Genomic DNA, 102,751 nt, shown 5'->3' on the forward strand with positions numbered 1-102,751 from the left:
AAAGGAGGAAGGAGGGGAGGAGGCAGAGAGGTAAGCTGAAGACGGAGATGTCTCAGGTGTTGCTGTTTTTGATGACTGCTCAGCTGACAGCTTTCCAACCTGAGAAACACACATACTCGAAGTCTAACCTCCTCTGGCTTAAAATAGAGCCACTGAACCAAAAATGCCAAGTACAGGGCACAGTCACCTGCCTGACGGGGCCAGACACATCCCCCATGGCCCCAGTAACACCCACCCCCAGCGGGCACACCTAAGCGCCTCTCAGCTGTGCATCATGGGACGCTCAGAACAGTGGGGGAGCACAGACAGCCACAGATCCTCGGCCCCATCCCGGAGACAAGGAAAGTGAGAACTATAGAGGCAATGGGAGGGGGATAAAGCTAGCAGCATCTGGCCTGACAAGGATCATGACCTGGGTAGCCAGACAGCCCTGAGTTCAATCCTGGTTCAGCCACAGCCTGGCTGGGAGGACTTGGCAGGTTAAGTATCTCTTGGCAGGTTAAGTGTCTCTGTGTCCTGGGCTGTAAGGTGAGAGTCCCGTGAGTGATGTCTGTGACTATGCCTAGCACAGGCAGAGTGTTTGGCCCTGCCCCTGCTTATGGAAAAAGAATTTTCGACACCTACACACAGACAGTTGTGAAAAAGGAGGAGAAGCAGCTACTGGCTAAGGGGCACCTGGAGAGTGGCACAAAACAGCTTCTATAATCCTCAACATGGTCCTATGGGGTGAGCGTCATTACTACCCTGTTTCTCAGATGGGAAAACCAAGGCACAGGGAGTACAAGTGTTCTGTTTATGGACACCCAGTGGTATGGTTTAGCTCTGTGTTCCCACCCAAATTGCATCTCCAATTATAATCCCCGCGTGTTGAAGGAAGGACTTGGTGGGAAGTGATTGAATCATGGAGGCAGTTTTCCCCATGCTATTCTCGTGATAGTGAGTGAGTTCTCACGAGATCTGATGGTTTAAAAGTGTTTGGCAGTCCCTGCCTCCTCTCTCTCTCCCACTGCTGTGTAAGACATAGCTTGCTTCCCTTTTGTCTCTGCCATGATTGTAAGTTTCCTGAGGCATCCCCAGGCATGCAGAACTGTGAGTCAACGAAACCTCTTTCCTTTATAAATTACCCAGCCTCAGGTAGTTCTTCACGGCAGTGTAACAACGGACTAATACACCCAGCTAGGAGTGGAGGAATTCAAACTCAGGTCTTACTGACTCCAGTTGTGTCCACAACCAGGCCCTCATTAACTCTCCCCTGAGTGGGCCCTGCCCTTCCCCCAAGATCAGGCCATTCCCCGGATCCCACTGTCTCCACAAACTCTTTTTGGGCTCTTGTTGAGCTGTGGGTCCTTGGAGCCCCACTCACTCCGACTCTGAGACTTTAGCCCAGGTTTCTGCTCCTCTGAAGTCTGAGCAGAAATTGGAATGTTAAACTTGCTGATGCTGTTGCTAAAAATCAGGCTGAGGTAGTGGCACCAGCACCCTGTTTCCGGCCCACTGAGCTTCATCCTGCTTCTCGGGAGAGAAGGGATCCAAGGCCCTCTCTACCAGGTACTGGGGCCCAATTCTGCCTGGGAACTGAGTCCGACAGGCACCAGGTTGGACATCCCTACAGGCCCCAGGCATCTGATCACTTGTGATATCTGTAACGGTGACTCACACTTCTAAACAAATCCTCAGGGCCAAGCTCAGCTCTCCAGCTCCACATCTACTGGTTCATTTAATCCTCACACCCACTGTATTAGCTTCCTGTTGCCGCTGCAATAAGTTATTACAAACTTGGTGGCTTAACACAAATGTATTATTGTCTAGTTCTGTAGGGTGGAGGGCTACACAGGTCTCACTGGGCTCAAATCGAGGCGTTGGCAGGACTGAGTTCCTTTCTAGAGGCTTCCATATGGAAATATAGCCTCCTCTGGGACCTGGAGGGCCTAGGCTGCAGGCTGGGCCTCAGGGGCTTAACATATGTCAGCGACTTAATACAACAGGACAGAAGCTCAAAACCCGGGCTCCTGATTGGGGGTTGGGGGACGACCTTGCAATGTATCATTCAGCCCCACGGTTTTCCCGTCTTGTGGGCTCCCTCTCGTCTAAAGACTAGGTCTCTGCATTCAGCCTTCCGGTGGGGAAAAGAGATAGAGCACGTGTGGGGCAGGGTTTTATGGGCCAGGCCTGGAAGTGGCATACGTCACTTCTGCCCATGTTCCATGAGCTAAGTCTTGGTTGCATAGACCCTGCTAAGTGCAAGAAAGGCTGGGCAATGTGGTCAGCTGCGTGCCCAACTCCACCTCCCCAGTGCATCCCTCCATTTCTCTCCATCTTCACACATTTGGACCACACTAGCCTTCGAATTGGCCTCCACTCCTAGCCACCATCCCTTTTCCCCATGACAGCCAGAGGCTCTTTAAAAAATATAAATCAGATCATTGTGGTGTTGTTGCGTGTGTGTGTGTGTTTGTGTGCCTGTGTTTGTAATACAGCCTTTCCATGGCTTTCAATAAACCCACATAAGGGCTTGTAAGACCCTGTGTGAAGTTGCCTCTTTGTCTTCCTTCTGCTCCGCCAAAGTATCTGCACCCCAATTCTCTAGCTCCAGCGACACTGGCTTCCCTGCAGTTCTGGCTGTCAAGCCATGCTCAGTTCTGTTTTTAAGCACCACCTTAGGTCGTGGGGTTCACCTTCCCCAAGAAACTATCCCCTTTCCTTCTTTATCACTCTTGTCTTAAATTAGTTTTTTGTTTGTTTGATTGTTAGCTGGCCCTCCTTACTAGGACTTCACCTTTACTTACAACAGGAATGTTGTTTGCACCAGTAGGTGCTTGGTAAATATTTGTCTGAGGATTGATTGACTGAATGAAAGAAGGAAGGAAGGAAGGCGGGAAGGAAGGAAGGAAGGAGAGAAGAATGGGAGGAAGGAATGAAAGGAAGGAAGGAATGAAAGGAAGGGAGGAAGGAAGGGAGGGAAGGGAGGGAGGAATGAAAGGAAGGGGGGAAGGAGGCGAGGGAGGGAGGAATGAACGAAAGTAAGAGAGGAAGGAAAGAAAGAAGGGATGAAGGAAGGAATGGAAGGAAGGGAGGAAGGGAGGGAGGAAGGAAGGAAGGAAGGAAGGAAGGAAGGAAGGAAGGAAGGAAGGAAGGAAGGAAGGAAGAAAGGAAGGAAGGAAGGAAGGAAGACTGGCACAAGGTCACAACATGAGTTAGCGGCAGGAACAGGATTTCTGCAGGCCCGGGGATTTGGGCCTTGGCTTCAGATCTCACTATTCGCAGACACATGAACCCCGGGCAGGCGCGTGGGAGGCGGACAGGGGAGCGGCTCTTCGGTCCCGGACACATGGCGATCCCAGCCTCCAGGTGCCCAGCAGCCGCCCCGCTCCGCCCCGCCCGTCACAACCCTGCTGTGTGGGGCCGTGGCTGGAGGGGGTGGAGCGTGCGGTCCGGGCACATGGAGCAGGTTGGGACCGGGGCGGGTACCGGGCCGGGGCGTCATGCAGAGGCCGAGCGTGCGCGCGGCGGGGCTGGTCCTGTGTACCTTCTGCTACCTGCTGGTGGGCGCCGCTGTCTTCGATGCGCTCGAGTCCGAGGCGGAGAGTGGCCGCCAGCGACTGCTGGTTCAGAAGCGGGGCGCGCTCCGAAGGAAGTTCGGCTTCTCCCCCGAGGACTACAGCGAGCTGGAGCGCCTGGAGCGCCAGGCTGAGCCCCACCGCGCTGGCCGCCAGTGGAAGTTCGCCGGCTCCTTCTACTTCGCCATCACCGTCATCACTACCATCGGTGAGCCGCCTGGAGCCTCCCTCTGCGCCCGCTCCAGCCCCAGCCGTCCCGCGGCGCCTTTGGGTTTCGGTCCCACCTCTGCCCCCGCCCAGCTGAGCTACTTCAGACGGGTCATTTCGGCTCACCGAGCCTCCCTCGCCTCCCTCGCCTCCCTCGCCTCCCTCGCCTCCCTCGCCTCCCTCGCCTCCCTCGCCTCCCTCGCCTCCCTCTGCTGAATGGAGCTGTCAGCCCACGCAGGCAGGGACGGGAGGAATCAGTAAATCGAGTTTGCCAAGAGGCTGGGTGACCCGGAAGTGCTCAGAAAACGTCCAAGGGGCTTGGATATAGATGAAGCGGGGCTCTGAGACCAAGAGGCTGGAGCTGCTTTTCTTTGCCTAGTTGCATCACATTTGCTGTGTGACCTTAGACAAGTTGCTCAACCTCTCTGAGCCAGAGTTTTCTCTTCTGTAAAATAGTGTCGCTAATTGGCCTTATCTCAGGGCTGTGGTGAGAGTTATTATCCAGGAGACAGACTATGCACAGACAGGGCCTGTGCTGAAATGGCACATACAGAGCACTACAAAGAAAACATAGATTTTTGATTATTGCAATTGTTGTTGTTACCCCATAAGAATGGGGACCTAGTCTGTCTTAGGGACTGCTCTATGACCAGTGCCTAGCGTGCAGTAGATGATCAATAAATACTTGTTAAAGGAATGACTGATAACCACAGGCTCTGGACCTTGCCCTCGCGGATGCAGAGCAGTTCCTTTGGAGCATCTGGACCACCAGCTGTTGCCATGACTACCATCTGGTTGGTATCTGCTGAACCTAAGCCTGGGGGAACAAGGAGGAGAGAAGTGAGCTCTGTAGGGTTCCAGGCTTGGTGCTGGCCACTCCCCAGGCTCCACTGTGAGTGTCCAGGCACCCCCGTGGGGCTTGGATCACCAGCCTGAAAGCCAGTGCCTTGGGGAAAGTTTCTCCATAACGCTCTTGCAAGTGAATGTGAGCTGTGGCTTTTGCAGTGGAGTTAAAAGCATGAGTTCTGGAATCACAGAGACTGGATTTCTGTTCTCATCTCTGTTGCCATGTGCCTTCTCTGGCAATTGATTCTACCTGTCCAAGCCCTGGTTTCCCCAAAGGCAAAATGCAACTGTTCCTACCTCACTGGGTGGTTGTCTGGTTTCAGGAAGGTCAAGCATGTAACATGCTTGACATAGTGCCTGAGGCCAAGGAGGCACTATTCATTAGTAATAATTCGTTATTTGCCAACATGGCCCCAGCTTTTATTCAGCTCTTTTGCCCCCTCCTGTCCACATGGGCACCCCTGCTTCCTATCTTGGTACAGCCTGAGACCCTCCTGGTTACCGTGCCCACTGCTTTGGGATGCCATCAACCTGTTCTCTCTGCCTTGTCCATATTCTTTGGAGGCTTGCCAGGGGGTTTTGGCCTCTTATCCTGGTTCTTTACCTCTGAGGTACATCTGGGAGGCTGATATAAGAGACTCAAGTGGAAACAGGAGGAATTTTGCCTTTTCTGGCCACTTGGGGGCACCACCACCCTCTGTGGTCCAGTCGGCTTAAGCTAGCCTTGCAGAGAGCCACGTGCCAGGCCCCAGGAATTTGGGCTTTGCTTGGATGGGAGAGAGGCACTGAAGCAATGGAGGATGTTTTTTAATAGCTCAGGCCCATGGAGGGTGCTGGTTAATAGCTCTGGCCCGTGGAGGGGGCTGGGTAATAGCTCAGGCCTGTGAGGGTGCTGGTTAATAGCTCAGGCCCGTGGAGGGTGCTGGGTAATAACTCAGGCCCGTGGAGGGTGCTGGGTAATAGCTCAGGCCCGTGGAGGGTGCTGGGTAATAGCTCAGGTCCGTGGAGGGTGCTGGTTAATAGCTCTGGCCCGGGGAGGGTACTGGTTAATAGCTCAGGCCCCTGGAGGGTGCTGGGTAATAGCTCAGGTCTGTGGAGGGTGCTGGTTAATAACTCTGGCCCGTGGAGGGTACTGGTTAATAGCTCTGGCCCGTGGAGGGTGCTGGGTAATAGCTCAGGTCCATGGAGGGTGCTGGTTAATAGCTCAGGCCCCTGGAGGGTGCTGAGTAATAGCTCAGGCCCATGGAGGGTGCTGGTTAATAGCTCTGGCCCATGGAGGGTGCTGTTTAATAGCTCAGGCCCATGGAGGATGCTGGGTAATAGCTCAGGTCCATGGAGGGTGCTGGTTAATAGCTCGGGCCCCTGGAGGGTGCTGGGTAATAGCTCAGGCCCGTGGAGGGTAGTGGTTAATAGCTCAGGCCCGTGGAGGGTAGTGGTTAATAGCTCAGGCCCGTGGCCTTTGGGCAGTTTTGTCCCTCTGAACCTAGTTTTCTTATCTATAAAATGGGAATAAAAACATGTCATATAGTCATTGGGAGGGTTAAATCTGATAATGCATGCAGAATACGTGGATTAGTTACTGTCATTATTAGTTATTATCTTTATTCATTTCACTCTCTGCCAAAACCTGGCACAGTCCCAAACAGCTGGAAGCCTCTTATTCCTAAAGAGACTCCTCTGTTTCTCACTAGCACCCCCTTCAATTTGGTTGAGCTTCAACTTTCATTGAGCATCTAGTCTATCTCAAGCTCTGTGCAGGACCCTGGTGATGGGGACTACAGAGAGGTGACCACCTTCATCCCTGCCCTCAAAGAGCTCAGTCTGGTGACGAGCAGGTCCTGTTTCTCCACAAAATAACAGAGAGGCAAAGTGATAGGGTTATGCAACAGAAATGTGGAAGTGGAGCCACAGGCCTTTAAATGTATGTAGTGCTGATATTTTGAATAAGTTATATATGCATACAGTACACACTTCACAGAGCACAAAAGGGTATGGAATGAAAAGGAATTTTCCCTCCCACCCTGTCTCTCAGCCCATAAATTCCCCTTCCTGGGTCAAATACAGTTACCAGTTTCTTGTGTGTCCTTCTAGATATATTCTCTGCCTATATATTCCTTTAAAACACATACACATACATTATATAGACATTATACACACAGTTTGTCTCTTGCTTTTTTCACTTAATATATGTTGGCGATGTTTTTATGTCAGTCTCTAAAGAGCTGCATCTTCTTGTTTGTAGGGTTTCTCAGCCTTGGAACTACTGACATTTGGGGCTGTGGGGACTGTCCTGTGCATTGCAAGATGTTTAGCAGTGTCCCTGGCCTCTACTCTCTAGATGCCAGTAGCACACAGACATCCCACTCCTCCCCCCCATTTGTGACAACCGGAATGTCTCCAGATGTTGCCAAGTGTCCCCTCAAGGGCAAAACCACTCTCGATTGAGAACTGCTACTGCGTAGTGTCCCATGGTTTGGATGGCACTATAATTTATTTAACCAGGCCCCTTTGGATGAACACTTACATTGTTTCTCATTTTCACTATGACTGACAGTGCTGCAATTATGACCCAAGTGCACACATATTTTTGCTCACGTGTGTATATTGAAGGGCTAACTTCCTAACTGTGGAACTACCTTGGTCAAAGGATTTGTATTTTTTGCTTTTTGGCAGGTAGGGCCAATCTGTTACAGGAGGCACATTCTTTTTGGGAAGATCCACCTGACTGTTCCTGGGGTACAGGCTCCTTTGAGAATACCATGAAAGCGACTGCTCCTCTTTCCAGGAAAAGATACACAATGAGATACCCATTCATTCCCCTGCAATGGCACGGTGTTCCAGGACTGAAGGTTGCCCAGTCGTGTTTAGATTCCCTATAGTAGTTGAAGGGACCCAGTAAGAATCCCCACGCCAGACAATCAGAACCAAAAGGTGTTTAGTGTGGGCAGGCTGAGCAGTGGAGGGGGAGGTAGTCAGGGGAAAAGGCATGTGGAGAGGACATGCTAGCTGGGGAAGCAGCTCGGCGTATAGCTGGAAAGTGGGGCAAGTTTTGCTTTTTTTTTTTTTTCATTAAAGCATAATTTACATACAGTAGAACTCACCATTTTCCTGTGTACGCGCCTGACAAATGAATACCTGTCAGGTAACTACAGCCGCGATCAAGACAGAACATTGCCATCAACCCCCAGAATTCCACCACGACTTCTGTAGTTAAGCCTGTCCCTAACCCCAGCTACTGGCAACCAACCATAGATCTGTTCTCTGTCGCCACAGTTTTGCCATTTCCAGAATGTCATTTACATGGAACCATGCGGTCTGTAGGCTTTGGAGCTTGTCTTCCCCCACGCAGCTGGAGACAGTTGAGATCCATCCTTCGTTGCCGCAAGTTACAGGAGTTCATTCAGTTGCTGAGAAGAATTGCAGTGTTTGGATGTCCCACGCGTTGTTTACTCATTCTCCAGTCGAGGGACACTTGGGTTGTCTGCAGTTTGGGGTGATGAATGACCTAGTTAGGACTAGTATTTGGAGATGCCCTTCTAGCCCCGGGGCCGGGGAGGGACGCCGGGCAGGCAGGCTGCGGGCGGGACTGTAGTCAACTGGAGCTGGGCGCTCACAGCCCTCCCCTCCGTTCTCCCTGCATAGGGTACGGCCACGCCGCGCCGGGTACGGACTCCAGCAAGGTCTTCTGCCTGTTCTACGCGCTCCTGGGCATCCCGCTGACTCTGGTCACTTTCCAGAGCCTGGGCGAACGGCTGAACGCGCTGGTGCGGCGCCTCCTGTTGGCGGCCAAGCGCTGCCTGGGCCTGCGGCGGCCTCGCGTGTCCACGGAGAACCTGGTGGTGGCCGGGCTGCTGGCATGCGCCGCCACCCTGGCCCTCGGGGCCTTTGCCTTCGCGCACTTCGAGGGCTAGACCTTCTTCCACGTCTACTACTACTGTTTCATCACCCTCACCACCATCGGCTTCGGCGACTTCGTGGCGCTGCACAGCGGCGAAGCGCTGCAGAGGAAGCCCCCCTACGTGGCCTTCAGCTTCGTCTACATCCTCCTGGGGCTCACGGTCATTAGCGCCTTCCTCAACCTCGTTGTCCTGCGCTTCCTGGCTGCCAGCGCCGACTGGCCTGAGCGCGCTGCCCGCCGCCCCAGTCAGCGCCGCCCGGGGGCGCCCGAGAGCCGCGGCCCCTGCCTGCCCCGCCGCCCGGCCAGCTCCCGGGGCTCCGCCTCGGTCTCCTGCCACGTACACCAGCTGGAGAGACGCGCCCGCGACAACCTGGGCTTCTCGCCCCCCTCGAGCCCGGGGGTCATGAGTGGTGGAGGGACCCAGGCTCGGGGCCCGGCGGAAGTCCATCTGACAACCCCACCCAGGTCAGGGTCGAATCTGGAACGGGAGGATCAGGCTTCAGCTATTAGGGCACCCCCCCCCCCAGGGTTTGGAGACGGGTGAGGGGCCTCTAGGAGGTCTTCTGCCACGAGCAGTTTCTCATTACCGTCTGTGGCTAAGTCCCCTCCCTCCTCTCCAAAAATATATTACAGTCACATCATAAGCACAAAGCAGGCTCTAGGGTCACCCTGTAGAAGCAAATTCCTTGTAGTCCAAATTGTATGAGGGCGTGGCCACATCAGCACCCAGGAGAGGCTCTGCACAGGTCCACGTCAGAGCTGACCCTCCAGAGCAACTTTTCTGTTGTGAAGAGGCTGGTTTTCTGAGTAACGGTTGAAACGTGCAACTTTCAACACTGGAATCCTCGCTGGAATTAGTGAGGTCAGACGCTCACATTACAAGAAGCATGGGGAACAAAGGTGGACCAAATGGGACCGTGTACAGTCCAGTGTGGACAAGTGGGTCAATCTCAGCGCTAAATGATCTCATTCTCTGCGCGGTGTGTAGAGTGGAGTCAACCCACGTGTGAACGGCGGCCTCTCTTCCCCAGACGGCTGATGCTCTGTCCCTGGCCAGCCACCCTTCAAGATGAGGCCTTGCTGTCACCCACCTGCCACGTACTGGGACCACTTGGACGCAGCAGAATGCCATGGGACAAGCTGTGTTCCGGGTCCCATCAATCACCAATGTGACCTTGGAGAATCTCATCCTCTCCCAGGGCCTCAGTTTCCACATCTGTAGAATGACTGGGTTCATCCAGAACCCTGCTCCCTCTTATGCATCTCTGGCGGGACTTTCTGGAACAGGCCCCTTCACCATAAGGGGGCAGAGACAAAGCCCGAGGTGTGGCATCCTGGCACCCCGTGGCACTCAAAGCCTCCACTCACTCACTTTCCTTGTCTTCCCAGATAGGGCTGTCTCAACACAAAGCATGAACGAGCCAGGTTAGAAAAGCCAAAAACTTTAATTTCAACATGAGCTACATGGTCATGAACACAATGCAACGTGACCCCACTCCAACCCAGGGGCCCCAGAAACCCTCCCTCCCTAAAGGCCTGGGCGGCTCCTGCTCCAAGAGAGGGAAATGAGGGAAAGGTGGGTGGATGGAGAGAGGCCCCCAGCCTAAGGACCCGGGCTCCTGCCTTCCCGCCACCTGCCCAGGAAGCAGTCATAGAGTGAAAGGGCTCCAGAGGTGATGCCCACAGCCCTGGGTTTGGCTCCACTCTGACCTCACTGAAGCACTGGGTTCAGTGGGCACCATTGGCCCACCTCACAGGCTCGGCGTCGGGTGAGCTCGTGGACGCTAATGCTTTCCGTCCACTCTGAGGTGCTGCTCCAGACGTGAGGCCCTCCCAGAGGGCCTCGGAGACACCATGGGGGAACAGGGAGTGGGGCTGGGTCCCTGGGCCTGATACAGCGCTGCTGCTCAATAAATAAACGCAGGTAGCCTTGCCTGACGCAACAGCTGTGCCTCCAGAGGGGCTGGGACTTGGTGCTGTTTCTGACACGGAAATGCACCCAGGAGCTCCTGGCTGAAGGGAATTGGCTTGTGAAGTGCATAACCACCCCCTAAGCCATCTGCTCCACCTCTGGGTGTAAAAGAGTGAGCTCTGGGCTATTGGAAAACCGAGTTCCAGTCCTGCCCACCCATTAATACAGTGGGACCTTAGGACGTTCCCCTCCCAAGACCTCAGCTCCCTGCTTTGAAATGGGGATGACAGCACAGGCCACCACCTCCTCCCAGGGGCTCCTGTGAGGGCAGAAGGGCACACTCGAGGTAAAAGCATTCGGAAAACGAAGTCTGAAAAGCACAATAGGAAGGCCAGGTCTCACTGCATGTGAAGGTTTGCTGACGACTTCCCTGAAATGAGGCGCCCACAGCTGCTCCCATTCCCTCACTGCCCCAGGCAGGAGCTGGTATTTCCTAACTCACCCACCAGTTGGTCCTGAAGATGCGATGGCCCCTTACTGGGGGCCTCCACCCAGGCCTCGAGGTCTAGACCCAATCCTGTGTACCCTCAGTCAGCTGGGCCAGCCCCCCAGGAGAGCTAAGTCTCCCTGGCAACCCTCTCCCCCAGACCCAGGCCCAGAGAAGTCACTGGCTTATAGAGATGGAGCCCAGCAGGGCTATGCAGCCCAGGACTTAGAGACTAGGAATCCTTGTTCCAGCAGACATGCACTGGAGCAACGGTCTCCTGTTGCCTGAAGAACAGTGGCGCCCCTAGTTCTTCCCCCTTTGTGCCCTTGCTGAGGGGTCTTGTGTGAGTCACTTCCTGTTTCTGGGCCTCAGTTTCCCAACCTCTCAGATGGGCTACAGATTGTCCTGCCCATCTTTTGGGGGCCATTAGGCTTCAAAGAAAGAAGGGAGGAGAAGGTATGGGCAGTGGCAGCCCTACCTCATACTGCCCTGGCTCCAGCTCAGCCTCTATTGGGAGGAGGGGACCCAGGTTGGGGGTGTCACTGAACACACAGGTGACTCCAGGGGTGGCTTTTCCCCCCAAGCTAGGTCTTGATTTCCTTGTCTGTAAAATGGAAATGGACTAATGGTCCCAAAGGCCCTTCCCCTCTACTATGCAAAGGGGGTTCTGGAGAAGGAGAGTGGAGATGGCTCCTTCCTTTCCATGGTATCCTGCATGTGATCTTGGCCCAGAGATTGAAAATAGTCACCCCCTGGAGACCCCAGCCCCCCTGTGGCCCCCAGTGCCACCCTCTCTGCTCCTCTTCAAACAGTGCAGCCTGAGTCAGCAAGGGGCCAGGCAGTAGTGGGGACAGGATGGGCTTGAAGTTCTCCAAAGCGAATGATGAAAATGTCACTCTCCTCCCCAAACCCCCATCCCTTGGTGAGGACAGACTGTAGTTCCCACTCCCAATGGTCACAGCCCCTGGGAAGGGGGCACATGCTCACGATGATACAAAGAAACAGGGCTCCAGCCCCCAGCTGCTCCACCCCTCCAGGAGGTGAGCGGGATTTCACAGAACAAACAAGAAAATCATTGAGGGGGCCCTCACTGACCACCCCCAGGTGTTGTTATTGCTTCGGAGCTCTCTCTCTCTCTTTATAAAGGCTGTGCAGACACCAGGGGAAGGGCTCAGGCTGTCAGGGCCAAGCCCCTGCTCCCTCTGGTTGGGACAGCCAGGCTCTGCCCTGTTTTTGAAAAGCTACCCCTGAACAACCACAGCGGTGATGGCTGGAGAGAGAAGGCGCTCTCCTGGCTCAAAATATTCCAATGGTGAGTAATAAACGAACAGCAGAGAAATTACACTGGTTAGAAAAACAAACAGGCAAGGGGCCAATTCTGTGCCTCGAATGCGAGTCCCTCCAGAGCCCTGCTCCTTCTGCCCCTAGCCTTGGGATTCCACCCACCATGGTCCCAGGAAGCTCTGAAGACTTCCTGGGTAAAGGGGGCATCTCCAACTCCCCTTCCCAGTGCAGGGTAAGCAGCTCTGTGGAGGTGATATACATCGACCAGAACTTTAAAGGATACCCAGGGCTTACACAGGCTAAGGGAAGGGAAGGATTTCCAGATGGAAGGAGTTGCCTGGTGGGACTGGGACTAGGACCGGGACTGGGAACAGGGTGGGACCAAAGGCAGCCTGGGTGTCCTCAGGGGAAAACAACACCCTCTAATGGAGGCCAGGCCCCCTCTGCCAAGGTCCTACAACCCTTAGGAGTGCCTCATAAAGAAAGTCAGTACCAAGAATAATAAATCAGAACAGCCGAGTCTAACAGGCAGCTCCAGCTATAACCCTACAGGGGACAGGGGAAGGAAGGGGGCGGAGGAGGAGGGGCTGGCCTCCTGTGAGCCAGGCTGCCCCATCTAGGCCCAGGCCAGCAAGGAGACAGTGGTCTCCTGGAATGTACTTGAGTCTCCTCTCCACCCCCAGTCCTGGGACTCTGTAAGGACTATGCATGAGCTAAGAACAGGCCCCAGGGCTTGGAGCACTAACTACCTAGCTGGCCTGGACTATGCCCTACACAGCAGGGACTAGGTCAAGAGTGGCAGGCTTCTGGGTGCCTCCCAGGGGAGGTGGCAGAAATGTGCTTCTATAAAGAGGGGCCAGCCTCCAGCCTCCCTTGCATGCAAAAGGGCTCCCGCAGGCCCCAGGGAGGGCTGGGCTGGGAAGGCAGCTACCCAGGCCTGCCGGAAAAGGGATCTCCCAGTTCTAACACTCACACATCTTCACTCTTCTTTCGTACCATCATCTTTCCTTCCGCCAAGGTAACTGAGGCCGGGGCAGTGGGTTCTGCCCTTAGTATAGGATGGTTTGTTTAAAAAGACTAAAATAGGGGGGCTCTATTTGCCTCCCCAGCCCCCTGGCCTGGAGGCAGGGGGGGTAGACAAGATGACCTTCGACCTCATGCAACAAGGAGGGGTTCTCCAATTTGAGAAACCCTTATCTTGGCACCACCAATCCCAATCCCAACTTTCTTTAGCCTCCCCCTCCAATACAGCACCCCCCAAATGCTCTCTAGGGTTGGGGTTCTGGAAACTCAGGTTCCACAGCTCCTCCACCAGAATACAGACGACAACATTCTTTCCAGTCCGCCAGCGGTTCCTAAACTAGCTGGTTGCAATCCCATGGAGCGAGGCACCTGGGGGTCTGTACCAGGCCCCCGGCACCTCCTCCTTTCCTTTGGTCCCTGCTGAACCCCAATTCCTAGAGCCACCAGAAGAGGGGCAGGCAGGAGGGGATGGACAGATGGACTCGGACAGGCTGCGGCAAAGCTCCTTCCACGGGCAGGCAGAGGGAAGCCCAAGCTCCGCTTCAAGTGGGGGCTCTGGGCCCCTGGGAGCTGGCTCCGGATCCTTGCAAAGCTGCCCCTTCATCTCTGGGGCAGGAGTAGCTGCCTGAACCCGGTGCCGCAGGAAAGACACTTGCTGGTAATTGGCACCATGGAAATGGCCGGCTGGGTTCTGGACTTGGCTCTGGGCAGCGAGCTTCCGAGGAGGCAAAAAGGGGGAGAAGTTGGACAGAGTTTGGGAAGGGAGAGTGGTCTGCTCTGCCACCTCAATCTTTCCTTTCTCCGGACTGCAGCCACATCCACCAGGTCAAGAACCGGCCAAGTCAAAAGTGTAGCCAATCCCGTTGGGAGAGGGAAGGTCTCAGGGGGTAGGAGGCAAAGAAGGGGTGAGGAGGGGCCCAAGGGGGGCAGGTCTCCCCATTCTGCTTCCCCACTATGGGGGAGAGCCCCGTCCTCCTGTTCAATGTGCCCCTGGGCCTGGGGTCCCAGGTCAGGGCTGGGTGGTCTCCAGGCCATCTTGGGGAGCCCCTCCCCATCCCAGCACTAAGAGCGCTCTCCGCAGGGCCCCACGGTGCTCTCAAGGGACAACTGGGATGCCTGCCGGAGCAGGGGGCCTGTGGCTGGGTCCACCATGGAGGAGGTGGGGAAGAGCTTGTACCAGCCCACGGCCAGGGTGGTCAAGTCCAGCTCCTCCAGCAGCACGCGAGCCACACCCATGAACTGCTTCCGCTCCATCCGCCCGTAGTTCCCCCACACGATCACCTGCGGGGCAAGAGACACAGTGGTTCAAATCCTGCCAGTGCCACTCACAGGCCGAGAAGCAGAACCTGGGTCGCCCCCATGCCCAATCCATCTCAGTCCTGTGATTTCTACCTCCTTAAAATTGCAATTCCTCAATAGGCCCTTCTTATCACAGGCACCATGCCAAGCCCCTGCCTCCAGAGGCTGGTGACGGTGATGGTGACGGTGTTGATGGCAATGGGTAGAACACTTGCTGTAGGCAAAACTGCAAATACTTTTCCTGCACACAGCACACATTCCACTGGCACCAGAATGTTATCAGGTAGGTACCGTTAGGGTCCCCACTTTATGGATGAAGAAACTGAGAGTCAGAAGGGAACTTGTTCAAAGTTGCACAGCAAGTTGTGGAGCTCAGTTCAGCCACAGTGAACTGAGGGCCTCACCTATTTCCTCCAGGCGAGGCCCTCCAGAGACACCCCCCGCCAGGGGTGCCCTCCTGTCATTCTGGTCCTGTGCATGTGTGCTCGTGCACATACATGTGAGCGTACTAATGCCCCTCACCTGGAGGACTTTGCCCTGGGGACTCTCGGGAAACAGCAGCACCTGGTTATACAGTGGGTCCAGCGACTTGCGAGCGACTTTGGTCTTCTTCTTGGCAATGCAGACACCATTCTCTAGCAGGTAGGCCTTGATATAGGCCGCTGGGGACAGAGGCCAGCAGGGGTGAGTTCTAGTTTGGCCCTCAAATGGTGGGCAACGGGTGCAACAGAGGGAGGCTGCCCACCCTCTGCTGGAGATAGGTATGCCCCCATGGGGTCTGGGGAGGACGCACCAGGACACATGGGGGGGTGGGCATTTGGGGGCAGCAGGTACAGCGGGGCTTGGGTGCAGCCTGCCCCACCTTCTCTGGTGGTCCTCACTGTCTCCCCTTCCTTTGCTCACTCGCTCACCTGTTTCCTCCCTCAGTCTGTGATGTGCCCACCCTCTCCCTGGCTTATGCGTCCATCTGTGGACCCACTCACTCACCAAGCCTGAGCACCTACTGCAGGCCAAAAACTCTGCTAAGCACTGGGGTATAACGATAAGCAGGAAAGATGGTTCCTGCCTTCCAGCTCTTACCACTGGGCACCATGTGTCCAGTGGAGGAGAGGAACAAGGTCAACAGACAATCTCAACTGGCTCCCCAAACAAACCCTAAACTACCAGTTCCACATAAGACATTACAGTTGGGACGGGGGTCCCCACAGTTGGGCCCAGTTTTCTCTCTTCAAGGCCCTCAGTACCCATCAGGATATCCTCCCTGACCTCCACCCCAACCCTGCAGGGGAGGGTAGGCCCCAGACCTGGCAGTGTCTTGGAGCCTGGCTTGGCTGTCAGTCCCCGGGCCTGGATAATGTCCACTTCCAGCTGACCGTTCCGCTCCTGCAAGCCAATCTCCACATCCCCTGCAAGAGGCACCAAGAGATGAGACTGGGAAATGACTCAGAAGCTCAAGCTGGGACTCAGCTCTTCCCCTCTACTTAGAGCTGAAACCCCCTTCCCCTGCTCCCAGCCCAGGATAAGACCAGAACCAACTCCCACCAAGTGCCTAGGCTCTGCTGAGGGCTGGCGAGTGTGCCCTGGGCTCTAGGTGGCATGCGCAGAGGATGGATCAACAGGCAGAGGGGAAGGAGGGAGAGATGCTGGGCTTCTGGTGTGATCCCTCACCTCCCCTAGTCCATTTGAAACCAGCCTTGGGGCACTCACCCATGGGTGTGGTGGCCAGCGTCTGGCGGCCCACAAACTGTGCTGGCCCCATGCTTCCCAGGAAGTCACTGAACTGGGCATCTGATGCCAGGCAAACTCCTCCATAGTTAAGGCTGCGAGAGGAAAAGATGAGACAAAGCACATGTTCCCAGTGGTTCCCAGTGGCTGACTGACAACTCTGGACTCAGGCAGTCAACCTCCATGAAATGGATATGCTGAGACTTCCCTCTTGGGATGGAGATAAGGTTTACCCAGTATCTGGCTCATGTGGTTTAGTGCCTTGATACTCCAAATGTGGTTCAGAGACCAACAGCATCAGCATCACCTGGGAACTAATTAGATACATCGAACTGCAGCCCACTCCACCCCCAGCTGCTGAATCAGAATCTGAATTTTAACGCGAGCCACAGATGATGCCCTTGCATGTGAAAGTGTGAGCTCTACTGCAAGGGGCTCTGGACTTGGAGGGGTGCATTTCTTGCTGCTGCTTGGCCACCTAATATTCACTTCCCCTTCCTCTGGTAACAGGATCTCAAATTTTCTTTGTGGAGCCCCCTCCCCATGGCACATGATCACAGTGGGGTGGAGGGAACAGCTCCTGAGACTGGGCCTCCAGCTCAGCCTGGTCAATCAGGGCATCCCTTCCCCTTGGCCAGTGATCGGCTCAGAGACAGGCATGTGGCCCAGTTCAACCAACAAGAATCAGGCCTAGAAGCTTTGTTTGAACTATGGTGAGTGAGACGCTCTCTTTCCCACCAGATTTGAGCCTGAGATGCAGGACTGGAGCTTCTGGTGCTATGTGGCTACCATCTGGATCCTGAGAACAAAACCATCAAAATGACAGCATTGTGTGAGCTCCTGGATCAAGCTCTGCCTGAAGCAAGCTACTTCATCTTTTGGTTACATTAAGTCAATATCAACAGCAACAACAAAGATAATTTTATTATTTTGCTTAAGACAGGTTGAGTAAGTTCTCCCCACTCCCTTCACTTCTCTAAGTGTCTCTTTCTCATCTGTGAAATGTGAATAATAATGTTCCCGTCTCTTAGGTCTGTTGTATTAAGTGCGATGAGGCACTAAGTACCATGCCTGATGTGCCCCTGTTATCCTGAGGACCAAAGCACTTGCAACCCATTTTCTCATCTGATCCTCACCACAACCACAGGAGGTTTTTTTTTTTTTTTTGAGACAGAGTCTCACTCTGTTGCCCAGTCTGGAGTGCAGTGGCACAGTCTTGGCTCACTGCAGCTTTGAACTCCTGGGTTTAAGCAATTCTCACGCTTCAGCCTCCCAAGTAGCTGGGAATACAGATGTGTATCACCACATCCAGCAAATTGTTGTGTTTTTAGTAGAGACAGAGTTTCATCACATTGGCCAGGCTGGTCTCGAACCCCTGGTCTCACGTGATCCACCCACCTCAACCTCCCAAAGTGCTGGGATTACAGGGGTGAGCCACCACACCTAGCCCAAGAGGTTGGCTTTTGATCTTTATCACCATCATTGAGATAAGAAACACATCTGCCGAGCAAAATGGTGACACTATTCCCTGGCCAGAGCTGATGCATACGGAGTTAGATGCTTAACCCAAGTCAAGCCAATCAAAACCTCTCTCTGGGAAATAAAAAACAGAATCCTGGAGACTAAAAGTCACAAGAATGGCCTGCCCTCATGCAAAACCCATAAACTCTACTCGCTACCCAGTCCTGGCTGCCCAATTCTTCCCTGAGCCATGTGAGGTCCCCCAGTGTTCTGTTTTTATTTAAGCTATCTGCAGAGCTAATGGCAGAATATTCAGCCTGAGTGCTTTTCCTTTTCCTGATTTCCTAATACCCCTGGCTGCTTTCCCCATTCAGACAGTAGCCAGGGTGTCCTATGTTTGCTGCCTCAGAGAAGGAATGACCCAGCAGGAGGTACAGAGCAAGAGACTTGGGCTCCTGACTTTTCAGTTCCAAATCTAAGGAACAGACTTGAAAGAATAAGTACAAAACTAGGCTATCCTGCCCCGAAACAGACATATCCTCAGCCTGGGAGAGCAGAGGAAGTCAGGCAAGGAGGGAAGATTGCTGAGATGCTGCAGGATCCTTGAGGAAGGTCTGCAGTCCCCAGCTGGTGAGTGCTGGGGGAGACAGAAAACTCCAGATAGGCTGGGGGCATCTGAAAGCAGAGGACACCTGCACCCACCCTGCTTATTGGGTGGAGCTAAGAAAAGGGCAGAACACTCTAGAGAAATGGCTGCTTGGGCATCTTGTCAAGTGACCCCCTGGGAGATCTCGGAGGCTCACTGTATGTCCCTCCACACCCTCAAGAGGAAAATATGATCCAGGTGCACTGGATGGAAGGGCAGATTCATAGAGTCCTGGTGGTCTGGGCATAGAGAAGTGGCTGAGACCAATGGGAAACAGTGACCAGGAGCAGACAGTCAGATCATGTTCCAGGAGACAGCAGAATGACGGACGATGATTGAGGAACACATACTCTGTGCCCAGTGTCTGAGCACCACAATAATAGCAGCCCATGCTACTGGACGCGAGCCCTCACTGACATCCAGCTGGTACACCAGGTGTTATGGCCAGCATCCATATGATCCATTCATTCATCCAACAAATGTTTACTGAGCACATACTATGCACTCTATTGTGTCCAGGCACTATTCTGGACACTTGGAACATGTCAGTGAACAGTGATTCCTGCCCTTGAGGTGCTTAGATTCTAGTAACATATTATACACAATTAATATCATAAACATTACAGTATGTTAGAAGGTGGTAAATGATAGAAATCTTAGGAATAAATAAATAGAAAATTCATGTGGGCCGGCGGGTGGGGCGGGGGGGGGATGTGGGTTGCAATACGAAATAGTGTGATCAGTAGCTGTGACCTGTGCTTCCGATTAAATACTTTGACTGTTACCCTGGGCCTGTTCTAGAAATTTACATGGCTTCTTTCTACATAAACTTCCCCAGGACACAGGCATAACCTTTGGGAAAATCCTGAACTAAGTGAGTCTAAGTTTTCAGCAAACAGAGGACACAGGGGGACTTGATACACAGATTAGCAACAGTGAACTCCCAGTGCTCACTAAATGCCACAAATGTCAAAGTGCTCTATACTTATTAATTCATTTCAGCCTCACAACAACCCTATGAGGTCAATACTATTACTGGGTCCATTTTATAGATGAGCTGGAGAGTTAAGAAACCTGCCCAAATCACACAGGTACTGCACGGCCCCACCCTACCCCTTGGCACTCACTTCTATACTTGGAGGCTACCTGCTCTTATACCTGCCACTAGGTCTCAGGGCTTATTTTCTGGCTGTGAGAATTCTGAATTTTGCTGGGGGAGAAAATTCAGCCTGTGGCACAGGGCAGGCTGGAAGCACCTGAGGGTTCATGGCCCAGAAGCAGCCCCCACCCAGTGACAAACTGGGAGTCTGCAGTGGGGATAATGCAGGTGAATGTTCACCTAGCCTCCCAAGGCTCCCCAGTGGGCCTGAGCTCCAGCTGCCCTTAGTGGTAGCAGGCTTGATGATGCATCCGTTATTAGCTCCCCTCCCTTCCCATCCCATTCCTTGCAGCTCCCACACTGGGGATTCCTGGGATGGCCTGCCAAATATCCAATTTCCACTTGAATCTTTGAGTCAGGGTCTGCTCTGGAAGAAGCCAAACCAAGACAGAAGCTGAGTGGTATCTGAACCCAGAGAGTCAGGCTTCCAAGTCTATTATCTTAACAATTAGGCAACAATGGTTTTTTATAGAGAGGAAGTGTGAAAAAAATAAAGTCACTTAAGTGTCTGGGGACTGAAATGTGCACCCACTATTCTTGCAAAACCAAAGACCCTCAATTAACAGCACAGAAGCCATGGTCTAGACCAGGGGTCCCTAACCTTTTCAGCACCAGGGACCAGTTTTGTGGAAGACAATTTTTCCATGGACTGGGGCAGGGAGTAGGGGATGGTTTTGGGATGCAACTGCTCCACCTCAGATCATCAGGCATTAGTTAGATTCTCATAAGAAGCCCGCAACCTAGATCCCTCTCATGCACAGTTCACGGTAGGGTTCACGCTCCTATGAGAATCTAATGCCGTCAGTGATCTGACAGGAGGCAGAGCTCAGGCGGTAATGCTCGCTAGCCCACTGCTCATCTGCTCTGCGGCCTGGTTCCTAAGAGGCCAGGGGCCAGTAACCCTGGGGGGACCCTGGGGTTGGGGACCCCTGGCCTCTTTCACACTGGTGACGTGGCCGGGTGCGGTGGCTCACGCCTGTAATCCCAGCACTTTGGGAGGCCGAGACAGGCGGATCACAAGGTCAGGAGATCGAGACCACGGTGAAACCCCGTCTCTACTAAAAAAACACACTGGTGACGTGGCCTTTCCTCCATGCCCCTGCGTCTCTTTTCCACCCTACCCTCCCAGCCATCTGGGGGGTCAGGCTCCATTTTGTAAGGAGTGTCTGGGCTCCAAAAGCCTGAGAAATGGTGGGGGTCTCACAGATTCCAGGCATGGAAGGAGTGCAGCCTCCCAGGCAGAGGGAGGCCCTCTGCAGCCTGAAATTGAAAGTTTCCTCCAACATCATCATTGTCTGCTCCTCAGTTCCTGGTGGGATTGTGAGCAGACAATGGGGAACTGGCAGGCCTGGTAATTAGCGGTAATTGTTTATAATATCTGGGCGGCTGCCTGATTTCCTATCCCAGGGAGCCTTGCTAGCTGCCAAGGAACCCGGCTGACGCCCCAGAAACCCTGAATAGGTTATCACGTCCTCCTGGGGGCTGGAGGAAGGTGGAATAAAGTGGTGGCCAGGCCCTACTAGCCAGAAATCCAACTGCATCAGAGACCTGACTCCCCCTTGGGGTCTTTCCTGGAGCACGAAAAGAAGGCAGAGGTCACAAAATCAAATCTGCCTCTACTCCTCACTAGCCAACCGCTTGCTGTGTGACCTCTGACAAGTTGTTACTGCCTCTGCAATTTCAGTGTTCTTAACTGCAAACGAAATCACACTGCCTCATGGACAGTGTCTGGTCTTTTCGTTGGCCAGTGCCTGTGCTGTCTCAGTTTCAAACGTTTTTCTGCTTACGGCATCCATGAGCACAGGGGTATAAAAGAGCTTACTGAATTAAGTACTGCATATGTGCTACAACTTTGACAAGTCCTTGTATGCAACAGGAGCTCAATAAATGTTCACTGCCAAGCCCTACAGCAGGACTCACACTGGGAAAATAAAGGATGGGTTGAAGACTGGATTTGGTGTAACATAGACCCTGGATTCCAGTATTATACAACCTGTGGGAAGTGTCTTAATCTCTCTGAGCTGCAGTTTCCTCATGTGGAAAATGGGAATAAATAGTAATCATCTTGCTGAGTTGTTGGGGAGGGTCAGAGAGCTAGTGCAGGCAAGGTGCTTAGCACTGAGGACCTGCTGAGTGAATCAAAGGGTGAGATACCGTGGCCTGCTGGGCCTGCTGCCTGGCCTGGGAGAGCCTCCTTGCTACATTCTTGGCATTTTCATGGCATTTCAGATTCTAGACCTGTTAGTAAGTGCAGCATCTGGATGCCTGAGAACAAGCCCAAGCCATTTTGGGGAGGACTGCAGCAGCGGATCCCTTCCAGGGACATGTGCCACTTGGACAGGCGCAAAGCCCTGAAACAGGATTACAACCTGTGTTCTGCTGGCCTTTTATTTTGTGTTAATGGTGAAATGAGATTTCTTGCATTTCAAATCCTATTACTCTTGTTTGCAGAGCTGAAACCCACTGGTCTTTTATTATTAACCTCTGAGCTTGGTTTGACCCCTGGATTTTCTGTGTTCTTGATGGTGAAAGAAGTAACTAGGTCACGCAGGGGTTTCACTCCATTCTCTTTTCCAGATGGATCACTCGTTTCAACAGCATCAGAAATTAAAAGGTTGCACAGCCCTTATGGTGATTATGGGTTATGTGGTTCTCAAAGGTTTAGGAATTTATGGGTTCCCTATCCATCCATTCACTACATGCCCGCCCATCCATCCATCCATGTATCCATCCCTCCATCCATTTATCCATCCATCCATCCATCCATCCATCCATCCATCCATCCATCCATCCATTTATCCATCCATCCATTCATCCATCCATCCATTTATCCATCCATCCATCCATCCATTTATCCATCCATCCATTTATCCATCCATCCATCCATCCATCCATCCATCCATCCATTTATCCATCCATCCATCCATCCATCCATCCATCCATCCATCCATCCATCCTCCCACAAACTCACCAAACCTACAATATAGTCAATTCTGCTGTAACATGAAATATACATTTCTAAAAATTACTGTGCAATGCAAAATCCTGCTATAAAAATCACAGAGCTTATGGGAAAATGGGGTCAGTGTCACATCAAAAAAAGAAAAAGGCAGGAATGCAGTAAAAATGACAGCATGGTTTTATATATGTTAAATGCTTTAGAAATGCATAAATACTACAATAAAAATGGCACATGACCTTGAAAACAACCTGCAGTTTGCTTGTGGAAGGGGGTGTCAGAAGAGGTGCAGCCTGTGAGTGATTTTGAGGCAGTGAGGGAAAAACTGAAGTCAATGGAAAGTTGTACCACCAAGTGTGGACGGGTGTGGCTTATAATAGTAAACTGAGGGTGCCGTGGATGTCTGAGCCACATGCGTTTTGTGTATTCTTATGTGGGTGCAGTTTTCTTCATTCACCCAGTGTTCCTCGTGGATGAAATTGCACCTGAACAAATGCAAAATTTATGTTATGCTCAAATTGTTCCCTAATACTTGAATCATGTTGGAACAAATTCTCGTTTTCAAAACAAGCACTGTAGCAGAATTGCCCTGTGCCAGGATATACCATATCACACAATGCTGACTCCGACTTCTCAAGAATTCAAGATATTTCCAAGCCTGACCACCTCTATGAGACAGTGTGTGGCTCATGGGTGCAAAGCCAAGGATTTTTTTATTTGTCAAAAATTTGTCATGAGTCAAGCACTGATAGTACTATTTATCAGTGTTGATCCATTTAATCCTCTTAACAACTCTATAAAAGCTAGGTACTTGTAATTAATACCCATTTTACAAAAAGGGAAACTGAGGCACAGAATTGTTAAGTAATTGAACCAGAATCACTCTGCTAGGAGTGGAAGACCTAGGACCTAAACCTGGAGAGTCTGGCTCCAGAATTCACCCTCTTAAGCACTACATTATACTGTCTCTATTTGTCTTGAGGGGACCTCAGCCTTGCCCAGAGCAGAGCACAGGGATTTGCAGGCCAAGCTATGGGGTCAGGCAGGCCTGGAACTGAATCCTGACTCCACCACTCACTAGTCGTGGAGGCACATTCTTCACTTCTCAGAGCCTTGGTTTCCTTCCCAGTAAAACAGGAATAAAGAACAATAGGATAATCCCAGTGCTATTGTAAGTATTAAATGAGATAAACGCCTTAGAACAGAGTCTGGCACAGTCAAGTGCTCAAGAAATACTAGCGCTTATAAAACAAAACAAAACAAATCCCTGTCTCCTAGCCACAGCTGCATCCAGTTCTGCTTTGTCCTTTGGGCATGGGGATGCTGCTAAATAGTAGAAGTGGGAAAGAAAAGGGGTTCTGACCACCCACCCAGACTCTTGAGCCTTTGGTGATCAGGAAACAGCCTTGACAGGACCATGACCCTGAGCCCGGGGGCAGTGGCCCTGCCATCGGCTCATACTCTGCTTCCCTGGGCTGTGGACACAGTGACCCAGACACTCAGAGACCCGGATGCTGATGACCCAGACATCTCAGGACAACAAAGAGCAGAAGGAAGAAGCAGGTGGGCGCTGGGAGCCAGCCTGGAGTGCTTCTGGGTCAACAGAGAGGATGCCAAGGCCCTGGATTCTGTGTGCTGAAGGGGTGGGAAGGAGTGGAATGTATGCATGCTTCTGCTCACACACACCCACCCACTGTTCATCAGAATGTGCAGAGCACCGACTGGGCCAGCTAGACAGGCACTGAACTCAGCGTCTAGTGGGACAGACAGACACACATGTGACAATTAAGATAGAGAGTGTAGGGCACTGTGGTGGGGGAGGGACAGGGGACTGTGAGGGCTGCTGATACAGGCAGAAGAAAGGTAGGCCCTACCCGTTCCATTCCACTTCTGCCCACGCCCAGGACAGACATTGCTAATCAACCTCAGCTCTCCTGCCAAGCCTGGACTTGGCTCCAGAATCCTTCTCAACACAGCACTCCAGGGAACCACTATCAATTGCTGGTGTTGGCACATGAGATACAGCCTTTGTGCCAGTTCTCAGCTGAGGTCTGGAGAAGGAATGAGTCAGAGGGTGAAGAGGGAGCAGGGGTAGAGAAGGAAGTGCCAGGTAGAAGGCGCAATGGATGCAAAGACCTGGAGGTGAGAAAAGTGAAGGGTAAAGGTTCAGGGTGGTGGAGTCCCCACATGGTTGGGGACTGAGAGAGGCTGGGAAAGGTCAGAAGAATAAGTGCTGGGTGACAAACTGTGATGTCCAGACAAAAAAGGAGACCTGCAGGTGTCCAGGCAAGAGCAATGTATGGCCTTGACCAGGAGATGGAGATGGGGAGGAATGGATGGATTCAAGAGATCATTAAGAGTAAAATGGCACAGCATGATTATGGATTGGGAATGGATTATGGATTGGAGAGAGAGAGCTGTCTGCGAGAACCCCAGATTTCTGGTTTGGGCAGCTGGTCAGATGGTAGCCCTATGCACCCACACAGTGTAGCAGGCTCTGCTTGGCCATGTCCTCACCCCTTATTATGTCAGTGCTTGCTGACTTCTAACCACCAGCATCTGCATGTCTTTGCCTAGGCTTCTCTGGCCCCTGAAGAGCCTCTCTAGCCTCTAGAGCCTATTTTACCACAGGAAGAGCCAGAGAGTTAACAGGGAGCAGCCGCTGCTCAGTAACTGGTTAAGAGCTGGAATGTAGGCCGGGCGCGGTGGCTCAAGCCTGTAATCCCAGCACTTTGGGAGGCCGAGACGGGCGGATCACGAGGTCAGGAGATCGAGACCATCCTGGCTAATACAGTTAAACCCCGTCTCTACTAACAAATACAAAAAACTAGCCGGGCGACGAGGCGGGCGCCTATAGTCCCAGCTACTCGGGAGGCTGAGACAGGAGAATGGCGTGAACCCGGGAGGCGGAGCTTGCAGTGAGCTGAGAGCCGGCCACTGCACTCCAGCCTGGGCGGCAGAGCAAGACTCCATCTCAAAAAAAAAAAAAAAAAAAAAAAAAAAAGAGCTGGAATGTAAATACCTCAGCTCCCTCGCCTCTTGAGGAGATAGCTCCCAGATGCATGTTCCACACGGGTTCCCAGAGTTCCCCATCAGGATTGGCTCTGGTTGCCCCCTGGGAAAGCTGGCTTCTTATGCTTTATTGGGTGCATCACCTCTCTCCCACATGCTTCTCTGCTCTTATTTTCTAGAATCACCTCCCAGGTGAATCACTTGCCCTTGAACCCATGTCTCAGGTCTGGTTCTGGGAAAACCCAAACTAGAACACACAGTCAACAGGGAGTATCTCAGGATTAGGGCAGGTGGGGAGTATGGTATGTCTGGAAGGTTTTGTTCTCATGGCCCCATCTCAGGGGGCTTGAGCTCCAGCTCCTGCCCTTTTCCTAGGTGAGATGGGCCTGGCATGGTGGCATGGCTGGTTGACTCTCCATCCTTAACCCACAAAGCTCCAATTTTTCATCAGGCAGAAAAAGGCTCAAAGAAAGAAAGCCCTTCCCCAGCCCCAGGGGATCAACCATGGCTGGCCCATCATAAGGCCCATAATGTGGAAAGAGAGAGGGGTTCTGGGTCCTTGATGGCATCCTTGAACTACCAAACCATCCTGGAAGCCTCTACTTCCAGAAACCTTGATAAATGCAACCATTAAATGAGAAAAAGAGTTGAGTGTAAACGTTAAGGGCAGATACCCAATGCTCGGATTTGAATCCTGGCTCAGCCACCGACTGGCTGTGTGACCTTGAGCAACTTATTTACCCTCTCTGAGTTTCCATTTCCTCATCTGTAAAATGGGAATATTAACAGTCCCATTGTCAGGTTGTTGTGAGAATTAAATGAGTCAATATAAGTAAAAGCACAGCACAGTATCCGCACTTAGCAAGTGTTCTCTGCAAGAGTTAGCTATGGCCATTATTACCATTAAGCCAGGGCTTCTCTACCTTAATGTGCATACAAACCACCTGGGGGTCTCATTAAAATACAGATTCGGATTCAGTGGGTCTGGGGTAGAGCCTGAGATTCTGCATATTTAACAAGCTCCCATGCCAGTGTTGCTGGGCTGTGGACCACACTTTGAATAGCAAGGGCTGAAGCCACTGTCCATTGGTGTTACATAACCCGAGACTCAGGGCATCCTCACTGGCAGAGTGGCCCAACCCACAGGCACCCCTTCCCCATCCCTGACACCTGGGAACACAGCATTTCCCAAGTTTTCTATACCTGTCCTTTGCAGCTCTCCTCACACTGCTAGTTGCTTAGTCAGTGCCCAAGAGTGGAAGCTCATGGAGGACAGGGTGTCTGAGGTGCCCGACCCAACTGCCTGGCACATTCTAAGTGCTCAATCACATCTGCTGAAATGAAAATCCATGTGGGAGCACTCCTGTGCCCACCTGCAGGAATACATATGCCTGGCGAGCCAGCGCAGTCAGACAGACCCAGTGGTGCCAGGGGCTGCAGCCTTGCAGGGGCTGCTCAAGTGAGGCTGGCTCCCTGTAAGCCTCAGCTGGGCTGGCAGAAGCCCAAGGGGTGGGGAGAGGGGAGAACAATCCCTTCCTGTTTCAGAGCCTGGCATTTGGGCCCAACCAGTGCCCCAAATGCCTGCAGAACAAGGAGGCTGACTACAGCTCAATGTCCTCACCCATTCCTTCTGTGTCCCTACCTTGCCCAGGTGTTGGGCAGGTCGCAGCGCTGGGCCTGGCTGGGATCCACCAACACTCAGCCCCTCTCAGGAGGCCGAGACTGTCCCCTGCTGCTGGACCCGTCACCCTCCAACCCACCTGATACCTCCACAGTTGGGCTCAGAACACCCACCTCAACCCTTTTAGTTACCGTAATCATCACAGTCAACACTTAACTCAGTGCTTACTCTGTGCTAAGCACTTTATAGACACAATTGTATTTGGGGTGGCTCACTATATCTGTTACAACGCAACTGACCAAAATAGCAATATAGCCAACAAACAGTGGCTTAATTAACAACCAACAATAATAGTTAACAATTACAGTGCCGGTCACTGTGCTAAGTTCTTTTACATGTATTAACATATTGAACCCTCACAACTCTGTAAGTATCTGCACTGTTACTGTCCCCTTTCTATAGATGAAGAAACTAGGCTCAGAGAGGTGAAGTAACTTCCCCCAAAGCCACACAGCTACTAAGAAGCTGAAATGAACCACACACCAGGGCAGTCTCATTCTTGAGTCCTAGCTTTGAACCTGTCTGTCATGTAATTAGACTCTCTGGTCCCTTAAAGCCCATTACAGCAAATGGTAACAAGAGCCATGTTCCAAACACCTGTCACCTGCAGGCATCACCTCGTTTCTTCCTCACAACACACTCTTAATGCTCCCCTTGGTCATGTGGCCTTTCTGAACCTTCACCTCCTCTTCTATAAAATGGAAATGCAGGTTTGACTTCTCTGCTGCTGCTCACTGCAGCACGCTGCCCTTCCCATAATCTAGGCGTCCAGACCTGCCTGTGAGGCTGACAGATGTTTACTGGCCTCCTCAAACATTAGGGAGGCCCACTGATGTGCCCAAGCCCACCCAGGGGCATGAGTGGCAGAGCCAGGATGAGAACCTGAGCTTCCTGACTCCCTGCGACTCACACCTGTCAGCAGGGCCCCACTGCTCCCCAGATGCTGAGAATATCTTCCTCCAAGTTCTGCTGCCTTGCCATGTTTCTCAGGTTAAAGAAAACACTGGCTCCCTTCCTCCTCCTCCTCCTCTCCCTTCCGCTGTCCTCCTCCTGTTCTCACCCACGGGAAAGTCTCGCTAGGAGGTGGGTGGAACAGCAGCATCTGCTAAGGCAAGGCCATTCACGAGGCTGGAGATGCCCAGTTTAGGAGGGGTTGGGGGTGGGTGGGGAAGGCTTTTAGCCAGCAGGAGCCCCCAGCTGAGGGGCAGGGCCAGAATGAAGGGAAGCAAAAGGTGGAGGCCCACCTCTCAGTGGCCATGTGTCTGTCCTTGCACAAGTCACTTAGCTGGTACTGTTCAAAATAATTTTCTATGTATGATGATGGAAATGTTCTATTTTCTACACCACCCAATATGGTTGTCACTAGCCACAAGTTGCTAGCAAGCACTTGAAATATGGCTAGTGCAATAGAAGAACAGAAAGTTTCATCTTATTTAATTAGCCACATGCGTCTAGTGGCTACTTTTCTGGACAGTTGTGGCATTTAATTTTTCTAAGCCTCAGTCTTCCCATGTGCACAAGAATCATGATATCCCACCCCACTTCCCTGACTTTAGAGGATAGCTAGGACCATGAAGCGATGCAGTGCTGGGAAATAACCCCTGGCTGGGAGTCAAGACTCCTGGGTTCCAGGCCTGGTAACATAATTCGTGATGCAGAGTGAGCTCCTTAACCTCTCTGAGTGCCCTGGCCATCTATATGATAAGGAAGTCACTTTGGATCAAAGTTTCTTTGACCTAGGGATCCACGGATGGTTTTAGGGAACTCTGATAACCCCTGTAGTTATGAGAAAAGCATGTTTGCAGGACTGTGTGTGGGAGAATGAGTGTGTACATGCACTGGGGGCTGTGTGTATTGGGGGAAACAGGGCCCAGTGCTTTCCTGAAATTCTTAAAGGGTTCTGTGAAAATGAGAAACCCTGAGTCCAGGTGAGTTCCTCTGGGATAAAAGCTTTTTAACAGTGGCGTTCTCAGGCCACATTCCCAGAGACTAATTCAGCAGCTCGGACGTGGGGCCCTGTGAGCTGCGTTGGTAACGTGTTCCCGTGATTCTGACGTGAAGCCCATGGAGGGAAACGCTGGCAAGGAGCTAGCCGCACTACTGTCTAGTGAGCTGATGCTCAAGAAATGCTTTTATAAAGCAGTAGTGTATATTTTTCAAAACCAACAGGATTTAGGAAACTAAAAAAGTAAAGAGGAACTAATGATGATAATAAAACCCCTCTCTACCCCCTCCTTTATTTCTTAAGCAGCACGAATATAAAGCACTTAGTGCCAAACACTGCCTTATGCTGTGTATAAATATTACCCCTGCATTATATGGATTATAAACGTCTAATCCTCATGACACCCCTATGAAGCTGATGCCGTTAATCCCATTTTACAGATGAGGAAAGTGTGGCACAGAGACCTTGCCCAAGGTCACACAGCAGGAAAGGGGTGGAGCCAGGATTCAAATCCAAGCAGTGGGGCTCACTCTCCCTCGGGACTTTGCTGTTACACTGTCTCCCTTCTGAAGATGGGGGATGAACCTGGAGCCCTGAGCTGGTGTCTCCACGGCCTGGAGCTGCCCCAGGGCTCCCAGAGGGGTTGCTCAGTCCCTCCTGTGCCCCACCACAAAAGAATGCAAGAGCCAGAAGGGCTGGTGGCCCCACACTTACTTGCCCTCCGAGCCATAGCTGTTCATGCTGTCCTCAATGGACTCGTGGCTGGCCTGGCGCAGCGTCCGGCTGGGCATCTCCACTGCCAGGCCCGTCTCTGTGCTCCTCTGGATGGCCCCCTTCAGCCTCCGGCTGTCTCCTGGGCAAAGCGGCCAAGAGAGATGGGGAGAGAGACACAGGTGGGAGGGCGACAGAGAGAAGAGTCATCTGGTTAGCAGTGTTGCAGCAGTTGGGGGCTATCCAGCTTCAGCCTCCATCCCCAGTCCATCAACCTCCATGGATCCCTGGCCTCACCAGTAACCACCCCACCAACAAACAGTATTGCATGAGTTTTGTTAAATGATGGATTCATTTACATGTGCTTTTTCTCCCCCTTGAATTCATTTCTCCCCTGAAACCTTCTCCAAATCATTTCTCTTCCTCCTCTTCAGCTACTATTTATTGAGCACCTACTACATGTCCTACTGTGTCAAGTGCTTTGCATGGATTTTGACCAGGGTTTCTTATCCTCAGCACACTGGCTCTGTGGATGGCATACTGCTTTGCAGTAGGGGCTGCCCTGTGCATCACAGAATGTCTAACGGTATCCCTGGCCTTTGCCCACTAGATACTAGTACCACCCAAACCCCACCCCGCTGCAGTCCAGTTGCAGCAATCAAAAATATCTCCAGACATTGCCAAATAGCCCCTAGGCAGCAAAAATCACCCTTGACTGAGGACTACTCGTTCTGAAATCAGATGGCATGAGTTCAAATCCTGGATATCTATCTCAGTGGCTGGGAGACTTTAGGCAAATTACTCAGCCTCTTTGTGCCTCTATTTGCACAACTGTCAAGTGGGAGAATAACAGGCTTTTATGAGGCTAAATGGCCCCCATCAGCAGCCCACTCCTTCCATTCTGTGGTCAAACATCATCTCATCTGAGATCTTTCTTGACCACTCCTGGCCCCTCCAAAATAGCAGCCTTCTCCCACCCCCTGCCCCTCTCTGCCCTGACTCCTGCTTTGGTTTTGCTAACATTTATCACCCAAATGCATTAAACAATATTGGTGTTTTGGCCGCTTCCTCTGTGAAGACCATAATCTCCATGAGGACAGGGAACTTTGTTCACTCTTGAAGCCTCAGCACCAAGAACAGGGTCTAGACCATTGTAGAGCTCAACTAATAGCTGTGGGATGGACCAGTGTCTGCCTTGAGAGCAGCCTTAATCCTCACAACCAACCATAAGGTGGATGCTGCTGTTCATCCCCATCCAGTGCCCAAAACCGGAGGTACAGAGAGGTCAGGACTTGTCCACGTCTGTAGAGCTAGTAAGGCGGGGAGCCAGGACACAGCCCCAGGAGGGTCTCTGCTCCCTGCTCCATGGCCTAGTGATTCAAGGGACTGTGGGCTTGTTAGAGGTGGGGTAGATCATTAGTGGGATCTTTTTCATGGTCCCACAGAGTCCAGATGTGGGCTTATACCCAAGGGGATCCTTCAATGCTTGCTGATTAACCCACTGGGGAAAAGCAGCCCCAATCACACTCAGTCATCCTGCTCCTACCAGAGGACAGGAGAGCTAGGCCTGCATACCAGGAGCAGGGCAAGGCCAGGACACCTCTCGCCAGTCTTCTCCTGGCCTCCCTCCTCCTCCCAGCTCCAGGATGGTCTCTCCTTCCTCCCTGACTCTAAGAATCACACGCACATGTACACACACACATGCATGCGTAGATACAAACACTGTGTTTCTCAGAACGTGTAGCCTCATATTTCTGTCTCCCACACGTGTCTGTGTTATTGAGACACACAGACACCCATATTCAGAAAAGCACACAGCAATACACACACACACACACAGGAAGATGCATGCAAAGACAGTGTGTTAATGCAGGTCTGAGTGTGTTCCCAGCGGTCTCCACATGCCTGTCACTCTGTGTGTTTGAGGCTAAGTGGGTAGGTATATACACATCCTCCCTGGGTGTTTCTGAACACGTGGGAGAGCGTGTGTGCCCTTATATCGGTGTTTCTACTCCATTCCATCATCTGTTCTTTCCCTAGCTTGCATCTGCAGCCTCCCTCCATCCTCCATCTCCACTGTTTCTGTATTTTTCTGTGTATAGCAGGTACAGTGACACAGAGAAAGACAGAACCACTCACATGCACATTCAGAAACACAGACTCAGGCAGAGACATCCCTGTACACACACACACACACACACACACACACACACACACACAGCACTGTACATATGTCCCTGTCAGATGTGCAGGAACAAACACCCCCAGCCCCACACTAGGGATACAGACCCATGACTGGGCACCCTGCAGGCAGGCAGCACACACTTGCCCCGGCTCCCTCCCTCTGCTGACCCCTGTTCGGGTCCCCCCACCCTGGTTCCATCTCCACCTACCTGGGTCTGACACATTTCTCCCTGAAGAGGGAGGAAAAGAGCATGACAAACAACTCAATCCCCCAGAGCTGTGCCTTGCTTCTGCGTGGCACCCTACAGCCCTGAAAGCAGTTCCCAACTAGGCCCCTAGGATCTGCCTCACAGCAGCCCTGGCTCCCCACACAGGTGAGCATGGTTTTGCAGTCAGAAGGCCCAGGTATGGAGACCTGGGGCAAGTTGGACGGCATCTTCCCCACGGAGCTGTTGAGAGGGTTACATGACAGACGTTTCCCACAGTGTCGGGCACAAAGTAGGCCCCGAACATAAAAAGCCCAACCACTGCAGAGGAAGAAAGACCTTCCAATGTCCCCACACCTGCCCTTGCCAACTGTCTTACTGATGCCCTTGTAAATGTATTTTTCCCTTGACACACCACCTTCCCCAAACTGGAGACCATGACTGGACCCAACCACAGCAATGTCCACTGTCCAACCTCCGCCACCTACCCCTTCTGTGGGTCCTCTCTTGCTAACTGGGCCATGGTCCCCAAAGTGACTGTTCCAATGCTTTCCCAACTACCCCCACCAAGATCCATCCATCTCAGGTGGCTGAGATGTGTTCCCTTTGTTCTGCTCTTCCTCACTTCCAAATGTCACTGTGATCGTTAATAGTGAGTGTCAACTTGATTGGGTTGAAGGATACAAAGTATCATTCCTGGGTGGGTCTGTGAAGATGGTGCCAAATGAGATTAACATTTGAGTCAGTGGACTAGGAAAGGCAGACCTGCCCTCAATCTGGGTGGCCATCATCTAATCAGCTGCCAGCATGGCCAGAATAAAAGCAGGCAGAACGTGGATCTCATCTCAGGGTCTGGTTTGGGGACACCTGACCTTAGACAGGCTGGCACCCTAAGCCAGTCAAAGTTCAAAAATCTTCACATAGGTGGGCTCCCGCATCATAACTGTACCTGTACCCATTTACACCCAACCAGAACATTGGGAAGGAAATTTATTTCTCTTTTGTATGCTTCTATGTCATTTGAATTTTTATAATTAATGTATTAATTCTATAATGCAAATGAAGGTAAATACAAACAAATTCATAAATAAATCACAGTTTCAATCATGCCACCATCTTATTTAAAACCTTAGCCAGGCACGGTGGCTCATGCCTGTAATCCCAGCACTTTGGGAGACCCAGGCAGGTGGATCACTTGAGCCCAGGCGTTTCAGACCAGTCTGGACAACATAGTGAAACTCCACCTCTACAAAAAAAACCACAAAAATTAGCCGGGCATGGTGGTGGGCACCTGTAGCAGAGGTAGGAGGATTGCTTGAGCTTGGGAGGTTGAGGCTGGTTGCACTCCAGCCTGGGTGACAGAGTGAAATCCTATCTCAAAAAAAAAAAAAAAAAAAAAAAACCAAAAACCAAAACCAAAAAAAATACCTTAGAATGTTTCTTCACTGCCTGCTGAATTAGGTTCAGTTTTTGCACCCAGGCACCCAAGAATCTCCATTTTCTGACTCCCTCTCCATCAGCTACTGGTCTCCCTCCCAGTCTCTATATCCTAGCCCAGCCAGATACTTCAGTGCTCCATCCTGAGAAATACTGTACATCCTCAATAACTTCCCCATCCTGGTTCTCACTCCTTTCTTTTCCTCCCTTCCTCATCTTCCTATCAAATTTCTAACCATCCTCCATAGTTTAGCTTTAAATAACACCTACAATTTATCAGGCACTCTGTACTTCAGTTTCTTCATCATATAATAGGGATAAAAGCACCAGATTCTCAGAGCTATGTGAGCACTAAATGTTAACAAGCAAGCAATGTAAAAATGTAATAACATTTAACCTAACATTTAACCCTCAGGATGGCCTAGGTAGGCTGGGATACATGGTCAGCCCTCAATAAAGTTGACTATTGTTAATATGGTTATTACCATTTTGCTAGATGCCATGCCAAGTGTTTCACAAAGGTATCATCCCACTTAATTCTCACAATAAACCATGAGATAGCTACTGTCCCCCTCTACAGAGAAAGAAAATGAGGATCGAGAAGGTTAAGTAACTTTCCAAAGGACATGCACGAGTACTAATGGTGGAGCTAGACTTCAACTCCAGGCTATTCTGGCCCCAAAGCCATGTTTCAACTGCACCCTAAAGTAAACTCACCAAGCTCCACACCAGAACTCTTAAGCCATGTCTTCCACAAAGACGTCTCTCATCAGACTCCTTGAGTCCTAGGGGCATTTCAGTCTTCACTTCTCTTGGGGTAACTATTCCACGGCACCTTGAAACACAGTTCTCATCCATCTAGTCAATGTCTGTGTTTACAGCATGAGCTCATTCGTCATTTACTTCCATTCAGCACCAGGGACAGCGCCCACACTGCCCATCCCCACTGAAAGTGTGTTAAATTGAATTGGCTTTAGGATGTGTCCCCAAGAAAAATGTAAATTCTCTCTGGTAAAGAAAACAAGTAGATCTCACTCTGCTGTTTATACTTGAATATGAATGTGTCTAATGTACGTTCTCCCAAAAGTAAGGATTCATAAGGAACAGGATAATAAAACGATGATAAATTATGAAAACAGATTCTATTGTTTTTAGCATTTACCCTGTACCGTGTACAAATTATATATACATATATAATTTAACCCCACCATAACTCTGAAAGACAAGTATTATTATCCTAATTTTACAACAAGGAAACAGGCTCAGAGCAGTTCAGCAACTTGTCCAAGGTTACACCAGGTAAGACAGAGCTAGGCTCGAAACCAGGTCTGTGTGAAAACAGCTCATCATATATTCTTAACCATGAGACCTCAGGGATGTGGTGGGGGGAGGGAGAAGGAGAGAACTCAACCAGTCCCCACTCTGACATTTTATTGAAGATGGACATTATCAGCTTTGACTTCCAGATGAGAAGCCCCAAGCCGAGAGAGGCTCCATGACCTGTTCTAGGTTCCCAGGCTCTAAAATCACTAACCACATCCTGGTCAGTGTGTGTCCACTCCGAGTCCATAGAGCAGCCTGTGAAGTTCCCCCAGACACAAGAGCTCTCGGTGACTGGGCTATTTTAAACCAGGATGCAAAAGGCACCAAGGCCCTTGGCTCACTCCTTCCCCTTCCCACAGCAACTACTCTTTCTGTCTCTCTGAGATAAATACCCTGGAGGCTGCTGCCTCTTCTTCCTCCATGGTCAACCTCTCCCTGGCCTAGTTATTCCCAGTGACTTGGGCCTCATATGCCTCCCTTGTCCAGGTCTTGAAGTCCATCTGAAAATCAAGGGCTGAGAACCATCTGCAGGTACCCAGGCCTCCACGGCACTGATGTTGCCTCTGGTTGTGTCTCCAAGGATGGGAGGAGGAAGCACAACCCTGATTACTTCTGTGAGGGCCCTAACCTTCCCCTTCTTCTCCCTGGAGCTATAGGAAGCTGCCCTCCCTTAAAATAAGAGACGGTTTCATCTGGAGGGAACTTAGGGATCACCCAGATCAATACCTTTATTGTACAGAGGGCAACTGAGGCTCAAAGAAGGACAGAAGTCAAAGGCCATGTTGATATTAGAATTCAGGCTGGGGACAGTGGTTCATGGTTGTAGTCCCAACATTTTGAGAGGTCAAGATGGGAGGATTGCTTGATCCCGAGTTCAAGACCAGCCTGGGCAATATAGTGAGACCCTGCCTGTGGAAAAAATTTAAAAATTACTAGCCGACACTGTAGTCCCAGCTACTCAGGAGGCTGTGGTGGGAGGATTGCTTGAGCCCAGGAGTTTGAGGCTGCAATGAGCTATGATCACGTTGCTGCACTCCAGCCTGGGTGACAGAGACCCTGTTTCAGGAAAAAAAATTCAGGTCTTCTAACTGCTAATCTCCCTGCTCCTTTCCAGTTGACAGCCTTTCACTATTTCTAGAGCATCTTCAGGAGGCAGCATGGCCTAATGGTTAAAAGCATAGACAATGGAGCCTGAATGCTTGGGTTGTAAACCTGGACCCAGTCACTCTACTAGTTGTGTGATCTTGTAAAGTTACTCAACCTCTCTGTGGCTCAGTTTCCTCCTCTATGCTAACTGGTGTCCACACCACCAGAGTGTCCTCTTTGGCCAGTTTCTTCTCTACTCAGCAGCCCATCTGAGCTTCCCAAACCTCAATTGTGAACACACCATCCCTGTGATTAAAATCCTTCAATGACACCCCATTGCCTGCAGAATAAATTCCAATTTAACACACACTGTCTTTCTGACATGGTCCCAATTTACATTTCCAGCCTCAATTTTTCCCTTTTCCCTAGTGTTCTCTACATTCTATTCACGATGAATAATTCCAAATCTTCCATGTGACCAGCTGCCCCTCTAATTTCTTATCCATCATCCTGCATACAAAAGTCTCAGCAATCTCTTCTCTTCTGGAGAAAGGTGCTTTTTAAAACAACTGTTTGTTGCAGGATAATACACATAAAGAAAACTGCACAATTATATATCACACAGTTTTAAGTGTATACCCTGATGACCATTACCAAGTTCTATGGAACCAGCACCCAGATCAAGAAGCAAAACACTACCAGTGCCCTACAGAAGGCCCACATGCCACTTCCAGTTACTTTCCACCAAAAGTAGCATTATCCTAACTTCTAACAGCACAGACTGGTTTTGTCTATTTTGCAGTTTTCACTACATAAAATCACCTAGTGTATATTCTTTAGCATCTGGCTTCTTTTACCCAAAACGACATTTGTGGGGTTCATCCATGTTGATTGTTTCATTGTAGTTCATTCATTCTCATGACTTATTGTAGTACATTGTGTGAATATATCAAAATGATTTTCATTCATTCTATTGCTGATGAGCATCTGGGTGGGTAACCTCCAGTAGTGGGATATTACAAATAGCTCTGCCAAAACATTCTTGTATGTGTCTTTTGGTGACGATTTCTGTGCAGTTCTTCAGGGCACATACCTAGGAGTGCAACTGCTGGGTTACAGGATATGCATTTGAAATGCGTTTTAGGTGGGTTAACCACGGTGTGGACTGGAAAGGTTAACACGTTAGACTATCATTCAGCAGGAAGCAATGTTCTGAAGAAATGAGGCTAAAAATTGGAATGTTTTGAGGAAAACGATGGTGGAAAGACTGTTGATTTACTGTATATCTGGCTCACATTTATATTCCCCAAATGTAATCTTTGTTAAGAGAATATGTATAAAGGGCAAACAGCACCCAGAACAGGAGAGGAAGGAGGGGGAAAGGCCTGGAATACAGCTGGCATTCAATAAATGCTGGCTATTATTATTAACCTCTCTAAAGGTCAGTGGTCAACTGCTCACTGATACCACCTCTAGTAAACTCGTTATTTCATCGATTCTAAGACAAGCATTTTTTCAAGATGTGAATGGCAACCAATGGCATGTCAGAGTTAAATTCTGACATGTTTTAGCTTCCTTGGTGGTATATAAAGTTGTGACTTGCAACTGAAGGCCTCTAAAATGCAATGAAGTCCACAGCAAAGAACGGGTGCGTGCAGGAACTGTCCGTGGTGCTGACTGAACAGAGAGGACTGGGCCTGCCTAGGGCGAAGGTGGGGTTCACAAGGGAGATTTTAGAACTACGAAGCATCCCTATCCTGTGGTTGTTTTTAAACTACAATTCCTTCCCACTGGCTTGCTGATGCCTGAAATCCCACCCTCAAAGAATCACCTTTCCACATAAAGACAGGAACTTCCATTTATCAAGTTGAATCAGAGCCTATGAGAGGTGCTTACCATTCATCATTTCATGTAATCTTCACAACCAGCAGTGAAGTAAGTATTGTGTTCATTTTCAGAAGGGAAAGCTGAAGCTCAGGGGTTAATGAACCCGCCCATAATTACAAAGCTGGCACGTGGGATGTGATCCTGGTTCAACGCAGACCAGAGTGCAATTTTTGCCCTTTAGGCTGCTCTACACTGGAGGGAGGGATGAGTGCCTCAGACCTTTTCCCAAGAGGATTTGAAGAGGAAAGAGGGAGAGATCATAAAGACACAGAGATGAAATGAGTGAAAGCAAGAGAGGCAAAAGGCACATGATAAGGATTTGAGAACCCGAGAGAGGGAGAAGAAAGATTTTGTGAGAATCAGCTGGGTAATAAATACAGAATGTGCTTTGTAACTCTAAAGAGTTATGCCCCTGGAAGGAAACGTTACTCTCACTTATCCAACAAAATATACATTTATTGAGCTCATTTCCTATGCCATGCTGTTCTTGGCTCTGGGGATTTGAATAAGATACAGTATTTGACCTTAAGGAACTTACAGTGGGGAGGGGACATGAAACAGATAAGTAATTATCATTCAACAAACTCTTTACTAATTGCCTATTCAGGGCCAGATCCTGTGCTGTAGACTTATAGATGAATTAAACCCAGACCTTGCTGAAACTCCCAGTCTACCAGAAGAGATAGGCAAGAAAAGGGGAAATTGTGCAATAATTACAAGGCAGCATAATGTAAGGGCAGAGATATACACAGAATATTATGGGAGCTGAGGAGAAGGGTAATTAATGCAGCACTGGAGTTAGAGCCACGGTGTGGGTTGTAAGCAGAATTGACTCAATGCTGAATTATACTTGATTGCAAATAAAATCAGAAGATTTCATTGTACATGGAAGCAATACTTTTCAGTACAACTGAAGGTTATATTGACAAATAAAAACATGTAGACAGAGTGAAGGGGAAAATGTGGAACCAAATGAAAACTGAAGACAAGAAGTCCCGGAAGCAGAGGAAATGCATTTGGGGTGGGGGAGTCCTGTGCTGAGCAGGGGTGGTCAGGGGAAAGTCATTTACTCTCCTCAAGCCAACGTGGAAAGACTTTCTAAAGAAGAGGCATTTCCGCGATCCTCGGAAGGAAGACAACTCATAGCCCCACAAAAAGCTGTTTTTCCTCAGGAAGCTATTTCCATCAGCATTTGGGACAAGCTAAACAAGCCTTGGAAGGAACTGGGTTGTGGGCAAAAGGTAGAGTCTATGGCCCCATATGGCACTGGGAAACTACACAATCCACAGAGCATTCAAGACTTCCAGGATTTGCCCCAAACCTATACTACAAGTCTGCCATGATGCACATACCAGGTGTTCTATCCACACGGAATTACTCATCATTCACCAAATACAGCCCACGTACTTCCGTCTTCTTAGGAGAACAGGCTCTGGAGCCAGAAAAACTGAGTTTGGGACTTGAAGCGTGCCTCTGCCACTTTCTGAGTAAACTAAAGAAAGTTACTGAACCAATCTGAGCCTAAGTTCCCCTGCAAAACAGGAAAAATAATAGAACCCACTCCACCTATTGTAAGGATTAAATGCATTAGTAAGCTCTTACTAGGTTATGCTGCAGTAACAAGTTACCCCCAAATTTCAGTGGTTTACAGAACAAAGTTCTTGTTCATACTTAACATACTTTTTTTCTTTTTGGAGATGGACTTTTGCTCTGTGGCATGTACTGGAGTACAGTGGTGCAACCTTGGCTCACTGCAACCTCTGTCTACCAGGTTCAAGTGATTCTCCTGCCTCAACCTCCCAAGTAGCTGGGGTTACATGCATGCACCACCATGCCTGGCTAATTTATTTTCCCTTTTTGTACTTTTAGTAGAGATGGGGTTTCACCATATCGGCCAGGTTGGTCTCAAACTCCTAACTTCAAATGATCTGCCTGCCTCAGCCTCCCAAAGTGCTGGGATTACAGGCATGAGCCACTACGCCCAGCCATACTTAACATACTTTATGAGTTAGCTATGGCTCTATCCCACAAACTCTTCTGGGACCCAGGGTGAAGGGGCCAGCCCTACCTGGGACAAGCTGGTCTCATGGTAGAACAATGATGGAACCATAAGGGAGTTCTTCCAGCTGCTGCACGTTTCTCTATGTGTATTTCAAAACTTTTAAAAGAAAAGGAAGGGAAAGAAATATGGCCTCTAACAGAGAGACAATGCCAAACGTGTAGGGGAGGCAGGGAAGCTCCCTCCTCCCCACACACACTGGAAAGAAAACTCCTCAAGGCACCAAATGGTTTGTTCCAACAAGGTAGCATGTTAGCCCATGATAGCACAGATCCATGTTAATTGTGAAATAAATCTCTCATACCCCTTGTGGGACTGAACTCAATGACATACCATATGCACAATGACTGTCACAGTAAGATACATGCACTCAGTAAATTGCAGCTACTATTATAAATAATACTCTGAGATAGAGAGTAGTGTCCCTGATTCTCAGAAACTCTCAGAAAACTGAGGCTCTGAGAACTGAAGCATTTTGCCCAAGGTCCCACAGCAAGTAAAGGCTGGAGAGGAGGAATGCAAAACAAATCCGCTCCGTCCAAACAAAGCTGAACACAAGTGTTCACAGTAGCATTAACTGTGACAGTCAAAAAGTGGACACAGCCTGAATGTCCATCCATGGATGAATGAACAAATTGTGGTATATCCATGCAATAAAGTATTATTCACCCATAAAAAGCATGCAGTACTGGGCCGGGCATGGTGGCTCACGCCAGTAATCCCAGCACTTTGAGACGCCAAGATGGAAAGATCACCTGAAGTCGGGAGTTTGAGACCAGCCTGACCAATATGGTAAAATGTTGTCTCTACTAAAAATACAAAAATTATCTGGGCTGTGGTAGTGTGTGTCTGTAATCCTAGCTACTCAGGAGGCTGAGGCAGGAGAATCACTTGAACCCAAGAGGCTGAGGTTGCAGTGAGCTGAGATGGCGCCACTGCATTTTGAGACAGAGTCTCCCTGTCACAAAAAAAAAAAAAAAAAAAAAAAAAAAGAATGCATTATCTATACATGCTTCAACATATATGAACCTTGACATTATGCAAGCAAGAGAAGCTGGTCATAAAAGACCATCTCTTCTATGACTCTACTTATTTGAAATGTCCAAGATAGGTAAGTCCATAGATCTAGAAAGCAGACTAGTGGTTGCCAAGGACCAGAGGGAGGGGCAAATGGGATATGACTGCTCACGGGTACAGGGGTGACAATAATATTCTACAATTGACTGTGGTGATGGTTGCACAACTCTGTGAATATATTAAACATTAAAACGCATTGTTCACTTTAAACTAGTAAACTGTATGGTATGTGAATTATATCTCAACAAAGTTTATATACATTTCCTTCCAATTCATCTCATCTCCCAGGCTAGGCTGTTAACCCCTATTCTACACTGACCCCAAGAGGGTCAAGGAGCCCATAGTATGGCAAGGAGGCTCCCCCTGAGCCAGAAGCAGTGTGGAAAACCTGCTGCAAAGGCCAGAGAAGGCCAAGCCATACAGTCTGGCCCCTCAGATGTCATCTTCAGATAACACATGTGAACATGTATCCCCACAAAGGCCCACAGATGAAAACATACAGTGGATACATGGGGAGCAGGGATGTAGGGGATGGGTTGGGGTTGGAAATGAGGGAATTCCTTCCTCCCAGTCCCACCAGGGCAAGCCTCAGGCTCCCCACCACCACCTTCCTCAATCAACACATGGCCAGCTTCCTCCAGAACCTGCAAGACCTAGAGCTAGCAAGGCTCAATTAAGACCACCTGAAACCACCTGGCACCAGCACTCACCACAGCAAACCCACCTTGGACTAGCTGTTCTCAGTACCGAGGCTGTGGTGATGTTGGGCTTAGGCAGCACATCCCCTGTTGCTCCAGCTTGGCTCATCCACGTTCCACAACTACTTAAAATCCATCTCTCTCCAGGATAGCAGCTAACCTGGTGTCCACTAAGGTTTCCCAAGAACCTCCCACATACGTGCTTAATGCACGCTGGGTCTCCTACTCCTTGGATGAGCAGCGCTACCCTTTATCTTGAAGCAGTTTAAACAAACTCTTCCTTGATTTGGCCTCAGCAGAGTTGCACAGCAGCTGGGCCCCACGTTGGCTAAGGCACCTCCGTTGGTTGCTTTTCTCTCTCTCAAATGAGGGCAGGGACACTGGCTGGCACAAAGCAGGTCCTCCACACAGACACCAAAGTCTGAAGGAATTCCAGCTCATGGCTTCTCAACTTCAATGTGCAAATGGATCACACAGGAATCTTGTTAAAATGCAGATTCTAATTCAGCAGGTGTCAGGTGAGGCCTGAGATTCAGCATTTCTCACAACTCTTAGGTGAGGTCAATGCTGCTGGTCTTTGGCCCACACATTGAGTAGCAAGATTCTAGCCCATTCCATCACTCTTTTCTGATTTCTTTGCCTTCTTCATTGTTCAAGGAGCCTCTTGAAAATGGATAAAAGTTGCTCTCTCTTAGAAAAGGACCTGCCAGCACATACACACAGTATGTTGCATAAAGTTTGGGAGCCTGCAGTCCCTGGGTTAAAAGCCATTCTTCTTCATCTTTTTTTCTTTTTCCTTTTTGAAGAGACAGGCTGTTACCCAGGCTGGAGTGCAGTGGCACAATCACAGCTCACTGCAGCCTTGCCTTCCCAGGCTCAAGTGATCCTCCCACCTCAGCCGGTACTACAGGTGTACACCACAATGCCTGGCTAATGATTTTTTGTAGAGACAGGGTCTCGCCACATTGCCCAAGCTTGTCTCCAACTCCTGGGCTCAAGGGATCCTCCTGCCCTGGCCTTCCAAAAAGCTCAGATTACAAGCATGAACTACCTACCATGCCTAGCCTAAAAGCCATTCTTTTGCATACACAAACCTGCAAACCTTAGTTCCTGTGGAAAAGAGGATGCAACAGGGGATAGAAAAAGAAAAAGCCTTGGCAGGGAGTCAGAACTCCTAGATCTTGTCCCAGCTCCACTACTGACTTCCGGTGTGACATCAGACAACTTTCTGCTCCTCTCTTGAGCTTCAGTTTTCCCACCATGAGAGGAGTGGACTAGAATGGGGATGATAAATAGGTTTTCTTTTTTTTTCTTTTCTTTTTTTTTTTTTTTTTTTTTTTTTTTTGCCAACTCTGCTAGCTGTTGCCTGAAATACCCTGTGCTAAGAATTCTTAGACTGTGCCTGGACTTGGCAGAAAAGGATGCCATGATTGATTGGTGATGCCTGCCATGGTCCCAGGAAAGGGGGCCTTGATTGATTGGTGTTGTCTGCCAAGATCCCAGGCCTGGAGGGTGACGGGCTTCCTGCCAGATGTCCGCCTACCCCAGAAAGCCCTTCCAGCTGTGACATTCCACACAGCTCATTCACAGTCATGCCAGACTGGGGAAAGAGAAGTCTGTGCCTGTCCTCAAGGGGGCAGGAAGGGATAATTCTTTAAGCTTCTGGCTTCTCAAACCTGCCGCCCTACAGCCCCCTTTGAGAAGAGGTAGCAGAATCCCTGCTCAGTGGTAGAGGACAGCATGTCCTTGTGCTCCCATCCTTCCCTATTTTTAACTCCAAGGACAGCAGCTCAGGCAGAAGCTGAAGTATGGAAGGGCCACCCAGCCTCTGAGGGAGGGAACCACACCCCACCCTCATTCCCAAACTGCTCCATGGTTGGCCAAGTGAGAGCCGAGGCAAGGGACAGAAGGTTCCTCACCTCCCGTGTGAATCTCTCACAGCCCCATTCTATCCTTCCCCAGACAGGGCCAGTCACCCTTCCTTGGTACACCCACAGACCTCTCTGCTAGTCCCTATCCTGCTGCACCCTGTATTTGTTCATTCATACACCCCATTTACATATATGTGCCAGCCTTCATACTAGTGCCGAGAACGCAGCATTGAACAAGACCGAATGGGGGTCCTCACCCACTGAGCTCTTCTAGTCTAGGGTGGAAGACAGACAGCAAACAGGAAGGCAGCATAATTCTGTAGTTACAACTATAGTCTAAGTGCTTAGAAGAGAACTGTACCATGGTCACCCCACGTGCCTGTGCACGCCTCAAGAACTGGATGTTCTCACTCATCTTTCTATCCCTGGAACCTAAGGCCTAACTTGGCAGAAAGGAGGGTTCAGAGATTATTTGTTGATTGAAAATATTACACAAGAGACATCATGTGAAGCTTGAGAGCCCTACAGAAGCCTGTCTCAGACTAGATGAGATTCATTCATTCATTCACTCACAAAGTAATTTTTTGAGCACTTTCTACATATCCAGCACTGTTCTAGGCACTGGACCTAGAGCAGGAAACAAAATAAGGAAAAACGAACTGTCCTCCTGAATCTCCATGCTAGGAGAGGCAAGCAAACATCAAGCCAGACAAATACAGAAAGATAGAGAGGATACTAGAAGGCAATGAGGGCGGGGATGAGTGTTTCTCTCTGAAACAGAGTGATCACAGAAAGCATTCCCAAAACAGGGAACAGAAACATAAAGGCCCATGGCAGGCATGTCTGGTATGTTCGAAGGAGACAACAGTGGCTCTAGCAGACAGAGCAAGGTAGAGTGGTGTGAGATGAGGTTTGAGATGATAGGGCAGGAGGAGAGGGCAGACTGAAAAACTGACACTCCTCACACCAAGCTGGCATATAATGGATGGAAGAGATGGTGGTGATGATGATAATGACAATGACGATGTGATGATAAAAGCAGCCAGCATCCATTGGGCACGGGTGACAGGTGCCATGCTACTCAATTAACATGGATTTCTTTACCTAATCCCCACAACAATCTGTGAAATATGTCCTGTATCATACCCATTTTACAGATAGGGAAGCTGAGGTTCAACAAAGTTTACGCAGCCTGGAGGTGGCAGGGCTGGGACAGGAACACTGGCCGTCTGGAGCCAAAGTCCACTGGTTCGCTAATCACACTCTGTCCTGTTCCACATGCACCATGAATACCAGTTTCCTCCCTCCCAGAGTTCCTAAATCTTTTGGAGTCCTTTGAAAATCTGCTGGGAGCTGCTTTTCCCCAGAGAAAAGTTTTGATTTTCTCCAGGAAAAAAAAGAGATGCACAATGATATAACTTGAACATAATTTCAAGAGGTTCAAGGTTATAAACTCCAGCCCTAAAAGTAAACATTTTGTAAGCATTTATAGCAAAAACAAGAATTTTCAGAATTTTCCAAAGATGCAATAGGGGAACACGAGTGTCTGCAATACCAGCTAAAACCACTTCTATACAATTTGTCAAGAGCCTATCAGGAATAAGGCACTTGTAGAATCATATCTCATTTAAACCTCGTTTTAGTTCTGTGAGGTGATTATAATCAGGATCCCTTTACAAACTAGGAAACTGAGACACAGAAAGTTTAAGTAACTTGCCCAGGGTCACAGAGGTGGTATCTGGCAGAACTGAAATTAACCACATATCTAGCTGGCTCCAGACCTCAGTCTCTATTCCAGACATTCTCTTCTGGCTTCTCCAATGGCATTTCTTCATCTTCCCAGACAAGGGAAGAAACTTGCTCAAGGTCTCACAGCTCAGCACATCTGGAGTAGCCATTAGCCACATGTGAACACTTAAACTTTAAACTTTAAAAAAAAAATTAAGAATTCAGTCCTCAGTTGAACAGATCACACTTCAAGTGCTGAGTAGCCACCTGTGACTAGCGGCTACAGTATTGCACAGCGCAGGCACAGAACATTTTTATCATTGCAGAAATGTCCATTGGGCAGCGCTGGGTTAGAACTTGGTCTCTTGACTCCCAGCTTCAGTTTTTCCACTGTCAGAGGCTATTAGACATTAGATTTGCTTGATAAATGAAGTTGAGCTCAAAGAGGAGACAGGAGGTGGGTACAGTGGTCCATACCTATAATCCCAGCGGTTTGGGAGGCCAAAGCAGAGGATCATTTCAGCCCAGGAGTTTGAGACCAGCCTGGGCAACATAATGAGACCCTGTCTCTAAAAAAAATTTGAAAATTAGTCAGTCGAGGTGGCTTGTGCCTGACTACTTGGGAGTAGTCAAGCTACTTGGGAGGCTGAGGTTTGAGCCCAGGAATTCAAGGCTGCAGTGAGCTATGATCACACCACTGCACTGTAGTCTGGGTGACAGAGAAAGACCCTGACTCTAAAAATAATTTTTTAAGTGGGTGATTTTACTACCCACTTAAAAAAAATGATACTGATGATGCTGATAACAATGACTGCCATTTAGTAATAACTTTTTCACAATGTACCCCATCAACTGGAGCAGGGCTGGGCATGTATTAAGCACTCAATAAAACTGTCTTTGATGTTGAATTTACCATGCAAATGTCTTACAGAGCAGTAATAATAATAAATTTCTATGAAGTGAATGCCTTACGGCTGCACTGCGCCCAACCACACCTAATGTCATAAGCGTGACACGTCACGCAATCCTTCCAATAACCTGAGGGGTAAGCACTGTTATTATCTCTATTTACAAATGAGGACACCGAGACACAGCGAGGTTATGTCATTTGTTTAAAGACACAGCTGATAAGGTAGAAGAAAAAAAGGGAGAGGGTGGTTTAAACCCAGGTCTCTCTGAATTTAAAATCTATATATTTTTTGCCTCCCAAATCAACAGAGTATTTTGTGTACAACAAAGGCCTGTACAAATGTTACTTACCAGTATCATCACAATATGATAATGTCTCTTTTTTTTTTTTTTTTTTTTTTTTTTTTTTTGAGACAGAGTGTCGCTCTGTCGCCCAGGCTGGAGTGCAGTGGCATGATCTTGGCTCACTGCAAGCTCCGCCTCTCGGGTTCACACCATTCTCCTGCCTCGACCTCCCGAGTAGCTGGGACCACAGGCGCCTGCCACCAAGCCTGGCTAATTTTTTGTATTTTCAGTAGAGACAGTGTTTTACCATGTTAGCTAGGATGGTCTCGATCTCCTGACCTCATGATCCGCCCGTCATCACAGTATGAGAACTTATTTTTTTTAGAGATTGGGCTTTGCTGTTGTCCAGGTTGGAGTACTATGACACAATTGCAGCTCACTGTAACCTTAAACTCCTGGGCTCAGCATTCCTTATACCTCAGCTTCCTGAGCAGCTAGGACTACAAGTACACACCACCACATCTGGCTGATTTTTATTTATTACAGAGATGGGGGTCTTGCTATGTTACTCAGCCTGGGCTGGAACTCCTGGCCTCAAGCAATCCTCCTGCCACCTCAGCTTCCCAAAGTGCTGGGATTACAGGCATGAGATAAGCCACTGTGCCCAGCTCAACATGTGAAGATTAATGGGCCCAGGGGGAAGAAGGATTTTCCACATTCGAGCTGCCTGTCAACGGAATGGGGAGCCCCTGGGAGATTGTGAGCTCTCTTTCCTGTTGCTAGAGGCACCCAAGGGAGAATAAACTCCTACCCAGCAGGCAGACTGGGATGGGAACTGGGCTGTGGTCCCCAGATGGGACACTGGATCAGCACAGAGAATCCCAAATGTGGTTGAATATCAGAATCGCCTGGGAGCTTGTGAAACAACAGAGTCCAGGCTGCATGCCCGATTTTTAATTGAGTGGTCTGGGTTGGGGATCAGGATCCTGGCTGCTGACAAAAGGCACATGCAGAGCAGGTTGAGAGTCACAGACGAACAAAATGCTGAGTGTCCTTCGTACCCAAGATCACTGGATTGCAGAAGCCACTAAAGGAACTCAGGACACACTCTTAAAAAACACAGGATTTGCCTAATAATAATGAAGGCATGCTCTGGCCAGTTACTGTGCCAAGCATGATACCCGTGTCCCCATAGACCCCTCCTCCCCAGGCTCCTCTACCCTCCTTCCACTTTTCAACTCCAGCATCCTCTCTTCCAGGAAGCCTCCCCTGATTCCCAGAGCTGGGGACCCCTCTTTGGAGTCCCACACAGAAAAGATTCTCACTTGTGAATGTCTGTGTCTATGTTTACCCGCTGCCACTCCAGGCTGTGACAATGCCAGTGTCTCACTCAAGTCCCTGCGCCCAGCACCTAGGGCCTGACCCAGTGGAGGTGCTCACTAAACATCTACAGAGAGGACTTGCTCTGCTCCTTGAAGGATGGACAGAGGAGGCAGCGAATAAAGCAGCCGCTGCAGGGAGGAAGTAATCCAGGTCACCAGGTTGGAAGGAGACAGAACCTACAAATTTTCCCCGCCACTGTTCAGAAGAGGCCTGGGCTATTTATAGCTCACAAGCCTTCTGCTTCTTGCATTTAAAAGCAGGGCCAGGCATAGAATAAAATCCTGGGGAGGTCTGTCAGTTTTCAAATTTATTTATTTATTTTCTATAAGAACGGGGGCAGAAAGCAGGGACAAAAATGAACCATGGCTATTAGGGTGAGCTGCCTCGTGCTGTCCCTAGGCCTGCCTTGCCAAGTCTGTTGACAGAAGAGTGGCAAGCAGTTCTAGACCTGATCTTAGAAATCAGAGTGTCCCTGTGGAGAACGGCCTGTGAAGGTCCTTTTAAGGTGATTTTCAAATGGTAGCTTCAGCTTACAAACTAGTATTACAGCATGACCCTGCGTTGGTTTAAATATGTGTTCTTGTGTGTGCGTGCACGCGCACGCGCACACACCCCTAGAGAGAAATAGCCCTAGTGGTGAAGCATTCTACTTTTGGATTACAGAATTTGAGACATTTTAATTTTCTTTTTGTGTGCTTTCTCTGCATTTTCCCAAAATTGCCACCATGGGTGCACATAGCATATACAGTTTTACGAGGATGTTAGACTCAAGGAAACCAGCTCTGCCACTTGCTAGCTGTCTAACCTTGGGAGAATTACCCAATTTCTTCATCCGTAAAGTGGGAACAGTGACAGAACCTTTCTTAGAGGTTTGCTCCAAGGATTGTATAAGGTAACATATGTGAAATCCTAGCACAGCATCTGGAATGTGGCATGTGCTCAGGAAATGCCAGCTAGTATAACTGGACAAGCATTTGTAACTCGTGAAAGCATGATACCGTTTTTAAAAATTAAAACCATAAATGGCGACTCTCCCACTCCTGGGTGTGGAAGGAGCCCTGAGAAGGGATTGGATCGTGGCTGACTGAGGAGGGCTCAGGGGCCTGAGTTCCAACTTGACCTGCCTGAAAATGTACAAATGACTCCTCCTCTTGATCAGTTTTCTGACTTTGAAAAGGTTGGTGGAAGGGGGTGGATGTTAAGTCCTGCTCCTCTAAGCAGAGGCCCCAGAGGACTGACGATGATGCTGTAACTCGGATCTCCAAGAAGGAGCTGATCCTGGTCCCACCCGGCCCCTTTCCTAGCTCCATTTCTTCCCTGTGTCCACTTCCTAATGCACCTGCTTTGTCCCCCTGAGACACAAATAAACCCCAGGAAGCTTCTTCCTAACCACACAGGACCCCAGTGGTCTGGGGCACCTTCCCCACATCCAGCCTGGTAGTCAGCCTCTCGCCCTTCAAGGTGGGACTCAGCACTCTCTGCTCAATGGAGTCACCATTATCTGCTCTGCTTGTCTTTTCCCCTGGGCTGAGAAAGTCCTGGTCCTATTTAGCACCATAACTCCAGTGCCCAGCACACTGGAGTGGGCCAGTGAATATTTGTTGACTGCAAAAAGAATGCTATAAAATATGATCCAGGGCAGTGCCAAGCAGCAGGCAGGCTCACAGACTTGAGTGTCAGGCAGGTCTGTGTTTGAACTTATTATTATACATATATTTTGAGATGGAGTTTCGCTCTTGTTGCCCAGGTTGCAGTACAGTGGCGTGACCTTGGCTCACTGCAACCTCCACCTCCTGGATTCAAGTGATTCTCCTGCCTCAGCCTCCTGAGTAGCTGGGACTACAGGCATGCGCCACCATGCCCTGCTAATTTTGTATTTTTAGTAGAGACGGGGTTTCTCCATGTTGGTCAGGCTGGTCTCGAACTCTTGACCTTAGATGATCCACCCACCTCGGCCTCCCAAAGTGCTGGGATTAGGGGTGTGAGCCACTGTGCCTGGCCTGAACTTATTATTGAACAGCCCTGGGCCAAAGATGGGCCTGTCCTTTCTGAGCTTTAGTTTCCTCATCTGCACATGGGGTATGACAATGGTATACCCCTCATAGTCTGATGTTTCAATAAGATAATCCAGGTAAAGTGTTCAGAATGCTTGGCATATATGAAACAATAAATATTACTATCATAGTGAGAATGATCATTAACAATGTAAAATGACTTGGTGACTACCTCCGGAAACCAGTCTCAGCACTTTCCCTTCAGGTCTGGTTCGGGTCTGTGGGGTCAGGTGCACTCCCGGACAGAGTGCTCCCTGCACAAAAATGCCCGACTGAGAAGGGGCACAAGCAGAGGTACAGCCTGTTTTCCCTTGTCCAGCCGTGTACTCTGCTGGCACTGGAGAAAGGGGAACATTGTTCTGATTCATCCTCCTAGAGGAGGCAGCACTTTTAAAATTCTACCACCAGGATGCGGGGAGGGAGAGAATTGCCTTCCTCTAACTTGTATAAGGATGCTATCTAAGTGCTGCGTCTGGACCAGGGCCCTTGTTATGGGACCATGAGGGGAAGGGCCACCCTGGGCTGCGCTCACTGTCAGTTCTAAGGATGACACAAAGGCCCCTCCAAGATTATGGGGCCCATGGCAGGAGTACAAATGGAGGACCTCATACTTATTCTAAATATGTAAAAGTTATAAATCAGGCTATTAAATAAAATATGTTCTATCCTTTCATTCTGACAAATATGTCTTCATAATGACCTTCAAGGCCAGAACAGTTCAAATTTAGAATCCTCCAAGTGCCGCAGATAAATGTGGAGTGGGGAGGGAGCCAGCCCTAGGCCATGGCCCACCCTTTCTCCTTCTGCTCCCATACCCAGAGGGCTCACTCTGCACCTCTGTGCTGGCTGTCACCTCCACAAACAGCACCTTCAAGGCCACACTCAGGATACTACCGATGGATGCATCCACCCTCAGGAGAATGAAGCCAGGGAAGGGGTCGAGACAGACCCTGAAAGCTGACTCAGGGCCATTTGGGCAGGGAATCTCAGGGTCCCCATGTCTAGAACAGGCCTAGAAGGAAGAGTCCCGGTGGGTAATATTCCCTTCACTCAACAAGAGTGAAGCCAGAGGCCTGACTGGAGGAGGGTCAGAGAACATTCCAGTAATGCTGGTGACCCCAGATCAGGGCCCTCCTTGCCCAGGTTTAAAGGTAGAAACAAGGGGTGGGCATGGTGGCTCATGCTTGTAATCCCAGTGTATTGGGAGGCCAAGGTGAGAGGATTGCTTCAGCCCAAGAGTTCAAGACTAGCCTGGGCAACATAGCAAGATCCTGTCTCTACAAAAAAATAAAATTAGCTGGGCAGGCTGGCATGTACCTGTAGTCCTAGCTTTTTGGGAGGCTGTGGCAGGAGGATTACTTGAGCCCAAGAGTTTGAGGCTTCAGTGAGCCATGACTGAGCCAGTGCACTCGAAGCCTGGGTGACAGAGTGAGACCCTGTCTCTAAAAATAAAGGCAGGAACAAGACAGCACCCAATTCTACCACCAGCCAGGTCTGATATTCACCAAATGGGTCATGAGAAAACTCACAAGAGGTTTATATGGGGTGATTCCTTTGGGGATTGTGGTCTCCAATTTTTGCCAAACCCTTTTCCAAATCAACAGAGGTACCAACCACTTGGGGGTGAGGTACGCATGAAGCTTCTCTTACTTTCTTCCCCGGCAAGGCTCAGATTGAGGAGGCACATCTGTAGACCCTGTCCCAGCCTGGGCCTTTTCTGGGGCTGGAGACATTCGGACCCCACTCCCAATTCCTGGCCAGGGCTGAGGTCGCCAACCGTTCAAACTTAGCCTTAACAAAAGAGTGGTTTTCCTTTATTTTTTTATTTTAATTTTTTAAAGACCTAGACATTTACCTCTGGAGAGAAATTATGGGCTTCAAGAGTTCTTGACAAAGAGCTTCGTTCCAGAAATGTAAAGCCGGCATTTTAAATTTGGTTCTTATTCACTGCTGGAAAGTATTAGAATGAAGATTACAAATTTAATAATGTAACACGGCAGGAACTGGCCCGGCCTTGTCTCCAGGAGAGTAATTTGTTCCTGCCTTCAAACCGGCACTTCCCAGCCTCCCAGCATCACCAGACCAGCCTGGTGACACACAGCTGACTTTTTTTGTCTCTTGCGCACTGGCCCACGTGGCCAGCCCAGACACCAGGAGGTATCACTACCCTGGCCTGATAACTAGGGGTAGATGGTCAGATCTGTCTGGGGAGAGCCACTATAACCAAAGGGAGCCATCTCTGGGTCTCTTGGCTTCACTCCTTGCCTGCGGCCAGAGAGGTATTTAAAGACTGGCAAACCCCAAGTTTGAGTTTGTCCCATCCTTAAAAACCCAAGAGGGGTTCCAACTGACCTTAAGCTCAAGCCCAAGAGCCTCACCTTTAAAGGCCTAGTATCATCCAGTTCTGCCACCTCACCAACCACATACCCCTTTCCCTATGTGGTACATAGCTTTCAAAAGACCATGGCCCATTCCTGCCTCAGGGACCCTGCACAACTGCTAATACTAACAAGAACTAACATGTACTGAGCACTAACTATGTACCACACACTGTGCTAAGGGCTTCACAGGTGTCCTCTCACCCCTACCCGGTGAGGCAGGCAATGGAGCCAAGTGGTGAAGCTCCAGGGACCAAAGAGCTGGACTTGAATCCTGCCTTGGACGCTGTGTGATCTTGGGCAACTTACCTAATGTCTCTGTGCCTCAGTTTCCTCATCTATAAAATAGGGATAGTCGGCCAGGCGCGGTGGCTCACGCCTGTAATCCCAGCACTTTGGGGGGCTGAGGCAGGTGGATCACGAGGTCAGAAGATCAAGACAATCCTGGCTAACACAGTGAAACCCCATCTCTACCAAAAATACAAAAAATTAGCCAGGCGTGGTGGTGGGCGCCTGTAGTCCCAGCTACTCGGGAGGCTGAGGCAGGAGGATGGCGTGAACCCAGGAGGTGGAGGTTGCAGCAAGCCAAGATCACACCACTGCACTCCAGCCTGGGCAACACAGCAAGACTCCGTCTCCAAAAAAAAAAAAAAAAAAATAGGGACAGCCCCCAAAACAACCCCACAGAGTAGTTTGGAGGCTTGAATGAGTGAATGGAAGTGAAGTGTCAGAATGCAAGGGGTGCCATGTAAGCCATGTTAATTATCTTTATCGGCCTTTTACAGAGAAAGAAACAGAAGCATCACCAAGTGAAAAATAACGTGGAATAGGTCACGCAGCAGCTAAGGAGAGTGTGGTCTCCAGTCTCTGAAGCCCTTAATTTTTACCATGATATGCCCATTGTAGAAAATCTGGAAAATACAAAAAAAGCACAAACTAGAAAGCAAAAACTATCCATAATTCTGTCATGCAGAAGCAATTATAGTTATTTCCATCTGTGGGGAGAGGGGAGCGGGAGGGGGAGAGACAGCCACACAGAGAGTCCAGGATTCCATCCCCCTTCCCATCACTATCGAGTCTGTGTTCACAGCATCCTGTCTCACCCCCTCCCCTCCCCTGCCCTGCCTTCACTTGGCCAACACCACTCAAACCTCAGGTCTCTACTGAGCTGTCCCCCTCCCTGTGCCCCCTACCCAACACGTCAGTTCTCCCTGCTATGGCCTTTCCCGGCACCCTGTGCTTGTCTTATATGACTGTTTATCACAGGCATGATTGGATTATTAGTTGCTCCTTCAAGCTGTGTAATGTCCAACACCTCCCCTCACCCCAGAAACCAGAATGTAATTCCATGACGACGAAGACTGGACTTGCCTTAGGTCACCAGAACAGGGCTTGGCCATGAGCAACTACTAGAGAAGAAAGAAGGAAATAGAGTGGGGAGGAAGGAGAGGAGAGAAAAGGGGAGGAAAAGAGGGATTTGGGATTCAACTCTGCCTCTCCCAAATCAGTGCCCCCTTGGTGGGATGCAGATGGGAATCACACAGTCCCTGCCCTGCAGGGGCTCACAGTGTGACAGTGAAAAAGTGAAAAGCCAGACTGTGCAAGCACTGGAGACGGAGAAAAGCAAAACACCACGGGAGCTCCCAGGAATGGTCACCTCCACCCTAGAGAAGAGGCGTGTGCTTCCTGGAGGAGGTGATCCTGGAGCCCTGCAGAAGCAGACATCAGGCGTCCCAGTTGAGGAAATGGCCCAAGTAGAGGCATAGAGGGAGAAAACTCAAACAAGACTGTTAAATATGAAGAAGCTGGATTTTGCCTGGAAGGAACAAATGCTTGGAAGAGCTGGAAATATGAAGTCAACTAATCTGGCTCTATACAACTAACTTGTTTTCCGTGTTCATCCTGTGCCTTTCTAGTACATTCTCCAAATAGTCAAACAAGCCATGCCCCTGAGCTGGAGTGAGCAATGCTGTCAATCCTCACCTCCTAAACCCTTATCCTGGCCCTGTCTCCTATTGCCAGCACCTGCATTTCTCTGCCTGAGCGCTACCACCCATGGCAGGCTGGAAAAACACAGGCAATAGCCAACTCTCTGATCTGCCCTAGCAGCTCTTAACCAATGACTGATGGGAACTGCTATATTTTGGGTGGGATAACTAAAGTGCATGTTTTACCCCAGGAGTCCGCAAACTATGGGCCTCGGACTAAATCCATCTTGCTGCCTAATTTTGCAAATAAAGTTTTATTAGAACACAGCTCACCCATTCATTTACATATTGTCTGGGGCTGCTTTCTCACTGCAACTTCATGATTGAACAGTTGCAACAGAGACTGTATTCCTGCAAAGACTAAAATATCTACTGTCTGGCCCTTTACAGAAGCAGCTTGCTGAGTTCTGTGCTACACTGTCTCCCCAGAAGTCCCCAGCAAGATTAAACTCCAGTTGCCCTCGCTCGAGGTAACCTGCCTGATAACACACAGTCTCCTGACTTCTTTCTCTGCTTCACTTCCTCATCCATCACCTTTGTGAACCATATGAAGCATACAAAATTCCATTAGACTGCTTCCACTAATAAAAATGGCAGTTTCAGGCAGTTTGCCCTAATACTTGTACTTGACTCCTTGTGTCAGACTCTGTTCTGGGAAAACCTAAACTAGGAGAGCAGGGCAAGTGTCATCATGCCCATTTATGCCCATTTTACAGACAAGCCCTAATTTAAAGCTGTTCTCTGCACACACATTGTCTCCTCAGCAAAGGCAGAGGTCAGCCTTGGTTTGAGACCCTTCCCGCATTCCCCAGTCAGAGCCTTGTCATGTGTCTTTGATATCCGCAGTATTATTAAAACACCTGTAGGTTACCTCCTGCTTACAGCTGTGAACCTGTTCATCTAATGAGGAAATCAAAGTTCAAAGAGGGGAATGACTTGCCCAGGATCAGTTGGCAAACTGGCAGAAATGAGATCTCAAATCCAGGTTTCTTTATGACAAATCCAGGGCTCCCATGACAAATCAACTACCCCTTCTGCTTTCACCTCAGGCCACCTATCAGGGCTTCTGCCCACCTCTCTGGATACATGGCCAACTTTCCATGAGGATCAGGCAGGTTCAAATATATTAAAATCCTTTGTCAGACACAAAGGATTTCATGTTTGCAAGATGCAAAGTAGAAAGTCAGGACAGACACCCTCCAAAGAGGGACTTGGAAAGAGGTCCAGAAAGAAGCACCAGATACAGGTATATATTCATGAAAAACATTAAATATAGTACAGAATGCTGGAAAGAACACAAGTGTTAGCATAGGCCTGGGTTTGAAGCCCTGTTCTGCCCCTCACTAGCTGTGTGACCTTGGCCAAGTCAGAAGTCCATCTAGATGCTCAATTTCCATATGGTCGAATGTAATGACTATGCCCACCTTGTGGAGGGTGACCTGAAATGAGGGTTGGACATTGCTCAGCACAGAGCTGAGCACACCCACTCTACCCGCTCTGTAGTCAGGGGTTCCCAGAGAGTGGGTGAGTGGACCCCACTGGTGCCCCGGCCAGATCCCCCATGCCAAGCAGGTCCCCCATCACTCAGCTGCCATGAGTATCTGTTGGTGCCGGCTCACAGCTGCCCCATCTTTGGACAACTGCCCTTAGCTCATAGGAGCTGCCTTGCCCCAACAGTTATGCCCTCAGGGGACTATCCTGCTATAGGAGTACCGAAGGCTAGTCAACCCTGCCATGCCATCCATTCTCCAGAGCTCCCCAGGATCTGGCTGAGGTTAGCCTGCAGCCAAGTGCCCATGTCTGGCTGCTTCTTCTCCTGCCCCTTGCTGTGTCTCCCTCTCCCTCTCTTGCAGGTTTCACCTGCGAGCACTCCCGCAGTCTATTACTTGCACAAAAATCCATGTCTCAGGCTAAGACGGTGGAAACCATGAAGAGTTCTCCTGTTTTTCTGGATTCTTTATAAAATCAAGCGACTTCTGCGGAGAGTCCAGAGAAGAAGGTACATGTTAAATTCTCCCTTGAGCCGGGCGTGGTGGCTCATGCCTGTAATCCCAGCCCTTTGGGAGGCTGAGGTGGGCAGATCACCTGAGGTCAGGTGTTTGAGACCAACCTGGCCAACATGGTGAAACTTCATCTCTACTAAAAATATCAAAATTAGCTGGGCGTGGTGGCACACGCCTGTAGTCCCAGCCACTCAAGAGGCTGAGGCAGGAGAATCATATGAACCCAGCGGGCAGAGGTTACAGTGACCTGAGATCATGCCACTGCACTCTAGCCTGGGCGACAGAGCAAGACTCCATCTCAGAAAAAAAAAAAAAATTCTCCCTTGCTGGAGCCACACACCTGACTCCCCTCAGGGCCCAGCTGCCCAGTTTGGGGGTCCCTCTGTTAGGACGAAGCATGCCCAGTAGAAGCTGGGCACAAATGGTAGCTTCGTGAGGCCAGATGGCTCGGGGGTGGCTCGGCCGGGGCTTGGGTGGGCCCCAGAGGCACCTGGTCCAGTCTTGGTGTTGGACCCAGGCTGATGAACGATGCTGCTCAAGACATTTGCGAGGAACTAAATTTCATTAGAGGACCCAATTAGTGACATATCTTTCCACCCACTCTCAGGTGATTCCAGGTGGCATTTACTAGGAACACTGAGTGCTGGAGATGAAGGGAGCAGACTTGAGGCCTCAGGTGCTACAGGGTCCATGATGGCTTCTTGGGGTGCCTCGGGGGACGGGGAGAGACCCTGAGCTGTGTATCCAGAAACATCAGTGCCATAGACCTCCTGCGAGGCTTCGGGCGAATTGAGATTGCTCTCTGGGCCTCAATTAAGATAGCCACAGTAGATGACCTCAGAGGAACTTCCAACTAAAATAATGACAGCTAACACTCTTAAGACACTTCTACTGCGTACCAGGCTCTCTACCAATATTTATTCATCTAATCCTCTTGACACCTTCGAGGCAGGAAGGGGCTATTATAAGCCCATTTTAAAGATGAGGAAACAGGCTCAGGGAGGTTAAGTGACTTGCTCAGAGTCACACAGCCAGTAAGTGGTAGAGCCAAGATTCAAATCCAGGTTATCTGGCTGTGGAGCTCATTACTTCCACCATGCTATACTGCCTGGTGCAACCCAGCTTCTCTGGAACTCTCACAGTGCCTGGCACAGCAATGGGCACCGCCATCAGTGCTTAATAAGAATTCGAAAACAGGAAAATAAGAAAAAACTGGTAGCCTGAAAGAGTGTGATGGCGGCTTGTGGGAGTGGGACTGGATAGCTGAGCAGGAGGGAGATGCCACTTCCTTGGATGTCCTCTGGTGCTGTATGGCTTTTTTACTATGTATCTATGGTATCAGCACTAATAACAGCATAAAGCATTACGAAAGCTGACAACAGTGCTTGTACCAGGGATGGGACAGGAGGATCAGAAGACGGGGGTGCCCAGGACACTTCCACTGGATATTTTTTATGTGTTTAAAATGTTGTAGCATCTGCATATATTACCTAATCCAAAAAAAAAATACTTACTTTAAAAATTATCCAAGGACCAATCAAGCAAAGATCAGAGAGAAACTGGCAGGAGGGGGAGCTCTGGGGATGAAAAATAACCATCTAGGGGTTACTGCAGAGTCGGGGGAGACAAAGGAGGAAATGGAGGGGCCTGTACAAGTGTCCTTCCTTCGCTGGCAGACTCCTCGTATATCTATATCAAGCCCACCAGACTCTCACTCTGCAGGCAGGGACACTGAGGCCCAAAGAGTCAAAGAAAAGTGGGTGTAGGAGACACTGAGACTCAGCGATGAACAAAGTCCTTCTCTCTTTACTCCTAACACAGCCTTTTAGGCTCCACTGTGCACACAGTAAACACCACATACCTAGAACAGAGCAAGGAGGCCTGACGCCAGCTGTGTGCTGCTCCATCCCATCCTTCCTCCACCCAGATGTGCACATCACATCATTTTTACAAAGTCTACAGGAAGAGGAAAGGCAGCAGCTTCCACCGCTTGGATGTCTTCTATGTGTTGTACACACATTCTCCCGAATTCTCACAAGGTATCTCTAACTCCATTTTGCAAAGGACAGGCTGAGGCCTAGATCAGTTACATACCACGGTCAAGATGCGCAGCTAGAAAGGGCCAGAGATGCAAACCCAGGTCTTTGGGGCTCCCAAGTCCGCTCATTTTTACTGTCTCAAGCCACCCCTCACAGATGGCATTTCCCATCAGTTTAGGACAAGTCTCACCTGGAAACTATTTGTAAGTGCCTTTGTCTTCAGATTCTGAGTTGTATGGGGCTGGGTGAGAATCTCACACCATAAGGTTGGGCCCCTGCCTCCAACCTCAGCTAGACCCCAGTCTTCCCTAGAAAATTACCAGCGACCCCTTTCTTAGAAACATCTGAATAAATGGACTCAGTAAATTCCCTCGGTAGCATTTCCCAACACTTTGCCCCCTTTACATCGATGATTCCTTTAATTTACTTCTTCCCAGTAGAGGCTTATCCTCAAATAAACTTCCTGGTTTTAACACATAGCCCTCCCTTTTCCCAATGCAGAAAAGGGACCATGTCCTGTTCTCTCTGGACAAAAACGGAGCTAGACCTGAATCCTCAGAATTCCCAGAGCTGTCTGGGTCCAATATCCCATGCAATGATATCATGGCCTGATGCATTGCTCATTTTGACTCATTTATCATTTGTACAAATGACTTCCTGGAGGCTTTATGAGGGCCTATGTGTTAAACCCGGCGCAACGCAGGCAGCAGCTGAGACTCATCTGGATCACAGACTCTGTGACGGAAACAAGAGGGCCTGAAGACCGTACCCAGGACTGAATTTGGTACCCAATGTCCCAGCATCTAAGACATCAGGAGCCAGGAGACATCCCATGTTGGCAAGACCCCTTCAGCTCTCTCCAGCCTTTTCCTCCAACCCACTGATTCTCGAGGTAGGGTCCCTGGATCAGCAGCATCCATATCTGCATCACCTGGGAACTTGTTGGCAATGAAATCCTCAAGTCCCCCCTGCCCCAAAACTAAATAAGAGACTCTGGGTGGGTCCAGCAGTCTGTGTTCAGAAGCCCTCCAGAGGATTCTGAGGCTCACTCAAGTTTGGCGGCCCTGCTCTAACCCATTTAAACTGACAACAGCCACTGTGACAACTGCAGCTGCTACCAATGACTGGGAACCTACTATGTGCATAGGGTTAAACACGCACTCTCATCCATTAATCCTCATAGGAAAGGACACCTTATTCCACGTGTCCAGCTCTGGGCTAGGTGCGTTGTGTGCATGATGTCATTTACTCCTCACTATAACCCTCTTTAGTATTATTATGCCCCATTTTACAGATGAGGACATTGAACCCCACAGGGTTGAAGCAACTTGCCCACAGTCATACAATTCAGAAGTGGCAGTTAAGATGAAAATTCAGATCTGTTGGATTCTAAAGCCATGTGCTTTCTGTCCATTCATGGAAGTTCCCCAGGGTCTCTCACACCTACATCAGTCTGGGTCAGGTGAGATTCGAAGAGGGGCGGAGGCAGGCAAGGTGAGCAGAAAGAACCCAGCCTCGACTCCACAGTGCCTTCCAGCTACAATGTGAAAGGAAGCCGCATTATGCATTTAAAGGCACAGCCATCTGTGCCTAAGGAACATAAAAAACAGGGATTCAGGAGGCATCAGTTCTTGGCCTCTCTATAACTTCACCCAGCTGGGGGCCTTTTCTTTTCCTTCTTTAGACCTCAGTTCCTGCACCAGATAATCTTCATCCTCTGCAAGGCTGAGATAATTTGCCCCCTTCTCTGATCTCATCTCTCTAACCACACTGGTCTGCTTTCTATTCCCTAAAACTCAAACTCACACTCAACTCTGAGCCTTTGCACAGCTATTCCCTCTACCTGGAACACTCTTCCTCTTCATATTCCCATTGCTGGCTCTTTGTCATTTAGGCTTTATCTCAAATATCATCTCCTTAGCCTTCCCTGACTACCTTACTTAACATTATCTCCTAGCCCATCATCGTTCCATTTTCATTCCGCTTAACAGAACCTGAAATTCTTTAATTGGTTACCTATTAATTGTCTGTTTCCCCCACCCCAGAATATAATTCCCTGAGAGCAGAAACCATGTATGACTTGTTCCCCAATATATCCCTAGCACTCTAGCACCTAGAACATTGTTTAACACTGAGCAGCTCATTAAATACCAGCTGAATGAATAAACACCAGAAAAGAAAACCTGGACTCAGAGGTCAAAGCTCTGGATCCTTAATGTGTGACCTTGGCAAGATCAAAGCTCTGGATCCTTGATGTGTGACCTTGGCAAGGCACTTCGCCTTTTGAACCTGTTTCCCTACTTGCTTCATGAGGAAATGGGCTAGATGCTCTCCAAGGGTCCTTCCAAGACTGGAAGTCTTGGAAAGCCAGACCTGGAAGCAGCCCAGCTGGTCCATCCGGAGAAGGCAGCTGGCCAGGGTCCCGGCAGCAGCTGCCCTCTCCCCACCCCCATCCACATCCCTGCCCAGCCACGCCATCGTCTCACTCCCCCATCGCAGAAACTGTTAATGAAGTGCGCACTGCTAAATGCAGTTACAATTACGGGGGCTAAGAATAAGGCGCTGACATCAGCCTCCTCAGTTTCCGAGTGAATCAGAAGGGGAGGGGGGAGGAAGGAGAAAAGGGGAGGGGGGGATGGCGCTCTGGAGCTGTCAAGTGGAAATAGCACAGCGTTAAATATAATCCAGCATTGGCCTACATCAGTCTGGAGAGGTAGGTGATGGCTTGGCCCCCAGGGCCAGGGCAGACAACTGGATTCTTCAAGGAGGCCAGGCAGCCACGGCAGCTGAGGGCCAACTGTGACAGGGATCATCCAGGAACCAATGGCCAGGAAGGCCCTTCAGCGGGTGGGTGGATTGTAGCAGGGTGGTGGACCCTGGTGGGGTACATCACACCCAGGCCTTTGCCACCTGCTGTTCTGACAGCACAAGCATAGCCCCAGGAGCTTACACAGTCCTGTCTCACCCAGGATCTCATTTCATGCCCAGAAGCAGAAGATGGCCTAGAGTCAAACACACTTAGATTTGAATTGCCACCCTACAACCTGAGAAAGTCATGAATTCAACTGCTCTGAGCTGCCTGGCTTTCCTCATCTGCAAAATGGGTACATCTGCAACAGCAGCTACCCCTTCAGGTTGCCATAGGATTCAGTGCAATCACAGAAAGCACTGAACACAGCCAAGCAAGCCCATCAATCATTTTATTTTTATAATCCTGAGAGATGCTTGAACAAAAATAATTAACCTTTTTTTTTTTCCAGATGAGGCTCAGGAAGGTTAAGAGACTTGCTTGAGGTCAGAGCCAGAGCGGATTCAAATCCAAGCCCAGTTATTTTTCTAATACAAAAAGGCAGTGGAACTGACGAGGAGCGCGGAATGGGGGAAGGTTTATAGTGGGGGAGATACTGCACCCTTTTGGGCTCATTCACCGAAAGTAGCACCTTTCCAGCAATTTTTAAAAGACACGATGAAATGATCGTTGTTACGGCCATAGTGAAAAGACACAGAGGAGGCAAAGCAGAAGAAAGTCCCTGGGACAGGTGAGAGGGTCGGCAGAGGGTGAAGGCTTCCTTCCATTCTCACTCTCCTCCGCACCTCTGCCTGCACCCCCACTCAGCCTTCAGTTGGAATTGGCTCTGCCTCTGGTTCTAGCGGGGAGTGGGGAGGGACACAGAGCCGCATCCCGAAAGGGAAACAAGGTAGATGGACCTCTGTCTCCCTCCCCACCAAACAGAACCAGGTGGGCCTATGGCAGCTGCAAACCGAGGAAGCTGGAGCCAGGAGTCTGGGGGCTTGGGGATGGGGAAGGGGGTGCCTAAGGGAAAGAGAAGAGAAGGAAAGAGCTCTGATAGCACCAGAGCAGACTTGCAGACCAGTGATCTGTACAATGGGGTAAGGGGTGAATCCTCATGCACCTGATTTTTCTAAGATCATTCTTTCAGAATAATTTGATTAAAATAAAGTGGTTTGGGCTGGGCATGGTGGCTCATGCCTGTAATCCTAGTACTTTGGGAGGCTGAGATGGGAGGATCATTGAGTTCAGGAGTTTGAGACCAGCCTGGTGACATAGTGAAACCCCATCTCTACAAAAAAAAAAAAAAAAAAAAAAAATTAGCCAGGGGTGGTGGTGCATGCCTGTAGTCCCAGCTACTTGGGAGGCTGAAGTGAGAGGATCATTTGAGCCTGGGAGGCAAGGATTGCAGCAAGCTGAGATCGCACCACTGTACCCCGCCCTGGAAGACAGAGTGAGACCCTGCCTCAAAGTAAATAAATAAATAAAGTGGTTTGTGTCCATACTCTCACCCCACCCCTCAAATTGAACTATGGGAACAACTGATTCAATTTTCCATCATGCTTCAGTTATCCAAATCTAGAAGAGTTCTGCTCAGCTCTGAAAACAATAAGAAAATGGGAAGGGGGGTGTGGTCAGGAAGAAGGGAGATAGGAAATGTCCTGCCCTGGAGGGTGAGGTTGGGAGTAGAGGTTTCAAAGTCGCAACCTCATGCCTCCATGTGGTCCTGATCATGAAGGATATTTTAAGGCCTCCTCCCTCATCCACCCAGCCAGCCTCCTTCTAGGGCTGAAGGATTCATTCCCACCATCTTAGAGGGAAGGGGTGAGACAGCAGGACATTTTGTTTCCCAGAAAAAGCTCAGGTCAAATTTCAAGGACAAAAGTTAGCACTTGGTCTGGGAAAGAAAACTGCCAAACGGCATAAAGCGGGAGGGGGAGCACTCCAGTGGGGTCATTCCAGGTGCCTGGGGGTGTGGGGAGAAATTGGAACTCTCATTCTCCCTGCCAGGATCTGTCTGGCAGGATATGGGTATCGCCGCCTCATCACCCAGAAGTACTCAGACCACCCCCTACATTTCCCCTCTGTCCAAAAATGGGGAGCGGGGTGCTGTGGTACTAGTTTTTGGATCCCATTCACTATCCCACCCTGCCCCCAGCCCAACAGATTTGGTCTGAGCGGAAGAGGGTGGTGCCGGGAAGGGCTTTCCAGCCCAGAGATGTGGCCCAAACCGCTAGAAGAGGGACCGGTAAGTAGCTGGCTGGTGTTGCCATGGCAACTTCCTCCCTGCGCTGGATGGAAGCTTCCATCCTATGGGCAAATCAGAGCTGGCTGCTCCAGCTTCTCCGCCCTTCTCCCGGGTGGGAGGGGGAGAACTGGACGCTGAAACCACTTGGTCAGGCTCAGGAACACCATGCTCAATTCCAGACCCTGATGTAACAACCCCCTTTGGCATCTGTTGGAAACTAGAGACACCCCAGCTCCCCAGCTAGGCCCCAAGGCAGAGTGTCAGGGCTGGGGCTGTAGATGTGATTGGTGCAAATGAAGTGGTCAGGAAGAGCAGGGAACCAGTGGCTGGAATTCTCCCCACCCTCTTGACTGGCAGGCGAGTTCCCCAAATCCCTATGTTTAAGCCACTTCAAAGAAGGAGGGCCCAGCTCTACCTTAATAACTACAACGCTGCAATAAAAATTATTGCAATTATATTAAAATTATAAAGCTAGCATTTTGAGAATCAGCCTTCTCCCCTCCCCAAACCCACAGATTCTTTTCTATGGTCATGTTCAGAAACAGCTCTTTCTCAGTAACAAGACACATAACAGCTAACATGTATTGAGAGCCTACCTCATGCCAGGTACTGTACTAAGATCTCTGCACAGCACAAACAGCATAATAGTTCATTAAAAGCACAGATGCTTGGGTCAGATTGCCCAAGTTCAAGGCTTCATTCCCTCACTTCCTGGCTGAGTGACCTTGAAGGAATTAATACGTCTGTGCCTCTGTTTTCTCATCTGAAAATGGGGATGTTAACAGGATGGCAGTTTCATAGGCTTGCTAGAAAATGGGGATGTTAACAGGATGGCAGTTTCATAGGCTTGCTATGAGGAATGAGTTAACATATTTAAAATGCCTGGGAATATGTCTCACACAAAGGTAATCATTTGTAAAATGTTAACCCTATGCAGTCCATGTTATTATTTTTCTTCTTCCTTACAGATACGAAACTGAGGCCACGTGTCTAACTCCTCCCCAATTACAAACCCAGTGCCAACAAGGCTGGGCAACAAAACACACACACAAAAACACCCCCAAGTACATGTTTCCCTAAAGCCCCAGCATCCTTGTGAGAGAGGGCAAAAGGAGCATCTCATGAAATAAGTTCAAAGTGCACGAGGGAAGATGCCCCTTGAGAGGAATTCTAGGAACCAGTAATGACCAGCATCCTGGGCCCACAGGGGGCTGGAAAGAGGTGTGAGGAAGGCTCAGCTTCCTGTGCCCACCCCAGTGGCCAAGGATCTCAAGTCCAAATCAGGAATGAGCTCTGCCCCAGTTAAGGCTAATGAGAAAAAGGCTCCTTCTCACACCTTTTCTCAGGAAACTAGCAAAAGGATGGCAACTAAACCCTGAAGATGGCTCTGGCTCAGTCTGGTTGGAAAAAGATGCATTCGACATGAGTTGGAAGCAGCAACAAAGGGGAGGCTCCGAGATGAGCCAGAGGCCTGTCAGGGACACATTTCTGAGACGGAGCCAGCAGAGACAGACAGGAATTAAGAGGACCAAGGGAGGGAGGGGAGAAGAGGCAGGTGGAGCCACGCCTGTGTCCAGTATGGGAGAGACCATTCCATTGCTTTTAGAAATCAGTTCAGCGCAGTGCTGTTCTAAAAGAATAAATCCAAAAGGCTTCTTTTAGGAGAAAATTAATGACTTTAAGGAGAACGAGAGAAATTAAGCACCAACACAATGCTGCCTACTTCCGACTTTCACCAGATATTCATTATTCTTCCGGAAATGAAAGTTGACTTTCTCCCTCCCCCTCCCAAATTTGAAGCATCCCTCAAGAACAGACAGTGAGCACAAGATGCCCAAATCAAACTCTTGGTCGCCAGCCGCGCCCCCAGGCCTCCTCACCTGGGAAATATTTTCTACAAAGTGAGGTCTGGATTTCTTAAAAATCCTCTTTCAGAGGGAGGGCTACTGGTTTAATGGAAAGAGAACCATAAACCTGATTTTAGTCTCAGCTCTGTGGCTGCCTCACTAGATGACCTTGGGATATATTACACACACACACACCCCCCCATTCCAGGGCTTCAGTCACACATATACAAACACTCACACAAATACACACACACACACCCATCCATTTGCGGGCAAAAGGGGGATAGACAAGATCATTTCTAGGTCTCTTCCAAGTGAAACACTAAAGAATTTCAAGAAGCCTGCTGGAAAAAACAAACGTGAGTGGACCTTTAAAAATATCATTAATACTACATGAAGTTATCTGTTCTGACTTAAGTGAAACCAGAGCAAGTTGCCTGCAGCCTGCAATAACCAAGGTGTTTGACCCATGACACAGGTTTGAAGAAAAACCAAACCATTCCTGCCTCTGATGCTCCTACAAACCCACGCTCCTGCCCAGACTGGCTCTTGAGATCCAAGTGGCCTGCTGACCACTCTACTGTGTTGGGGAGGCCCCTACTTCTTCCCTCCTTGCCTTGTCCAGAATAATAATCCAACCTCCCTCAGCTACATCAAGGCAGAAGTTAAACCTCTGAGCCTCAGTTGTTTTTTTCTGTAAAATGGTGCTTGTAAAAATGGTAAAATGTCTCTGCAGTAACCATCTTTACCCTTACCCCCATCCCCACCTCCAGGTCAATAGAAAGACAGGTCTACTGGGGATCTGCCTCACCCATCATTCACCAGTCAACAAATTCTTCTGAAGAACAGGCAGGAAGACATGACCACCACTTCATCCCATGATAGAACCTTGGTTGCCAGGTTGATCAGACAAGGGTCCCCAAAGACTAAGTCTAAACCTGGGCCCAGGAACTTCCTAAAACCGTAGGCTACCTTTTGTGGATGGTGCATACATGCACTTCGGGAGAGACAGTCCATGGTTTCCTCAGAGACTTGAAAGTGCCCATGAAACCATTTTGCTCCTCCAGCACATACGCTCCTCTGTTTTGTGCCCCCATTGAATTCAAATACTCTTGGATTTTCAGCTCACAAAACACTGAACTCCACCCTCACACCATACAGAGCCTTGCATCGATACGATGATCTCCATTTCAGAGACGAGGAAATTCAGGCTCAGGGGTGGCATGACTTGCCCAAGGTCACAGCTAATAAGTAGAGAATGAAGACTGGAACCTGATTCCGATTCCCAATCTGGCATTCTTTGGGGAACTGTCACCCAAGCCCTCTAGCTACCCCACCTGTTGGTGGAATCTCTTCCTCACCCCAGAACCAAATCCGGAGCTCTCATGTTCCTTCTGCCGGGTCCCAGGGCCCTAAAGAGTAGGTTTCTCTACAGCTCCCCACCCCTCCCTCTGGCTGAGGTTGTGCGCAGGCCTGGGAGGAGGAGGTTCAAGCCGCTGGATGGTGGCCGGCTTCAGCCCACCAAGAAAGGCGACTCCAGGGACGAGAGCACCTGAGGTCAGGGGCACACACCAGCGCGCGGACAAGTGTAGAGTTGGCGCCGCCCTACACCTCTCTCTGGGAAGTGAGGGGAGGAAAGGCCGTCACCTGGCCGGTTCCCCTCCGTCTGCCCCAGGCATATAAGAAGCAGGAGTCTGGAGCCCCAGCCCCTGAGGAAAGGAGAGGAGAGACAATTGGGGGCGCTCAAGGCCTCGGGCGCCGGGCAGGGGTCTTGGGCAGGGATCCTCTGGATGCGGCCAAGACAAAGATGGAGAGGTAAGGTCTGCGCGCCACCTCCAATGGCGAGGGGCCCGTCGGAGCCCCAGGGTGGGACGACCAAAGCCCCGGGCTTGAAGAGTGGGCACATTCAGGAGACTCGGGGAGGGTGGCAGGTCGGATCCAGGGACGAGGCAAGGGGCCTCCAATAGGCGCAGGTGAGGAGGGAGAGCTGGGTCCTGGCGACCCAAAGGGCCCACCTGCGGGAAAGGTGAATGCAGACGATCTCGGGGTCCCTGGGGGACAAAGCCAGAAGACAGCGCATCCTGGAGACCCTGAGGTCCCGTGGGTGCGGAAGGAGACCCTGGGGGCGCCTTTCCAGGGCGTTGGGGGTGGGAAGGAGGGCGCACGGGTCGGAGAGGGGGCCTCCGGACCAGGATCCCGGGACACCCCGGGGGTTTGGGGACCGGCCGCGCGCTTACCTGCGTCCTCATCGTCGAAGGAGTTCATGCACGGGAAGTAGATGGCGAGAGCCTCGAAGGAGGCAGACAGACTGAGGCGGCTCTGCGAGCGCTCCATGCCCGCACCAGCGCCGGGCGCCTCGGCCGCGGCGGCGGCGGCGGCGGGCGGCTTGGGCAGCTTGGCCGCCCCATTCTTGACGCGGAGTACGGCGCGCGGCGTGGTGGCGGCGGCCCGGGGCCGGTCCGGGGCTCCGCTGCGGGGCTGGCGGGAGCGGCGGGGCCGGCGGGCGGGCCAGGAGCTGGCGGCGCGCAGAGCCCGAGGCGCACTGCGCTCCCGGCGGCGGCGGCTGTGGCGGCGGCGGCGGCGGCAGCAGTGGCGGTGGCGGCGCAGCGCGCTCTGGCCCGCGGCGCCCCCCGCCGGCCGCGTGGGGCGGGCTTGGAGCGGCGCCGCAGCCAATCCGTGCCGCCGGGGGAGGGGGCGCCGCTGCGGGGCGTGGGAGCCCAGAGGGAGCCTGCTGCGGCCCCTTCTAGCCGCCGCGGTCCCGGTAGTTGCGCTCTGGGAGGCAGGCGCGGAGCAAGGTTGTCTGGGCCCTGGTCCGAGGGCTATCCCCGACCCCGCCGCGGCCCCCACCCTCAGCCGGCCGACTTGCGGAGAGGCCGGCGTCCAGTCCCCCACCCAGACAGGCCCCTCCCAGAAACACTGGCGCTCTCGGAGGGGATGCGCTCAGAGGGTCCCGCCCAGACGGGTCCGCATTCGGCCTCCCACACAGAGACCCTCGGCTTCACACCTGCACCCACAGAGAAGCTCAAACAGGCACCCACACCTACACATTCACTCTGCAACATGCCCCGCAGACACCCGGACAGATACACCCACAGACCCACCCCCTCACAGATGTGGGGACAGAGACGTCCACGGACACACGCAGACTCACGCAGAGACCTGCAAACACACTCAGGGAGGTAGGCAGGCCACCCCTAGTGCCCGGCCTCCCACACGGGGAGACTCTCAGATGCCACAAAACCCCACGAAAGTTCAGGCAGGCATACACAGCCTCATGCATTCACACTTACCCACAGACACCCCAGAATCATACACACACTCATACACTCAGATGAACACACAAGTCCAGATCCAGCACATACTCTGTGTCGCCTACCCCCGTGACCATCTCAGCACTGTCAAACACTCAGACTGACACGGCCAGACGCACACCCCTTCACCCTTAGACACACTAGAGTAGCATACACACTCCAAGACACAGCCACACAGACTCCATCCCTCCCAGTATGGGTGCATCCTAATGAACGGACTGACACCCTCAGACTCAGGCACACTGAGACACACTTGGCAGGCCCACACTCACAGACTCTCCCATTATCACCCTTGGCGATCCGTAGTCCTCAGACACACACAGGCGCAGACGCTCGCAGCCCCAGGACAGAGAGGAGCAGAATCGGAAAGCCATGCTCCATTCCCTGCATGTGACCTGACACGTGAGGGTACCTGCCCACCTAATCAGGCCCCAGATGTCAAACAATCTTCCCAGTTGCTCACACACCTCTTTATGAAGCCATCTGGTGACATGGAAACAGTTTTAGCCTCAGAAAGAGACAGCCCGAAGTTTGAATCTCAGCTGTGGTGCCGTCTTTCTGGGTGGCCTATGGCAAAACTCTTTACCCCATGGGTCCTGTTCCTCATCTGTACAGTGGGGACAGGAATCTTCCATTTTGGATGGCTGTGAACTGCCTGTAAGATAACACAGGTGTTTGTTTTCTATTGCTGCATAACAAATGAAGCAGCTTAAAAACACCAATCTAGTGGTTTACAATCCTATAGATCAGAAGTCTGGGCAGCCTGAGCTGGGTTCTCTGCTTAGGGCCTCACAAAGTATTGGCCAGACTGGGCTCTTCTCTGCAGGCTCTGGAGAAGAATCCACTTCCAAGATCATTCAGGTTGTTTGCAGGACTCAGTTCCTTGTGGTTGCAGGACTGAGGTTCCTGTTTCTTTGCTGGCTGTCAGGAGTTGATCTCAGCTCCTAGAAGCTGCTTTCTGGTCCTTACACATGGCCCCCTCCACCTTCAAGGCCAGTCTCAGGATGTCAAGCCATTCTCATCCTTCAGTAAAATCTTTCGACCTTGACTTCTGCGTACTGGCCTGAGAGATTCTGCCTTTAAAGATCTCGTGTGATTAGATCAGGTCCACTCGCATGATGTCCCTTTGACATATAATGTAATATAATCACGGTAGCAATTTCTGATCATTGTCACAGTTTCCACCCACACTCACACAAGGGCGGGATCATACAAGGTATTATATAAGGGCAAGGATCACTGGAGTTATTCTGACACATCTGCCCATCACAGTGTGCAAAACACCTAGCACAGTGCTGGCCTTCGGCAGGTGCTCCTGAGCCCTAGCCCCTTCCCAGGGACCAGATCTAGACTTTGAGGCATCCTGGTGTCATGCTTAAGAGTGCTGGTATAATCATCCCCATCTTGGTCAATGGTAGCTCCATTTTTCCAGAAATCTTGTATACTGGAATCTTGGATACTTGGATACTGAATGTGGTGTCACACACACCACATTCAATCCATCAGCAACCCCTTTCATTTCTATACACAAAATGTAACCAGGAACTGACCACTTTTCTGCCCCAAACCCTCCCATCTCACAGTCAAAGTCCATGTTCTACAAGGTCCTAACTTCTTTGGCTCTGCCACCCCTATGTCCTCATACCCAGGACACCCTGGTGTCTCATACCCAGGAAACCCCGGTGGCTCACTCGGCTTCAGAACCCCTGTACTGCTGTTCCCTCTGCCTGAAGCCCTCTTGCAAAGGGCCGTGTAGCTCACTCACAGATCTCTGCTCAAATGTCACTTTCTCTCTGAAGTCTTCCCTCACCACTCTTTATGAAGTAGCAAAAACCCCTCCCTGAAATGCCAGATCCTCTTTACACTGCTTTATTTTTCTCTGTAGCCCTCATCACCATCTGACACGTTTCATATATATGTGGGAGGGGTACCTGTATATATACGGACACGTATATTTTTGTACACGTCTGTATGCGTGTATATATATGCAAACACACATAGATGTGTATATGCGTGTGTATGTATTTGCATATATATACGCACACATACACAACACACACATTTTTATTCTTGTTTATTTGTTTATTGTCTCTTTTTCCCCTTCCCCAGAGCCCAGAAGGATGCCTGGCAAAAAGTTCGTGTTCAGTAAATTGTTGTTGATTGAACACCAGCCTTAGGAAGGGCATAAGTATCCTTTGCATCCTCTCCCCATCTTACAAAGAACTGAGGCTTACGAAGGGGGTACTTACTCAAGGTCACAGTGAGTAGGCCTCTGGTCAAAAATGGTGGGTGGGGGCCGGGTGCAGTGGCTCATGCCAGTAATCCTAGCACTTTGGGAGGCCAGCACGGGTGGATCACCTGAGGTCAGGAGTTCGAGACCAGCCTGGCCAACATGCTGAAACCTCATCTCTACTAAAAATACAAAAATTAGCCGGGCATGGTGATGAGCACCTGTAATCCCAGCTACTTGGGAGGCTGAGGCAGCAGAATTGCTTGAACCCAGGAGGCAGAGGTTGCAGTGAGCCGAGACCTCACCACTCCATTCCATCCTGGGCAACAGAGCAAAAACTCCATCTCAAAAAACAAAACAAAACAGAAAAAAAGGTGGGTGGGAAATCTAACCCAGCATAAGGATATCGAAGAAAGGTTCCCTGAGGATGTGATGTTGAAGCTGAAAATAGCACCTCCTATGTGCCTGGACTTCTTGGTGTGATTTCTCCTTTCTTGGTTAGCTCATGCCTAAAATTCCATCCATAGGCTTGGGGCCTGTAAGCTTAAATCGTTTACCCTTTGTAAATACATAATGTTTCCCCATGGGAAATTGAAGTGGTCAGCCACTTACACCTGGGTATGAATAATGCATTCTAAGAACAAGTTTGGGGGGTGGAGAGGGATGCTTAAGAATATGAATGAGGGAAGTGGTGGATGTGGATCCAGAGAAGGAAGGGATGGGAAACCAGAGATGAACTTCCAGGTTGGAATTCACAGCCCAATGAGATGGAGGATGCCAAGAACCAGGCAGCTCAATGGAGTGGAATGGAAGAAGCATTGCCTAACTTGGGTTTAAACGCCTGTCCTTATTTTATTTATGTGATCCTGGGTGTGTTCCCTCAAGTTTCTCATCAAAAAATGAGAGTAGTAGGCCGGGCGTGGTGGCTCACGCCTGTAATCCCAATACTTTAGGAGGCTGAGGCAGGAGGATTACTTGAGGTCAGGAATTTGAGACCAGCCTGGCCAACATGGCAAAACCCTGTCTCTACTAAAAATTAAAAAAATTACCCGGGCATGGTGGCACACGCCTGTAACCCCAGCTATCTGGAAGCTGAAGCACGAGAATTGCTTGAACCTGGGAGGTAGAGGTTGCAGTGAGCAGAGAGCACGCCACTGCACTTTAGCCTGGGTAACAGAACAAGACTGTCTCCAAAAAAAAAAAAAATGGAGAGAGAATAATTAACACCTCTTTGCACAATCGTGGTGAAGGTTGGATGTATACAGAGTGCGCCACATGTAATAGTTACTTGATAGATGAATGTGTTGAATGTAAATTCCAAGTGCTCGCTATTGTACCCAGCTCTACAAATACAGGGATGAAAAAAGCAGATCTGGTGTCTGCCTTCACGGAGTTTATAGCTTGGTAATATTAGACAAAAAATTATGCCAATCATCATTAAAATTATTTAATTACTACCTTGTCTAATAGTTTGCATAATAATAATTTTAATTGCAATTGTGATAAGTGCCATAAAAGATATATATCTATATACTGTGTGTGTGTGTGTATGTGTGTATGTGCGTGTGTGCGTGTTTGAGTGAGATAGGGTGAGATGAGGTCTTGCTGTGTTGCCCAGGCTGGTCTGAAACTCCTAGCCTCAAGCAATCCTCCCGCCTTGGCCTCCCAAAGTGGGTAGGATGACAGGTGTGTGCCCCTGTGTCCAGCCCAGTGTGTATATACGTTGCTGTGCATGTGTGTACATATGTGTGCAGCTTCAAGTAGGTGGAGAATCTAACCCAGCATGAGGAGATGGAAGAAGGCTTCCCTGAGGATGTGATGTTGAAAATGGCACTTCCTATGCGCCTGGACTGTTCTTGGTCCTGTTCTTGGTCAAACTTGTTCTTAGAACACATTTTGCTTATTTATATCAAGTAAGTAAACCAAATCACTGTCCTCACATTTGCATTTTAAAATAACTCTGGGGCCAGGCGCAGTGGCTCACGCCTGTAATCCCAACACTTTGGGAGGCTGAGGCGGGCGGGTCACCTGAGGTCAGGAGTTTGAGACCAGCTTGGTCAACGTGGAAAACCCCTGTCTCTACTAAAATTATGAAAATTAGCTAGACATCGTGGCAGGTGCCTGTAATCCCAGCTCTCAGGGGAGCTGAGGCAGGAGAAGCACTTGAACCCAGGAGGCGGAAGTTGCAATGAACCGAGATTGCGCCACTGCACTCCAGCCTGAGGGATAGAGCAAGACTCTGTCTCCAAAAAAATAAAATAAAATAACTCTGGGGCTGCTCTGGGAGGGATGGATTTGAGTGAATTCAGGAGTGCCTCGCCCCTTCTCTTCAGGTAAGTCCTGATTTAAACCAAAAAGCCATTGCTTGTTTTTCTTTTTCTTTCTTTCTTTTTTTTTGCCTCCTAGCAGAGGAAGATGGGAAAGGATGTACCAGTGGAAAGGTGAAGTGGAGGAGGCTGAGCGCCCAAGGATCCTAAAGCCAGATAGGAGGCCATGGCTGTGGGAGGCTGAGGCATGGATGGGAAGTAAGAAGGCCTTGGCTAAGGAGAGGGCTGGGCCTAAAAGTTCCAGAGATCACTTGAGCAGGACTTGGTGACAGACTGGATGGGGTGAGGGTTGAGAAGGAAAAGGAGGAACAAAGACACTGCCAAGCTCTGAGCATTAAGAGAAACAGCACGTACAGATGGAGGCGTCGTCTTCAGGCACCTTTCCCTAAGCTGAAGCCTTCAGGGGCGTGCTCCTTAAATTTTACATATTTTGCAAGACCCAGCTGAGTGGCTTTCATCTAGAGAAGTGAAAAGTGGCTGAAATGTAGTTAGTTAGTTAAACCTCTAAGGGGTCCTAGTTGCAGTTTTGTCCGAGAGAGAAAGACTGATCTTGTCTGTGTTCTGCCTGCTGTGTGTGTGTATGTGTGTGTGTGTGTGTATGTGTGTGTGTGTGTGTGTGTAAAACTTCCCTGCTAATGTGCATATCTCTGATAAGAATTTCTGCACATCTGTGTCATTGTCTTTGAGGCAATAACCTTGTGTCTGAATATGTCCTTGCAAGGCGCATGTCCTTGTGTTAAATGTGTTCAGTCTAGTTGTGAGTGTGACATGTATTCTGGTCTTTGCCTGTACTGATAGGTGGGTATGTATGTGTGTGAAAGACACACACACACACACAAAGAGAAAGAGTGCCTGTCTCTGTGTGCACATGAGCCATGTGTTCTCATTTCCATGTGGTTCTGTGTCGTGTTTGTGTCTTCTGTAGATGCTGTGTCCTTCCCTGTGTTTGCCTTATCTCTAAGTGTATTCGTGTCTATGTGTAACTGAGTTGAGTTAGCCGTATTCGAGTGTCTGTGTAAGGTTTCTGTAATGCCTGTGCTTGTGTGTGTCTCCTTGCATCCTGGTCAGTGTGAATGCATCCCTGACTGTGTGTGAATGTTGTTTTGTGAACTTGTCCATGTTGACTGGTAGCTTGAGAGGGGACTCATGTTTTCTTGGATTAATCTCAGTCTTTAAGTGGCTAACACATACCTTAGAGCTAATAGGGATAGAGATATTAAAATCTGTTATAAACTCCAAATCCCCTAACTACTTACCTAACCATTAATTTATTCTTTCATCTATCCATCCATCCATCCATCCATCCATCCATCCAGCCATCCATCCATCTCTCCCTCCCTCTCTTTCTCCCTCCCTCTTTCCTGATTTCACTGGCATTTAGTAGCTATGTAGTTATTTCTCTTAGGCATGAGGTTTCTCATCTATTAAATGGAGATGATAAAGTAGCTACCTGATAGGGCTGGGGATATCGGGTAGAAATTTAAGTGGGATGGGATATATAAAATACTTAACGTGTTGCCTAACACATAGTAGGTGCTCACTATATTAACGATTATTGTCACATCACTGTGGTCACTATGATTCAGCAAATTCTCATCAGCACTTTGCTAAGGGCCACCCCTGAGCTAGAAGCTAGCGAGGTCTTATCCATAGCAGAGGTCATTAAATGCCTCTGCCATCACCTTCTTGTGTGACCTCGGACAAAGCCTATGCCCTGTCTGAACCCATAGAGTGAGTAGAGCACCCTTGCCCCACCTTCTTGCAGAGATTCTGGGGGCATCTACACTTCTGAACCTACAAGGAGCTGTGCAGTTATGTAGCAGGTCAGGGGACATTCCAAAGCCTTAAAATGGCAGAGGCCTGTCCTGGGTCATCAAGAGGGTCAGGCAGAGCTGGGACAAAGCCAGACCCCGTGGTACTTCAGGCCAAAGCCAGACCCCCTGGCACTGACAGGCCTTCCTGTCATTTCTGGTCCCTGATCTCCCTCTGGGGACGCACCTAGCGGGCAACCATGGGACAGAACTTCTTCACTTCTCCACCATTTGTCTCTCACTTACTATTTGGTGGGCCTGGCCTTATTTTTAAAAGAAAAAAGAGAATAAAGTGGGGGAGTGTGATTTCTGTCCCAATAAGTCACTACTGTGAACAAGAGACAGAGACAGAGAAAGAAGGAGAGAAAGGGTAGAAAGAGACAGAAACTAAGAAAGAGACATGGGACACTGTAACAGAGACACAAAGAGACAGGGAATGGAAGAGGCAGAGGCAGAAACAGGAGAGAGGGAGGGAGATGGTTGGAGACAGGAAGATATCAGAATGAAGTCGGGCTTTCTTGCAGACCTGATTTGGGCTGCCTCAGGTTACAAAGCTGTACGAGCCCTGTAGCAAGGACTGCCACTCTCCTCAGGCCACCTTCATCCAACACGCACGTGTACTCACACACTCACACACACATTCACACACTCTTAAACACTCATCCTCAAATGCTCATACACGCATGCTCACAAAATGGAGGAAGAGGCAGGGGCCTCAAGGTAGGGGTGGATTCTGGTCATCAGGAACCCCCGTGTGACATTATGCAATGCCAAGACACATCCCATTTGAGTCTCAGTTTCCTCATTTGGAAAATAAACTCATAGACCTCATTCAGTGGTTTCAAGGCTAAAGGAGATCATGGATGTAAAAAAGTTTTAGAAATAATGGAAAAGTTTGGGAAAGGACCTTTGGAACTAGGCAAGCTAATTATACAGCTCACATGGAAAATTGCTGGGAAAATGTGCAGTTGAAGAAAGTGGGGAAGGATAATGAGTGATCATGAGCCCTATCAAATCCCAAAACATTCTAAAACTACAGTAAGATTTTTTGTTTAGTTGGTTTTTTGTTGTTGTTGTTGTTGTTTTAGATGGAGTCTTGTTCTGTTGGCCAGACTGGAGTGCAGTGGCGCGATGTCGGCACACTGCAACCACCGCCTCCCTGGTTCAAGCGATTCTGTTGCCTCAGCCTCCCGAGTAGCTGGGACTACAGTTGCACGCCACCACACCCAGCTAATATTTGTATTTTTAGTAGAGACGGGGTTTTGCTATGTTGACCAGGATGGTCTCGATCTCTTGACCTTGTGATCCGCCAGCCTTGGCCTCCCAAAGTGCTGGGATTACAGGCGTGAGCCACTGTGACTAGCCCAGTAAGTTCTTTTAAAGGTCAAAAAAAAAAGTTGGATTCCCTTCATATATAAAGAGCACTTGCAAAACAGTACAAAAAAGGCCATCACTCCTGTGGGAAATGGAGAAACGCTCTTAACAGACAATTCACAGGAAAAAAAAAATACAAATGACATATAAACAGGAAAAAGTTATTCAGCATTTCTCACTATTAACAGAATGTCAATTAAAACAAATGCAAGCCACTGCACTCCAGCCTGGGCAACAGAGCGAAACTCCGTCTCAAAAAACAACAACAACAACAACAACAACAAACCAAATGCAAGCCATCATTACTTACCCATCAGTCTAACAAAGAAGTTGCTTGAAAATAAACTGTATGGGGAAAGGAGTGAAGAAATAGACACAGTCACACATTGTTAGTGGGAGTATATATTAATTGATGAAAACTTTGGAGATTAATTTGTTAGTATCTATCAAAATATTTAAATTCACAAACCATTTAACTTAGCAATTCACCATTTGAACAGAGCAATTCCACTTCTAGGAATTTATTCTACATTCTACATATATACTTGCACATATGCAGGAAGATAATGTATAAAGAATGTTTTGTAGCATTGTTTATAATCGCAAGAGATTGAAAATAAGCCAGGTACCCATAAAATAAACTATGATACATCCATATAGGGGAATTCTATAGTCACTAAAATGAACGAGGTGGATGGGTTTGGCACTGATAGCCTAGATATATAATGAAAGAAGAAAGCAATGTCTGAACAGTATGTATAGTGCACTCCCATCTGTGTCCGAAATACATATGTATGTAGGCATTTAAATATAAATCTTTGAATGGGCACACAGATTTCAGGAGCCATACACAGGAAGCTATTAATGGTGATTCCCTTAGGTACACAAGACTGAAAACTTCTGGATGGTAGTCCGTGTCTTTTGCTTTATGCCCTTCCCTAGGATATGAATTTTTTTTTTTTTTTTTTTTTTTTTTTTTACCATGAGCATGTATTGTTTGGAATAAGATAATTTTAAGTACATTTTTCACCTAAAAAAGGAGTTAGTATCCATAGTTAGTAAATAATTACAGCATAAATGTGTTACTTGGACCAGGGTTACCTACAAGCTTCCTGTTATCTGTGACTTCAGTAACATGGATTAGGCTCCGAATCCTCCCTGGGACCACCCTGAGGGTGGGAGTATGCTTTGCCGCCAGTCTCCTGGGAATGGGAAAGTAGGCTAGGCTGCCCAAAATAACCACCTGCCATTTCCCAAGCTGGTCACTTTCTCTCCTGAGCCAAGGGAGGCTCCGGCTGGGTGGAAAAGGTGGATTCGTCTTTCCAGGAACCACAGCCTTTTTCTACTGCACACCTCCTCCCCCTGACCAAGCAACCCTGACATCTAAACCTGTCCTTTGATGCCACCCAGCCCGGAAGAAGGAGATGACTGGAGTCTAGAAACCTAGTGCAAGATTAAAATCTGCTCTGCCACAGGTTTGTATTGTGATCTTGGGGAAGCCACTCTCTCCCTCTGGGCCTCAGCTTCCCCACATGTCAGAAGGGGGATGGGATAGGAGGATTGCTGAAAGCCCTCCCAGCTCTGACCCATTTAACTTAAGTTAGATAGCCATGGGTTCGAATCTGACCTCTGAAAGTCACTAGCTGTGTACCAATGGGCAAACCACTTCACCTCTCTGAGCTTTAATTTGGTCATCTATAAAATGGAGAAAATAATATACTTCATAGAGTAGTTGGGAGATAAAGTATATAAAGCATTAACATTGTACATAGCACATAGTAACAACTCAATAAATGGCAGCCATTATCATCATCCAGAGTCTTACTTGGACCTGGTCCCTCAGAAGTAACCCTAGTTTAAGGACCTTTCCCACTCATCCCCAACCTGTACCCAACACCTCTTCTGCCCTGGGAGGGCCATGTGCTCTGACCTAGGAATCAATAAGCATAAAACCTTATCCTTGCTACTGAATTCATATGGAATCTATGTGGGTGTGGTGGCTCACGCCTGTAATCTAGCACTTTGGGAGGTTGAGTGAAATTGAAAAATTGAAATCACCTTAATCATACCACCCAGAAATAACCACTTTTAAACCTGATGTGTTTTTGGACCATACATGATATACGAATATTTCTAATGGGATTATACTGTAAGTGCTTTTATGGCCTGTGTTTTGTTTATTTTTCCACTTAGCTTTCTATCATAAACATCTTCTCACAGCAATAAATATACCACCATCTCATCATTTTAAGTTTCTGAACAACAGGTGACATAATTTAACCAATTTCTAATGTTGGACATTTAAATTGTTACCAGTTTTTTGCTGTTATGTTAAAGTTTAAAGAAATACTTTTGCAATTAGATTACTAAACATATTCATGACTTCACTAGCAGGACAACTGCTGGGTCAAAATGTTGCATGGTTTGAAGGCTTTTAATAAGTTTTGGCAAATTTCCTCTAACGACATTGTACCAATCTTCACTCCAGGAGCATATGACATTCACTCTCCAGGAGCATATGACATTATTTCCCATCCTCATTCTCTAAAACTAGCAATTTTCTTTGTGATTCTGTTTTTCATGGTCTGCCATCAGCAATACCATACTTTTCTTTCTTTCTTTCCTTCCTTCCTTCCTTCCCTCCCTCCCTCCCTCCTCCTTTCCTCCCTCCCTCCCTCTTTCCTTCCTTCCTTTCCTCTTCCTTCTTTCCTTTCTCTCTCTCTCTTTCTTTCTTTCTTTCTTTCTTTCTTTCTTTCTTTCTTTCTTTCTTTCTTTCTTTCTTTCTTTCTTTCTTTCTTTCTTTCTTTCTTTCTTTCTTTCTTTCTTTCTTTCTTTTTTTGGAAATGGAGTTTTGCTCTTGTTGCCCAGGCTGGAGTGCGATAGCGCGATCTCATTGCAAACTCCACCTCCCGGATTCAAGCTATTCTCCTGCCTCAGCCTCCTGAGTAGCTGCGATTACAGGCATGTGCTACAATGCCTGACTAATTTTGTATTTTTAACAGAGATGGAGTTTCTCTATGTTGGTTAGGCTGGTCTCGAACTACCAACCTCAGATGATCAACCCCCGCCCGCCTTGGCCTCCCGAAGTGCTGGGATTACAGACATGAGTCACTGCACCTGGCCCAGCGATACCATAATTTTACACGTTCCATTTCTCACTACATTAGGCCATTCTTAAGTTGCTATAAAGGAATACTGGAGGCTGGATAATTTATAAAGAAAAGATGTTTAATTGGCTCACAGTTCTGCAAGCTGCACAAACATAGCACCAACGTCTGCCCAGCTTCTGGTGAGGCCTCAGGAAGCTTACAATCATGGCAGAAGGTGAAGCAGGCGTGTGCATGGTCACATGGCACTAGCATGTGCAAGACAGAGGGGAAAAGGTACCACACATTTTTTGTTTTTGTTTTGTTTTGTTGAGATAGGGTCTCACTCTGTTGCCCAGGCTAGAGAGCAGAGGTACAATATCAGCCCACTGCAGTCTCATCTTCCTAGATTCAAGCAATCCTCCCACCTCAGCCTCCTAAGTAGCTGGGACTACAGATGCATGCCACTGTGCCCAGCTAATTTTGCTTTTATTTTTTGTAGAGATGGGGTCCACTATGTTGCCCAGGCTGGTCAGAACTCCTGGGCTCAAGTGATTCTCCTATCTCAACCTCCCAAAGCGCTGAAATTACAAGCATGAGCCACTGTACCCAGCTGCCACAAACTTTTAAACAACCAGATCTCATGTGAGCTCATTCATCATCAAAGGGATGGCATTAAGTCATTCATGAGGGATCTGCCTCCAGGATCCAAACACCTCCAATAAGGCCCCACCTCTAACACTGGGATTTTGAGGGGACAATATCCAAACCATATCATTCTGCTCCTGGTCCCCCAAATCTCATGTCCTTCTCACATTGCAAAATACAATCATCTCTTCACAACCATTCCATAAAGTCTTAATTCATTTCAACATCAAGTCCGAAGTCCTAAGTCTTATCCGAGACTCATCTCCTTCCACCTATGAGTAAAACAAGTTATTTACTCCCAAGATAGAATTCCATTTCCCTTTCCCAAAGGGAGAAATCAGCCATAAGAAAGGGGTAATAGACCCCATGCAAGTCTGAAACCCAGTAAGGCAGGCATGAAATCTTAAAGCTCCAACATAATCCTTGACTCCATGTCCCACATCCTGGTTCAAGAGGTATATCCTGATGCAAGCCACCCCTGTGGCTTTGTGGATTGCAGCCTATGTGGCTGCTCTCACAGGAGTTGAGTGCTTGTGGCTTTTCCAGGTATAGGGTGTAAGCTGGTGGTGAATCTACCATTCTGGGGTCTGGTGGGTGTTGGTCCCCTTCCCATAGCTCCTCTAAGCAGTGCCCTGGTAAACACTCTCTGTGGGGGCTCCAACTCTGCAGCAGGCTTCTTCTGCCTGGGCACCCTGGCTTCTCCACATATCCTCTGAAATCTAGGGGGAAGCTGCCAAGCCTCCCTCACTCTTGCATTTCATGCACCCAAGGCTTAATATCATGTGAAAGCCACCACAGCTTATGGTGGCTTGTGCTTTCCAAGGCAGCAGCTGGTTCTATACCTGTGGTCCCTTGAACTGAGGCTAGAACTAGAGCAGTGAGGATGCAAGGAGCAACCTCCTGGGATAGTGCAGTGTGGCACAGGGCACAACCATTCTTTCCTCTTAGGCCTCTCGACCTGTCATAAGAGGGGCTGCCTCACAAAGCTCTGAAATGCCTTCAAGGCCTTTTCCCCTTTGTTTTGACTAGCAGGACCTAGCTCCCTTTTATTCATGCAAATCTCTCTGGCAAGTGGTTGCTCCACAGCCTGCTTGGATTCTTTCTCTGAAAATGGCCTTTTCTTTTCTACCACTTGGCTAGGCTGCAGATATTCCAAACTTTTACACTCTGCTTCCCTTTTAAATATAAGTTCCAACTTAAGTCATTTATTTGCTCCTACATCTGAGCATAGGTTGTTAGAAGCAGTCAGGCCATATCTTGAATGCTTTGCTGCTTAGAAATTTCTTCCACCAGATACCCTAAGTCATCATTCTTATGTTCCACAGATCCCTAGGACATGAACACAATACAGCCAAGTTTTTTGCTAGAGTGTAACCAAGATGACCTTTACTCCAGTCCCCAATACGTTCCTCATTTCCATCTGAGACCTAGTCAGTCTGGACTTTACCGTCCATATCACTATCAGTATTTTGGTCACAATCATTTAACCAGTCTCTAAGGAGTTCCAAGCATTCCCTCATCTTCCTGTCTTCTTTTGAGCCCTCCAAATTCCTCCACCCTCTGCACATTATCAAGTTCCAAAGGTGTGTCCACATTTCAGGTATCTTTATAGCAATGCTCCACTCCTCAGTACAAATTTTCTGTGTTAGGCTATTCTTGGGTTGCTATAAAGAAATACTCGCCAGGCATGGTAACTCATGCCTGTAATCCCAGCACTTTGGGAGGCCAAGGTGGGTGGATCACCTGAGGTCAGGAGTTTGAGACCAGCCTGACTAACATGGTGAAACCCTGTCTCTACTAAAAATACAAAAATTAGCTGGGCATGGTGGAGTGTGCCTGTAATCCAAGCTACTTGGGAGGCTGAGGCAGGAGAATTGCTTGAACCCAAGAATGAGCTGAGATTGTGCCATTGCACTCCAACCTGGACAAAAAGAGCAAAACAAACAAACAAACAAACAAAAAGCAGAGAAATATCTAAGGCTGAGTAATTTATAAATAAAAGAGGTTTAATTGGCTCACAGTTCTGCAGGCTGTACCAGGATGGTCCCAGTATCTGCTCAACTTCTGGGGAGGCCCTCAAGAAGCTTACAATCTATGGCAGAAGGTGAAGTGGGAGCAGGCACATCACATGACAAGAGTGGGAGCAGGAGAGAGAGGGGTGAAGTGACACACGCTTTTAAACAACCAGATCTTGCATGAACTCACTCATCAGCAAGGAGATGGTGCTAAATCATTCATGAGAGATCAGCTCCCACGATCCAAACACACCACACTTCCAACACTGAGGACTACAATTTAACATGAAATTTGGAGGGGACAAATATCAAAACCATATTACACGCCATTAATAGCCACCCACTCTGATGTATTAAATGTATGAACTTAGACAAGCCACCTTTAAAACCTTTCTTTACATATACACGTGTTCACAAACAATATATAATATTGTTTTGGAAGGGCATTTTAAAAACCCCGTGTAAATACTATCATACTGTATATTTTATTCTGTTGCCTCTTCTAGTTCGATCAAGACTGTTTTTGAGATTTGCGTTAAATTATTTAACTGTATTCATTTTAACTGCTGTTAAATTTTATCTTCATTTTTAAAATTTGTTTTCGGACTAATGTAACTTGTTGCTATCTTTTTGCTATTATAAACAATGAGGCGCGGTGGCTCACGCCTATAATCCCAGCACTTTGGGAGGCTGAGACGGGCGGATCACGAGGTCAGGAGATCGAGACCAGCCTGGCCAACATGGTGAAACCCCGTCTCTACTAAAAATATAAAAAAATTAGCTGGGCGTGGTGGCGGGTGTCTGTAGTCCCAGCTACTGGGGAGGCTGAGGCAAGAGAATGGTGTGAACCCAGGAGGCGGAGCTTGCAGTGAGCCGAGATCAAGCCACTGCACTCCAGCCTGGGCAACAGAGCAAGACTCCGTCTAAAAAAAAAAACAAACAATGAGGTAATGAACATCTTCGTCCCTGTATCTTTACTAGGGTTTCTGTGCTGGTTGGTAGGGTTAACATTGTTTTTCAAACTCTTTTTTATTGTGACCTATGATAATAAACACATTTTACATCACAGTCTCCACATACACAAGTAAAACAAAAGCTTCATGAAATAACCCTTATCTTTATTACTAGAAATGTATTCTGATGTGTTTTATTCTAGTTCATTCAACTTCCTTTTTAAAATGTTAATTACAACTCACAAATTGGTTTTACAGCATAGTGATGGGTCATGACCTACAATTTGAAAAATGATGGATTAAAATATATTTGGTTTCACTAAATGCTTTGAAATTACTCTTTAGGGTAGATACACTAATTTACAAGACACCTTATCATTGCCCTACACGCTAACCAACACCTGGTTTTATATTTTTTTCTTTTTGCCAGTCTGATGAGTATAAAGCAGCAAGTCATTGTTATTTTAATTTTTCTTTCTTTAATTACTAATACGTTGAGCTTCTCTTTATATGTTTATTCACTAATTGAGTTTCTCAGAGAGTGAGTTTGCCTATTTTTTGTATTGGGTTGCCAGGTTTTTTCTCGCTGATTTACTGCTGAGTTTCTTATGTAATTTAGATTTTAAGTCCTTTGATTGTTGTTGAAAATATACTGTAAATACCTTTCCTAGTCTGTTAATCATTTGTTAGCTTTGTCTGTGTTGTCATTTATAGAACAGAAAACCACCAATTTCTTTATGGTTTGGAGTTTTTGTCTCTTACTTAAGAAATGTTTCACTAACCCAGTGTCATAAAGATTTGCCTATAAACGTTTTAGCTTCTTAAACTAGCTGAAGTTTGTTTTACATGGTGTGAGATAGGATCTATTTTTATTTTTTCCATACGACCAGATATTTTCCCCAACACCATTAAAAGAATCCATCTTTTCCTCACTGATTTCTGTTGTCAATTCTATCACATACCAAATATCCACATACACGGTTCTGTTTCTGGACTCTTCTCTTTTGTCCCATTAGTCCACATCTGGTAGGGTGATCCTCTATCTCTGCTCTTATTTTTGAGAATAGTTCTTTTAGCTATTCATGGAACTTTATTCTTCCATGCAAACTTCATTATTTGCTTATTTAATTCCTCTCCCCTAAATATTTGGTAATAATTACATGAATTGACACCATTACACTGCTATTTCTTACCATCTACAAACAGTACATTTCTTCATTCACCCAGGTCTTCTTTTGTCTCCTTTGGTAGGTTTTCTCTGACATGTTTGGTTAATTCTAGATAATTCATTTTCCTAACCTTCTTTTTTTTCTCCTTTAAAAAATAATCTCCAATTTAGTAGAAGGAAATAGTATCTTCTTCCAAAACAGCCAAGTTTTATTAGTTTTTTGTTTGTCTGTTTGTTTTTTTAGTAGAGATGGGGGTTTCACCATGTTAACCAGGCTGGTCTCGAACTCCTGACCTCAAGTGATCTGCCTGCCTCAGCCTCCCAAAGTGCTGGAGTTATAGGCGTGAACCACCATGCCAAGCAAATTATTATTATTTTTTAGAAGTCAGGATCTTGCTCTGTTGCCCAAGCTGGAGTGCACTGGTGTGATCATAGCTCACTGCAGCCTTCAATTCCTGGATGACTCAAAGGACCCTCCCACCTCAGCCTCCCGAGTAGCTGGGACTACAGGCATGAGCCATCACTCCTGAAGAATTTACTTAATTTTTTTTTTTTTTAGAAAGAAGGTCTCATTATGTTACTGTGGCTGGTCTCGAACTCCTGGGTTCAAGTGATCCTCCTGCTTAAGCCTCCCAAAGTGCTGGAATTACAGATGTGAGCCACAGTGCCTGACTCTCAGCCAAGTTTTCAATACCCTTCCCTTCATGACACTGCCTCCTGGATCACCTCTTTAGCAAGAGATGACACCAGAAATCCAGACCATACACAAACCAAACGGAATCAGTAAGGCACTAGCCAGATGGGCACCTATAGAAGGTGCTAAAGCATCTCTGGGACTCTAAAAGAATTTTAGAAATAAAATGACATGGAGAAAACTGTATTAACCTGACTTATTCTCAAGGTTGTCACTATATGTATTTGAAGGTGATGTAGTTGACTGTTGTATTTTGTGGGGGTTAGGGGCGCCAACCCCCGTGCACTCAAAAACCTGAGGATAACTTAACCTCCCCTAAACTATTAACTACCAATAACCTGCTGCTGACCAAAAACCTTACTGAGAACGTAAACAGTCAATTAACACATATTTTGTATGTTATATGTATCACATACTATATTCTTATAGTAAGCTAGAGAAAAGACAATGAGCCGGGCACCAAGGCTCATGCCTGCAATCTCAACACTTTGGGAGGCTGAGGCAGGCCGATCCCTTGAGTCCAGGAGCTTGAGACCAGCCTGGGCAACATGACAAAACCCTGTCTCTACAAAAAATACAACAAATTAGCTGAGCATGGTGGCGGGAGCCCGTAGTTCCAGCTATGTAGGAGGCTGAGGTGGGAGGATCGCTTGAACCCAGGTAGGTCAAGGATGCAGTGAGCAGAGATCATGCCACTGCACTCCTGTCTAGACAACAGAGTAAAACCCTGATTCAAAAAAAAAAAAAAAAAAGAAAAAAAAGAAAACCATGAAAGACAAAATAGATCTACCATACTGTACTTATTGAAACCATAAGTTTATGTTATTGATTTACAAGATGAATTGTCTGCCTGAAAAAGGCAGGCAACCTAAGCTGCAGACCTCAACCTATCATACATATCAAGCAATTCCACTCTTTCTTATAATGTCACAATTTTTCTCCACTTCTTGGGAGTACTTCTTGCATCACTGGTAGCACTTGTTACGGGTCCCATGATGTCATTCAAGGTTTATGGCATTGCACTAAACACAGCGAAAAATACCTAAGAACTTTGTGAGACACTTTTTACTGCCACAGGCAATTTACTGGAGAGATGAACTGCTCGTGCAGAGATGATTAGCGGCACACAGCATCTTAAGTGGAAACTTGCAACCCTTGAGCTCACAGCAATAGCAATAGGAGGTGGCTATGAAATTATTACAGTAGTACAGTATGTACTACAGTTTTTTGTTTGTACTTTTTTTGAGACAGGGTCTTGCTCTGTTGCACAGGCTGGAGTGCAGTGGTGTGTTCATAGTTCACTGCAGCCTCGAATTCCTGGGCTCTAGTGATCCTCCCACCTCTGCCTCCTGAGTAACTAGGACTATAGTCATATGTCACTACACTTGGCTATTTTTTTAACTATAGCTAATTTTACGCAATTATGAGTTAATACTGCATCTTCACATTTGTTGACATTTCTCTTAACTGTGAATGGCGCCATGCACCATCTGTTTGTGTGTAAGTTTTGATGAATTTTAACTTTTTATAATAGATGTGTGTATATTTTATGGTAGCAAATGAAAACAATAGGTAAGTATTTGCATATTTTCATAGGTTGATGACATATGATATTTCCTTTTTCCTTTTCTTGATATTTCTAGGGTATGTTTCATCTGTGGGTTTTTTCAAATTGTCACAAATCTTCAAAAACATTTCAGTATATTTATTGAAAAAAATCTGCCCAGAAATAGACCTACACAGTTCAAACCTGTGTTGTTCAGGGGTTAAGTATACTTTTAAAATAAACACTTGGAGTGTTGGGAGAAGGGAGGATGATGTTAAACTGCCTTCTAGAAAGACAGCTATACTTAACTACAGGACTCTAATTTCTTTAAGCCAGTAATGCAAGTTTGGGGCCAGAGCTGAATTGCTTGTAATAGATGATGCAAAGTATTGTCACAAGAGGTCTTCCTTCCCAGTTGTTGCTTCATGCATGACCCAGCTTCTCTTCTAAACAAGTGTTGAGCAAACATTTATTTAAAGGAAAAAGTGACACTGATTTCTTAGTTGCTCTGGGCATCTGCTTATCTCAGGTTGGCAAGGGGTCTTGGCAAGAATGGAGCAGAAGCCCAAACCTAGATGAGCCATCAAATCAGGCAGACACCAAGGTGACAATTTGGGGCAGGGACCAAGGTCAGAGCCCTGTCACAGGAACTGTGGAACAGACTTCTTGAATTGGGTAGTGGTCCAGTTATTGAAAGACTAGCCCACATCCCAACAGAAAAAATAGTAAAAGATCTGACTAGGCAAATTTCCAAATGAAGAAAAACAAATGGCCAATATGAAAAAAGGAAGTGTTCAGCCTCATTAGAAAGTAAAACAACAAAGGGTATTTTTTTCCTTGTCTGATTGGCAAAGTTTCTTTTTTCTTTTCCTTCCTTCCTTCCTTCCTTCCTTCCCTCCCTCCCTCCCTCCTTCCCTTCCTTTCTTCCCTCCTTCCTTCCCTTTCTCCCTCCTTCCCTTCCTTCTCCTTCCTTCCTTCCTTCCTTCCTTCCTTCCTTCCTTCCTCTCCCTCCCTCCCTCCCTCCCTCCCTCTTTCTTTCCTTCCTTCCTTCCTTCCTTCCTTCCTTCCTTCCTTCCTTCCTTCCTTCCTTCCTTCCTTCCTTCCTTCCTTCCTTTCCTCCTTCCTTCTGATACTCATTGTTGAAGGAGTGGTGAAAGGATATTCTCAAGCACAGCTGGTAGTTGTGTGAGTTGACACAGCTTTTCTGGAGGGCAATTTGGCAGACTGTATTTAAAAATTCTAAAGACAAGCACTCTTTTTGATCCAGCAATTCTACTTCTAGGAATTTCTCCTAAGGAAATAATTAGAAGTGAACACAAAGATGAATAACAGCAGCTTAACATTTACAGGGTGTTCACTCTGTGCAGACAGTATGCTAAGCACTTACACTTAGCTCATTTAGCCCTTATAGCAACATGCAATGTGAGGAGTATTGTCAAGTCCATTTTTAGGTGGGGAAACTGAGTCCCAAGGAGGTGATGTAAGTTGATTAAGTTCAAGTAGCTGGTAAGTGACAGGATGCTGAAATCCTGATCTCTTTAACTCGAAAACTCATTCTCTGAACCACCTTGTTATCCTATTCTCTGGAACACTGGGTGTAAAAAAGATACTCTACACAGTCCTGTTTAAAATGGCAAAAATTCTGAAATAAGCTAAATGTGCAAGAATTGGGGAACATTAAATAAATCATGTAGGATCATATGATAAAATACATAGTCATTAAAATAAGTTCTGAAACAACAATGACACTGGGAAATGTTCATGATATATCAAATGGGGAAAATGATGTATGATAGTTATGTCCCATTTTAATTTTAAAAATGCATGTGTGCCATTTTTATGAAGTTTAAAAATAGGAAAGACCAGGGTGTAATGGTCAAGGTTGGAGGGGAAAGAGGTTGTCAGTTGGGAAGCCTGCTGGGTTGCATGGATATATACATACGCAAAAATTAGGCCAGTTGTACAGTTAAAATTTGTGTGTTTTATACAAGTTTATGTAAGTTATATCTCACTTTAAAAATACATAAATGAATAGAAAAAGCCCTGGCCAAAAAAAAAATATTAGCAGTGATTGTTGCTAAGTATAATTTTCATTTTATTCTTTATACTATTCTGTGTATGTATGGGCTTTTTAATTTTTTTATTTTGTAGTTTCTGGGGGTTTTCTTTAAAGATGGGGGCTTGCTATGTTACCTAGGCTGGACTCGAACTCTTGGGCTCAAGCAATCCTGCCTCAGCCTCCTGAGTACCTAGGATTACAGGCATGTACCACCATGCCTGGCCTTCTGTGCTTTCCTTCCCCTGCATTCCCCATCCCTTCAATGAGCCTGTATTATCTTATTCTCGGGGGCTGGGGGAAAACATGCACATGACAGCCAGGCTGTAGTCCAGACCTAGAACCCTGGAAGTGGCAGAGCTTTTCAAGGACTCCAGTGCTGGGCACCAACCTGAGTCTGGTCTCGCAGACACAACACCGTGGTTTCAAGGAAACAGAGAAAGGTGGAGAGAAGTTCAGTGGCCAGCCCTGTTTGGAGGTAAATGTGAGTGAGAGTCCCTGAGTAGCCTTAGATGAGCTAGAAGCAACACCCTTAAGATAAGTTCCTCCGACTTTAAAATTCAGCTGGGCAAAGGCTGCATGTAGCCATCCTGGCCACTGAGCCGTCCTGGTCACAGCAACAATTCATTGTTCAGCTGCCAGTTGGATGCTTTGTTGCTCACTGGTGATGACATCAGGTCTCCAGGGAGCACACTGGCTGTCAATCAGAAGACTTTTTCTGGCAGCAGTGAGACATCTCTGCCTCCTCTCTCTTTTAAAGGGGTAGCTTCTGCCTGGGCAAGGGAACTAGGTTTGGGCCACCTTGATTCTTTCTTTCCATTTCAAGTGTAATTCCAGGGCAGTGGAGAAATTAGAGAAGTACAAGGTAGGTTACTGTGGGTGTTTCTCAAGATCCCAGCTTCAGCTCACTCCTGACAATAAAATCTTGCCAACCAAGACATGGATCAAAATAAAGATGAATCTAAAAATTAAAATCCAGTGGATATAAAAAAATTTCACTAAATGTTTCTAGGGGATCTAAAAAAATTATATTTTAAAAATCTTTGGTATATAAAATTGCTGGTAAATACTAAACAGGCTTAAATATAAAATGAGGAAAAATAACTGAGAATTATCAGTTATTTCCATCTTCCTTATTAAGAAATACTAATTTGATTGAAGCCATCAAATGTGCCTAGTTAAAAAAAAATTCCACATTTCCTAACTTCTGTTGCAGCTAGGGATGGCATATAACACAGTTATGGTCAATGAAATACAGACTAGGAATTCGCAGAAAACTTTCCTTTCCTGATTTAGTCATTCTCTCCTTTTTCCTGGGTGGAATAAGAACATGATGGCTGGAGCTGCAGCAGCTGTTTTGCAATCATAAGGAAAATCCCAGGAGAATTACACAGCCCCTTCAACCCTGATATCCTTGAAGCACTGAAATGGTGACGGCAACTGCCTAACTCTTCACTACTTGTTTATTTAAGACACTGGCTTCTCAGGCTTTCTGTAATTCATGGCTAAAAGCAATCTTCTTTTTTTTTTTTTTTTTTTTGAGATGGAGTTTCGGTCTTGTTGCCCAAGCTGAAGTGCAACGGTGTAATCTCGGCTCACTGCAACCTACGACTCCCGAGTTCAAGCAATTCTCCTGCCTCAGCCTCCCAAGTAGCTGGGATTACAGGTACGTGCCACCAGGCCCCGCTAATTTTTTGTATTTTTAGTAGAAACGGGGCTTAACCATGTTAGCCAGGCTGGTCTCAAACTCCTGACCTCAGGTGATCTGCCCACCTCGGCCTCCCAAAGTGCTGGGATTACAGGCGTGCGCCACCATGCCCGGCCTAAAAGCAGTCTTTAACTGATTCACTCCATTAAAGTAAAAATAACAATATAGTAAAAGTAGCAACATAAAACGGGAAGTTAGGGGAGAAGAGATGGAAAAGTATAACAGTGCCAGTGTTTTATTGCATGTAGTCACCATCTAAAATTAATATATATGGCTAAAAACAACAATGTCTGCAATCTCTTAATGTTTTCAGGAGGGATCTTTAAGGGGCTCATATATTTCTTTTGATGGAAAAATTGCTATCTAAAGTTCATAAATTCTTTCTTTGCATTTGTTTCTAAAATTCCATTAAATTCAAGTAAAATAAATGAAATACCCTTCAAAACTTAAGAAGAGTATTATAATATCAAATAATTTTTAGAAATTATTTCTGAGGCCGGGCGCGGTGGCTCAAGCCTGTAATCCCAGCACTTTGGGAGGCCGAGACGGGCGGATCATGAGGTCAGGAGATCGAGACCATCCTGGCTAATACGGTGAAACCCCGTCTCTACTAAAAAATACAAAAAACTAGCCGGGCGACGAGGCGGGCGCCTGTAGTCCCAGCTACTCGGGAGGCTGAGACAGGAGAATGGCGTGAACCCGGGAGGCGGAGCTTGCAGTGAGCTGAGAGCCGGCCACTGCACTCCAGCCTGGGCGGCAGAGCAAGACTCCATCTCAAAAAAAAAAAAAAAAAAAAAAAAAAAAAAAAAAAAAAAAAAAGAAATTATTTCTGATTACCTGTCTGTACGGATGCATTGAAAGATGTGTGGAGTGATGTTCATCTCATAGGAATTATGTTCATTTCTGGCTTTTTATTTTTGTTTTTAAACTTTTAATTTTGAAATGATTGTAGATTTACAGAAAAGTTGTAAAGATGGGACAGAAAGTTCTGATTTCCTCCTCACTCAACTTCCTCTAATGTCAACATCTTATGCAATCATGCTACATGTATAAAAATTAAGACATTAACTTGGCAATTATCATAGTATGATGCTGTTAACTACAATGCGTACTTCACTCAGATTTTCTAATTTTTCCACTGATGTCTTTTTTATGTTCTACTTTCCAAACCAGAATACCACATTGCGTTTAGGTATCACATCTTCTTTGTCTCCTCTGGCCTATGACAGTTTCTTGGTTTTTCCTTTCCTTTCAAAACCTGGACACTTTTGAAAAGTGGTGGTCAGATACTTTTAGAATGGCCCTGAATTTTGACTTGTTTGGTGTTTTATTATGATTTGACTGAGGTTTTAGGCTTTGGGGAAGAAAACCACAGAAGTGATGTGTCTTATCATCCCATTCATTACATGAAAGGGCATGTGATCTCCACATGACTTCTCACTGGTGATGTTGACCTTGATCATTTGACTTTTTTACTTTATTCTTTGTACTTTTTAAATATTGCTTTAATTCCTTATAATGAGTATGTCAAAAAAGGGAATTTGGAAGTGCTACATATACTGAAGAACTCCACAAATGTGAGGGTTAAATTTTTTATTTGAAAGACAGGATTGATGTCCAAGCCTTGGCTGAAAGAGGGAGGAGAAGATGAGTATAGCTACGACATCAATGTTTAATTGCCTGGAGGCCAGCCAGGGTGGCAGGGAAAGATGAAGATGACTTTGAGATTTATGTAACTGCTAGCAGAGCAAAGAGTTAGGGTCTCATACAAACATTTCTTAATATTGATACATTTCCCTTTAGCCTATAGCCCTGGGTGAGAGTGGGGGTTACCCCACTGGCCAAGTTGGAAATGGCATAACAGCAGAGAGCTGATTCCATTGCAAAAGCGAGTGGGCATGGGAATTAATGTTGACTAAGCACCAGGTATGTTCCAAGTGCTTGACTAAGTCATCACAACTCTGCCTGCTAAGTATGCTGGTCATCTCCATTTTATGGGGAAATAGAGACTCAGAGAAGTAAAGTAACCTGCGTAAAGCCACTCAGCCAGTTAACCATCAAATGTCTATCAGGCCATGTACCAGGCAGGCACAGAAAAGTTACTGTTTGAATCTAGATCTCTGTGACATTAAAGCCACACTCTTCACCCCACCCCCCACATACACACACTTTACACCACCTGCTTCCCAGGAAGGCCTGAAGACACGTACAGGAATCCCAATCATGGGGAAAGAAGATGAGCTTCTGCGACTATTCCAATCCATAAGATTTTTCAAATTCTTCACAATCTGTGTCTCATAGATCAGAGAGATCCATGAAACCCCAGGTCAAGATCCCACCACCCTCTGAGTGATTTGGACAGCTATTCTCTGCAATCAGATGGGAGAAAGGGCTTGGGGTAGCTTGAACAGCCTTCCCTTATCCCTGCTCTTGACAAGACCATAGGATGCAGGGAGAAACAAAGAAAGAGATGGCGAGAGGTGAGAGGGAAAAAGAGACGGGGGGAGAGAGAAACTGTTTAGTTTTGGATTCCTTATTCCAGTTAGCCCTAAGGCCAGCTCCCAGTCCCTCCTAAGGATGGATTTGAGCCAAATAGAAACCCCTTTTTATTAAAGCTAGTTCAAATTTGGTTTTTATAACTTGAAACCAATGTGGGCACATGGGTGGGGCCCCAGTATCATTTACTATCTGGTGGTAACCATGTCACTGCTGATTTTTGTGGTGAAACTGATGAGGTGGAGAAGCAGTTCACCTTCAGCTGGTGCTGCTACTGTTGTTGCTGCCACTGCCAGCAACATGGGGCTTGGTGGTGGTGGTGGTGGTGACCTGTGGTGGTGCTTGTGAGTGTGACGATTATTGGAGGGGCTAGCGATTATGGGTACCAAAATTCCTTGGCAGAGATGCTGGTTATTGGAGGGGCTAAAGATCATGGGGACCAGCACCCCTATTCAAGGTTTGTCTCTTTCTTGTATGCTTTGTATTTCTACAATGGCCCTGGGGAGTGAAATGACTTAGAATTTCATCTTGTCAAGACTGGTAGATGAAAACATGACTGAAGAATTGATGTGCATTCATTCCACCAGTTAAGTCCTGTTGTGTGTATTTTTTAACAATGCACACATTCCCTGGGGCTGTAATTTATTCTACTTGCCATGATGTCATGGTTCACTATGAAAAGTAGGAGCGTGGTGACTTCAGACTCCTCAACACATTAAACCTATGAGCAGAGTGTAACCCGCCGATGTTGTGCCTGGAAGTCCTGAAGACTTCTGGGATGGATTAATCCCGCATCAACGAGGGCTAGTTGTTTTCAGCTAAAGCTTGTGAGTATGAGGGTACAGGGACTGTGCTTGTGAGTAAGCAGGCCGGCGTGCTGCTGGGGGTGCATCAGGTAGAGAGACTATAGTGTGTGCATCTGTTCCTCTCTCTCAATGTCTGCCCGAATCTCCTTCACCCTCCCCGGAGTGAAGCAGTGAGGCAGGAGCAATGCTCACATTTCATTCCAAGCACCTACCTCGTTACATTTTCAGCAAAATAGCTTTCTACCTAAGAAGTATTCCGGGACAAATGTAAAGTTTATTCATCCATTCAATTAATGTCAGTGATGAGCCATGCCCTTGTCTAGGTGCTGGGGGTGTAAGAGTGGAAGGAAGGAACCCACAAATCCCTGCTCTTATACAGCTGACACTCTAGTGGCTTTAAACATGTCTCATTCTCATCACACATAGGTGAGGAAACTGAGGTTAATTGACTTAACTGAGGACGAACAGTAAAGGGCAGAGCTAAGATTTTAAGTAAGGTCAGTCTGATCCCAAAACCTGTGCACCTGACCAACTCTATATTATCTTCAGTGAACATTTTTTAAAAATTTATACTGACCAACATCTTTTTACCATTCTTCAGGTACTAGAAACCTCCATTACTTCTGGTAAACCACTCTTTCCAATCTCCAAGATCATCTAGAAAAACTCCAGTAAAGGCATCCTGTCCTCCTTCAACTGAAGAATGGGTTCATAACCCAAATGTCATTCCAATGCTGGTTTCTGCTATCAAGACCTCCTGGATGTATGACTCTTTTTGTTCTCAAGTTGATTTTTCAGCTTTGCCTATGATTCTGTAAGCCATCCCATATTTTTCCAATAAACCTTTTTTTATCCAGTTATAGAGAGTTCACTTCTGTTGCATGTAACCAAAGAACGAAACTAACACATCGTCCCTGCACCCTCTAGGTCTTAATTTGACCCAAAGCAAGTTCTGTTATCTACTAACTAGAAAGTATTGCACCCACCTCACAGGTAGAAAATCTTGCTTGCTTGAGCCAGGCCTGCCGACATCCCTGGCTTCTGGCCCCTTGTTCAGACCCTACCCTTCCAGGAAAAGCTTCCCCACTCTGCACTGGGACTGCCTGACTTGCAGATGCTGCACACTCAGCAAAAGCAGTGGAGGAGCCTGAGCTATATTTGAACTTCTCTGAAAGCACACAGACGCAGCCCCCCTGTGCTCTGGCTGGCCGAGGGGACTGATAATTAACAGTACTCTTGTTCAGAGCACAAATGGAACAGGTGATGGGTCAGCAAGTTCAGAATCAGAGCCACAGCCAATGTCTCCATCCGCAAGTCTATTTTTGGGTCACCACAGATGCTTATTAACACCACATATCAGGGCTACAGGACAGACAAGAGACTTGTCTTGGGGAACTTGTCAGTCAAAATTACACTGAGTTGTATGTAACAAGTCTGACCAGATACAGTTTTTTTCCCCTCACCTAACAAGAAGTTCAGTGGTAGGCAGTCCAGGCAGGTACAGAGGCTCAAAGAAATCCTTAAGGTTTGAAGCTCTTTTTATCTTCCTGATCTGCTATCCTTAGCAGCTGGCTCTCACCCTCATAGTCACAAGATGGCTGCCCCACTTCCAGAAGTCTCACCTACATTCCAGGTAGGAATAAAAGCAAAAGCAAACAGGAGAAGTCATGTTCCTGATGAGCTTTCCCTACCCTTTTGTATGAGGAAGACAAGAGATTCCAAGGAAGCCTCATACAGATTTTCCTGTACATCTCATTGGTCAGAACTGGGTCAGAGGACCAGCTGCAAGGGTATTTTTAACTGGGCATATTGTCATTCAAACAAAATTGGGATTCTGTTACTAAGTAAGAAAGGGAGTAAAGGCATTGGTTAAGTAACTAGTAGTGTCTGTCACAAAAGGTAGATGGGAAATGGGTCATCATCGAGGGAAGCCTCTGAGGGGCTTAGTCATAGTTTCTCAGGACCACACAAGCTGGACCCATTTCCAGGGTCCCCATGTGGAAAGGCAGAGGGCCGGAGGGAGGTCTTAGGGCTGTTCACAGCCCCACCCCCGTTCTCATGGTAACCTACAGAGAAAACCAGGAGCCACATGAATCTATCCTTTATTTATTTATTTAGAGATGGAGCCTCGCTCTGCCGCCCAGGCTGGAATGCAGTGGCACGATCTCGGCTCACTGCAACCTCCGCCTCCTGGGTTCAAGCGATTCTCCTGCCTCAGCCTCCCGAGCAGCTGGGATTACAGACATGTGCCACCATGCCTGGCTAATTTTTGTATTTTTAGTAGAGACAGGGTTTCTACTAAAACCATCAATGCCATCTTTAAAGGACAGATTTGACCAGGCTGGTCTTGAACTCCTGACCTCAGGTGATCTGCCTGCTTCAGCCTCCCAAAGTTTTGGAATTACAGGGGTGAGTCACTGAGCCTGGCTAAATCTGTCCTTTAAAGATGGTATTGAGGTCAGGGAAATGTGGGAAAGGTAGAGGGGTTCACCAAAAAAAGAGTCAACCAGCTCTGGTTTCAAATCCAAGTTCTGCCGAATATCAATGCTCTGACCTTGGGCGAATCACTTAACCTCTCTAAAATGGGGGTCATACCTTGCATAGGTTTTGTGAGACTCAAAAAACAAACAAACAAACTTCAAGTATACATTGCATATCATAGCTATCCAAAAAATGGCAGTTATTATTACGTTAATTCTCTCCTTTTCTAAATAGTGAAAATGAAGCCCAGAGAGGGGAAGCAAGATGACCTAAGTCACATAGCCAGATAGAGGCAGAGCTGCAACCCGGCCCAGGCTCTCTGACTTCCACCCTGAGGGGTGTTCCCTATCATCACTGCCTGTCTCTGCAACAAAATGATTAACGTTCATTAAAGTGTGAAATTAGGTCTGAATGGTAGAACAAAATTGCTTATTTAGAATTTTATTTAAAAACACAAACCTCAAATTGCAGATACTGAAGATGCCAAAAGTCAAGCAGAAAAGATAAAGGCATCTTGATGTGTCCCTCCTGGTGAATTCTGCTCATTGTTACTATCATTTACTGAGTGCCCCAACCGTGTGCCTGACATCATGCTAAAGGGTCTACCTAATGGCGGTGGCTAACGTTTATGGAACACTATGTTAGTTTCCTGTGACTGCTATAACAAAATCCCACAAACTTAATGGCTTAAAAACACATCTTTTGTTTTTTTTGAGACAGGGTCTGACTCTGTTGCCTAGGCTAGAATTCAGTGGCATGATCATAGCTCACTGCAGCCTCGACCTCTCAGGCACAAACGAGCCTCCTGCCTTGGCCTCCTGAGTAGTTGTAGCTGGGATTACAGGCATGCACCACCATGTCCAGGTAGTAAATTTTTTTTTTTTTTAGAGAGAGGGTGTCTATGTTTCCCAGGCTGGTCTTGAACTCCTGGGCTCAAGCCATCCTCCCGCCTCGACCTCTAAAAGTGCTGGGATTACAGGAGTGAGCCACCACACCCAGGCCAAAACACAAATTTATTCTCTTACAGTTCTGGAGGTCAGAATTCCTGAGAATACTGTGTCAGCAGGGCTGTGTTTAATGAGCTCATTTCCTTGCTTTTTTCAGATTCTAAAGGCCACCTGCATTCCTTGGCTTGTGGCCCCTTCTTTCGTCTTCAAAGCTGGCAGCGCAGCATGTTCAGATCAATCTCTCCCCACCACACATAAACACCCTCGCCTCTGCTTTCATTGTCACAGCTCCTTCTCAGATTGTAACCCTCCTACCTCCCTCTTCCATTTTCAATTATATTGAGTCCACTAGGATAATGCCCCCATCTCAAAATCCTTAATCACACCTACTAGATCCCTTTTGCCGTGTAAGGTAACATTCACAGGTTCTGGAGTTTGGGATGTGGACATCTTTTGTAGACCACTAGTTTAGCTACCACAGCTTATAGGCACCTGGAATTGCTGTGAATTCATATAACCCTCTGGACAAACCTAGGAAGTACATACTGAGGCAGGATAGATAGGCAAGGGAGTAACATGTCCTCAGGCCACAGCAACCATGGCGATGACTGTGACCGTCCACACAATAAGCCCCAGCATTTGCACTGTAGTCCAGCTCATTCAAGCAAAGCTATCTCCAGTGGGGAACTTCTCCCGTGGAGGGCATGCGCATTTTGATTTTACCTGTCCTCAGACTGACCCTTTGCTCACTATAATGGTAAAAAACACACCCTTGGGTGGAGATTTAAGATGCTACTGAGACATGCAGTGTGTGAACAAGCATGTGCTACTGCACATGTTCGCCCAGAGGACCATCCAAAACATGCTTACTAGTAACACCTCCTCCTATCCCCTTAGGTAAGACTCCCCTGAAGGGAGTTTCCCTGCTCGGAATCACCCCTCAGGGTGGACTGTGTATTCTGTACCTAACTTTCAGAACATTCTTTCTCCTTTGCAATAAATTGCTCTGTGCTGCATCTCCTTTGCTGTGTGTCTCTTGTTTAACCCAATGCCATTTAGAAAAAAAAAATGTGCCGCTCGCTGCCAGCACTCATTTAACTTTACATTCTCATGCTCTTTGAAGCTGAAGCAAATCTGACTGATTTTCAATGTGAAAATAAAATGTAAAAAATCTTCTTGGAGTTATTTATTTCTTTTTTCTTTTCTTTTTTGAGACAAGGTCTTGCTCTGTCACCCAGACTGGAATGCGATGGTGTGATCTCGACTCACTGCAACCTCTGCCTCCCGGGTTCAAGCGATTCTCCTGCCTCAGCCTCCCGAGTAGCTGGGATTACAGGTGCCCACCACCACACCTTGCTAATTTTGTATTTTTAGTAGAGATGGGGTTTCACCATGTTGGCCAGTCTGGTTTCGATCTCCTGGCCTCAAGTGATCCACCGGCCTCAGCCTCCTAAAGTGCTGGGATTACAGGCGTGAGCCACTGTGCCTGGAGTTATTTATTTCTAAAGTTAAATTGTCTCTAATCCTAATGTAACAGAAATATATCTGATGATTAGTATTTAATTTTTTTTCATGTGGTGAATTGCAAAGCGTGGAACAACACAAAGCAGAACATCACATTCCGCACAACAATGTCGCCTTCCTCTTCAGATCTTCTTGCCATTCCTGTTGTGTGAGCAGCAAACTTTGCAGCCACCAGTTGGATTCTGTTTCCCTGATGTGGGTGGTATGCTCTTGGGGAAGTGTCTTCCAGACAGGTGAAGAGGTGTGATATCATCAGGGCACGGATGACCTCGAAGACATTACCACCCTGGCTTGGGATGCTTTTCCAGCATTCTTCCAATCAGTGTCAGTCTGAAATTTACACGGCTAATCGTGTGCTCAGGATTGTCCTTCTCCAGCAGGATGTAGGAGCACAGCACTGCCATGTTTAGAAGGTGGCAAACGAGCTTCTTATACCAAACCTTGTGCCTTTTGCGCTTAGTTGGATAAGAAGAGAGCATCTGATCAACGGAGTCCACCGCGACCATATTCTCGTTATATTCCACAATGACACATGGCCTCTTAGTTTTATTTCCATTTCTGTGGTCTAGCTCAATAACAGTATCACTGTGGAATGTTGAAAACATTGTCACCTCCTTGTCAAACCATTTTGGTGCCATAAATTCACCACGGAATTAACATCATGCATAGGAATGCTGTGTTTTCTAGGATTTGACATTTTCAGTGATTGAGGATCACTATGTTTTGTAAATGGAAATACCACTACTAAAAAGAGAATGCTGTAGAATGATGTCTGCCCAAGAGCTATCTCAGGGAAAATGCTGCAGCTGCACGAGTATTCTCAGGGCAAACGGGAAATGGGTTAAATTATTTCATTTTATTATTAATATTTTTTGAGACGGAGTCTTGCTCTGTCACCCAGGCTGGAGTGCAGCGGTGTGATCTCGGCTCACTGCAGCATCCACCTCCTGGGTTCAAGCAATTCTCCTGCCTCAGCCTCCCAAGTAGCTGGGATTTCAGGCCACCATGCCCAGCTATTTTTGTATTTTTAGTAGAGACAGGGTTTCACCATGTTGGCCAGGCTGATCTCGAACTCCTGACCTCAAGTGATCCACCTGCCTCAGCCTCCCAAAGTACTGGGATTACAGGTGTGAGCCACTGCACCTGGCTGGTTAAATTATTTTAAACTAAGAAGATAAGAACTGAGGTTCCACAACAGCTATCACCAATACTATCATTTTGCCCATTTTAAATTTACAAGCCATGTTAGTTTCCTATTGCTGCTATAACAAATTGCCACAAACTTAGTGGCTTAAACAATGCAAATATGTCATATTACAGTTCTGCAGGTTACAAGTCTACACCAGCACCTCGGGCTGCGTTCCTTCCCGGGACCACCTGCATTCCTTGGCTAGTGACCTTGTTCATCTACCCAGCAACAATGATTGAGTCTTTCTTATCACTCCAGCTGTTCTTCTGTAGTCGCATCTTCTTCCCTCTGAATTTCCTCTCCTGCCTCCCTCTTCCACTTTTAAAGACCTTCGTGATTACACTGGGTCCACCCAGAGAGTTACACAGAATGCTCTCCCTGCCTTAAAGTTGGGCAATTAGGAGGGTTTTGTTTCTGTTTTTTGAGACAGGGTCTGGCTCTGTCACCCAGTGTGGGGTACAATGGTACAATCTTGGCTCACTGCAACCTCCGTCTGCCTGTAGGAATCAAGCAAGCCTCCCACCTCAGCCTCCCAAGTAGCTGGAACTACAAGTGGGCACCACCATGCCCAGCTAATTTTTTTTTTTTTTTTTTTTTTTTTTTTTTTTTGTATTTTCGGTAGAGATGGGGTTTCGTCATGTTTCCCAGGCTGGTCTGGAACTCCTGGGTTCAAGTGATCCTCCTGCCTCAACCTCCCAAAGCACTGGGATTACAGGCGTGAGCCACCATGCCCGGCAGATTAGCAATCTTAATTCCGTCTACAGCCTCAATTCCATTTTGTCATGTAACCTCACATATTCACAGGTTTGGTTTTAGGACATGGGCATTTGTGAGAGGCCATGATTGTGCCTGCCACACAAGTCAAAGACCCAGAGAGGCTAAATAATTTGCCACTGGTTATATGGCTAGAAAATGGTAGAGCCAGACTTCAAATGCAGGCTGACCCCAGCACTTTGAATGAGTGCTGACCCAAGCACTCTCATTATTAATCATTGCACTACATTTCCCTAGCTCATTTTCCCTTCTCGGCAACCCTACTGTGAGGTAGGTATGGTTATGACTGCTATGTGAAGTTTACAATTGAAGACATGAAGACTCTTACGGATGACATGGCTTGGCCAAAATTCACACAGGTAGTGGAAAGCAGAGGAACCAGGTTAGTCGGACTCAGATAAGAGATGCACCCAAAGCCAGGCATGGTGGCTAACACCTGTAATCCCAGCACTGTGGGAGGCCAAGAGGGGAGGATCACTTGAACTCTAGAGTTTGAGACCAGCCTGAGCAACATAGGTAGACCATGTCTCCGCAAAAAATTTTTAAAAAGAGCCAGGCATGGTGATGTGCACTTGTAGTCCCAGCTACTTGGGAGGCTGAGGTGGGAGGATTTCTTGAGCCTGGGAGGTCAAGGCTGCAGTGAACGATAATTGCACTACTGCACTCCAGCCTGGGTAACAGAGCAAGACCCTGTCTCGAAAAAAACAAAAAACAAAAAACAAACAAACAAAAACAGAGAAAGAGAGAGAGAGAGAGAGGTACCCACAATGAAAGGAGGAAGAAGCTGGTTAACTGTAAGAGCGAGACTGTCATCCTTAAACCAAGAGCATTTCAGAGAGAGAGAGAGAGAGAGAGAGAGAGGTACCCACAATGAAAGGAGGAAGAAGCTGGTTAACTCTGAGAGTGAGACTGTCATCCTTAAACCAAGAGTGTTTCAGCTGGGTGCGGTGGCTCACGCCTGTAATCTCAGCACTTTGGGAGGCGAAGGTGGGCGGATCACCTGAGGTAGGGAGTTCGAGACCAGCTTGATCAACATGGAGAAATCCCGTAACTAATAAAAATACAAAATTAGCTAGGCATGATGGCAGGTGTTGTAATCCCAGCTACTCAGGAGGCTGAGGCAGGAGAATCGCTTGAACCCGGGAGACCGAGGCTGCAGTAAGCCAAGATCGCACTATTGCACACCAGCCTGGCAAAAGAGCGAGACTCCATCTCAAAAAACAAACAAACAAAAAACAAACCACGAGAGCATTTCAAATACTTTTGCTAAAATCAACAGCTCTTCCCTTAGGTATCCCACAGTTAACTGGACTACTCTCATTTCCTTCAGACCTATTCTCAAATGTCAGCTACTCAGGGATACCCTGACCACCCTATCCAAAATAACAGCTCTCATGCCCCAATCCCCCATTCTCTTATCTCTTCCCTTACTGCTTGTCATATTTATGTAAACTTTTTGTGCTAGAACAAATGCTTCATGAGAGCAGGTGCTGTGTCTGTTTTGTACACTGCTGCATTCCCAGGGTCTGGCACCCAGCAGGCACTCCATAATTTTTTAGTCTGAAATCAATAATTACTTAATCCAATCTCAATATTCTCATCAATGGACTTGAGAATAAGCAATGTTATTAATGTATCTACATTTAGATACTAGGACTCTTGGCATTTCAATTGAAAAAGGCTTTTGGAGATATGAAGGACTGGACTAGCAAGAAATTCTCCAAGTTTCTAGCCTTGGCTGGTCATCAAAATTTTAAGGGAAGGCCAGGCACAGTGGCTCATGCCTGTAACCCCAGCACTTTGGGAGGCCAAGGCAGGCAGATGGCTTGAGCTCAGGAGTTCAAGACCAGCCTGGGCAACATGGTGAAACCCCATCTCTACAAAAAAACACAAAAAATTAGCCAGGTGTGGTGGTACATGCCTGTAGACCCAGCTACTCAGGAGGCTGAGGTGGGAAGATGGCTAGAGCCCAGGAGGCAGAGGCTACAGTGAGCCAAGCTCATGCCACTGCATTCCAGCCTGGGTGACAGAGCCAGACCGTGTCTCAAAAAAAAAAAAAAAAAAAAAAAAAATTTGAGGGAAACTTGATTAAAACACCAATACCCAGTGCTACCCTCGAAGATTCTCATTGAATTGGCCTGGAGAGGGGTCTGAACATCAGCATTTTTTAAGGCTCTCCAGTTGATGTTAATGTGCCTCTGTGGTTGACATTCACAGCCCTGGACCTCCTAAAACAGAATCCCTGGGACAGAGGTTTTCAACCTTGACAGAGCTTTGGAAAATACTGATGTTGGAGTACCACCTCTAAAGATTT

At 48.0% G+C, this 102,751-nt stretch overlaps 2 protein-coding genes across 4 annotated transcripts; one reads left to right on the top strand and one right to left on the bottom strand.

The window, feature by feature from the left end:
• Positions 1–3,482: 3,482 nt before the first annotated feature.
• KCNK15 (potassium two pore domain channel subfamily K member 15) lies at positions 3,483–8,960 on the top strand. Its single transcript, XM_010384268.1, is given in 3 exon segments — positions 3,483–3,765; positions 8,253–8,922; positions 8,924–8,960. Coding segments are annotated over 3 exon segments (990 nt in total).
• A 974-nt stretch (positions 8,961–9,934) lies between these two features.
• RIMS4 (regulating synaptic membrane exocytosis 4) lies at positions 9,935–67,902 on the bottom strand. 3 transcript variants are annotated; one of them, XM_010384266.2, is made up of 7 exons: positions 67,531–67,902; positions 60,147–60,152; positions 29,816–29,951; positions 16,221–16,333; positions 15,818–15,919; positions 15,036–15,175; positions 9,935–14,495 (listed from the first exon to the last, which is right to left on the bottom strand). In XM_010384266.2, exons 1-7 carry the CDS (start codon positions 67,625–67,627, stop codon positions 14,277–14,279), a joined length of 813 nt encoding a protein of 270 aa, XP_010382568.1. In that variant the 5' UTR covers positions 67,628–67,902; the 3' UTR covers positions 9,935–14,276. The 3 variants fall into 3 exon arrangements, with proteins under 3 accessions (XP_010382568.1, XP_010382567.1, XP_010382569.1); XM_010384265.2 differs by lacking the exon at positions 60,147–60,152 and adding an exon at positions 63,789–63,791 and having other exon boundaries at positions 29,816–29,954; positions 67,531–67,627; XM_010384267.2 differs by lacking the exon at positions 60,147–60,152 and having other exon boundaries at positions 29,816–29,954.
• Positions 67,903–102,751: the final 34,849 nt, after the last annotated feature.

This window comes from Rhinopithecus roxellana, chromosome 13, assembly GCF_007565055.1.
Source record: "Rhinopithecus roxellana isolate Shanxi Qingling chromosome 13, ASM756505v1, whole genome shotgun sequence".
Lineage (NCBI taxonomy): Eukaryota > Metazoa > Chordata > Mammalia > Primates > Cercopithecidae > Rhinopithecus > Rhinopithecus roxellana.

Coding starts and splice junctions, on each gene's coding strand:
- RIMS4 (XM_010384266.2), bottom strand. CDS start 67,627: ATGGAGCGCTCGCAGAGCCGCCTCAGTCTGTCTGCCTCCTTCGAGGCT. Junction 16,334..29,815: donor AGCTATGGCTCGGAGGGCAA/GTAAGTGTGGGG, acceptor TTCCTCTCGCAG/CCTTAACTATGGAGGAGTTT. Junction 14,496..15,035: donor CCCAGGGCAAAGTCCTCCAG/GTGAGGGGCATT, acceptor CTTGCCCCGCAG/GTGATCGTGTGGGGGAACTA.